Raw genomic sequence first — 134,156 nt, 5'->3', positions numbered from 1 at the left:
CTCATAAAAAATGCCAAATGTAACCGAAATACAGCAACCTAATATTAAAGCCATATATCACGAATATATGGCTACTATGGAAACTAATGATTAATACTATATAATACACTGCCCATAAAAACAATTATGGTAATGTCATCAAAGTATGGACAGCTTCACGATTTCTCCCAATATGCTTATCGTATTATTTTTAAGCATGCCAATTGTGTTAGAATTCACGACCTCCGGAGGTAAGCTATTTCATTTATCAACAACCCTATTAGAGAAACTCCCTGTGACACCACAATCTGGAATTGTCCTTTACCAATCGATACGGGCGTCCCCTTGTCAAAGCAGTTGATATAGACGGTGTATTAATGGTAACTAAAACGAATTGAACGGGATTCGAACCTCCGACCTTCGTCGTTAGAATCATGCACTGTACCTACCACATCGCAGCGAATAGTAGTAGTTTTCACAAGCGAAACGTTTAAAACTCAAAATTTGTACGTTCCGTGACTGAAATATAAAAGGGAAAAGAAAAATATTCTCTAAACTGCGCAAAGTATAAGTAGAGACCGCCCTAAAAGGTAGCTTCAATGAGTTTAAATGCTTGGAATCTTCAATACTGACTTTCTGGTGCATTATTGAAGTGCACAAAAATTTTCCAACATTAATTTGATTAAATTTAAATTGAGGGGACCTAGTTAATGATGTCATTTCAAAATCGTGCTGCAAATAGGAAATGGCTGATACAAACCGGACATTCCTTATTTCTCACACTAAATAAAATCAAAGAGAGCTGTTATTTGTGGTTTTCCTTTTCTCTCAATTTTTTCTTTTCACATATTAAAATTTACTAAAAAAATTATATTATTAATGATATTTTCAATTTAAATTAAAATAATAATAATAATAATTAGATTATAGTTCTCTAATTATTTTAAAACTCTTGTGGGGGAAGGTTTTCATGAAAAAGTCGAAAAATGAATTGTAAGCAATATGTTCTCTCCTATTATAATCCATTAAAATAGTAAATCTGATGATATACTTATTTTAAAAAATTATGGCTAAAGAAACAAATACGGATTACATTTAAAAAGTAATGCTTTATTCAGTGCAAATGTCTTTAATGATCCTTGCATTATTAAATAACAGCGTTTTTAATTACTTTCACAATAAGATTTGTATTAAAAAAATGAACAATTTTTAAATCATTTTTGTCTTTATACTATATATGCATGAACCCAATAAATACAAAAAAGTCACATGTATATAATAAAATTAATGTCAAATTTTTCTATACTGTACAAATATTTTGCCAAAAAAGCTGATATTGTGTTTTCAAAATTTATGATACGAGAAAAATCTATTGAATTTGTTCTCGGTATGATCCGGGAAATGCCAGTGTTTCATAGGATGTCAAATAATTACTGAAGACATTTCCGGGAAAACAAAAAAATACAGTGAAAAATAAAAAATTTCCGTGGCAAAAATATCGTCACAATAATATTCAAAATTACACTCCTCTGTAAAAAGTATTATATGTATTAATTACATACCTTTATGTGACGGAGAAATCTAAATGATCATCTTGAATCAGGAAAGCCGAAGGCAATAGCAAAAAATATCTATCCAAATGGCCTCTGTTTTGCCAAAACCGTCTAAGACTTTTGGACGTTTCCAGAATCACGGATATTATCATCTCGCGTAAAAATGAATATTATAATGAATTCAAGAGTCGTTTATCTCACAAAGTACACACACAAGAAAATTATCTCTATAAGAACATTTAAAATTATCATTTAAAAAAATGCTGATAATTTCTATCCACATAGATTTGCGGTATTAATTCATATAATGTTCACTGTTTTTCGATCATATATGTAAATCCTTCAGCAAGCTGAAAAACTTTGTGAGATACATATCACTGCCAATATGCAAATGAAGGCAAAACAAAAAACCCTTTCCAGAAGTAGCCAAAACTGAAAGAACCAAAATTACACAATGTACTAGGGATTATAAAAGTTTATTAAAGAATTAAAAAAAAACATACATTCATTGCATTTACACGGAAAATAAAGAAACCGAAATCAAACATACATGGTCCACAATTATGCAAACAAGAAGATTCGTTATTCCGTTTTGGTACAAAGAGCATCGAGACAAAAATATTTCACACCCTGTTTAATATTCATGTTGCAATTCGAAACACATTTTCCAGAATGAATACAAGAATTCAAAGTGTGATTAGTAATTGCATCGTTCGTTAGAAAGAGAAAAAAAAAACGGAATCAACTTCCGACAAGATTTATAATGGTTCGGAAGTGAGGCTAATTTTTTTTTCCTAAGTAACTAATTAGCATACATAACTTCGAAACAAAACTCAACACAGGTTAAGACAATGCAGATAATAAGAAATTTCGATCTTGTATAGGCAATACATTTTCTTTCTTGTTGTATGTGTGTGTAGAGGACGGACGTACTATGAAAGTGAAAGCAAGTTCGAAATTCGTCCATTGTACGAAAGACTATTCTTCTCCGAAACTTATTCTTAAGATCATCTTTGTTATTGGCGTTACAATTCCTAATTAGTGCCAAGGTCGGAAGAACAGTAAAGGATTCCCCCCAACAAAAACAAAACAATGCGAAGGATGAGCTGCCGCAAGAGAGGAGAGGAATCTCATTTCTCGTCTATGGAAAAATACAACATAAAACTATATAATGAAGTATTTGGCAGAGCGTGATAATTGATCACTGGTATGAACAGCCAGATTATAATTGCAATGTATTTGCTATTTGGGAGAATGAATAAAACAAAAATGTATACTACGTAAAAACAAATAATATTGTAAGTAGTGACCCACATATATTTAAAAAAAGATTTTTTTTTGTCTTTATAATACTTAATTTCCACTTTGTATTTAAGACGTTAATAAGTGTGTACAAGTAGTGTAAATGAAGAAAGGTGAAAGAAATTGAATCCACTATAAAAGTTATAGCGTATACTATCAAGATGGTCATAAAACGATGTACACACTATGTTGATGCACAGGATATCTTAAGCTGCTGATTAAGTGCTTAATTTTGTTTGGTAAGTATTGAGTTTACATAAAATCGTCCGCATTATTTTAAAACATTACACTCGGCTATTATTGCACTTTTTTAAAAATTTCATTTCAACAAGTTTTTTTTTAACATAAATTGCTGAACATGTCGGGTGTCATAACGACAGTAATAAAGTTTGAGAGAAAAAAATATTATAAATTTAATTTTTACATACTAAGTAAGCTAAAGAATTCTGTAGTTCTGCATGTAATGTTAAAAGATCAAACAAAAACTTCAAAAATATATAATGAAGTTATGAGGAAAATCGAGTACTTGGTAGATTTTTGTATCTCTTAGTACATTTTATTTTTTATACTTTGAACCTAAAAACCTTAACTGGTGCTTGTCGGGGGAAGGGGGTTCCATTGATTAGCAATAAAATGATGCAGTAATCTTCCTAAAAAAATTTCAATATGTATTCAAAAATAAAAAAAAATCATTGCTCGCATTTTTGTACCAAAAGCTTTTTTATTATTTTTCCGGAAAGTTTTGCAACTTTAATAGGCTGATATAATTAGTAGTAGATTGAAATATATTGTTAAAGTTATTTCTAACTTTTAATTTTTTGTATAATTAACAAAAAAAAGATGAAGTATAGACAAAAGAAAGGAAAATAAAATTCATTGAAATCATGCTTTTAGTAGCATTATTTGCATCTTTTCACGCGTAACTATTTTTATTTTATTTTCTATCAGAAATATTTAAATCTTTCAGATTAATTTTCACTAAGCTAATTTCTACATCAGATACTGTATATACAAATTTGACCGCATACTTTGCTCTTGATAAAACTGAATTAAGTTCCACATTAATTTCTCTAGGTCAGCTCATAGTAAGAAAAGAATTTACAAATACACAATAACTCAATTATATATCGTCGGCGTTCAAGCAAAATTCTATATGTCCGCTGGAAATTTTTGACAGACTACTACAGTTAATAAGAATTTACAATTAATTATTTCATGATATGAACAGTTATGAACTACGACCCAGCTATATAAACATCAGTAAGCCTACTGTGGGGGTTGGAAATTTTTAAAACAACTTTTACTATTTTTCATAACGACTTAAAAGTTTAAATTGACAAAATCTTAAAATTGGATATTCTTTTAGTTTATATAATTTTTTCATTTATCCCCATTCCTGAATTTATAAGAAGGAATATGACTGCTCCATCAACCAATGTAGTTTATTGTGGGAAATAAATGTGTAACTCCATAATTCTTGTTCATAATTTTTTTTCTTGGTATGCAAGTGTGCATGATATATTTTATAGTTTGACTATCAAATAAATAAATAAGTTAGGGTTTACATAATTATATTCGGTATCAGTATTTGAAAATAGCGATATTTTTTGAAGTTGAACTTAATTTCTGGATCTCATGATATTACTTCTGAAAAAATAAAGATAAATGTATTTAAATAATAAAAAACATCTCTTTTTATAAAAGATATAGTATTGATAATATTATAATTTTTTAGCAAGAAAAATTCCGAAGATCTTGAAAATGGTCTCTACGATGCCCGTTGTTTCATTTTGTCTCATAGGTATTGTATAATCTCATTTATCTCTAAAAAGTTATTAATTAATCTCGAAATATTGAGTAAAGGAATAATAACCTGTTTAATTCATTTACGTTAAAATTATCCCTGATCTAAAGACCACAGAAAGTTCACGAAAAAAACTAAAAATTTTATATTTTTGTTAGCGTGTAAATTATCCTTCACAGAAATATTTGTAAAAGAAGTTAATTAAATTTTTAAGCAATTTCTCTCATGAAAAACAATGTAAGGCAACATTACTTATTCTTTTTTTCTATTTTTTCTATTTTTCAGTTTATTATCTTGGAAAAGTGGAAGGAAATATGAAGGTAAAAGGGGAAAAATGTTATATATGTACCAACTCGTTTTTTTTTAAACTTTAGATGTATTAAAATTCTTGTATCCAATGATGAGATAGTCTTTTCCTTCAACATCTGAACGTTAAATTCGCAATATTCTCACCAATGTTCTTGCTACTGAACTATATTTAACAAATATATAGACCTATGTTACGGTCAAAGTGATAAATCCAATGATTTTATGCGTAATCACCGACCAATTTCGTAAGTTTGATAAATTTTGTTCATTCATTGCAAATTTATCACATCTAGTGGTGATTATGTATAATTTCTAGGTCGTATTGGAAAAAATGATTAATAGTCAACGAAATTACACTAAGATTGTGAAAAACGAAATTACTCAATTTTCTAAGATTGTGAAAAACTTCAGTCTACGACGTCAGTCATTATTCGATCGATGATGCTGGTATTGTTTGCACATGTTGATATATGTGAAAGAAGACAACATTACCAGTCTGATAATAACTTTTATGTTCTTATCTTTTTCACACCTATTTTAATTTATTAATTTAGTTTTTATGGCAAAATTTGAGTGGTGTATGTATCATGTACGCGAAAACTAATGGACATGTCATGAAAAGAGGAGAGGTGATAATCTTTTCTATATTTATCAAACTCAACACCTTCATCTGCGATTAATGCAGCATCTCGGGTAAAAGGGATAAATGTAGTAATACTTATCAAACTTAACCGCGACGAACTGTGACAGAATAACCAGCGGTTATTCACAATCACCGATGAATCACATTTACCGTAACTGATATTGATCGATCTTTTTATAAAGTGTCTGTTTAAATTTGATAAAAGCCTGATACTGTTGCTACGAATTTCATAACTCAATAATTTTATTATTTAAATTATAACTGTAATTTCGAACCCATAATCACAGACCGTAAGGGTTATTATTAAATTTCTTAATTTCTTATTACGACTAATTTACGCGTATTATCTTAGAAATTTTTAGAAAAATAAATATTTTCCAAAAGAATTCACACACACAAAAAAATAATTTTCAAAATGTATCTGATAGCGTATAAATGACCAAATTAGAAGGATCAACATGTTTTATTAAAATCGTGACTGGCAATCTTTTCCATTCCTTAAGGTTTTATCACATATCACATAGATGATATGAAATAATAAGATGCAGATAACTACTACCAGGAATTTGCATGTGTGGATTATAAGAAGGAAATTCCGATATTTATATAATATTAAATCATAAATGAGTTATTTCAATCTAGAAAAAAAATTGCAATGAGTACCTTCAAGTACATAAAAAAGGCTATTGTACTTTTACAAATCGCAACAATTTACATATCGTAGAATCAGTAATAATACGGATGATATAAGACATCTACTAATTTTTATATTATTGGTTTTTTGTAGGTTGTTCTCAGTGGTAAGATGATGAACTTGCAATTAAAAAAACAGTCAAATTTTTCCGTCATTAATTTTGAAATTAATTTTATCAAGTTTTTTTGAAAATATTTCAATATCAATGCATGATGAGAAAAATGTGTTTTTTAACTAACATGATTCAGGGCTGGAACGATGGTGATCGAGGACGTTGGAATCCAGATGGACAGGGAGGTGACGGTAGCCCACGAGGTTCTACTAAAGGTCCTCAAGGTCCTCTTGGAGGTTGGGATGATGATTCCGGGAGAGATTGGAATCAGGAACAGCCTAAAGATGACGGTAACAAATGGGGTATAGAAAACTCTATACCCGGAGTTCCGGGAAAAAGTTATCCCGATTATAGTAGTATTCCGAGGACGAGTTTTGACTGCAGGCAGCAGCCGAATCCTGGTTATTATGGTGATCCTGAAGCAAAATGTCAAGTTAGTTTATGATAACTTTTGTAAATTTACGTTATTTAAAAAGTTTATTTAATTTTTTATTGTCTTCTATAAGTTTTTAAAAAATTACTTACAACTGGAATTTATCGGCTTTTTGGTTATTTTGTTGAAGAAGATTTGGGAGATTTATACTTGAATAATCAACGCAATTTGACGTAATAAAATTTATGGAGTGTTGCATGTCTTTGTTCTTGTTAATGGGCAAAAATCAGAATAGTAGTTTAAATTAACTTTTTTTGGGGGTGGAAGGGGGAAAAACATCTTTTTTTGCCCTTAAGATATCCGACTACATTCGAAAGCCTTTTTGTATAAAATGGTACTGGAGTGAACTTTAATAACATTTTTTGATAAAAAGTCTCCCAAAATGATGAAAACAATAATCAATTTTGGTCTACCTATTTCATTTTTCATGAAAATGTCATTTTTATGTTAATACGCATGACATGAAAATGTCATTTTTATGTCAAATTTTAAGAGCAATGAATGAATTGCTTTGTTTTTTCCCAGTACATTCAACTAATAATGTTACAAGTTATGAAATAAAATTTAAAGGATTGTATGGTATACTCATAAGTTACAATCAAATCTGTTAATGTACCTGTGAATTTCTTGAAATTTCATTCTATATATCGTGTATAAAACACTATATAATTACACAAATATATACTATAGCCTCAGATTTTGGTTCATAACCTTAACAATATGTAGCAAAATATCATATTAAAATTTCGTTATGATACAATGAATAGATTTTTAGAAATCATGTTCCAAACTGAAGAAAAATGTTGAAAATAGCATTCTTCGTTAAACGATTTTAAAGTTTTTATTCACAATTTACTTGTATGTAAAAATGCAACTCCAACTTCTCTCGAGGCAGAAATAGGACCCTGAGAAAGCGTAGGGTTTAAGAAGTTAGTGTGCCACTCATGCAATTCTTCTTTTCCCGATTTCTGAAAAACTGGATTTTCGGACTTATTCCTTTCTTATACATAAACCTCTGACGCTTCAATTTTTTTTTTTCCGATCCAAGCTCGCAAATACCATCTGAAACTCTATCAGGACCTAAATAGGGTCAGTGGACCCCTGATTGAGAGCCACTGATGTAGAAGGAAAGTTGGTTCATCCCCCGTTGCATCTTTTTTTATTTCAGTTTATCCATCAAAAATAGGCTATACAGACATTTTTAAATTAAAATTCAATTTTTAAGCAATCAGTAAATCGCAAAAATTAATATTTCATTCTAAATACTTTATTGATTATTCACTATTTATTATGAACATTTTTGTTCTCAATTCATACACAGTTCTGTTTTCAACTCAGGTTTTCCACATTTGCCAAGCTGACGGTCGGCATAATTCATTCCTTTGCCCGATCGGGACAATCTTCAATCAGGAAACATTCGTATGCGATTGGTGGTTCAACGTAAATTGCGCCGAAACATCTTTCCATTACAACCGAAACGAAGACCTATACAAAGAACGTCCTGGAAATACGAAAGGTGATTCACCAACTCCTCCTCCTCCTTCTCGATCCTGGGGCCAGCAAAATCCTGGGCAAGGAAACACCAGAGTCGGGAGTCCATCATGGGATGGAGCAACTGGTCAGAAAGGAAGGCCCGAACAAGAAAATCTCGGTGGAAATATAGGCGTTAACCGTCCACCTTCTCTTCCTCCTCCAAGAAGACCACAAAACCAATGGGGTAACAATGACAAAGGTTCCAATGTTCCGGGAGAACCAGATCTACCTAACTGGGGTAGACACAACCCCAACGTACCATCAGCACGGCCACGTGCTGGTCCTGGTGACAAAGGCAATACCCGTAGAGGTATGGGAGGAATGACGCAGTGGGACAACAGGGCGAAGAAAAATCCACGAGGATTTCCTCCCCCAACCAGCCATTTACCTAGAAGAGGCGATGTCGGTGGCGGACGTCATCCAGGACCTAGACCTGGTACCAGGAGAAGGCAAGGTCAAGGAAAAGGTGGAAGACGAAGGGAATCGAAGGGGTTCGCAGCAAACATCGGATCGTTCGACGGCTCTACATACAAGATCACCAGGAGCTCTTGGAATCGCAATCTAGACAGTCAATCAGAATCGGGAAGGCAACACGGATACTTGAAGGGTTCCCCAGCTGTAGGAAACAATTGGAATCAACCAGGAAGCGGTAATAACTGGAGCGATCCAACTACGGGGAATGATTGGAGAAACCCCGCTTCAGATCCTCATAGCTATCCTAGAGTTCCGGAAAATGCACCAATGAAAGGTAGCGGTAGTAGCTGGTCGAATGATCAACAGAACGCTAATGTCGGAATCGGACACATAAATGTCAATCCTGATACAGTCACTAACTGGCCACCAGATATCGGTAATCAAGATTTTGGTGGATCTCAGAGTAATATTGTCTGGCCTGACTACCAACAAGACCATCCTTACGATGTCCAGGGATCAAATAATTTATATGATTATGAAAACACATTGACCGAGGATGACTACGATTACAGCAGCTAGTCTCTTGATTATGAATCATAAGTGGAGATTTTTTTTTTATGAAATTCATGGGGACTTCATCATATCATCATTTTTGGGGAATATTTTATTGATTATTTTGGGGGTGAATTTATTCTTCGGGTATCAGTTTTTTCCCCCTCATCCTTCACTAATCACACAGGAACGATTTTTCCTGCAATGCACTCGGAAATGGTATTTAATAGAATAGTCCAACGGCTCCCAATCGTGGGTGTCTGAACCCCCAGGGGCCACGACTTTTTCACTGGAGGTTCACGGCTCACTCTTGTAGAATTATAAAAAATATTAATACGTAGTCAAAAATATATAATAATAATATAAATAAATTACTTAAATAGAAAAGTTTCAATTAAATTACGCGAAAAAGCACCGCTTTAACGCTGGTTGACTGCAGTAGTAAAAAGTATAAAAAGTATCCTTTTTTTGGTCAAAAATCATAACAATATTACTACTGCAGTCAACACTGTTGATTTTTGACAAAAAAAAACTTTTTGGCGACATCTCTTGAAAAAAAGTATGAAACATTTTAGTTCTTTTGCAATCCAGTAGATGGCAATGGTATCGCATAACATTTGTTAGTACTAGATGGAATGCCCTATATTGTTCGAGAGCATTCTCTCTGTAGATGGCTGTAATTTCTGCTGTTATAGGTGGGGGATCCACGGCAGACACGAAGATTTCTGGGGGGATAAACGGCTTAAAGTATTGTGGGTACCGCTGAATTAGTCTACAGTTGATAAAGTTTTAGTTTGATTAGTGCATGGCACAAGTGTGTTACTGATAGTTATCTAATTTTTTTTCTTCTGTTGCACAGTATTCACATTTGATGCTTTTTAAATGTCTTTTTGTTCTGCTATACACTATTTTTCAATACAAAAGAACTACTATGTTGATTAATTATGCATGAAACTTTTTATGCAATTATATGAGTGCAGATTTGGAAAGTTCAGATAATTCAAGGAAATTTTGGCAACGTGATCTCTCGTGAATGATCTTATATACAGTCAAATCCCGTTTCAGCAAATACCGTTATAGCGAAAAATCTAGTTTTAACGAACACTTTTCTAATCCCCCCCCCCCAGATAAGTTTACATAAAAGCAATGCAAAAACCTGGAATTCCATTATAACGAAATTTCGTTATAACGAAGTGATTTCTTCGGTCTCTTGGAGTTCGTTATAACGGGATATTCGCCTGTATTTATATAATTCATTCTAACCATTTACATGATGATTACTAGTGAATAATGACACTGAATATCCTTAGAAGTAATAGAGCATTAAGCTTTGGCTTGTAGTAATATCAAATATGAGTCTCGAAGCTTCAATCTAGGGCTGAAGTTAATTATTTTTGAAGACTTTTTTTTTTTGGCACGAGTAGAATCATATCACTCGCCAAGCACGTGTTCTTGGTGAGAAAAATCAAGAACTCTTCATGTGATAATCTATAGATATTCCATTTGGTCTCATTATTAATAAAATCTCCCATTATTAACACAAAAATTAAAATTTCCATAATGATGAAACTCGTGGGTTAAGATACAGTCATCGATGATTTCATTAAAAACGATAACGTCATTGTGTCTTATTTTGAGATGGCCTTTCAACCGTTTAAAAACTGGAAAATTAATTATCAAGATAAAAAACGTGAAAAAGTAGCTAGACCGGTGATTCCCAACGTGGGGTCCACGCCCTACAAGGGGGCAATATGATTTTTAACGGGTACAATTTGAGTTTGCCAATGAAGGCTTTTGGAGCCTTCCGAATCCCTTCATTTTTTTTTTCATATCAGATCAAATTTTTAATTTTTAAACAATTTTTTGATTTCTTTCTATTATTTTTCTCTTTCAGTCGGCGGGGGGGGGGGGGGTTTGAGTAAGGGTTCTTAATGTTTTGTGTTTCATGGAAAATTTTCGCCAGTACGATAAAGTCCACGGACCCCCATGCCTATAAAATTAAGAAAAATGAAGGCCGCGAACTCGTTTAAAACATAATATTCTGTTTATAGCAAGGTAAAACAATGACTTAATTGTTTTCTCATCGAAGCTCATGGACTCCCCGAAGTCTTTCTGAGGACCTTTGGTTAAGGACCGCTGCTTTTGACTAGAGAAAAATAGACAAAAACGGGAAAGGGGTTGACATAGATCCCTGGTTTTAAAATTTATCAGAACTCATCAATCTAATTTTTTTCTTTGAATCGTGTCCATGAAGATTGAATAACAAAAAATATTAATTTCCGATCGATATATATTTAGTTATGTACGGTTACCGGAATATAGATAACAATAAGTAAAGAAGTAAAAAAAGCACAAACATGAATATGTCACAAACATTGCTGTTGCATGAGTGAAAAATTAGTTGATTGATATTTAACTCTCATCATCATTTTCATCTCATTTGTTTCTTGTGTGCGGAGTGGGAATCATTTTGTAGAATTGTTTGTGAATATAATAAAATATGTGTTTCTTCTTCAAATTACGGGTACGAGTGAGTGCGTGTTGGCGTTTTTTATTTTCTCTTTCATTACTAAGCTAAAGATCATAATTCTTTTTATCTACAGTATGCCATTCTGATCTCAAAGCAGGAAATGAACATGCATGTGCTACCTTTTTAAAAACATTGCGAACATTAATTCACTCATCGCTAAAAAAAAAATGTCAACACAAGATGAAAGCAATACATGAGATAAACACGAACACTCGTTTTCATCAATGTTTATGGATGTTCGGAAAATCTTTCTTCATTAGATCCATATTAAAAAATGAATCAAATATACGGAGTGTCTATATAAGACTACGTAACACGATTTTCGTCCTTGGTTAGCAGACCACATTTTCCCAATGGCTTACGATACATTTTTTAGTGTTTAGAAATTTTGTGCTTTGAACTTTGCTTTTGCTATCGGGAGAGCGAATTTTTTGTTATCGTGGGGTCAAATAACTGAAAAACTGGACTATGTGAGTGGTAAGGAAATATCTTGAAAATTTTGTGCGATAAATGGCCGTTTCTTCCTACAATTGTGAGTTATTGATCTCACGAGTCATTGATAACCAACCAAAGAAAAAATAATAATAAGTGACAATGAAACTATAGTGATTAATAAGGCTATGAATAATCAAAAGGTCAAATTTCCCCCCATCACCAAAACCAAAAATACGCAAAAGAAAAATATCTGATTTGAAACCAAAAAGTGCAGATATACAGGGTGGATACTATCGAACACTCATTAATTACACACGTGATTCCTTGTGAAAAACTAATGTAGAAAAGTGTTTTCCGTTTTAGGATCGTAGGAATATTAAGAGAGTTATAACCTTTTGAAATTTTGTGACGTGTCAGCTTTCTAACGCGCCAAACACCCCAACGAAAAAAATTCAGCGAGTTACAGCTAATTGAAAATGAACTCAAATGTTCAATCCCGTTAGAAGAAAAGTTCAGTTATTTTCTTTCGCGACTGGCGCTTTTTCCTCTTCGTATAGTGGGATGTTGACCTCGTTATTACGTGTTACCTCCACCCCCACTATATTGGCAAAATATCAGATATGTAAAGTGTTAGCCAAACGAAACCTATTAGAAAAATTGTTTTGCCAAAATCAATACTTTTTTGCCAAAATGCGGCAGTTTTTTTTTTGTTGTTTTTTTTTGCCCCTTCATTTGAATCAAATTTTTTTAGGGAAAGACGATGGAAAAAAACCGGTTCGCACGCATCTTTAGCTTTCTTGATTACTTTCAATGTTATGGCATTGCTATCAGCTTAAAAACACCAAGTTATACGTTTGGTGCACGTTCGGTGAATATGTCAGGATTCGAAAGTGACGTCAACACTTTAAATGCTATTAATATATAAATCAGGGGCATAGCCAGAAATTTCGTTCGGGGGGGGGGGGGGAACAAGGTGATATAACAGTAGATTTGGCCATCATTTTCCTTTTTTCGGCCATTTTCTCACATTTCGGGGGGGGGGCATACCCCTAATTCCCCCCTCCCGCTACGCCCTTCATATAAATTGTAACTCCACAATTATTGGTCAAGTCAAAACTGAAAACACTTTTCCATGTTAGTTTTCACAGGAAATCATGTGTGTAATTATTGAGTGGTCGATAGTATTCACGATGTGTACAGATTAGTAAGGGAAGTCTCGAGACCTCATCTAATTGGCGAACCGTTGATCCCAGAAACATACTTCTAATAAGAAAAGATATTCAAATAACTTGTAGACCTTATAGTTCATATTGCGAGGGATTGTATAGTTACTAAGATACAAAAACTAACTTTTTTATAAGAACACCCTGTCCTCAAAAACCAAATTTTATAGAAAGTTATTGTCCTGTCTCTCTTGCGACCAGCAAAACAAATCCATGTTTCTAAATGCAATACTCGCTGAGATATTTGAATTCAAAATTGGGAAAGAACAGCATATATATATAGGAGAACGAAGAGTTGTCCGTTAGTTTTAGGAATTTTTTTGTTGGCCTCAAGAGAGGCAGGACAAGAGCTTTCTGATTGGGTTTTGAAGGACAAAGTGTAAGTATAAAAAGTTATTTCTTTTTATTTCAATATTTATACAACCCCTTGCAATATGAATGACGTGTATATCAAAGGTCTACACGTTATTTGAATATTTTATCTACTGGAAGTATGTCTCCAGGATTAGCGGTTCTCCAGTGGAGTGTAATCTAGGGATTTTCCTTGTTACCCTGTATATCCAAGGCTATAATCGCATTCACAGTCTCTCTGTATTAGACATTGTGCCGCGCGATATTAAAAATTTTCACCAAATTTTTAATGACATTTTGGTCATTTCACATGATTTATTTCCAAAAAGTACTAGTGTCGTCATTATACGGACTGCATAAGTACGGACTCTGTATACATGATACTTTAAATACAAGAATACAATTATGACACTTTAGGAAGGTTTTAATGAAGAGAAAGAGTGAATTTTCGAAGCTTTTTTAAAACCTCTGCATGACGTTTGAAGCGGGTCTACTTTGATCGTAAAAGAGTTTCACCCTCAAAGCGAGTTCTTCTAAATGCAACGTCATACTCTCAGTGCCGTCTTAAGGCATGGTGCCCACCCGGGCACGGCCCGGGGGCCTCACAAAAATTAGATCTGGTTGAAATTTACGAGAATTTGTTTGATAGGGACTCAGAAAAATCAATTGGCCCGGGGGCCCATGATACTCTTAAGACGGCCCTGCATACTCTTTAATGTTTTAGTGAAGATGGAAATGGTTCTGCCGAAGATGTTTAGGTACCTTGACATTAAGCTTAAATTTTACCAACTACAGTAAAGCATCGATTATCAGAATACCGATCAACCGAAACATTGGTTAACCGAAAGCGTTCCAGTCGGCAAATTCAAATTTGCGTGAACAACCCCATTCCCCAATTGTTTCGGATAATCGATGCTCTACTTATTGTACATTGTTCATCAGAGAGACAACTAGAGACTTTAACGAAAGAACCAGAATTAAATTTTTGCCGTCATTAATCGTGAAAATATAAATTATGTAGATAATTAGGAAAAATTGGTTAAATCATATTGAAGGAAAATGTTTAGCAAGTTATTTTCAATATCCGATGACTTCAGCTGAAGTTAATAGAGCCGCTGTAATTCGGTGAATTGTTTGTGTTTTGCGTACCTCTCAGAGTTGTGTTCTAATCTTCTTTCCTTTTTTTCAGGATCGATGCAGAAAGCTCATAATTATGACAGCACTGATTTCTTCCGCATAGGTCAGCATGAATTTAAAAATAGCATTCACCATGTCTGAACTGATTGTTTTTCTAAATTCTGTGTTAGTAAAAAGTCGCTAGCTGAAAATTCAGTCGTTGACAAGAGTGGCACTGAATTAGAAAAGGCCTTGGTATTATAAACTGTACATTCAAAGAAACCTTGACATTCCCAACTCCCATTTTCATTAATAATTTGATGAAAATTCATGAGAGGGTTATTAAGGCTTCACATAGGTACAGTATTTGAAAAGGATTCATTTATTGGAAAAATTAAAATAAGACTACAAAACTACACAGAAAAATATGAAGAAAGACTAGATTTGGTTGTAATAAAACCAAGTTGGCAACACCGGTTTTATCTTTGCATTTTAACATAAGCACTCATGTAGTGTTTTACATATAGACGTCAGCTTCTAGTGGTGAATGCCATAACTGAGTTTTTTCTTGTTTTGAATTTCTTTTCCCCCACCTTTTCGTTGGAACACCCAAAGTTTCAGAGCCTTTGATCGGTTATTAAGGCTGTAGTGTAGACGGCTCAAAACGTGCCAACTTTAATTATAGACATTCTGTGTTTCGCGCGGTAAATATGATAAATCCAGTTATTATGCATAATTGCCGACCATTTTGGTGAGTTTGATAAATTTCAGTAAATTTAAGTAAATTTATCCTTGTACCAGCAGCTATGCATAATACCCAAGCGTCGTTGGTAAATTTGATAAATGCTAAAAAAATTATCACTTTTACTAGCGTCCATGCGTAATTGCTATTTCGTATTGGTAAGCATGATAAATTTATTCCATTTGCCGTAATAAAATTTATTATTTAGATAGCCGGTGAGTCATTTGTGAGCCAGAGTCTTGACCGGATGTAATAAACTCTGGTTTAATAAATTTTTCCAAACACCGCCGAAATAACTCTTATTTGACGGATTTTCAGATGGGTCCTCTATATAACGAACTCCAGTTAACGAACTATCCAATTTTGCCATCGTAACTAGATATAGCAAACAAATAGATATAGCATTCAACAAATTTTATGATTACACCCGATATAACTGTCTCCCATTTAACAAATTTTATTATAGTATTCCCGATATAATGAACTCTTATTGAAAAAATTTTAAAATTGGGCTCCGACATAACGAACCCTTATTTAACAAATTTCACGATTTGACTCTGATATAATGGTTTCTCATTTAACAAAATATTTTATTTAACGAATTTTTAAAAGTTTTTTTTTTTTTGCTTATACAATTGGACCCAATATAACAAACTCCTGGTTAACGAATTCTACAATCAGACACCAATATGGACTCCCATTTAACAAATTTTAAGATCATACCCAATACAACAAACACTCCCATTTAACAACCTTAACTATAACTCATCTATAACCAACAACATTTGGGTATTATGCATAATCGTCGGTAAAAGTAATAATTTTTTTTACGAGTTTTCAAATTTACCAACGATGCTTGGGTATTATGCATAATTACCGCTACGGCTCGAAAAGCTCCCACACTATTGAGAATGTGATCTCTAGACCAGTGGTTCTCAACCTTCTCAAGCCCACGGCCCGGTTTCATTCATTTTTGTGAGTCGAAGGTCCGGTCAAACACAGGATCAAAGAAAAATGAATGAGGAAAAATGAAACGGCTAATCACTCGCGGCCCGGTATGAATGATATCAGGGCCCGGCGGTTGAGAAACACTGCTCTAGACGCTCTGGAAGACTAACTACTTTTAGTGGTTTATAAGGCGATTTATGTGTATGAATACCTCTTCGGTTTTTACACCACAAATGTGATGGTGTGGTGATTTTTGGTGTATTCTAACATCCCTGGTACAGTGAAACCTGTGCGGAAACGGAACGTCAAGAGTCTGAACTGTATACTAATCGTTGACCAGTCTATATTTTGATTCCGTTTAAGACAGGTTTCCATCTCATACAGTGTCCGTCTTAGGCAGGTTTCACTGTACATGCATCCTACATTTTTGATACTTTAAATAATTATGTAAAGTTCTTTACTGTATGGATTATTTAATAATACGTTCTTTCATTATAATGCACTATATCGAAATCTAGCCTTTCTTCTAAACCGAACATGACCGATCTATAGATATTATTATTACTTCCGTTTCACCCCCCCCCCCTAAGATAAATGAGTTGTGCCGGAAGTTGTGTGTGCAATAGTCTGCGTGTGGTATTATATGTGAGGTTAGTACTGACATCTATAATTTAAAATTGTGATTAAAATGAAATGATTGAGGGTACAGTCTGCTGCCTGTTGTGGGGAGACTTCTCAACGGGAAGCTTGCATTTTCGTCTTGAAGCTGGAAACCACAGAAAACACAACTTCAGCTGACTGAGATTCTTTTCCATTTTGTCATATTCGTGATCAAAAATGTTTGCGATTAAGTGGTTCTCCAGACTTTCTTATCTTACGTATGATGAAGATGACGAAGGTAACTTCCCGTATACAACGAAACGAAGTAAATATTTTATTTATTTATTTATTTTTTTGCGGATTTTGACATGTACGTGACATGCACATGTTTGAATATTTGTCGCTATTCATGTGTAGTTTTCTCGTAATATGTGAAATGTATTTCGTCCTTGAATTTTGGACCCATGTGTAGTATACGACAGTGGTTCTCAACCTCAGACCATATGGCCCCTCTCGTGGTCGTGGGATATCCTAAAGAACCACAAATGAAAATCATCTGGAAGAAGAGCTATGACAGGTGGTTAAGGGGGAAGCCTCAGAGAGTTGTGAAAAAAAAAATTCGTATGTGAAGAAATAAAGCATTTAAGTGGAAAAAAGGGCAAGAAAAAGTGTGACAATTTTTATAATTCAGCAGAACTGTCTATAAAACCAGGGCTCTCTTAACGCATAGGCCCGTCCGGGCATAGAACAGGAGCCTGCATGATCAGATCAGGTACTATGATTAGTATATTTAAGTGTGTAAAAAAAGTTGTGTTACTTTGGGTAAGAACACATGGGCCGCCGAACTTGTCCCAGGTGCCCATGATGTGATGACGGCCTTGCATAAAACCAGCATAAAAGGTGAAATTCGATGAGTTCTTGTCCACGGTATGAACCAATCCAATAACAAGATAATGGGTCCTACTCTATAAGGGGTATAAAGGCCCCTGTATAGGACAGGAGAATGGGCACGGAAAGAAAATATGGTCTAAAGGGGCCCATAAGTTAAAAGGGAAAAGATTAAGAAACACTGATATATTTACTCAGAAGTCACCAACAGAAAAGGCAATGGAAAAATACAAAATTCTAATGCATTTCGGCACACTATGGGTGTCATCTTCAGATGAAAAAAAGAACTACTATCACACTGACGGGGAATCCAAATTAGGTCGGTTACTCTCGGTTGCACAGAGGAAAAAATATGTCTGTACAAGTTGTTAAACCATCGTGGTCAGAATTATTATTTATTATTAATTTAACTGAGTTAAAAAAAAGGACTATATTTGAGGCTAGAGAAAAAGCAATCCGCACATTTGTGCTTGCAGGATCTGAGAAGGTCCACTTCACCACACACCAACTCCGTTCATATTACAATTTATTTCCATTAACGAGTTGGAAATGAAGACGCCATCTATCGGTGGTCGCCTCAAGTTTGTTAAGGAAAATTTATTGTTATCTATATTCTGCTCTCGGTTTGAACCTTTGACCTGATAGCAACCTCCACGGTGGTAGACGAGCATCTATCTTACCACCACGCTACTCGGGCGCTGCAAAAGTTATACAGGTCACGAAGACGAATATACCCCACCCCCTTACAAGACCGTAAGTCCGTTGTGACAACCAGAGTGACCTCGTGGCCCTGAGTTTCAGGGTGCCCTTAGTCCTTAGTTAAGCTGATAATATCGAAGAAAAATTTATACGGGATAAAAACCCAGGACCCGGTTGTCAATTTTCCCCAACGTTGTGGCCCTGCCTCGTAAAGAGCCGTGCTGTTCCCCCCCCCCCCCCTTACTGTCTGAACAGTAGGGATCGCCAACAAACTGCCAGACGAATAGCACATGTCTGGCTGAAATCTCATTGTACGACAAATTCCACGATCACCAAGCAATCGTGGATCAATCAATCTCTTTCCTTTCGGAGGATTTGGTGCGAGACAAGAACCTTTGCACATCCTCTCTCAGAACTCAAAGATTAAAAATCTCAGAGAAAAGAAAATGAACAATCACAGAGAATCAATCTGATAGATTTACAGTCTGGGGAGAGAAAGACACACAAACACATAGGAAAAAAAACGGATGCATTTTCGTTCCGCATAGACGTTTTGCAACAAAAAAAACCGTCCGTAAGATCCTTCAGAAAATCGAACCGATAGACCGTGTATAACGCGTGACTCTCTTCCTGGTGTTCTTCTGTAAAAACATGATGGTCCCAATCATATAAGAAATTAAAAAAAAATCAATGTACCCAACGAAAGAGAAATCGATTTCAAGGTCTTTCAATAAAGAAAGTGAATGGAAGGATGTGTTATCGAGTTATCGATCGCATTCATTGGCTCTTTTGTTAATACTTATTTTCCACAATAACACTATCACAAAGATATTAAGAATTACACAACCGAAACTGTCCGAGCGTACCAACGACTGAGAAGATTATGGAGAAGACGGAGTTGAGGGTTCTTCTTCTTTTGTGGATTGCAATGCTACGCACTAGATACAACTTATACAACACCATATGAGCGATCCTGAATGAACGATGTTGTTTTTTTTTTTAACTTCGTTGTCTGAGACAAAAGTGATGAACCAGTCTTGCGGAAGTTGATCTTACCGAGATTTAATTGAAAGTATTTAAACAACAAAGTATACCCTCATTCGACACATGATCTCGGTCGGTTTTGCGGTGTGAGTTACAAAGTCAAGGAGACTCACTCAGTCCAATACGTTTGGTGTGTGTTTGTGTTCAGACACACCGCATAATACATACGACGTATATATACGAACTCCTACCGCGAGAAAGAGGACGGCAAGGTGTTTCGAAACCAGCTTTGCTGAATAAGAAGATTCGAGAACAACGGAGGGGATTAATTCCAGAACGGATGCATCCAAGTTGACTTTCTGGATTTCGGAATCTGGTGTAGAAATTCATCCTTGACCCCACTGGTATTTACTTTTCTTAATTTTGTCTTTTATTTGTTTTCTTTAATTAGTATACTTGTAACTTCTATTTTCAATACTTCAGTATCCGGAGTTAGTTTAGCAATGTCTATTTATGGTCGGTTTCAAAGGAAAACTATATTAAAAAAATTTCGTCATCTTTAGATGCGTTAAAGTGTGAAGCTCTTCAATCATATGGGAAAGGATAGTGTTATATACTTCATTCTCTCTCTAGCAATTGTTAAAATAAACTTCATCGGAATAACTTACAAATGAAGTATTTCCAGAGTGTTTCAAATCTATTTTTAAAAGTTTTAAATTATATTTTTTCTCGTTTTAAACCTATTTCCAGAGTTGCTCCTTATTTCTGATTGAAATGGAAATTTCTAAGAAAACAGAAAAAAAATTATTGAAGTTTATTTGAACTCATCGGTTACGATGATTTTTTGTAAAGCAATAATTAACGGATTTCTTTTTATTATACATGTCCAATAACAAGAGAATCTTTTAAAAGTACCGTATTTACTGATTTCGCTTAAACGAATCATTAACATCAGTTTTGATATGTTTGAAAATAATGGAATTTAATAAAAACAGTAGATTACTGTGTATAAATATTTGTTCGTCGAGAGATTTTCAACGAACGTTTTTCCCTGGTAACACTTTTTCCTAGTTTTCGGCTTCACCTCAATAATTTCCGGAAGGTGTGCCCCAGCAACTTAGGCAGCACAAACAATTCCAACAAAACACTATGTACGCAGTCAGACTGTGTTAGGTACATATATTTACACTTCCGACACAACTCAATCAGTAATAAATTGCGTATGGCGATAGACCGGAGTTGTGCTCAGTTCGAAATAAAGGAAGAAAAAAGAAAGCAGCTTAGGCTCTTCCGCCAGTGTAGTTCATGGACATATTTGAAACTCTTACCCTATTTTTAATAGTATGGTAAGAGTTGAAGGATGTTTTTTCATTGTGAAAATTGAATGCTTTCAAACAATGAATAAAAACTTATAAAAAACATCTTATAAAATATAGAGATAAGTAGAAAATAAAAGTGGAAAAAATATAGAAAATAAGTATAGAGATAAGTATAGTAGATAGTAAATAAGTAGTAGAACCCCCCTTAACGGACACTCTCGGTTAGCGGACACCTCCCGTTAACGGACACTTTTCGGATCCTCGGTCCCGTGTAATAGGGCTCTCTTTAATGTATTTCATTTCCCGTTAACGGATACTCTCGATAGCGGAAAGTAAAATCAGGCAAACTCTAATTTTTTTTTTCCAAATTAATTCGAGAATTTTTGTTCATAAATCAAGAATTTATCATACTCAACGGTGATTATGTACAATCCCAAGCTCTTATTGACAAATATGATAATCCGTCAATTAATTCTTGATTAAATTAACATAACTATGGTCCAGGATGCTGATTCCGAATGGTAAGGTTGGTTTTGTTCAGTGCTGCCTTAACGCATGGGCCCACCCGGTCACGGCCCCGGAGCCCTCAAGGGAGGAAGGGCCTCACAAAAATGAGATTCGGTTGAAATTTTCTAGAATTTACCACAGGTAGGGTTTCAGAAAAACCACTTGGCCCGGGGGCCCCTGAAGCTCTTAAGACGGCCCTGGTTTTGTTTGCACGGGTGAAAATAACTAATTGGTTTAATGGAGAGAAGAAATGTTATAATTTTTTCCATATTTTATCAATCATTATTCGGGAATTCTGAATAATCACCGGTAAAAGTGATAAATGTAGTGAAATTCTCTCCTAAAGCAGACATTCCTCTTTAGCGGACGAAAGTTTTGGTTTCATGGGTGTCTGTTATCGAGAGGTTCTACTATATATATTTATTTATTTATTTAATTTTTATTATTTTTTTAATACGTACCTTTTTTTCATGAGAAGTCATCCAAAACTTGTAACACATAGCTAATACTTGACATTCAAACTTTCACCACTAGATGACAGCAGCAAAATAGCTGTAATGATAGAATCTAGTTTCCCCAACCTTTTTTGTTCCATTGCCCCCTTCTCCAGAATTTTTTTTCTCTCAGCGCCCCCAACGCAATCTAACCCGTAGGATCCTATGTTATACCCGTAGCTTCTACCGCCCCCCTGGAACATTCCATCCTTCCCAGAGGGCGTTAACGCCCACGTTGGGAATCACTGTGCTAGATCAACACCCACTGAAAATTCTCTAGTAGGTGTTGAAGGCTAGAAGGCTAGTCGAACAGAACATACTTTTAGATAGACATAGAAGCCTAAAAATTTTCTCGAGATGTCAAGACCCAGTGTTCCGGGTCGTTAACAAGTACCTGTATTATTTGGCTAATTGTCTTCATTCTTGTACTGTCAGAACTGATACACTGCATATGTAAATACTTCATGACTTACAAATATTATATTCCCTATCTAACGTCAAGTTAAATATATTATTCCTCATCATTATTATTTTTATCTGTATCATCATATCGATACCTTAATCACATCCCTATTAACATGTTGCATCATCGACATCTACTCATCGTATGGTAACTTTACACATTACCACTTACTCATATTCCTCATATTATCACATATAATTAGTTAGCACCAATTACACTCAACATATGATATCCATTAGTTCCTGTAGAGCAGCGTTTCTCAACTGGTGCTCCGTGTGCACTTCCCAGGGGCTCCGCGGCGACTCAAGGAAAATAAAATAGATCAGTATATTTGATAGATAAATAAAAAAAAGAGGTCTGCCATAAAAATTATATACAAAAAAGGGCTCCTCGAGTCAAACAGGGCTCCGCCATAGAAATTATATACTGAAAAGGGCTCCGCGAGTCAAAAAAGGTTCAGAACCGCTGCTGTAGTTAATTTCCGGGGGTAAAGATATACTTCCACAGCCACATTCCCAAATTTTTCGTCATCTTGGAGATGGTGTGATATGACCCTTAAATCGTGATAAGATCATCTCTATTCTCTTATACCAACCGTAGTTTCAATGCACTACTGCATTTGTTTGGCAGAGCGTTGGTGGAGGGGGTATGAGCTGTTGAAGTCTCATCTACGGCACCGCGATGTACGAGTGAAAGTTCAAGGTTTTCCTACTAAAAGCTTCAGATTTTTTATGTTCGAACATACCAAGTTTAAGAAAGTGAATGTATATATCTGTAGCAATTAAACTTCAATGAGAGCAAATTTTAGAATACCGAAGCTTTCTGTGTGTGTGTTTCCGCAGCGGTCTGGTAATTAAGTCGAATCCCGTTTTAACGGATACCGTTATAGCGGAAATCTCGTTTTAACGAACACTTTTCTAATCCCCCAAGTAAGTTTACATAGGAACAATGTAGGTAACCTGGAATTCCTTTCAACGAAATTTCATTTTAACGAAGTGATTCCTCCGGTCTCTTGGCGTTCGTTATAACGGGATTCGACTGTAATTAACGACTTGGTTGACAGTTATAGCGAAACACTCGTAACTTTTATCACTTTTATTTTGTGTATCTGAATTCATTATAAAAGTTTTCATAAAATATTTTTCCCTCATGCTTTACATTATTACTGAATCTTTCAGCAGAAAGGTAGTTCAACGCAAGTGAAGTGCTATTGACAAATGATGAATTTCTTTGCTAAAGGTAATTAAAAGTATTTATCTCGCATCCTTTCGAATACTTGTGGCCACAAATATTCCAGATATAATTTCATGTTTGCATGTAAGGCTGTTATTGGCGATGTTAGAAATGTACATACTCTTGTATTTCAGGTTTGTTTTCTTTTAATTCATTGAAAGCAAACTTAAATTCGTGTTTCCAACAGGTTTTCCATTATTCATCATTGTACCGCTGATACTCATTTCCAAATGCAAGGTACGTTCTTCATTTCTTAAAACTGATGTGTACTTAATCAAAATGTCGTGAATTGTGTATCTGAATATACTGTATAATACCATAATTTCCCTTGCCGCATTTTACTGGGAAACTGTCGATCCTAGAGGCATACTTCCAATTAAGAAAAGTACTCAAATAACGAGTCGAATTCAAATACGCCATTGATGTTGCAAAGAGTTGCATATTTATGAAAGTATAAAAATTAACTTTTCATACAGATACCCTGTCCTCAAAAACATAATTAGAAAGTTATTGCACTGCCTCTCCTGAGGCTAAGAAAAAAAATGCTATGTCTCTAAATGCTTCACTGAGATATTTGAATTCAAAAATCGGCGAAAAGTTGAGGGGGGGGGGCTTAAACAAGGGGAAAAAACGTTGTCCGTTACTTGGTGCTGTTCTTTCCCAATTTTCTCTCCAACTTTTGAATTCAAATAACTCAGCAAATATTGCACTCGGAAACTTTCTAATTGGATTTTTGAGGAGAGGGTATCCGTATAAAAAGTAAATTTTTATATTTTGATAACAATACAACTCTTTGCAACATGAATGACGTATTTGAGTTCAACACGTTATTTGGATGCTTATTCTAGTTACAAGTATGCCTCTAGGATCGACGGTTCACCAGTAAAATCCTGCAAGGGGATATATATATATATAGTATATATTTCTCTCTTTTTCTCTTGTCAGGTTAGGGGTATCGGTCAACGTGGTGATGATGATTGGAACTGGGGAACTGGAAGCGGTAACATCCAACAGATAATCCAACACCCACAAAAAGGATCACCACAACAACCTCGGAAACCTCAAGCGAGTCCTGATCAAGGAAACAAAGGATGGACGGGACCTGTTGGTAAATTAAATGGGCAACAATTTATATATATATATTTCAATAATTTTCTAAAATTGTATTATGTGTAAATCATATTATCATATTCTGACTAAAGAGGCATCATAGAGATATCAGAATCATAATGAGGGGGGGGGGGGGACCTTTGTGAATATTTTCTTTTGAAAAAAAAGTGCGATGATATTCGGGAAGCGTAAAATTACCCTTCCGGGTCCTCGAAGTAAAATACTTCATGCAGTGGCGCTTTTCTGGAGTAATAGTATCCAGCAAAATATTCTAGCATAAGCTACCTTGTCGTTCACCTTAAGTGTACTCTATATGTATCTTTCACGTTGATATTTTTTTCAGGAGGTGTCTCGCCCCCACAGAAACAGCAGCAACAAACGTGGCCAACTCAGACCAAAGATGACGACGACGCTGGATCTTGGCAGGGCGGCTGGGAGAAAAAGCCTGCTCCTAGTCCACCACAGCAGAATATGAAAGGCAGCCAATATCCCGAGGGCCGCGGAGACGGCGCTGGACAAGGGGATCTACAATCCATTCTAAAAGGCGTTCCTGGACAAGATTTTCCGAATTTCTCGACTGTTCCCGAAACCGCCTTCAACTGCAAAGATCAACCTAGTATAGGTTATTACAGCGACGTGGAAGCCGGATGCCAGGTAAGATACAATAAATAGAAAATCCTTAATATGATTTTGAAATTTTTCATCTTGATTCGATTCATATTTGATTCGAATCGAAATAGAATTTTTTTTACTTTTTTTTCCGATTATTTTTGGGTGAAAATTATTTTCCATCTACACACACGGTGGTTGTAATTAAACTGGCATTATACTCAGACCTATGCAGCGGCGGTTCTGATAGAGATATTTTGTTGAAATTTGGGATATACGTTATGTGGACCATAGGAAACAGAAAATTGCAATTTAAAAAACTCAAATTTCTCACCTTGTGGTCGAAAATTGAACTATTTATTGTAGTCTTCTTTTTCCCATGGTCCAGGATCGGAACTTGGGGGGGGGGGGGGCGGGATCAACCACCCTGAGTGGCAAAATTAGGGGGGGGTCAGTTTTATGTGGGAACAAAGAACACGTTATAAAATTATCGAATTTTAAAGTTGTGGGGGTGGGGCAGCAAAAATCGTAGTTACGACCCTGCAATGGTCCATATAACCTATATGCCAATTTTCAACGAAATTCGCCAGAAATTCACCAGAATGGGTGCTACATAGGCCTGAGTAGTGTCAGTTTAATTATAACCACCCTGTACTATGATATGTGTAATATGGTTGATGAAATGTGAATGAGAATTATGAACAAATATGAATTATTATCTTGCAGGTCTTCCACATTTGCCAACAGGAGGGAAGGAAAGATTCGTTCCTCTGCCCAGTCGGTACGATTTTCAATCAGAAGTATTTTGTCTGTGACTGGTGGTTCAACGTGAATTGTAGCGACACTCCTTCGTATTACGAGCTTAACGCCGAAGTATACAAAGAAAGGGAAGAGAAAGTACCTGTAAAACCGCCAGTCACCACGACAGTGGCACCGAAATCTTGGCCATCTCCCATTCCTCCAACGTCAGCAGGTCCAAGGGTAGGCAAGAAGTCTCCCGGTCCGACTCAAGCAAAACCGCCGCCGTCTGGTTGGAGTTCCGTCAAAGGCGGATCATCCTCCACATGGAGCCAAAGTAGCCAACTGACAGCTTGGAACCAAGCAAACTCTTGGAGGCGATCCGAAATGAAGGGGGAGGCTGCGTCGACGTGGGTTGACTCCAATGTTGGACAAGGCAGTTATAAAAGTAATAAAGCAGCTGGTAAGTTACAGTCCACGGCAATCAAACAGATACCACCGCAAGGCCAAAAGTGGTCGGGTCCCACTAATACCGGAGCGAGACCCCAGATCAATCAAGAATCACCTCAAACAGTTCCTCCTAACGGGAATAGAAATCCGTACGGTGGCGTCAATCAACGGCCATCATTTGGAGCTAGAATGAAGCCGCTACAACCGGCTGGACCAACAACTGTATCGCCTGGTATGTGGACACCCTCCACCGCTGCGGGTTTAGAACCAACAACTTTGAGGAGAGGACTATCTAACAAAAATTACGGTGGAAATATGAACAAAGGTTGGTACGGCAGCGGTGGTGGCAGTCCAGACGGACAAAGAGGAATCAACACTCTCGCAACTTCCCTCAAACCGACGGGAGTAAGGGGAGTCTGGGAGCAAGAGACTGTAAATCGCGAAACCCCGTGGATCGCTGCCGATCAACGAGGCGACTACAATTACGAGTACTCGAACACACTCCCGTCGCGTTTGAACGACTACGGGAACGAGTGGCCTCTAGCCACTGACGCCAATGTAGATTACTACGACGGAAACCATGTATGGGAACCGTCCTACGAGAACGAAATAATCAAGCGGGAAACTCACGGCAATCATCAAAGAAAGACTCCAACGGACGAAAACGAGTCAAATTTCGAGATAGCCGAAAGGGGCATCGACAGCCATAATAATAACAACAACGAGGCAAACAATAACAAGGGATTCGGTCATTACGAGTCGGAGTTCCTCAGAAATGTCGCTGCATCGGAGAAAACGTCGTCATCATCATCCTCCGAGAGGTTGCCACTCCAAGCCGCCAGTGGTTCGATCCCCGTCTTAGCAAGTCCTCCTTCGTCGTGGAATCACAGGAAACTCCGAGAAAGAGTCGGGACTTCTACGAAGAACAGAGCCATCAAATCTTAGAACCAAATGGAAAAAACCCAAAACTTCAGGATAATGTTTCTCAGGAACGAATTTAAAGGCTTTCCGTGAAATTTTGGTCGTTCAGAAACCAAAAATCAATCCGAATTATATATTTAGTCACTTTAGAAGCAATTTCTTGTCAACTTGAATATAAAATTGTGGGTTTAGGGCTATCAACGGTAATTACGGGGGCAACAAAAGCACTGTAATTATACGCTTTATTGTACCAAAAGTTCTGAACATTTCTCTTCATTTCAGCGAAGAAAATTAATTTAAGACCTTTTTTTTTTTTAAAAAAAAAAACCTTCATAAAATATCTCAAATTGGTTTCATGGAATTCGTTTTGGGTGACCAAAGAAAAAAACGGGGTCTCTGATTGCCGTCATACACTTAATTTAGATCCAATCAATTTTTCTACAACTGGTGTTCCTAAATATTTGTCAAATATAAGCTTAGGAATATTTAGAACCGCTGCTAAAGGGTTCCATTTCGTGTTTTCTTCCCCCTTCTACACCAGGGGTTCTTTCGTGTTTCACGGAACTTTGTATCAATAAGACAAAGACCAGGGATCCTCTTTGCAAGGCCATGAACCCCTTTTCTGAATAATATTCAGCACATTATAAGAACAATAAATTAATAATTGTTTACTCATCCCACTTAACGGACTTCCTGAAACCTCTCAAAGGAATTCCCCCCCCCCCAAGAGGTCTCCGGCCTTGTTAAGAACCACTGTTCTCTAGACCAGCGCTGTTCAGTCTTTCTGAACTCAAGGACTAGTGAATATCTGAAACAATTTGACGGGCCACCCCGACTTACAGTATTGTGTGCTTTTATTCGAACGTATGTCACTATATTATCCAAAACATACAATAAAAAAAAATTATGAATTGGAATTCAATTTCAAGTCTGCCGATCCCTATTCCATTTTCACGGATTTCCTCTGGTCCGCGGACCACAAGTTGAGGAAACACTGTTCTAGACCAGTGGTGGTCAACCTCATTCTAGGCCGTATCACTATCAAGGTATCAAATCTTACGCTTACCACTGTTTTTTATACCATTGCTCGCATTTAGGTTAGCTAGACACCCCGTAATAAACGGTATTGCCCCGTATTTTTCCGGAATATAATACATCGTACTAAAAACCGAAGAAGGTCTTCAAAAATTTACAACCAAAACTATTTTCTCACAGGAGAGACAGCGAAGCAAAAATATTTCAATCTTCAGGTATTTTTGAAAAAAAATGGGAAAATCTTTGTGACAAACCTTTGCGTGACACACTTATTACCGGGACGTGCCACTGGTACCTCGCGAGTTGGTCATTCCAAACCCCCCCCCCCCCCACGGTTCTAGACTGAACCACGAATATTTATAGAAGTTTGAAGACATCACCTAGATTCAATCCTTTAAGCGGCATTGGCGAGATATTTCGCCCCCTTAAAATACACTATTTTAGTATTGACCCGCCCAGATATTATGTAAAATTGATTTCTCAATGGAACACTTTCCCTTTAGTTTGCACCAGCCAAAAATCGGAAGAAAGCCTACTTCATTAAAAAACATATGGCATATTGAAGGCGGCTTAGTGATTTTTGCTTCTTAAAGGGGTGAACAAAAGACCCAACGTGTCTGAAACTTCCAACTTTTCATCAGCCATATTAAACAGATATAGATATTAAAAACATACTGATTATGGTTAAAGTCAAACTAATCATCTCAGTAGACTTTCCTCTTCCCCCATGTTGATATAAAATATGAATTCATTTTAATGTGATAAAAAAGACACGGCAGAAGCTGAAACATGCACCAACGAATAAAGATCAGAACTTACGGTATAATTTGAAAAATTTTAGTGGGAATTTTGACTATCTTTCAGGAGGGCTTTAGAAAATCAGGCTTAATGGGGCATGGGGCAAATGATTAATGCAGGGTGATTCTAAATTCATGGGACAATCTTTATTAAAAGCTGATGTAAGACTCTTAAACAAGCATTTTTGGTCATAATGTGCGGCCGAATCGCAATAGAAAAAGCGGTAGAGGGTGTTTTTAGAGAATGCAGAACATCACATCAACAAAAGAAAAAAATATATTTTTCTAACGGATTTGCTGCAGTAAGTGCAATCAACCATTCGGGGGTGCATGGTATTCTAATGTTCTAGGCCTTCGCATGGTGCAACCTGGGTAACGCAAATTTTACCACAACTCATCATACCGCTTGACCATTGTTTGGCACAGGATAACCTTGATGGTCCTTGCACCAATAAAATACAAACTCCAATCGAATCCGAAGGTCCAAATGCACTTTCGAATGGTTGCTTGCACTTATTGCTGCAAATCCGTAAGAAAAATATATTTGCTTTTGGTGAAGTGCTGTTGTGCACTCTTTAAAAACATCCTCTACCGCTTTTGCTATCGTGATTCGACTACACATTCTATGTCCAAAAAATGCTTGTTTAGAAGTCTTATATAACTCTTAAAGTTTGTCCCATGAATTTATAATCACCCTATATAGACGCTACATTAGAATAATTTAGCTACACAAATTAGCATTATGTATATTTTCCTTTCGTTTCACATTAAACTCTAAGGTATGAATTAATAAAAAATATCTATATGTATCAGTATGCAACACAAAATGTATATTACTGTATACCTATTTACTTTATGGATATATTGCTTTTTTTCATCATTCGTATGTCATACGTTGAATGTAATGTACATACCCTCCCCCATTCATTTTTAAACATGATTTTGTTCTGACAACACTTTGCGCACACATGAATTGAGGAGGAAAATATGTTAGCTTTTCAATATGGTTTTCTACTATCTGCTTTTTATATTTTGGGTGTGGGAATTCTAGTGTCCATAATAGTAATGATAATTATTATTCATCTTATTTACGTATGTAACATATACCTCATTATACATATAGTATATTAGTCACTTCGCTAAAGAAATGTATACTTTTATTTTAAAAGCATTATGGTGATGTTATTAATTTCAGGGATGGTGGATTTTAATGCTCAGTTACTTTGGGAAAAATATGGGTGCCTGTGATGACCTTATCTTCATTTCGTATATATCCAATGTTTTATTACTTCATATGCATTTACACACTTACATGCCAATCAGTAACATCTTATCGTATATGCATTCGTTATGTTTAGATCGTGCTTATTTTATGTATTTATTTGCTCATGTATTCATATAACCTCATGTGTTTTGAAATAAAAAAGTACTTATACTCATTCGATGAGAAAAAATTATTTTTTGTATTCAGATATATTATTTCATTTCAATTGAAGATGCTACAAATTTTCTATTTCTCATTTTACTTTCTCAATTAAAGCTGAGAAAAAAAATTATATATATTTTTTTCATCTTCAAACAAAGATGAAAACGATTTTAAAATCCATGAAGATTAGTATAACTTTTTTCTACATTAAGTCGTATGGAGTGCGTTTGTAATTCATGCATCTTGTACTGATGAATGCATGAATAAAATTACAAAGTTATAGATAAGTTATTACGGAGTTCAAGTTTAAATTTAGCTGAATCACAATAAATATAAAATAATAAAAAAATTTTAGACAACTTATCATGGGAGAGATAAACTGCTTTTTTTTGTTCATAAATTTGAGTGAAAAAATTGTATTCTTTTTAAAATTATATCAGTTGTAATTAGAGAACTAAATTTTTATTGTAATTTAAAATAGCTGCGTCAAACTAATTGCATTATTTAAGTAATCTAAAACAGACATTAATATAAAATATTAATGAATTCACGAAAAAAGTTTAACTGGTTTTTTTTTCTTTGTTTCCCTTACCCAGATTTTTTTTTCTCGAAACTATAAAAAACAAAATTCAATAGACAACTTATTAAAGACATTTAACGCAAAAAAATCAAATAAATTTAATATCCAATGGAACAGAAGCTCATCAAACTCAAAAACCAATCTGATCCACAAAATTTCTTTAAGAGAATTTTTAAAAAAACTTTCTGAAAAAATTATATATCAAGTGGTGAAAATTTCATTAAATGTAGTTGTTCAAGACTATTCTATGATTTAAAATGAAGAGAGAGACGTTCAAATATGCATATTTTTTCTCGGTGTTGTATTTCTTCACAATCATAATTTAAAGATGTATGTGTTTGTCAACCATAGAAATAGATTTTATCAATAATAATCAGTAAACGCGATATTAATAAAAAAAAATTCACCGTGAGTGGATTCTTAAATTTTCTCGTAAAATCGACCCACACACAATTGCGAGAGCTAAATTGATAGTAAGACTGAAATTTAATAGCTCTTTAATTAACTAATTTATTTTAAAACTCTTGATTCAACGGAAAATCAAGTGGTCATATCCATTGTAAAAATAACCTGAAAAATCGGAATCTATGTATTTAATATCGTATACCATGTGAAATATAAATATTTGTTTAAAAAAACAAACTACAACATCCCACAGAAACTTTAAGAAGCTCTTTATGAAATGCTCAAAATGGAAAGCCCAATTTTACAGTATGGCTGTAAAAGGTTTTTTACGGTTGTGGGGTTTTTCCTTGAGCATCCATAATAAAAAATTTACATATGTTTGAATACTTTTACAGTTTTATGTAAAAAAATAAGACACCTTTATTAAAATGGATTATTACATGTATATTTTTTTAAATTGACATTAGCTCGTTCGAATAAATATTGTACATCTCTTTAATATGTATGTAAACGAGTTGTTCATACATATTGAAGAGACGTACAATATTGGTCAATCTTAAAATTACGAATACAAAAGATGACGTTTCTGCAAACGTAGTTACAGTGCGGGAAAACGTGCGCTGAAATCTTAAGAATATTAATAAAAAAACATTTTATTACGGATTTTTGCTACAGGCATTCAATTGGCAAATCTGACGTGTATTTGAATTGCATTTTCACTACGGCAATCGTAGTTGCCGTTCAATAGCCGTCAATAACTGGCTTGCATTTTGATAGCTTTTTTTCCGACGTGGCGACGGCTTGATTTTCATATGATGGTTGAGCAAGCAAACGATGGAATTAGAGTTGCTTTGTTCAAGTTGAATGTATCGGAAACTAAGGAAGATATGAATAAAGTATGTGATATCATTTGGAGGAACACGAATTTGGGTTTCCGCGGAAAAATAATTTAAAAAATTATCTATATGATTATGTACATGTCGTAGGAGAATTAAAAATCTGGCTTATTGTAGACAACCCTGTAATTTCAAAATTCATCAGGCAAACTGAAAAATTATCAACAGAATGTTCTAATCCACCTAGTACTTTTTATGCTTATTGTAATGAGCCTATACATCTTTAAACTAATTAGAAAATTTTGCAAATGTTTGCTCAAGCATCCTAGTTTCATTTAGGTTTATGGCAATAAGTCGGATTTTTTTAATTAGCCTACGATACAAATCTTGGGTTTAGAGTTTATAAGTTGGAATTATTTATTAAACAAAATTTGATGATCTCATTTGAGAAATATCCGAAGTAAATAAAAAAAGATAACTTGTTATTTGATAGCACAGATTTATAAGTAACAGGAAAAACACAATTTTTTATTATTAAACTTTTTCCTTTAAACTACTTTTTTTTTGCTATTTCAAAAGGACTTTTAACAAAATAAAAAAAGATAATTTACAAAAGAATTGTTATCGATAAAATTTTCAAGAGCAGTGATGTCAAGAGGAAACATTTGATAGCACTGTTTGCAAAAGTATTCGAGATCCTTATTTCAAAGGCCGTTTCTGAAAAGGAATCTTGAAATGTTTTCTCCAATAACTTTTCGTTTGCTAAACGTTTTATTTCTAAACGTTATTGAAATCATATTGAATTATCCTCTAATAAAAATAAAAATGTAGTTGTTCTTTAGCCCTTTCAGACCCAAGCATTCATTTTTTGGAATTTCAAAATGTTTTAGCATTTTTCATGGCCAAAAAATGCATAAAACATAAATGTCAGCAAATCTTTATTTTTTTAAATTTTCAACAAGAAGTAATTCACTTCTTTCAAGCTGTTTTTAATCAAGATGGTGTGAAATATATTCATCTTCACATGCAATTTTTTACAAAATTTTATTGCTAAATTTTATGCATTAAATCACACTTTCTCCTGGAATCCGTCTTAAAACCCCCTCTTATGAAAGCCCCTAAAGTTCATATTCCTTACATTTCTAACTCAAATCTTGCACAATTCTTAAAGTTGGGACCTAACTCCCTGAGGTAAAAAGAAAAAATTCTACAGTGAGAAAAAGCATTGCCCCCACATTTCTTGCGTCAGAGTCTGAAAGGATCACCATTGAAAATCGATTTTAAAATTATTTTCAACATTGATATTTCATTCATTTTGTTCAACATTATGTCACACGTTTTGGTACCGTACAACATGCTCTTTTAAAACTCTTTTGTACGAAGTCAGTGTAAATTCAGCGTTGTGGTTTTCACCTTGAATTCACTTTCTTTGAATCCTTTAGATGCAGGTCATTTTTTGAGGTGGTGGGATCAGAGAACTAGTTTTGGACTGTAATCGAAAAATTTTCATCGGAATTTCCGAATTGTCAGGAAAAATGATATATATATATATATATAAGAGCACTGATATTTTCTAACTTCATTGAATATATTTATACATACAATATATATACGAATCCTCCGTTATAACGAACTAATCAGTTCGTTATAATGAAATTTCGTTATAAGGGAATTCCGGAATTCCAGGTTTCTACGTTGTTCGTATGGAAACTTGTGGGGGTTTTCGTTAAAACGAGATTTTCGCTGTAACGGTATTCGTTAAAACGGGATTCGACTGTGTATATATAAGCAGAAAGCAGTGTATATAGGCTCTTGCTTCCGTACAGGAAAACAATTCCTCTGGGAAATCGATTTTCTGGGCATTATACTAAGGCAAACTTGGAAAGTAAAGTTATTCGAAGTACGAAAGCCTGGATAACCAAGTGGAGATGAAAATGAAGTTCGGAAAGAAAATTCACATTCCTCTGTGGGAAATCGAATCACAAACGTCGCAAGAGCTATTAGCTGAGCTAGGAGGCTTTCCATGCGCAGTCCCGTTCAGCGTTCATACCTATGCCCTAAAATAGCGTTTCTCTTTCTCAACCTTTCTGAATCCAAGGACCAGTAAAATATCTGAGATCAGTCGACAGACCTGGACCTCTAACTTACAGCAGGAGTAGCGTGACCTTGTGTCTCGTATTTTACGGGACATACCTGCATTTTTTTTGTCCACTCCGATTTTATATGCAATAGGTTACAATGGTTCCATTTTTTTCAACGAAGATTTCGAATTTCTAATGTTTACTTAAAACTGTGGATGAAGATAACTTTCATACCTTATAAATTATACTATGATAATTACGCTATATAGAATGATCAATGATGAGAGAGATATGGGAGATGAGTATGACAAACGTTTTTTCCGTGAACTACGTTTCAAGTTACTGAGTTCCGGTAGTCCTTCATATTCCACCCATTCATAATTTTCAGCCCTTTCAGCTACAATAGGTGATTTTGCAAACTTGGGGTAATGTTTAAGAAATAGTTGGCAATATCCCATATTTTGCCGTATTTCAGATCACAGTTTAGGTTCCAGTATTTTTCGGAAATGGTCTCAGTCACTCTGCATGCTTTATCATGAAATACATTTTAGTTAACTGCAATTTACTGCAGTCCTTTATTCTCCCCCACCCTTCAGCAATTTTATCAATAATAAGCGCAAATATGCCGTAAATTGGATTTTGTGGCTACTATACTCCACATTTAGTGTTGCGATAAGCAGTATTTTCCTCCAATTAGATATGATTACCTTAAGTGTGGAAGTCTAATTTCTATTTGAACCCATAAGAAATATTACTAAAATCAATAATATTAGAATATTACCAAAATCAATAATATTAGAATATTACCAAAATCAATAATATTAGAATGTTACAAAAATCAATAATATTAGAATATTACAAAAATCAATAATAATAGAATCTTACCAAAATCAATACGAACATTTTTCATTTAGTTATGATTAACGTTTGCCTGCTGACCACCTGTACCATCGTCGCGGACCATACATTGAGTAACGCTGCTCTAAGGAAAGAAAGCATCTGTCTTCTGTTGATCAATGGTAAAGCAGTCGCCGCATAGTGAGAGGTGTGATTCCTCCTCACGGGAATGCAAATTTTCTTTCCAAACTTCATCTTTACCTCCGCTTGGTTATCCAGGCTTCCGTACGTCATATAGACAGCGGAGAGTGACATCATTTCTCTCTAAAGAAAAGTTACTTGTCTCCTGGAATTAATCCCGTATCCTCTTGAAAACCCGGAAAGTGAGCTAACGAAACCGTGCCGCAGGCTTCCAAAGGTTGAGAACTACTGCTATAGAAGGTACGATTATAACATAGAATCATCCTATGGGTTCACTTGAATTGGGGGGCGATGAGAGAAAAAAATTTTGAAGAAGAGAGCGATGGAACAAGAAGTTTGGAAAACTATGGTCAGGCATTTCAGTACAAAATACGGCCATATGAGTTCAATAATTTTTTTATCTAGAAAGTGCTTCTTTTCCTTGTCGGTATCATTTTTTGAGAACTGCTGAAATTTTATGTGTTCAAGATTTAAAAAATTGCACTAAATTAAGGAGATTAGTATCAAAATTCAATGTAAATACTAATCAACTTTGCTAAGCAAGATTTTATCTATTTATAGGTAACATTAAAATACAAACGCAAATTGTATATTTTCCCCATACTTGTCCATTGTAACTAATCATAAAATCCACTCTTATTAATTAAATTGCTGTGTTGATTTATTTTTTTAACTAAAAATATGCTAGAAGCACCTGTTTACACCAACATTAGAAAAAATAATTCAATACGTTTTGAATATCAAGGAGAGTAAACCATAGAGGGTAAATATGATTACGTCATTTTCAAAAAACGATTATTGATCTGCGATCACCTTCTATCTTAAAAGTAAAAATTTCATCCTGAGTATTTAATCCAGTGATAAACATATTTTTAATTAACATGATTTTCGCCGAGTTTTTTTTTTCGGTATTTATTATTGTGTTTCTTAGAGAAGCCATTTTTAATATGTATATAACGAATTCCATCGCTTTATCATTAGTTGAACATCACCAACGAATCACTTCCGTCATGTATGCAGCAACATATTGTACACATAGTAAGAAATGTTTCGCAATTGTATAAAAATATATATTTTATTGTCTTTCCATACTCATTAATTGAGCCTAACAGCGCGTAGCTCTTTTATTATATGGATTTCTTAACATTCACATTAAAAAAAGTCTCCGTAAAAGAAAGACTTTTTTTTCTTCTCTCATTTGTATCAGAAATCCTAAATGTTAAGAATAGAGGAATTAGGATGTTTTTGAAAAGGGCCCACTAATAATAAAAATCAAAGAAAGAGGTCACGTGGTCTAATCCGAAACATCTTCCGCAAGAAACACATCATCCACTCAAGAAGAAAAACAAAACGAATGATCTTCTATCGAAACTCATCGAAGCTCATCGATTCCGAATCAAAAGATCACTTTCTGGTGAAAATACAACGAAAATAATTTTTTTTTTCCCCGCCGTGTCAGGCTCGAAAGAAAGGCAAAACAAACGACTATACACTTGTATCAATGGATTATCTATATATCTTATCCTATATCTTATTATTAGCGGCCATTCAAAAAAAATGATAATATTAATACTGATAACAAGGAAAGTTCAATTTGATAAGAGATAATTTTGAAAGTGATGAGTTATGATGATGATGAGTTCTATCAAATAAGATGGGTGGAACATCGGTGAAAATAATAAAGATACACGTGTCTTGGAGTTTTCGTTGTTCTTTACGATGATAATCTTGTTGGTATTAATCCAATTCTTGTGAATTCTTTCAATTCTTCGCATCAATCGATTAGCACCTTCGAAATCGACAATGGGAAATTTTCGGAGAGTAAAACATTGGCTACAGAATGGATACGTATGTAATTCCGATTCTCCCTCAAATGATTTCCTCGGTACAATCATTTGAATATCTTTTGACACTACTCGTGTTTGAAATTCTAGAACAGGGATCCTCAATCTTTCAGGCACTGCGGGCCAAACTGAAATTGCCCACGAATACCGAGGTATTTAAAATTGCAAGAAGAATCTAGATTTACAAGGGATTAATTTACATGACATCTTATAGAAAAGCTAGTCTGGCCCCAAGTAAAACAAGGGTAAAAATATTTTATAATTCATGTAAAATTATTTACATTAAATTCTGGAATTATTCTTTCATAAATTCTGGAATTATTCTTTCATAAATTCTGGAATTATTCTTTCATAAATTCTGGAATTATTCTTTCATAAATTCTGGAATTATTCTTTCATAAATTCTGGAATTATTCTTTCATAAATTCTGGAATTATTCTTTCATAAATTCTGGAATTATTCTTTCATAAATTCTGGAATTATTCTTTCATAAATTCTGGAATTATTTTTTCATAAATTCTGGAATTATTCTTTCATAAATTCTGGAGTTATTATTATTTTAGAATTATTTCTCTTTCATTAATTTTAGAATTATTTCTTTCATTAATTTTAGAATTATTTCTTTCATTAATTTTAGAATTATTTCTTTCATTAATTTTAGAATTATTTCTTTCATTAATTTTAGAATTATTTCTTTCATTAATTTTAGAATTATTTCTTTCATTAATTTTAGAATTATTTCTTTCGTTAATTCCGGAATTATTTCTTTCGTTAATTCCGGAATTATTTCTTTCGTTAATTCCGGAATTATTTCTTTGATTATTTCTATAATTCATTTTTTTAAATGTTTTCAAACATTTTTTGAAAATGATCGACAGGCCACAAGAAAAACCTCCGAGGATCAAATGTGGCCCATGTGTCATGCATTCAAGACCCCTGTCCTAGAAATTACTGTACTAAGTGACATGACATTTATCCTTTTTCTTTCCTCCCACCAACTGCCCACACCGAGGTATTTCCAAAAAACCTCACGTAATTGATAGATTGTAAATTTGTAACAAATCTTTTCCTTGATAATTTTCTTGAAACACGAAATTATAATTCCGGAAAGATAAGAATGCTAAGAGATGAAGAAATATTTGCATCCTAGCTGGCATATATAATACCTACACAATTACGTTTAATATGCACACGGTCTAGACTTTTCGCAATCGGTGACACGCATCAGAAACTAACATACGCTTCGATGATTGAAACTCTAAAGTAGTGGGACACTGATAAAACATATTTACCCGTAGTTCTGATTCAGACATTCACATTAGAAAAATGGTGTTTAAAGAGAAAGAGAAATGTATTATGTAAAATACCTTCATATTAATGAAAATTACACTGTGTAGGGTCACGAGCTAATAAGGACAAATCTCGGACAATATAGAGCTTATGGGATTTTCAAATTTGAATGAAAATACGCTTACAAAGCGATGAGATCAGAGTTCGCTAAAAAGCATTTAATATTAGGAGATAAATGTTTTATAGTGTCTTTACATATGAATTATAATCTGGAAAGATAAGGTTTTACCGTTCATTCCTCTAAAATTTAGTTCTTTTTTAGCGAACTCTAGTCTCATCATTTTATATGCGTTTGTGAGGGGTGGTCTGCGCATTTCATTTCGAACACGCTATATGCGGACTGTCTAATATTCAATTGTGGACTTTCGTACTGGTACTAAAAAGGTTAAATCATTCATAACTTTTTCTGGAAACATTTTTCCAGGAAATACTTTATTTTTTGGATATTATGCTGAAATGAACTCGGAAAGAAAAGTCATCTGTCTCCGCCGGGACTCGAACTCAGGCCCTCTTGCATACCGAGCAAGCATGCTACCATCTACACCACACTAGACACGACCATGCCTTCCTTATTTCACGCACTGTGGCGTGAGGCACTGAAGTAGAGACATTAGCCTCTACTTCAGGAATTGGCCCCTAGGTTTGACGGTTTTAGAGAGATGGTGGCTTTTTCTCAGCCCAAGATATTAAGGAAACATTTTATTTTCTGGATATTATGCTGAGGTGAACTCACAAAGAAAAGTCATCTCGTCTCCGCCGGGACTCGAACCCAAGCCCTCTTGCATATCGGGCAAACATTGCTACCCGGTATGCAACATTTTTTCTGTTTACAACTCGAATTATTGCAATTTTCCGCTGCTGATCCGTTAAAACGGGGACGGCTTAATCATACCTTTATTCTCAGAATAATATTCGCTATTCTTCAAGACATTTTTCACTAGTGCCTTAGACCGACAAAGGTTTTTAACAACTGGCTGTTGTGAAGATGAATCTCTGGAAAGAGAGAAAATTCAACTGCCTTTGCGGGGAATAGAACCCACGTCCTTTCACTTTCCGGGTGAACTCTTTCTTTCCAGAAATTCATCTTCGCAACAGCCAGTTGTTAAAAACCTTTGTATGGATAGTGGAGAGTGACGTCATCCTATCATAAGTCGCCATCTGGTGGCAGCATCAGCAGTTGTGAGCTTGGCCCGAGTCAGGTCAGGCCGTCCATGTACGGTCCCTTTCAGTACACACGAGCTCCAAGGATAGATTGAGAGATTCGTTGCTTTGCAGTCTAGTGCGTTCACCCAAAATGTGAAAGGACGTGGGTTTGATTCCCGCAAAGGCAGTGGAATTTTCCCTCTTTCCAGAAATTCATCTTCGCAACAGCCAATTGTTAAAAACCTTTGTATGAATAGCGAAGAGTGACGTCATCCTTTCATGTCTTAGACCTATCAATATTTTATGTTTCCTCGATAAATAAATCCGCACTTTTTTAACGCGAGGATCTTTCCTGGTTTTATATCACATATAGTCTTTTGTCTCGTCCCATTTCGATGAATCGAGCTTCCCGGAACCACGTCGAATTATTCGAGATTATCCTGGAAATGATGTCTAGTCATGGGGATATACAAGTAACGTAAATGACACGAGAAAAGTAGGTGGCCTTATATACAGTTTTCCCAACTATATTATAATGAATTACTACAGTGTAATGCAGAATGTAATTAACGCCGATCTCCCCGTTAAAAGTCTCGCCACAGAGAGCAACAGGCCCACAGAGATACAATTGTGATATCGTAATAATTGTATTACAATTGTACCACAATTATTCAATTATTGCACTTCACTCGTAGTTAGAAAAATTGATGGCAGACAGCAGCACTGCACATTACAAGCATTACACAGAAACAAACTTCACGTTAGGTTCACAACTCGTACCGATTCGTCAGAAGTTCCGCAGAGGAATATGGATGAGGTGCATGTGCGGTTTAGCAGTAGTAGTGGAATGTAATCATCAGTGTAATGTTTCTTGGATTATAATCGAAGAAAAAATTTTTTCTCTGGAAAAGTATTGTGAATTTTCAAATGAGTTTTCAAGACAATACTTCTCATCATATTCATCATTTCTGAGAAAAATTTTGAAAAATTCGGGCAGTTACTTTTTTTTAATCGTCCATTTTTCTCTTAGCCTTACAGTTTTTCCACCTCTGTACAAAAATTTAAGAAAAGGAAAAGAAATTCAGAATTTATTTCAATAATAAATAGATTTGACGATTCAGTTTATACGGCACGTATTTCAGTGAATATATTATATATGCTTTTATATAAAAGTTTAGATCAGTCATAATTAAAATGATTAGTTGAAACAGTTTTTATTGCACTAAATTAATAAATATTACACTACTAATAAATTAATTTGTGTAACACATTTTTTTCATTTTATTATAGCAAATCTTTCAATTTCATTAAAAACTGATTATGAATGTGCACTGAACTTATATCAAACGCTGCAAACGCTTTCAAAACATCGAAAATCATCAATAGAATCGAACTCTGAAACATCAATAGTGTCTTCTAATAGAATCATAATCTATATAATTCGTACACTCTTCATAGAAAATAATAGATTTTTTTCACCCGAAAAACAATCATTTAGAATAATAGAGAAAATTTAATGATGGTAAATAACAATGCATTGAAAATAAAGGATAATATTACTTCAGATATTTGTTATAAGAAATTTTTTACCGATTTGTGTACTTTAATCAGTTGATTTAAAAACCCTAATTCTGAAAAAGAAATATGTTCGGGAACATAGCCTTGAACTTTGAAAAAAATGGGCCATATATGAACCTGAACATTATTTGAGAACATAATTGTCTGGGTATCTCAACACTAAAGACATCAAAGTTGGACAAAAAAAAAGAAGCTAATGAAATAAGCTAAATGTGCGAATAAAAAAAATAAATTCACGAACGTGTCGATGAGAATGTGACCCTCACCGCAATAACAATTTAGGTTAACAAGTGGAAATCCTATTGTAAAAATCCTCATCAAGAAGACAACCAAACTGCAAAATGACAAAAAAAACACACCAGCGTTTTAGTTCAAGAGATTTGTTTGATACTTTGTGTTTCGCATCTGAAACTGGCAACATAACTAACCAACAAATGACCCAGATGCGCGAGAGTTTTGTGTTAGAAAAGAGAGAAGAATCTTATTCAAGACCAGATACATACATAGCCCGGAGAGGAAATTATATTAAACTGGGACCTCCTTTATTAATAAAAAGGGAAAGTAATCATCGAAAGTGATGGCAGTTGGTCAGTAGTTCGGGGTATCGACGGGAAGCAACCATCGGTGAGCTCTGACCAGTTTTGTTTTATTTCGCCCAGTGGTCAAGTGATGCGTGAGTGAATAAAGGAGAGAAAAAAATACACCTCGTGGATTAATCACGAATACAAGAAGAATAAGATCTAGAACTGTATTTTTAAGTGCTTCCAATGGTCTTTTTTTAACAGGTATGTTCGAATTTGTTAATTTTTTCAAGTTTATTTAAAGAATATCAAACGACTATATAAATAAATAAATTCACATCTATTTGATACAGTAAGGCCAAAGTCAGGTGCTAAATCTTTAAAAAAGAAAACTTCAGTACATTTTTATAGAAGAAGCTGACTTGTCAAAAAAAATTTTACAAAAAGCTCGACTTTGCTGTTTTTTTTTATCTACACTAATGTGATATAAGAACTAATTCAAAACTAATTAAAAAAAACAATTTGAAATCAGCTTTAATTTATTCTTATAATACATTTTGAAATCTATTGCTAAGGAACGTGGTTAAATTTACATTCAAAAAATTTTCAAATTATTGTACAAACTTAGTTGAATAATCAAGAACTAAAAACTCATGTTTCAATTTTTACAAGCTGGTATATACATTCTTTCCCCATTATCTTTCCTGCTATTCGATACTTTTAAGACATATTATTACCCCCGTGGGGTGGTATTTAATACCATGGGAGTATTCAAATTGTGAAGCGAGCCTTCCCGAGCCACTGAAATTTGTTGAGGGAGCTACGAAAACTTTTTTTTTCAAAATTTTTCCCTTTTTAAAATTAATTCACGATAAGTTTTTTTTAAACGCCATCTTGATAGAAATCGATTAGGAAAGGCAACCCTTATGTCATGTAAGCTCGGTGAGAGCCGCTAAAGAAAGAATTTTGAAAATCCTGCACTGTGTAGGTATTCCATATGGGTATAAGATATGACCGACATAAATGGGGGCAGCCGGCTAGGACTTTTAGTGGGCTCTTTACATCGATTTTTCTAATAAATTTATTCTTCGAAAAATATATGATTGAGTTGATAATATGTTATATACCCCAGGAGATTTAGCGTCTTGCCCCTTTTGTGGGTGGCAGGGGATGGGAGACTCGTGATTTAATCTCATAAGAGAATTGGATACACTAACCTGATACAAAAATTAATTAAATAAATTAGGTGAAATTAAATTCCACGTTCAAATTGTTGGAATATATTTTGGAATATACAAGAAACATTGTTAAAACTGATTTTTACGATCATTATTGGAAGACATTAATTGATGTTGACAACACTGACATTGTTTGATGATCATTGTTGAAAATCATTGTTTGATGATCATTGTTGAAAATCATTGTTTGATGATCATTGTTAAGCAAGCATTGTTTGATGATCGCCATTGTTAAGTAAGCATTGTTTGATGATTATCATTGTTAAGCAAGCATTGTTTGATTATCATCATTGTTAAACAAGCATTGTTCGATGATCATAATTGAAAAGCCCTTTTGGACCACCATAGTCTAGAGGTTTAGAAACATTGTTTGATCACCAGCATTGTTAAAAAGCGTTTGGATCACCATTGTTTAGGAAATTATTGTTTGATGGTCATTGTCTAGGAAAGTATTGTTTGATGGTCATTGTTTAGAAAGGTATTGTTTGTTCAACATTGTTAAAAAAAATATTTTTGACGACCACTATATATTTTCCAGATCTATTATCATTTGAAAATAGTATTTCAATAACCATTGTCAAGGAATGCATGTATGGAAAAATAATATAAAGCTCCAAAACATTAATTAATGGCATTTTGAACATTTTCTATGGTGTTGACAAGATATCAGTGCTGAATTGTTGAAGAATATTTATGATCATATAAGACAAAATACATATTAAATATGTACTTATGTATATTAATATTTAGGCTCATGTATTTTGTCACAGGCAAATGATTCAGTGAATTCAGTAAAAATAAATAAATTTCATAAACACATTATTTTGTAATGGGAATTTTCAGCAGCGTCTCACACTTATAATCAGGGTATTCAAAACAACGGCTATTCGTCTAAGCTTTTAGTGGCGTGCCTATAACCAGTGCCGTCTGTACGCATGGGCCCACCCGGGCTCGGTCCGGGGGCCTCAAGAGAAGAGAGGGTCCTCACAAAAATGAAAACTGATTGAAAAATTTTCAATAATTTTCCAGGTAGGGTCTCAGAAAAATCACTTGGCCGGGAGCCCATTATGCTCTTAAGACGGCCCTGCCTATAACACATTTACAATGCACTCATCCAAATCCAATATATCTATTTTAGATCGGAAAAAGTCCATTGTATTCTAATGTTGAAGTCAACAACGTGACCAAAACAACTATGACACCGAAAGATGTGATCTTGCAAATTCTCAATTTCTTCCTGTTGATGTGCTATTTAGTAAATGGATTCTGATAGAACATCTAATGGACATGAAGAGCTTTTTAGCTAAAAATTTCGGTGGCTTTTTTCCTTTTTTGATGTTTACAAAGAAACTTTCTAACAATAATTTGAAGCCATTGTAGTTGAATTTCTTTAAGATCGAGAACACTGTATCAGCCATCTTAACAGTTCTATGGGCGTCATCCAGTGTAACCGGATGTCCGGATCAAATTTGACTGTAAAATACAAGCTTGCTATACGGTTTCTCCGTTATCAGATTTGTAAGTTCTAAAACAATTCTAAAGAGTCTTCCGAATCTAGATTTTAATGCGGGTCGTAATATCGTCATTATCGATTGCAAGATGTCTAAATACGTTGCGTAAGTATTAGTATTAGTTTCTTGATACCAAGCTTGGATAGAGTAGGGCAAGGATCTTCAACCTTTCAGGCACGGCAGGCCAAATTGAAATTTTTTACGAATCCCGTGGGCCACCAACTCATGCAGTTTAGTGACATCTTAATAGAAGGGGACGAATGGGGGCCTCGAGTTATACAGAGACAAAAATAATTGAAGACTTTTATTTATTCTGAAATTTTTTTTATTAATTATCAATTTTGAATAGCTCTAAAATAATCTAATTTACTAATTCTGAAAAAAGTTTTTGATCAATTTTTGATTAAATTGATTAATTCTGAGATTTATTTTAATCTGAAATCCCTTTAAATAATTTTTTAATTATTTATTTCTGTTGCTCTAAAATTATTTTCCTTCTCAATATATCCTGAAATCATTTCTTACAACCATTTTGCAATTATTCTTTTATTGATTATGAAGTAATTTCTATTAGAAATTACGAAATTATTATCTTCGACGATTATTATTATCTTTCAGCAATTCTGAATTTTAATCAATTTGTTCCGTAACTATTTCTTTCATCAATTTGTTCCGTAATTATTTCTTTCATCAATCCCGAAATTAATCGTTTTTTAATGTTTTAAACCATTTTCTGAAAGTGATCGACGGGCCACGACAAAAAAGCTCCAAGGGCCAAATGTGGCCCGCGGGTTATGCGTTGAAGACTGCTGGAGTATGGGGATATTTCTTAAACTATATTTCTAGAACGAGGTGATAACATTGAATGGGTGAAATATTTTTCCACAACAAAAGATTTTGCCAGGCCAATCGATATAAAATCGTGTTTGAATACATATATATACATACACACATACTGTATATACATATATATTCTTCTTCATAAATGCTTCTATTCTATCATTATCACAATTCTTCATAATAATTAACTTTTTTGACAAATATAACTATTGTTTTCTGGCATAATAAAAACGTACAGCACTTACTCCGCCTGCGCTTATTTTGCACATTGCACCGGCGTATAATACTCTATTTCGCGATTTACTCTACCTTTTGCAACCAGGACGATTTATTTATTTATTCATTTGGGTCCTACAGAAACAGCATCTCGTGTTCCACAGAGTATGCCACAAGGCTTAGTAACAATTAACAAACATGTACGATTCAGAAAAACTTGAAATGGCAACACAACACATAATGTAAAAAAATCAATCAATCAAATCAGCATGTGCAATGACATACCGTACGATTCTAATTCAAAAGCGCATATACCACTAGTAGATACTATAAGATATCAATAACCAAGATGATTTACTCTATTATTCTTTATACAATTTACTCGTATATTTTTTTCGAAAATATTTTGGAAAAAAAAGAGTAAATCATCGGTTAGAGAAAAGTAGAGTAAACCAGGGCTAGAAATTTACTCTCTATGATGATTTACTCTTTCTTTTCAAAAAAGAAAGCCAACGTTTTTTAACTATTTCCGAAAAATATGTCCTATACGATGACATTTAAAGAATTCAATATTTTATTAGCAATAGAAGATTTTATGGTGTCATTATACGCTGTTTATTATTTTAATTTACTAATCATTTGTGTGTTTTAGGACGAAGAATGAGGAATTTTGCGACTGCTTTATTTTTCACAGCGATATTTCGAGGTATAGTATTTTTTTTTGTGTATTTTATATATGCTACTTAATTATATTGTAACTTATCATAACTGAGTCTATAAGATTTTCCGTTAATGAGAAACCCGCGTTTCGTGGAGATGCCCCCCCCCCTAATACGATTAACTGAAATTTGAGGGGGAGGGGCATTCCAGACAAAAAAAAAATTGGCTCTATATGTATGTAGAACCCATATGGGGTAGCCCTTCCAAAGAGGTTACGCTGTTTATAAACTTGTAATAAAACACGAAATGTCAGTCAGCATACGCAAAAATTCAACATTTTTCTTATTATATTTCCTGCTATATCCCGGAAGATTTACATTAGGAATATGCAAAGTCCATCTACCGATAAATTAAATTTTGAGGAATGAATAATATGTTGTTCAATAATACTTGGTGTGAAACGGTGGAAAATCCACTCTGAGAAATTCAGATGCCTTTTACCAAAAAACATGTGAATTACATCCAACGATAACAGTTTCATACTGACCAGCTAATAATTGTATACTACTACTAACTAACCGTACATCCATCTCGTACATATTCCTCTGCAGAATTTCCAAGGAATCGGTATATGCCAGGATGTGTGGCCACTAACGTATTCATTGATGTGAGACTTGCGCTTGTTCCGTGCTCATGCTGGTGTTTCCGTCTACTTTCCATATTTTGAAGTGAAGATTTTAAACGCTTGAATTTTCATGTTATGTAAGCATCGTGTTGTGTTGGTAGGTTATGTAAGCATCGTGAAGAAATTGAATACTGGTTATAGAAATACGAGTCATTCAAAAAAAATCTAAATTTTGAATATAACATTTACTGACGTAAGTGCAAAGCTGACTAATTGCTTGACTCGCTGAACAATGCATGGCTGCTCGTGTCTTGGAAACGGAAAACGATTGGAGCCAAGGGTTGAGAAATTATCATAAATCTAAAATGATGCACAAGTTCATCAAATTTAAGAATTGTCTAAAGCTGATTAATTGTTAATGATTGAAACCGATTGATACTAGTTTCATTTAGCATTAAGAGATGTCCTACCTTTTAAACATGGTAAAAAACTTTCTTATGTAGAAATATTAAAATTTCCATTGATTTATTTCATATTTGTACCACATATATATGATTGTAATGTATATTCTATCTTATGCTGGTACAAAATTTGGATATCTCTAATACCTAGTTCTTTACAAACTTTTCTAAAAAATTGCATTGAAAACAGCTTACGCACATAATAAAACTACATGAAATAAATGTAATTGCATAAAAAATTATTCAAAATAAAGGAAACAGTTCAGTTCATAAAATGATGAAAAAAGTTTAGATTTTATGGACTCAATCTTGTTCGAAATTATATTTTCAGTTTTAAAAATTTGTAAAAAAAAATATGTTACCCAATTTTATTACCATTTTATGAATGAGTGTCAAATCGTGTTTCGTAATTTTATGAAAAGCAGTTTTCTTTATTTTGAATCAATTTTTATTCAATTTTATTGATATTATGTTATTTTATAATGCAAGTCATGTCATGATGTCATGTTATTTTATCATGGAAGCTAGAGATATATAGTATTAGAGTAGGAAGTATTTAGGAAGTATTAGAGATATGTGTGTGTGTGAAATTTTATACTTGCATATATATAAGATAGCGTACGCAATCAATTATATGTGGTAAAAATTTGAATTAAATCAATGGATAAATAATATTTTTAATAATATTGCTACATAAGGAAGTTTTTGTACCATGTTAAAAGGTAGGAGACTCTTTAAACAATGAATTAAAAATTGATAGTTTTAAATGGCACTGTATCTGTTATAAACTTATTTTGTTTGAACTATTATACTTTTATTCAATCATTTACAATCTTTTTTATAATTTGCATTTTGATTTTTACTTTTCAGAGGTTCTCGCAAGAGGAACACCGTCAAACGAGGTGAGATTCGTTCTCATGTCCTTTTATTAGATGTTTTCCACTAATGAAAAAAAATTTACAAGACCGTCATTTTGAATTATGCCGGTTTTTTCTCCTCCCGTAACCGATTTTTTTATTTTCCCAGCGAATGCATATACAACTTATACTTTTTGAAATATTTGAGATGATTATATATATATTTCATGCTTCACTCGCAGGACTATAATTACCATGAAGACTGGGGAAACGATAATCAAACGTGGGAAGATAGTCTCGATCCTAGTTTCGAATCGATGAAGTTAAGCTCACTGGATAAACAAACAAATCAGGACCAGGGTGACCGGTTACAACAGAATTACGACTACTATGGAGACTACGTCAACACCGATTACGCTGACTATGACATAAGCACAAACAACATGAAATCCGACGACTATGAGGCGGACGACAATTTTCCTGGTGACGATGATAATGAGAATGATTATCCGAGACAGCTCAGCGGTGATGAATTCGATTCGAAAAGGCTGAACAACGGTGTCCATCAATATGGCTTGGAAAATTCGATTCCCGGATCTGCTGGAGTTGATTATCCGAATTTCGTATCAAAACCGAAGACGATGTTCAGGTGTGAAGACCAGCTGTATCCCGGGCTTTATGGGGACGTTCAAGCTGATTGCCAAGTGAGTTTCGATTGATTATACTGTAGCATGAGCGTAAAAAAATCGTGAAACCGATATTTTCTGAGTAAAGCCAAATTCAGGAGTAGTTAGTTGTTTGTACATTTTTATCGGAGGCCAACTCGGTCATTTAGAGGCACGGTGCGACAACAGGTTTTGCGACCGTCTTTAATATTTATATGCATGCCGCTTACCCCGCCTCCGAAAGATATGATAGGGATTATGCCCACAGATTAAATAATTTTTGCTTTATATATATTACACAACGAAAATAAATTTATGGGGTCCTCTAAAAGATTCGAAATTCGGGCCCGTCAAAGAACCTTTCCGAGGAAGTTCCAGAATGCAGGGAATGTGGCTAAACTTTCGGGGTCATATGCTTATATCCCCCACGGAACAGAGCCTGGGCCATGTCTTGTCTTATAGAGTGCAGGGCTGTCTTAATGCATTGGCATAGGGCCACTGGGTAGTTCAGGTTTATAGAAAGCCTCGTGTTAATGAAACATAATATGCAAAACAAAATAATGTCTGGTACATGGAAAAATATTTTGAATCGGGTGACTGGCTCTTCACGTTTGACAGGGAAACATCCCGAGAGAATCTCTTTTTCCGAGGGTTCGTGGTGCTCTAAGACCCATGCCCCCTCCCATGGAAAGGCTGACAGGGCTCTTGGAGCCTAAGGTACATTGACCTTGCATTTTTCCACCATTTAAAACTATAAATCTTCTTGAAAATCAATATAAAACGAGACAGATAAAAATCTTCTTATTGTAGAGTCCTGTCAAAAATGTTCTTATTGTAAAGTCCTGTCCCCATTCAATGATGATGGGGGGTAGGCGCGGATTCGCTATCATATGCACGCGCGCGCGTGCTTGTGTGTGTGTCATTGAATCGATGTATTTTTCATCAATAGATCATCGCTCATAAAAAGACATAACTTCAAGTTCTGTCTATTTAAAGCAGTTGTAGTAGTTAAATTTAATACATAATTTATGTTATAAAATTCAGTTTTACGGTCATTAGCATTTTAACATTTTGCGGCCCGGTGTAATCACACCCTTTGCATCTGCCTATGCGCAACCCTAATTTTTATTTTACGCCATAGGTGTTCCACATCTGTCAAGCAGACGGGAGACACGACTCTTTCCTGTGTCCAGTCGGAACAATCTTCAATCAGGAGCATTTTGTTTGTGATTGGTGGTACAATTACAACTGCAGCGATACACCTAAATATTACGGGATGAATACTATGATGTTCGATCGATCATATCAAGACGAGCAGACCGAAGATAGAACGAGCAGGACCAACGACCGTTCCGACAGAAGCGAAATCAATCGTAAAATCAAGACAATGATGATGAAAGGTATGGATGTGGACAAACTTAATTTATTTGCTGGTTTGAAAAATCGGAAGCATTCGGAAGAAACCGGGAAAGAGATACCTGTTAACGTAAACACTGATGAGACCGTTCCAGATGAAGAAAACGGTACGGAAGAGCCAATAATCACAACTCACGTTGTGTGGGAACCAAAGCGCAGGTTCCGAAGAGTAAAAGTAAGAAAAATCAAGTTGAGTTGGGATGACATTGATCATTACTTCCCCATTCAAAAAGACCGAAATGAGATACCAAATACTAGGAGGTCATCGTTAGACGACAGTTTAACTTCCGGCGGGAAACGGCCGTTCAATCAGCCGTCAACTTCCTCTCATCCTACTGAAGTTAGTTCGGTGACGTCAGAAGCCTACCTCGATACGTTATCCACGAAGTCTAACATGGAATACGTGACTGCAAGGGATTTCGAATTGAGATCAATCGCTCGGAATGAACCTCGCAACAGATTCGTGGGTAGTAGAGCCGAGATTCCTGTGACGACATCATCTTATTTACCTACTACCACCACCACAACGACGACAGAGATACCACTGCATAGGAGAATCGTGTTTGAGGACATCGATGGAATATTCCTGGCGGGTACCTTCTCTCCAGAAACAGAGAGATCGGTGCTCCCTCGGGAAGAGACAGCTACTTCATCTCCACCAGCCAGGACAGACGTCTACGAAAAGGCAAAGCTCCCACAGGACGATAATGACCAGCATTTCAACAAAATAGGTGGCGTTAGACAAAATGCGCATCCAAGACCTGCAAGTAACGAACGAGGCTTTGGTAACAATGGCGGCAGCAATAGTGTCAGGGGTGGATTCGGCAGGCGGAAGAGACTTCGCCCGAGACGAAAGAAAGTTGTTGGCTTCAAGCGAGTGTCTATCGGTGAGAATAGAGTCAGGAGTCCTTTCAAGTGGAGGAGGTTAAGGATGAAATCGTCTACGAATGCGACTGAGGACCCATTTGTACGCATGGTAGACATGGGAATGACCATCGGCAACATGTCCGGTGTTTACAAAGTGAAGAGACTACGCAAGAAGAAACAGCCAAACGAAAGGAATGAAGTCAAGTGGATGTTTCAGCCGAGGAACGAAACGTCAAAGAAAATACCTTGGGCAGATTTCATAAAGATGAGGAGACAGATGGCCAATGCAGTGTTTCTTCGCAAACATTCTCCTGAAAACAATCGTACCGTGTCCTACATCGTGATTCCGGTAGATGGTGATGCCAACTCACGTAACGACTCCAGTAAACCACGCGACAAACCAGAAGTGGGTGTCATAGCTCTGGCAATGAGATCAGAAAACCTGTTGGATGACAACGAAGGGCCGGTTGTGAAGAACGTCTCAGCAACCGAAGGAGCCGATCGAAACGATAACGGAACTAAAAATGAAGCGAACCCTGAATCCACTCCCGAACAGACACCTGAAAATCTATACACTACTACTACTACAACGATGACGACAGAATTAACTAGTACCACGGAACTGAAATGTGACTCCGAATGCCTGAATAAAACCGATAATATTTCGAGGACCGACAATCTGCCAACAAATGACAATGATGATAACACACATGGAAAATCTATAGTTTTAGCTTTGAAAAAAGGTTCAGAAATTTCAGATGCCGAAAGAATTTTCGGTTTGCGCTTGCTACAAGATCAAGGCACCGCCACAGACTGGAACGATACCTCTTGTGATTCTAGGAGTGACGATGGGACCGACAACGCCAATTTGCCTAGAGGGTGGAGTATCATAATTGACAGGGGAGCCACAACGAATGAAAAGACTATCAAAAGAATCTGTAAAAAAAAGAAGAAAATAGATGCAGGGTCGGTTAGGAGGAGTGACGTCTCCTTCGAACCGGAACTGAGCAGGCAACGAAACAACAACATTGATTTCAGTTCAAATGATAAGGAATGGACTGGACGAAGACTCTCAAGAAACGAGGTGTTTTCTTCTGTACAACCAGTCACCGGTAGAGTCTTGACATCAGGGAGGGCCCAGAGATTTAGTAGCAGCACTCAACTTACCGACAAGAACTTGATGCTTAACCCACCGATGTACAGGGTGCAAAGAATCATGATGTCACTAAGGGCGAAACCAGTTATTGATAGAGACGTAATGAGCGCTCCTTACCGTTCGAGTCACGAAGACGACGACGACGACGATCTAAATCCAGTATCGGTACATGACAGAAGATTCATAGATGGATTTTGGGACCACCAACCACGGACAGGTGATCTTGTTTGGGCAAGTACAGCTAGGAAAGTTTTCTTGTCACCAAAAGACAAAAGTGGCATCGTCGTTGGCCTCACTTATTCAAACGGCACGGCATATTCCCGTCGTCCTCTACACATGGGTGGTGAGCGAGACATTCATGGAGTTGAAACTACGGAATCGAATTCTCCTAAGGAAAACAAAGGTCTAGAAGACATGAACGTCGAACCCATGGTATCAGATGGTGAAAAGGTGTACGTCTCGGCAATGCGTTTAGTTGACAAACAGGAAAAAAACGTTGACACAATCGAAGGGAATATCGACGAAGCCAAGGGAAATCCAAATGCTATGACAGAATCAGACATGCATCGAGTTATGGCGTACGACATGATGATCGATAAATCTGGCCATGAAATTTTGCTGATGCATCCAGGTCGTATGAAAATGGAGCATGAAGTATTTTCGTCCGTTGCATATAGTGATAGTGAAAGTGAGACAACTGTCAATACAAATTATGATAATAATTCTTCACCAGCTCAGGCAAAGGTACTTATTTCCTCAAAAATGTTAGAAAAGCCTTCAAAGACCATTAATGTCGATATGACACCAATTAATAATTCACAAGAAACAGTAAACAATTCGTCAAACTCAGCCCCAGACTATGCTCGAGCCAATGATGTCGATACGTCAGATGTTAACGCTAAACAAGAGATTTCTTTTGTCTCCAGTCATGAAATAAACACAACTGAAGCCGTGATTGGCATTTCTGAAAATCCGGTTTCCCCACAAACTCGTCCATCTCTTTCAACTCACAATACAGACGAATCCCAACGGAATAAAAATCACGAAAGTATCCACACGAGTTCGAATATGATGTCTCTAGAAAAATCTGACGCTTCAAAGTTCCACAAGATCATGAAATCGCAACAAAATCCTAATGAAATCATGTCCGAAGAACTATTCAACGATATGAAGCTCTCTATTCCCAACTCGAAGAAATTAACTGCTGAAGAACCAGTGAATGTCGGTGCTGGTTTGCAAGTGAACTTCGATAGTAAACGACAGGTTGATGTCCAAGATGAATACGATGAAGAACCTCCTTCATTAGAGATGATCAGATGGGATGATTACGACTCGAGGATGAAGTGGGAGCCTTACACGGAAGCCTCCGCTTGGCCCTCTGAAATCAGAGTCTCCGATGGAGGGTGGCAACCAACGACACCTTCATCATGGCCTGCTTCTGACGATGGCAATCCCCCCATTCGAACCAAAGGATCTAAAGGGAAATCGACTTCACAGAAAGGAACTAGAAATCCAAAGCCTTCATTTAGAAATAATAAAGGAGAAACATATTCGACTACCCCTAAAAGTAACGTGCAAAATGGCAATGCAAAAGGTTCAAAAGGAACCAGACGTTTTCCTGGTTCTTCCGACTCCAGCGGCACAAGACCGCCTGCGAGTTCTTCCAGCAACGGCTGGAAACCATCGTTCCCGCCGAATGAACAAAGAGATCAAAGAACATCAAAGGGATCAAGAGCAACAAAGGGATCAAGTAGAACACCTGAAGCTCGTGGTACTGAAAAAGGGCCAGTAGAAATCACCAATGGAGATGGATCTGGATGGCCGTCTGGTGACCGAAGTTTCAAAGGATCGTCGTCATCGGTATCATCATCACCGGTCTTCAGGGAATTTTGGCCACCGGAAACTTCATCCAACATAGGTTCTGCACCTTCCAGAAATCGGAAAGGAAGTTCGAACAAGGGTAATGGTGGCTTTGATCGAGTTCCAACATCTTCTGGCTCGATGAAAGGGGACCCCTGGATGTCTAGTACACAAAAACCTCTTTCAGATGCCGGTCCCAAAGGATACGGCAAGTTCGAAGACGATTGGGTGAAATCAAGGGGTAGCAATACTCCAAGACCCGATTCGAAAGGCAATGGGGCTTCACGTGGTTCTGTTTGGCCAAACGAAAACTTTCCTGGTGCTACCGCCAAGGGTGTTGACGGGTCTTTAAGTAGAAATCAGAAAGGAAATGCCAATCGGAGTCCTGGATCCAAAAAGGATGGGGCGACTTCTAATGGGTCTCAAAAAACGTGGTCTTGGAAGGATTCTCCTGATGACACGAGTGATGTTATGCAAGAGAAATTCAACTTTGACTCTTGGTCTAGCGATAAAGGATCCTCTGGAGTAAATGATCAGCAAAATAAGCTGAGAGGAGGTTCAGCATCTGAATGGATGAGTGATTCTGGAAATCCACAGAAAGGGTGGCCAGATACCAGTGATAGTTCACGGACTAAAGGAAGGATGATTGATTCTGATGACTCTGACGGCAGATGGCCGAACTTTAAAGGTAATTCCAACGGAGGTTCGAAAAACTCCGGGGTATCTAACTCAGATAGGCCGAATTATAAAGGTAGTTCCAATGTAAACTTGAAAGGTTTTAGAGATTCCAACCAAAATGGGCCAAATTCTAAAGGTAGTTTCAAAGGAAACGCTAAAGGTTCTAGTAGTGACTCTAACCAAGGTTGGTCGAATTCTAAAAGTGACTCCAAAGGAAGATCAAAGAATTCTAAAAGCCGTAACCAAGGGCGGTCGAATACTAAAGGCAGTGGTGTTTGGGGCCACAGTGATACTGTTTCCCGATCGCAAGATCAGCAATTCGCAATAGATGGTAGGCAAAACGTATGGCCCGACACTCGGAGATCAATGGTTTGGTCTGAAAGCTCGGGTGCTAATTGGCCTCAATCAAACGATAAGGGAAGTCAAATTTCCACCAAAGGTGACCAAATGCCTGATCAAATAACTCAGATGCGAGATGTACCATCGTCAACTCAAAATTCAAAGGGAAATCGAGATCGATCACAAACATCTTCCAAAGGATCTCGTCGAGCTGATCCGAATAACCAAATTTCACCGATGAAGGGCCAATCACTATGGCCAACCAAAAGTTGGGGCGACACACCGCAAACCAAGACTTCTTGGGACGACAGTGATGAAGAATTGAATTCAAAAAGTGAAGACGGTGATGATGATGATGAGGAAGAGGAGGAGGAGGAAGAAGAAGAAGAGATACAATGGAGTGTTCAGGTAGACGAAAATGGGAAAACTGAAGGTGGGTGGATGCCAATCACTCCACATCCACGTCTCCAAAGGAATCTATCTTCTTCGACGGAGAACCCTGAATCAAAATCTAATTCTAAAGGTTCGGCGGCTCTTACAGATTTAGATAGTAATTATTGGCGTTCATATCGTTTAAACAATAGGCGGCAGGCATCATTCGTTGGAATTTCACATCCAGCTTTCCTAGCGGAACCTAGTGAGCCTAAAGCATCCGTCTCATTCAGCAATTCTAGAAATACCCAACCTTCTGCTACACCAAAAACAAACATCTACGATATTCTACTAGACTACCACCAGAAACCAAACAAGCAGTGGAGTGAACCCTTCGACGGAACGGGAATTCCGTCGTCCGGTTGGATACCTATGGCACCCGAAAACATTGTAAAACTCAAAATGATCAATCCTAATAGAAATGGCAGTAAAAAAATTGACGAAAATGATATACAGGTCTACAACGTCCACGACAAAGATTCGGTTGCGTTGTCGACGTCTTTCCAAGTAGGAAAATCAGAAAAAGACAATCCACAAATCACACTTCCCGAAAGAAATGAAAGTACGAAAACAGAAAGCCAAAACGTTGAGCAAAATAGAAATTCAAGTCGTTTACCTGAACAACGCATTCCACCGACACCAACGGAAAACATGAGACATAAAAGTGAAAAGAAAGCTGACTTGAGAGGTTTTGATTTGCCAGATGGAGCCAAATTCAAGGCTGGGGACAACGCTACGCTGAGAATCCTCCCGTTCTCTGTGATCCAGAAACAGTTGGAAAAGAAACCTGAAGTAGAAATCGATTCTCTCGAAGAGGAAGAATCTGTTCAAGCAAATGACAACGCTCAAGAAGCATTCGGTAATATTTTCAAACCCCCTGAACCTGAGGACAGAACTTTAGACAATTTCAGAGACACTCCCGAAACTAAGAACTATCAGACATCAGAAACGCTGCACAAACTCGTGCGAGCGATCAGAAACGAATCAGGAAGCGTATTGCGCATATACAGCCCGCCAAAAGCAGTCAACAGAACGACCTCTAATCCACTGAGTCATTCCGCACCGTTTTCTAATGCCAGAGGTGTAAGACCGCCCAGCGAGTCTTCAAAGAAGTCCGATGTATTCTCGAGTCTTGATGGCAAAGTTATGCTGTCTACCTTGAATAATGTCAGGAACAGGTACCAGCAGAACTCCCGGTGGGTTCCTTTAGCCAGCGTTTTCAATCGGAGGCAAAGTTTGTCGAGGGAGAATTCAAATGTTTTCAACACAGGTGTCACCATGTATTTGAACTAGAGACAATTCAGCGTGAAGTTTTTAATTTTTACGTTGATTTTTCGGGAATTTCGGTCTTGCTATCTTAGTTTTTCCCCCCTCTAATTATAAGAAAACTCTTATGTAGAAATGACAAGGCCTGTACTGTGAATTTTCCATCGTCCAAGTCACTCAAACTCATTACGGTAACGGTTCTTGTCGAGAAGAGAAATATTCAATTATCAAACTATTTATAAAAACCGACTGTATAACGTCGATAGACTTCACTAATAACTGTTTAATCCGCCCCCCCCCCCATTTCATCATTTGTAAGGAATAAAAGAGAAGGTAAAACTCATTAATTACAATCTCGTGAAAATTAGATGGACAATATAATTCATTCTCACGTGTAGTAGGCCTATTCCTCTGCATTACGCATACACCTTACTCAAAGCAAACACTAGTCATAGCCGTTTTTCATAATCATAAAAACATCAAACCCTAACATTTAAGAAAAGACTCCTTAGGAACAAAGTCACAGAAAAAAATTTTTTTTTCCTCTTCCCTTCCACCATAAAACAAACCTCTTATTTCTCATACGTAAAATCCTTCGGCAAAAATATATATCTAAAACATATACGCTACAAGGGCCGAACAAACCAGGCCTAGACAAATCGCAAAAAAAATCTAGGCACCAGAAAAAAAAATTTTACCCGAAGAAAAAGGTCCAAAACAAATGCTTCTTTCGAGTTTTTCAGGGCATAGCGACCCTCTTTCATGTTGACAGATATGCTGCTATAAATTCCAAACACTTTGTGCTGCTTTCAGCCTGCACCTCAGTAATTACAAAAGGAAAATTTTAGGCGCACATACCAATTTGTTAGTCACCATGGTGACCTGGCGCTTGGGATTTGTTCAGCTCTACTATAAAAGTTTGAGGAATTTCCGATCAATGCCATTCAGAATTTATTATGAGCTGAATTTATAGAATAATAATAATAATAGGAAAAACCCTGAGAATAGATCGCTATGCTGAAATAGAAGAAAATAATAATTTATTCACGCTTTCAGCTGGAATTTCAGTAAAATGTGTCATGCGAAGTGAATTTTCTGATTTTATCGGCTTTATATTTTTTAAATTTAAGTGATATTTGAATGGTAATATACGCTGTGCATACAGATAGATGTCCCATAAATTTGTGAATAGTTTAAATACTCATAAAAATTGAAGGTGTTGGTGGTATATTTGAATCCGGTTTACGGAAAAAGTTATTGTCACGAAGGGGGATTTTTTTCCGTACAGAGAAAAACAATTAGTTCAAACTTTTGTCGACGGGGTGCACTGCACGAAAACTAATCACAGAATTTCCCTCACAGAATCTTTCTTCAATCTCTTCTGTGTCCACAAAGTTCGTAACACTTCGGCCGGCAATTTGTGGTTGACGTTTAAACTTCAGTAATAGTTCTTTGTAATACACCAGCAATACACCAATTTCAACATCACGATGAAAACCTTTCTGTAAGAGCCAGCAACAGGAAAATTCTGAAAAAGGGTGTTAATCATACACCCTGCATTTTATAAGACTCTGGTTTGTATATTTCCAGTGATTTGCTTTCGTGCAGCGCTCTCTATCGACAAAAATTTGAACTTAATTTTCTAGAATCCTCCTCCCCCCCCCCCCCCCCCATGAGAATACCTTTTTCGCAAACCACATTGAAATATACAACTTCCTTAAATTTTTATGAATTTATAAGACACCCGTTTTCAATATAAAATGATCTGCACAGTACTTAAAAGAAATTAAATCAATTACTGAATGAAAAAGAAACGAAATTTTAATGTTCACCAACTAATTAGAAATAGCTCTACGGAATTCAGAAGTTCAACTGTGACCACTGACTAAAGTAAACAGTGGGCGCACCAGCGCAGAAAGTTTGAAAATGTCCGAAATCTGAAGGAACCGGATTTTTGAATGCCAACTATATTTATAATGGAACTGAATCAATTACCCACCCCATATGCCAAAGTCTGATGTGATCCATAAATAAGTTTAATTATTAACAAACAAGTAAGTTATTAATGGGCTCTAATGATAAGTCATTCGAAAAGGGCGAGCCTCGTGAAAAATCCAGGAATGGCGTACCGTTACAGAATTTCGGGGAGTATCAGTATACACAACGTCAATTTATTCAATCATTACACTTCACTTATAGTAAGAAATATTGATGGCAGACACTACACATAACAAGCATTAATCAGAAACAAACTTCACGTTAGGTTCACAATACGTACACGAGCATTCCGGCATGTACCAATTCGTTGGAAATTCCGTAGTGGAATGTGTACGAGGTACGTGTACGTGTACATCGGACCATTTGAAAAAATTTCCTCAGAGAACAGGCAAACTTTCAACACATACTACAATACTTTCAATATTTACATCACACGAAAATTCTAGCATTTGCCATCTTCACTTTTAAATATGGAACACAGGTCGCAGCACTAGCATAACACGAAACAAGCACAGATATGTTCATCACACACACATTCAGGAATTTTGATTGGAAATTTGCAGAGGAATGTGTACGACGGGCATGTACGGTTATGCAGTATTATTAGTTGTCATATCGGAAGAAATTGAGTCAATAATATCACAAAAGACTGGATTCTCTTTCGTCAAAAGTATGTGGCTTCCAATAAAATTTATGTTATTTACGAAAGAAATTTACAGGGTGAATACTATCAACCGCCCAATAATTATACTCGTGATTGCTTGTGAAGAACTAAAATGGAAAAGTGTTTTCCGTTTTTTGATTATAACGCATTAAAAATCGCTGCCATCACTTTCGAATCTTAGCATATTCACCGAACGTGCACCAAACGTATAATTTGGCGTTTTTAAGCTGATTTGATAACAATGCTACAACCCTGAGCTTGATCAAGAAAGCTAAAGCTGTGCAAACCCTTTTCTTTTTTGCTTGTCCTTTCGCTCGAAAAATTCCATTTAACAGTGAAGGAAGAAAAATTACCACATTTTGGCAAAAAAGTGTCGATTACGGGAAAATATAATTTTCCTAATAGATCTCGTTTGGCTAACGTTTTACAATGGTGATGAATTTGCCAAAATAGTTTGACGAAGGTAATACTTAATAACAAATTTAACATAACTCGACACTAGTGATTCCCAACGTGGGCGATGGAATGTTCCAGAGGGACGGTAGAAGTCACGGGTATAACATAGGATCCTATGGGTTAGATTGCATTGGGGGGAAAATATTTCTGAAGAAGGTGGCCATGGGACAAAAAAGGTTGGGAAACTATGCTCTACACGAACAGGAAAAAGCGCCAATTGTGAAAGAAAATAACTGATCGTGGCATCTAATGAGGTTGAATTGATCTAACGCAGTGTTTCCCAAAGTGGGCAATATCGCCCCCTAGTGGGCGATGGAATAGTCCAAGGGGGGCGATAGAACCTACTGATTTAACATAGGATCCTATGGGGTTCGCTTGAGTTAAGGGGGGGGCGATGAGAGGAAAAAATTTCTGATGAAGGGGCGATGGAACAAAAGGTTTGGGAGACTATGATCTAACGGGTTGGTTAATTTTCAAAACTAGCGGAAACCCACTGCATGGGGAATTTTTTTTTTCCGATGGGTGTTTGGCGCGTAATTGACCGTTAGAAAGCTGATACAATTCCCTTTATATTCGTCCGATCCTAAAATGGAAAACACTTTCCGGTGTTAGTTTTTTCACGAGGAATAGTAACGTGTGAGATTTTTGGACTGTCGATAGTATCCACCCTATATAAATCGTCTTAATGGGGTTTCATGAAGAGGAATGCTTTTTGCGGGAGGGAATTTATAAGAACAATCTTTTTCTAATTGTAAAAAATGAGAACAAAAACTCATTAAAATCTCAGGAAAGCTGTTTGTAAGAAAATTTCCAAAAGACATGCTATACTTAAAAGCTATGCGTCAATCAAATTCGGTGGGAAAATGTTTTTAAATGCTTTTATATTGCAATGATGTTTTTTTGATTGGTTGTTAGGATTTTATTGAATTTTCAAAATTTCTTATGTGCTAATATTCTCGTAAAATTTAATGTTTACTTGGAAATTTTCAATCGACAATACAGTGTATATGTTTCTTTAAGTGTGTATTTAAAACTGGGGAGATTGTAAGATAATTTATTCTAGATTTATTGATGTTTACTAGTAAATTATTGTATTTAGTAAATTATTTATATATAAATTACTAATTTTTTATCGAGATTTATTTGAAATTTTTGTGAAAATATATATTTTGTGTTGAAAAAAAAATCCTGTCACTATCGTCTTAGTAAATTGTGTCGTATAAAATGAATCCGCAAAAATGTAAATATATTTATGTTATTTAATAAACGTTTTGTTATTTAATAATAATGAGTGTGGATTTCTTTCAATGGATCATACATTTGTTAAGGTGGGTCAATATGCATTATTGTGTGCAAATAGAATGATTGCAAAGTTATAAAAAAATATTAATGAAAGAGACATGTCTAACGTTATCTACCTCAGGAGTTTTCAAGGCATAGTCCACACGGGCCACCTATAAGCCATTTTTGAAAAAATAGTTAAAAACGCTAAAATACAATTAAAATTAATTCTATAAAACCCGCAGACCGCTGAGAGTTCCATTGCGGAATTCAATTCAGAATTGTGAGATGCTTTTCAGGAACACTATGCCTTAAGATACTGTACATTTACAGAACCGTCTTTACAAATCGGGCTCCTCGGGGGCCTAAACACTTTTTAGGGATAGTTTCAAACTTTTCAAGAGAGAAAAGTCGACGTCCAAAAATACAGAATACATAATCATAGAATTAACTGACGTTCTGAAAAACACATTCATGAAAGTGATATTTTCAGAATTTTAGAAAGAAATGATTTACGAATTATAAAAAGAAATAATTTCAGAATTTTAAAAAGAGGTAATTTCATAATCGATGAAAGAAGAATTTCAGATTCTTCAATTAATTTGATGAAAATTCAATTGTTCAGAATTAAATTTTTGATGAAAATTTATGACTAATCAAAGAGTAATTCCAGAATTTCCGAATGATAATTTCAGAATTATTGAAAGAAATTATTCCATAATAGATGTAAATTTATGATTTCGGAAAGAAATTATTCCATCATTGATGTAAATTTATAATTGCTGAGTAATTTTCGAATTGATAAAACTAATAATTATTTAATGAAAAACCTTTTTCAGAATTAGTTAAATAAATTATTTAAAAATTTAGAAAATTGATAATTAATGAAAAAAAAAAAGATTTCAGAGTAAATAAAATCCTTTCCAATAATACACGGCTCTTGCTTAACTCGGGATACTGTTGGTTGATTCCTTACATAAGATGCCGTTGCACATCACATAAACATTCCTTATGAGTCTGGACACAATCTTGAATACCGTAGAAGGAATTGGTGGCCCGCAGGCTCCATGAAAAATTTTACTTTAGCCCGCAGTATCCAAAAGATTGAAATGATCTGTCTCATAGTTTCCCAACATTTTTTGTGTCCCAACGCCCCCTTCTTCAGAAATTTTTTTCTCCCATCGCCCCCCCCCCAACGCAAACTAACCCATAGGATCCTATGTTATATCCGTAGCTTCTACCGCCCCCCTGGAACATTCCATCGCCCCCCCCCCCCCAGGGGGCATTAACGTCCACGTCCACGTTGCGAATCACTGATCTATCTCATCAGTGAATTTCATATTGCAACGCGAAACAACGTCAATTCACCGTAATTCTACTTCCAATCAACATTAGTTGTCCATAAAATAAAAACTATAAAATATAGAAATTTACATCATTAATTGCATGTATAATCAAAGTAATGAGTCATCAAAAATTAAAGTAACATTCTTTATCAATTATATTTTATAATTACTGAGTATTAAGTTTTTTCGTTATTAGTGAAAATAGACCCAAAAAACAGTCGAAGGAATGTATTGCTGCCATCTTACGACGAGATTAAAAAGTTTTTAATTTAAAAGTACGAACATTTAAATCCCATGAGATAGATTTAATTAAGAAATAACTATTTCTAAACCTAATTTTTATTCAAAATTTATTGCTTTTATAATGATGCTATATAAATATCTTTGCATCACTCGCTTTTTTTTTTCAACATTCAATAAAATTTAAAAGCAAAGTATTATATGATAATTTTTTCAAATTAGTGGTTTTTTTCACGTTAGAAATGTTAATATCAGACGTGATTCCGGAGTGGCTGATGTTACGTCATTTGCAAAGAAACTGGCAAAGAACTTATTTGATAAATTGAACGATTCTGAATTTCCACACCTTGCGGAGATTTCATCATACGACAGTAGACACAAAGCACGATTAAAAAGACCAAAAAATTTTCTACACATGCCTCGACCTGTGTTGCCAGGTCTATGAAGATTTGAAAACTTTTGAAAGAAAAAAAAAAAAAACCCTTGGGTCTCAGGTGAACCTACGTCTTCACCCACCTTATTAGAATCTAACTATCATTGCAAAGCGCACTACTGCACAGGAATTGGCAGAGTCATGATGAAGGGGGTTTGATGGATTATAACTATCCATTGGAACCCCGTTTCACCAATTACGGTTTTCGGTTTTCGGTGGTTTTTTTCATTATCTAACAAAAAGTGTTGGCGACTAAAATGCTTGGATCATTGGTTGTTAAATGATCAGTGTCGTGCAGAAATGAAATAACGGTTCATAATTATGAGTTTTTTGTCTTTCGAATAGCATAATTAAAATATGGAACATCATTCAAACCTTGATGTAGATTTTAAGCTCATTGAAATTCACAATAGAAACTATAGAATGATGGAAGAGAGACCCGCTCTCACATATATATTTTATGTTCAATAAAAACCATGAAGAAAAAAATTTCAACAATGATTTCATAACTCGCAGCTAAATATGTGTTTAAAACACTGTCCCTTCTCGGTTCATATTTCTAATTATTCGGTTCGAGGTCACGGGCCATATTAATGTGATCTAATTTAATGATTCTGTACGCCACCTATTTGCCGTTCTTTTTGCTGCTTCATTGTAATATAAATTCTCTGGCCTATAATGATAACAAACTCATTCAGTGACCCACTGTTGAGCATGCATGTATGCTTCAGAAAGGTTTTTGAAAAAAGAAACAAAAAACGTGTCTTTTCTCTCGATGTGTACACACACACAGAATTGGTTTTGATCGTATTTAGTAGATGGCAGCACCAAAATTATTGCACAGCGAAATTCCACGCCAAATTAGTGTGATCAGACGTCCTTATTTGTGATGTCATTTCAATTTCAAACGTCCTCACACGTTTTTTTTTAATTTTTCCTGTTTTTCTCCCCAGAAAAAAAAAATTGCACCGTGTAACAAAAATCTTTTCATTAAAGAGTGTTTATTTGTTTTTTCCCTCGTACATATTTACGCTCTTTGGCTGTATTTTTACCCTCCATAAAAAAAAATACCCCCTCCCTTTCTGTGAAAGAAAAAAATTCAGTTTTCACACATATTGAATGCGTCTCTGATTTGGTTCGGAATCTAGCTAACCTAGCCCCAATGACCAAAAAAATAATAATACAGCGAACTCGCCTCAATTTAATCGCAACGGGACTCGGGGTTTCTGATAGCAATAGCCGATCAATAGCTATATCCGAAAAAATCCCGGTTGTAAGTACGACGGTCATATGTACCGTTTGCTCGAGCGGTACGTATAGAAACAAAACAGTCCCGTTTTTCTTTACCATACAACAAGTTTCACAATGTTGGATTGTGCTATTTTTCCATATTGTTCTAAAACAGTATCCCCCCCCCCCTTCCCTTTTAAGGCAAAATCTTTATTTTTGTTCATGAATTGTGAGGAGTTGGAATGAAACTCCTTAATGTGTATTACGAATTCCGATAATGTTTATAATGTAGACTACGATACATTCCATAGATTTCCTTGTCAAAATCAATTCATAATTAGATTTTTTTTTTTTTTTTTGTGTAATACATTGCAGATTTGCCATGGCACTTTCTCTGCTGCGAAGGATTGATTTTAAGCGCAGGTTGTCTATTTCACCGATGAACGGCAATATTTTTGGCAACAAATTTCCGATGTTCCAATATATACTGGTGTAAGAATTATATTCGCCACATATGGCGATGTGGCCTGGGTATCTTTCGGTGTAAGAAATTAAGAGAATTTGCAGACTTGGTCGATTATCTCTAGAACTACTATACCAATTTTAATGAAATTTGATATGTACATACATTGAACATTGATACAATACAAAACAAATAACCATTCATTAAGTGTAATACACACGCATGATCGTGCGTAACACTCGTTGGAGTCGGAAGGTATGAAACAGCGGTTGCAGAATAAACAAAAAAATGGGTTAATAGATGGGTTAATAGGTGGTATGGTCCCCTCTTACAGATATACAGGTCTCGCAGCGTGATTTCATACTTGAAATAAGGCAGTTTATCATTTCCTGTGGCAATTGGTCCCACTCGTTCAGCAACGCTGTTTTCATTCCCTGGATGGTTCCCGGAGGGGGGTTGCGAGTTGCAATTGCCCTCCCCAGAGCGTCCCAGACATGCTCTATAGGATTAAGGTCTGGAGATCTGGCTGGCCAATCCATCCGGCGAATATCCTCACTCTCTAGAAAATCGTCGATCATGTGGCCTCGCGTTATCGTCCATTAAAATGAACTCAGGGCCAACTGCACCCTGAAAAGGCGAACATAGGGCTCCAAGACCTCATTCCTATACCTCACACCAGTCACAGTGCCTCTTTCAAAGACATGGAGAGGTGTGCGGCCATCCAACATGATGCCTGCCCAGACAATTAAACCTCCTCCGCCATAATGGTCGATTTCGCGGACATTGGAGGGTAGGTAGCGGGTCCCTGGTTCTCTCCATATGAACGTACGGCGAGAATCGGTGCTTAGGCTGAACCGGGACTCACCAGTGGAGAGAACGGTCGCCCATTAATCCATACTCCAATCTCTATGCTCTTTGCACCATAACAAACGGATTCTCCTGCCTGTAGAAGTGAGCGGGACGCAAACAGCAAACAGCAGGTCTTCTTGCAAACAACCCTCTCTCATGAAGTCTTTTGGAAACAGTCACCCTTGATACACGGGTTCCTGTGGCTGCATACAAGTCACGAGAGAGCTGAGAAGCTATAGCACTCCTGTTATGCCTCGCTATAATCGACAAATGGCGATCTTCTCTGGCTGCCGGGCTCTTGGACGACCTTGCCCAGGCTTTCTCTCGATGGATTCGGTATCCTGGAACTGTTTCCATAAGTTACACTCGACGCTGGGCGTTAAATTGAACTCTCTACAAATCTGGACTTGAGATTGGCCTGCTTCTAGCCTCCCCACAATTTGCCACCTCATTCCATCATCTAAACGTTGGTGGTTACTCATTTTTACTGTTACAATTTGAAATTAACCGATTGCTGCAAAATAACACCTAGAAATTCGCCGAGGTGTGCTAGCGAACGAAATGCGTCTTAACTTACGCGCGCTTATAAAGCCTGTTTCTCTACCGGCTGCGCCTACACACACGTGTACGCTTACGTATTTGACGTACAAGATTTGCATTTTTGTCTAGAAGCAGTGGTTTTACATTCAGTTCAGTTCTTTTCATGAAATTCGATAATGCAAATATGCAAATGTGCAAATTCTCTTAATTTATTTCACCAGTGTATTTGTTCTTGATTTACCATTTTCTTCTCACAGCGTAATCATAGTGAAATGCCAACTTCATGTATGGTATTTTATTGTATTTTTCATACTTAAAAACTCTTGAAAACTTTAACCTTGGTTGTAACGACAGAATGCCGCCGAATAAGCAAGTCTAAGAATAAGCAATCTCGCCGAATAAGCAATGTCGTTATAGGCAAGTTTGACTGCATTAAATAGTACGAAGAAGACTGTCTGAAAGCAGCTCTGAAAGAAGAAGAAAGACGCAAATGGGGCAAATTTTATGTAGGAACAAAAGCACCGTTATAAAATCATCGAATTTTACAGTGATATGTGTGGCAAAATCATGTTGCGCTTTCCCTCACAAAATTTCTAGTTACGGAACTGAGCCTGAGGATTACATAAACATAGGCGATAATGTACAAACTGAACCTGACACGACAAATATTGACGCCCTAATTGAACATTTTTGAGGAAGTTAATAAGAACGTAAATTTCGTTATTTTAGAAGAAAAACAGTGTAGGTTGGAATTTTACACAGATTCTGTCGAACTTAAATACAGTATTTAGCAACTATAGACTAATTAATAATTAATTACTAATTAATAATTAATTACTAATTAATAATTAATTACTAATTAATAATTAATTACTAATTAATAATTAATTACTGATTAATTATTTCACCTATTTTTAAATTAATTATATTTATTTTATTTCAATCACACACGAGATCGTTACACATTATATCAATTGAATTAAGCGCAAACCTGTGTTCAACGGAAAAAAATCTCGGTCCCTTACGATTCCGTTAAAGACAGGTTTTACTGTAATAGTATAAATATTTTATTAGTTAGAACTCCAAAGCTTCCCCCCTCCCTTGCGTATGCCAATGACTACTACTACTATTGCTTAACCGTACATGCAACTCGTTCACAATCCTCTGCGGAATTTCTAATGAATCGGTACGTATCGGAACGAGTCGCGTGAGTCTGTGTCGTCCTAACGTATTTGTATTGTCCGAGTTGGGATTGTTTCATGTTCTTGCTGGTGCTACCACCTGAATTTCATATTTTGAAGAGAGAAAAAAAAGAGATGTGCTTTATTTTTTATTTATAACGTTATGTATTATGTTAAAGGTTTTAACCTGCTTTATTTGCCTGCTCTCTGCGGAGAGACTTTTTTCAAATGTGGGAGCACACAGTCGCATTCTCGCCTCGAAGTTGGAAAATCGCAGAAAATTCGACTTTAACCGGCATGCTGCTAGCTGGGTTCGCACCTGATCACCACGATGGGAGTCCAGCATGAACGACAGACTGTTTTGATATGTTTTTCAGGACTAGGTAAATGTCCGAAATGGACAAAAAAAAAACTGTCGTAAGCTTTAGCGAGCACCCTAGTGCTCACGAGTAACCGGTTGAAAATGGGTGCCTGGTCTGATTCATATTCTTGAGGATGTATGTACGTGCAACGCTATTCAAATACAAGAGACCGACCCAAATGATTCAAAAACTGAATAAAAATATGAATATTAAACTTCTGATATTTTAATCACTTCATACTCTATAATTATTTCTAAAACAATCACAATGAACATAATATGCATCAAATATGTGTATATAAACAAATAAACATAAAATAAACATTTTTATTTCATAATAACATTCATAAAAAAATCAATTACCATCTTCCTTAATTCACAAATGTCACGAATAAAAATTAATGCAGAAACCACCAAAATCAGTTCAAGGGTCTTTTACCTCAATTATTTCATAACTATTAACAATAAAAAATTTTGCAACGTTTCCCAACGAGATCATTTCTGAATTATATGTGAAATTTTATTGAATCTCGAATCCAATTCAATTCGATTCAAAACCACATTTGTCGAAAAAAAAGTTCGGAAGCTTAATTATCTTGCATAATCAGCTGGAATGGATCTTTTTGCTAGGGTAACTATATGACCCGTATTTCGTGAGACATTGCCGTATTTTACCGTAGTTTTTGGTCATCCCGACTTTTTTTAAAAATAAAAATTCCCCTGTTTTCCCCTTATTCCTAAGAAAACTTAATTGAATTCGTATTCTTAACTGAAATTGTAGATTAGATAATTTTCATAACTTATTAAATTATATTCTGATCATTATGACTGCAAATTTAAGTATTCCCCCACATGTTTAATAGTGTTCAACGTTTATTGTTATTTAAAAAAAAAAAAACTAATGCCCTATAATACAAATACACGATATCTCTGCATTTCCCGCCCATTGGCAACTTTCTGGTCAATTTTCTCACATTCGGTGACTTTTGACGAGAACTGTCGATGTATCTTATTTTGCCTTTTATTTAGGATCCCTTTTACTGTATTTTTCTGGATGAAATGTGGTCAGCCTAATTTTTCAGTATCCTGTGAATCCTAGTAAGATTTTTATCTATCATAAAAACAAAAAAGTGTTTAATACCGGATCCAAATACCGATTCGAGATGCTGAAAATATTCTCTTCCCCGTATTTCCACTCCACCAGCATGTTTAAACATACCGATAAGAATATGGGTCAAACATATGTGCTAAAATGGTGCGACATTAGTCAATATTTGGTCAGTTCAAACCTTCTATTCAACTCGACCCGATCCAATTTGGGAGACACTAACCAACGCGTTATAATGGAAAAATAATATGCCTGCCTTTAATATGAAAACATAATATTTATAATAAGAAACTAAAAAAACCGATCGCACACCGACCTGGTGTCCTACTTTCAATTGAAAACCAGCCAGCAATAAAAATATGCAGGTTCCATAAACTGTACATAAACCGCTGAAACTCGATCAATATCAGATTGATGGATGCTTGAAACTTATAAATGGGATGTGAGAAGAGAATATCATTCATCTTTTATGCACTATTTCGAATGAGCTTATGAAAAAATGGTAAATAAAAATACTGCAAGATGATATATTTTAAAACATTTGTACGGATCTTTAATTAGTATTTAAATTGTTCTATGTCTTTTCGCTCTACATATAAAGTATATTATTTGTATTGATAATAAATCAATATCGATAAGCACATATATCATATATATTAATAAATTGATTTTTTTTTTATTTTACTAACCCGAATTTCATTGGTTTACTACTCATATCAAGAAAGCATTCCCATGAAATGCTTCAATTATGTCTCGTAAGTTACCAGATTTTCAGCTGACACAATACGCATACCCGTACTGCTGCTAGCCATATTTCATTTACCCTTTCAGCGGCACTGACGAGATATCCCGCCTCCTTAGAAGCCTCTTATTTTAGTATTGGCGAGCCCAGATACTTTGTAGAATTTATTTCTCAATGTAACACTTTTCTCTATACCCCCACCTGCTAAAAATCGGAATAAAACCTCCTTCAAATGCATGTCAATCAAAAATATATGGCATTATGAAGGTTTAGTGATTTCTGCTGCGCCACTTAAAGGGTTAAGGCTGAAACTGGATAACCAGCAAATTATTTGTACCTAGAAACTGCTCAAATCCCAAGTCATTACCACCCACCCGTCACTAGTTTAAATTCGGATTTCATTACCGCGACTAAATCAAAATCGCTCCGAGCACAAGTTGCCAATTTCGAATTAAAAATGGGATGTATGGCCCAGTTCTATTAATAGATATTAGATTTCTTAGCATACATACATTGACCTGGAAAAGGGCACTCGAAACCACTTAACATTTGGATAGAAATGGGTATGATGTTATATTAATTCTAGTTTTATTTGTCATGAAATATTTTTCTCTCATTTAAAGTTAATTGACATACAGGGTGTCCGGGAAATGGCTATACAGCTTAGAAAGTGAACAACTAAGAAGTTGCTGAGCGATAAAAATGCACTGTCTGCTGCTTTGTTATTAGAGAGAGAGAAGCCAGTAAATATATTTTCACCTAAATCGAATTTCCAGATAAGTTATAATTTTGTCAATAGATGACACTGAATTCAAAAAAAATTTAAATCTATTTTAAATGCAGCGTACAGGGTGTCTCACATCAGGTTTACAAACTTCTAGGAGAGGTAGGGTACACCTAGACGACTCGGAATCACTTAACATTTTAATCCTTTCTTGACGCGTCAGATCATAGTTCCCAATAGTCACACGTTTATTACAGACGCGATGATGTACTTCGCGATAGTTTGAGAATTTTGGTGATGGACTTGATCTTTGAAAGAATAGAGAGTGCACATGAATTCAAATCTTGTGAATCTCTATTTCTAAATCACATATGTACTTCATGAACGTGTCTCTGAAAAATTTCTCATGAATTGATGCATGCTGGAACGTCATATTTACGCTGTATACCTAAAGTGAACATTGATTGTTGAGGATGCGTTTTGTGTACCTCGAGGTGTGCTGCTATCTGTCTGTTGAATTTGCGTAAGCAACAATTCAGCAGGTTGTTTGTTAAAATCAAGAGTAAATTTCGAATGTTTTTGGTCTGATTGCTCTTTGTGAAGAAATTATTTGGAGAAAATTCTTTTACAGATAAGGAAAATTATCTATCGAAAATATTTTAACTAATTAAAATATTTTCAATAAGGTTCAGATTTTTTAATGAATCTTTCCCTTATTATATGTATCCGGTGATGGGTGTCTAAAACAGTCCATCTTGTCTTTGATTGACGTAATTCTTTTTCAATTGAAAAAATCAGGTGAAGACGAGAGCTCTTAAAGATCGAGAACATCTAATCAGTAGTACTAGGATTTCTATGACAATTTTTTTACGGATTTTGCGTAATCCGCTATTTATAGAACATGATAGAACATATTTTCATGACACTCATTTTTAAGCATATTTTCATGATTTTTAGTCATTTTGTGGAATATTTTCATTTTTTCCCCAGCATGGTTTTTGCATTATTTAAGCATTTACAATGAAAGCGGTTTTTTCCCCCAGCTATCTTAACTTCGTACTGAAAGGCTTATATAAGGATGAGATAAAAGGGGTGGGAGACTTGGTTTCAGGACAATTTTTTTTAAAGTATTAGACTTTTGTTTAAGGTAGTATTTATTGCGTTAACATTCCTCAATCTCACATTATTTTGCTGAAATTTATATTACTGGAAATAGAAAATTTTTGGGCAACTTTTTAGTTTATGGGACAAGTTTTTAGTTTTTTTAGAGTATAAATCTAATTTTTATAAAAAAATTTTTTACAGTTTTCAGTTCATAAAAATCCTAGCCCTACTAATTAGCAACGGCAAAAAATACTCAGCTTAATAATTTTATGTTTATTTTCTAGACCCTTTAAATGCAGTTATTTTCCGTCATGGTCCCCATGTGTAAGAGGCATCAGGCTGTAAATCATTGCAAGATGATCCGCCTTGGCTCTGATCGATCACTGGCTGATTGGACACCCTGTGTACGTGATGTCTTTAAAAGATCTGGACATTTTGCATATTTTATAATGCACAATACGGACAAGACATTTAAAATTACAGATGTTTAGTAACTCTAATCAGAAAAAAATATCTTATTCTTCATTCAAATTTGTAAATAAACATGACGATAAGGGGAAAAAAACATGAATCGCGAGACACATTACATTTATGCTGAATTAAATTCGATTACAAATGTGACCATTGATAAAAACAATCCTTCTACGTCAGAGAAATGTAATAGCCAGTTCGGGTTTTGCTCAGTTTAGATGCCGCTTGATTAAAGGTAGGATCATAATAGACGGTATGTCCGACATTTGCGGAAGAAACGGAGATAATGTCACTGGAATTTTCAATCAGGTCATCGTTAGCGTTAATTTTCGGAATCGGAGGTGATTGATTGGTACCGGTTAGTACGTTACCCGATACGTTGAAAACTTCGGGGAATACGAAACTTGTTGTGGCCGAAGGTAAATAATCTGATGGATGAGAATTATTTCCAGGCATTGATTGTGAATTTGTATGCAGCGGAAACGAATTTGACCGATTAGTTTTTTCAGATCCCGAAGGAACGATCACATCTGAATGTATCAAATCCATCAGGTCCTTCAGTGTCCTCGTTGGTGCGACAGTGACTTCTGTGACAACGGGTGGAAGGACCCTGCTCTCGACACGCACGCTGACACTAAAGGATTTTTTCAAGGGCTCGATGTTCCGTGACCGGTTCACTGATTCAGGTTCCAATTTTATTTTTTGTATCGGTTTTAATTCGGTAGCGTCTAGTTTCGAATTCGTGTTCACCATTTCTTCTATTTTTGAATTTTTGGGTTCAACTGTCGTTGGTGAAGATTCCGTTGATTTATGTCCAGCATCTTTTGATTCAGTTGACTTGAATTTCGATTCGCTCGGTTGGAACGACAACTGTGGTCGCTCAACTTTGTTCGGTTTGGTTGATTTAGTCAATTTTGCGTTATTCAAAGCAGTTGAGTTGTGTGACATTTGACTGACATCATTTTTTAGGATTATCGATTCGCCTCCAAATCCATGTATCTTCCCATACACAGCTTCAATGTTCTTGACAGAAACTTTTCCATTAGGAGAAGATATTGTCACCTTATCACCCAACCGCACTTCAACGTCACTGGTTTTGTTCTTTAATGGTTTTTCTTTCGGTGGCGTATTGCTTTTTCTTGGATTAATTTTTGGACTAACTTCTACAGATTTGACAGATTCAGTTACGGCTCGATTCGTGGATATCCTTCTTTGTTTCACTATTCCCTTAATATTCCTATTGGAGCTTCTAAATTTTGACTTGATTTTTGTAGAAGTCTCAGTCATCGGTGTTGTCGTTTCCGATCTCGGATTGACCCGCGAAGATGTAGTTGTTGATACCCGCGTGGATAAGGTTGTGGGGTAGGAGGTTGGTCTCGATTTTCTTGAACCAGTGGATTTCAAGCGATGACTGTTCCTGAAATTTTCAATATTTCTGGAGACTTGGGATTCGCTGCTTCTCGGTGAATTATTTTTTTCCGTGTGCTTAGAAGACTTCAGTCTCTCACCATATTTAATTTTCTTTTTCATCTTAAACGTCGAGGGCGCAGTCGTGGAGACGTCTTGAAAACTCATTACTGGCGAGACACTTTCTCTATCCGCGTTCATGTCACCTTCGATAGAGATAACGAATGATTCTGGAACTTTTCTATTTTCTTGGACGTCAATATTCGAGCTCTTTCTTTCGTTTGGTCTTTCTTTCGATTGTGGAGGTTTCGAGTTTGATTTAGGAATCGGATCGAAAATATCACTAAGTTCACCCTGTTCCTTTGCAAAATTCAGTGTGATGGCAGACCTATTTTCCGTAAGCTTGACTCTGTCGTCGTATTTTTTAGTTACACTATAAGGATCGATTGGCGTTCGATATTCCTCAAGGTTCCTTTTCGGAACCTGAGATGTCTTTGGCGTTATATCTGACCGAATTGATGCATGGATTTGGTCTTCGTACCTCGGTGTAAAAGTTTCGAAATTGAGATGACGGTTATTCGTCACTGCCATCTTGTGAAATGGATTACTCGTTCTGTGATTCTCAGAACCGAAATAATTCGTTAATTGCGGTTTGATATTAAGAGGATGCCAATTGTTTGAAATAATATGTGGTGAAGGATTCGTTATGATTTCGCTTGTTGTGGGGACCTTTTGCCCATTTACGTGAATTCTTGGCTGCTGATTTCTGATCAGTTTTCCTTCGAGAGTCTTTTGTATTTTCATGGGAGAATTCGTTTTTGGATTAATAGAAGTTGCGCGAGAAACACTTTTCTTGGATTCCCCTCTCGTTTTATTTACGGTATTGATTTCTTTTCCGTGTTGCCTCATCACACTTTCCTGTACGAGGAAAGTGTTATTCAGGTACGTATATCCCTTTCGTTTTTCTGAAGTCTTTGGCTCTGTAATTACTTTTCGACGGCCAAACACTGGTGCTAAGTCTCTGGGAGGGTTCAAATTGCTTGCAACTGTGACACTAGGGTGGTCAGGAGGATTTCTGTAAGATACCTGACGGGTGTCATCACTGACATCTCTACCTGACTCGCTCCACCATTCGTTGAGGATGTGATCTTTGGGAACGGCGGAATAGCCTTGGTTTCCACCATTTCGTTCATATACTTTGCTTTGCAATGCGGCAACTGGAACACGAGCTGGTAACGGTGAAATTGGTAACGCTACATTCTTATGAGTGGTTCTGATAGCAGAAGACGTCCGTGATGGTTGAGGTGATTTTTTTATCAACAGCACACGAGTAGATTTTAATGGGGGTCCGCCTCGGATGGAACTGATTTCCCATATGGTAGGTGTTTTTTCTGCAATTTTGTCTTCTTCTCCTTCGGGTATTTCAGAAGAGATGTAAGGCTTGGAACCACCGAAGTACTTTACAGTTTCGTCAATGATTCTTTTATTTGTTTCTGGTAAAACTATTTTACGACCACTCTGTGTAGGATGACTTGAAAACGAAGGGTTTCTGGTCACAGGTGAGTGAGCAGAAGCGTAATGCGACTTTTGCTCAACTGGCGGTACAGCAGGTTTGGTAACCGGTTTCGTTGGAGTATAATAGGTTTCATTAGATTCCTCCAAAGAAGCACTATTTGCCTCTTCTGGACTGACTTCAATGGAAGAGATCCCGTTGCTGTTCCGCACGACAGAGAGTGTTCCCACGGGCTTCCCGCCGTTCAACCGGCTTTTCAGCAACGAGACATCCTGTGCGAAATAATATTTTGCGGAATCTTGGCAGAATACGTTGTACCACCAGTCACAAACGAGGAATTGTTGGTTAAACATCGTTCCGATCGGGCAGAGGAAAGAATCTTGGTATTTCCCATGGCACATATGAAATACCTTCAAAAACGAAAGTTACATAAAATATTTTTAAAATATAAAACGCTCGATACAAGAATGAAAGTTTAAAAAAATTTAAACACATTATTATATATAAAAATAGCACAGTGGTGTAATCCTGAAGGTAAAATAGCGACATTGACCTTACACCTTCAGCATGGGCGTCGGAAGTGTTCCATACAAGTGGGTGCTCAGGTTGGTCTTTATGCAGGAACTTGTCATTTGTCATTTATTTCTGGGGGTGCTCAAACCTATTCTACAAAATTCTGTGGGTGCTCGAACACCCACAGCTTCCCCCTGTGCGACCTACTGACCGTCCGATAACTATCGAATTTTTAAGAATTTAAAGCAGTTGAACCCAGTTGCCCTAAGGGATGTGCAGAAGATTAGCCATCGGCGGGTCCGATGCCGACTTAGTAAAGACCCCAGACTTGTGCAACTTGAAAATATATCCACCCCACTACTAAACCAGACATACACCTCGTCCACATTCCTCTGCGTAGCTATTTCCATCCTGTCGGTTTGAGCGGAAGAGCTTTTTAGCGCCCCCACACTTCGCTCCCTCGTGAAATGTTAAAGTGATGACCAATAATGACCATCCACTCGTGGTAATAGAGAAAAAGTTTGAAAAAATACTAATTTTAAGAAATGGTAATAATATAAAAAAAAATGGTCGCAATTAATTTGCGATAATATTTCCACGACTCATCCACTATTTTTGAGCGAATGTGTGACGTCAATATTATCGCTGTAGCTAAAGCTCCTAGAGTGGCGGGCGACTCATCGTTCTCCATCGTAGAACAGTAAAACCATTTTTTTGCTCAAAGTAACATCTAATCGTTAAAAAAGGAGTGTAGGGAACATGAATGAATGAACGCCAGCGTCTCTGCCACCGGACTTATCCCGTTGCCGAGATCTCTTCCAGCCCAGCTTCGTGGCAGAGTCTGGAACAAAGTAAGTGCACCTAACAGTCTGAGTGTGTGTCTAGGAAAGCGCCTCAATCCTTGTCCGACTCTGTTCTAGTGTCGAATTTGATTGGACGTGCGTGATCATAGACGTAAAATCAGGATTTTCCTCCTTGTAACCTTTTGCATGTGGCTTTGGCGCTATTTTTTTTTTTTTTTTCAAGCAACTGTGACGTCATAGAAACGTCACAGTAGACCGCGAGGCTACCGTAACTTTTGATCCATTTGGCGCCACCATATTTCCTAGCGACATTTAATAATGGATATTCTAAATTTAACTTTAGTTCGGCAACCAGGATTGATGCAGTGGGAAGTTCACGGGTTGCTTAAAACGAAGGTTATGAGTTCGAGTCCCTTCGTAACCATCAAATTTTTTTTTTCTAGCATCTTCGTTTGAAAAGTTTAATTTCTTATCACATTTAATTTTTTTCTTTTAACCAATGCACGGGATAAATATGATTTATTATATTATAATTCACCACAAATTGTCAGATGCACGGGAATGGGGGGCCACCCCCGTATAATAAGTTATCGTTTATTGAATCACTAAAAAATGTTTTCTTTTTTTTTTCTGATTTAATCAAAATGTGGTTCAGTTGCATCAAGTTGACAATAGTAACGGCTCGCGCAGCGAGCGCCCAGCGAAGCTGGGCCCTGCTATCATTTATTGATTCATAATGCTGATAGATTCATTAGAAAACCAAACATAGAAATTGTGTTTCGGCAAGCCACTGTATTAATTGCATGTCAATATAATTATTATTATATAATATATATCATTATTATTATGATCGTTATAGTATTATAGTTAAATTATATCATTGTAATTTATTATCGTGTGAGCAAACGAGACGTAATGACAAAATAATAGCGAAATCGTTAATAGACGCTGGTGTTTGGCGATAAGTTGCCAAACGTAACAGCAGGAGGTACACTTTACACATACGGTGATGTTTCTATAACGTCACAGTAGCCTGATTCTGATTGGTTGATAATGTCAAAAATATAAATAAAATCGTCATAACTACGAAGAACAGCCAAAACTAGAGAGGAAATCCTTAATCAGACGTCATTGATCACGTGATACTAACTATCCAATCAAATCCGACACTAGAAAAGAGTCGGACAAGTGTGGAGGTGCTTGTGTAACTAGTGTTGTGTATGATATTTCAGTGCTGCCATCTATACTTCAAATTGTGAGTGAAGTGTAATGATTGAATATTTGTAACACTGTAGGCCTGTTGCTCTCTGTGGCGAGACTTTTTAACGGAGAGATCGGCTCGCATTCGCGCCTTGAAGTTGGGAACCACAGAAAACCAACTTCAGCCGACCACCACTGTGGGGTTCGAACCCGGATCCTGAGTGTAGGGAACAGCGATTGGCTATACTACTACTACTAAAACACACATGCACCTCGTCCACATTCTTCTGCGGAACTTCTAGTGAATTGGTACATATTGGAATGTGCGTGTACGTGTTGTGAACCGGACGTGAAGTTTGTTTCTGTCTAATGCTTGTTATGTGTACTGCCACCATTTAATATCTGTTTTTTCCTAACCGTGAGTGAAGTATAGTAGTTGAGTAATTGAATCGCTGTGTGGGCCCGTTGTTCTCTGTGGCGGGTCTTTGTGGAAGAGACGTTATATGGCGAAATAGGAACGCATTTGCCCCTCGAAGTTGGAAATCACAGGAAACCAACTTCAGCCGATGGTGGGGTTCGAATCCGGGTCTTCACAATGATCCCCTGGGTGATCAGCTTATATCCCCTATGGGGACAGAGCGGGGCCATAGTCGGTTTCGGGTCCTCTCGATGCGAGTCCGTCACTCTGATCACTCGACCACCACAGCGGCTATAGAGCAAATACTGACATAAAACTTCGCACATAGATAGCGGATAAGTCAACCTGGGGTTCCAACCTATAGGTAGTCTTTGTTTCCTTTATCTTGCTTTTTTTTCAACTATTTCCTAGATATCACTTAGAGAAAAAAAAAACCTGTTAAAGATGGATGACTGAGTCCGCTCTCCTTTATAGGGGATCCTTGCCAGGCTGTAATGTTAGGGATTTAACGTTAACGGCTATAATGTTAATGATTTCGTTGTTGAATCCTATTTTGCTTTACTATTTTAAAATAATCGATGCAGGACTATCTGCTTACCTGGCAATTAGTATCAATATCAGCATAGTATCCAAACTGGTGATCACCACCGCATCGGAAACTGGTGTCAGGTATGTATTTGTAAGTTGGATAATCCCGATCTGGTCTACCCGGTATAGATTCACCTTCCTCCAGTCTGTTGAAATGGTCGCCAACTCTCTTGATGTGTTTCTGGACATTCAACGTACTGGAATTAGTTCTCGGTGGATGTCCAATCACTGATGTGCTGCGAATACCACCAAGTGTTGCATCATTTTTTAAGTCTTCTCGTTCCGTTTTTTGTTGTCCTTGTTTTTGCTTTTTTCCTGCAATGTCTCTGTCCTTTTTTCCAATATTTCGTTCCACATGTGGTTCCCCCGATGCAGTTTTTATGTTACGTTCTGTGCTCACTTGATCCACACCGGGCCCATCTCCGACTACAGATGACATAGTCGAGTCCGATGATGATTCCGAAACAGCCATCTTCTTACCCGTGGGAGAGTGCAAATTTCTGTAGCGGTCATCAAAATCATCCTGGTAGAAGAAATCATCGTCGTACGAGTCGAAATCATCGATAGTTGGAGTGCCGGAGCTTTCTTTGTCCTTTTGTATAAAATCTGGACTTTCATACGGCACGTTGCCTCTATTTCCTTCGTTCATGTAAACGACACGCGGTTCGACGTAACGCACGTGAGACGAGGTGTATTTATTGACTGGTGGCTCAGGGGGAATATCAACATACTCGACTGTAGGTTCCACGTACTGCACATTGGGCACAACATAATCCACAATCGGTGAAACGTAATTCACGCTCGGAACCAGGCCTTCGTTCTGTGTTCCGGCGGAATTGACGTTCACGTCTTGCTTGTTATTTGATTCCGGATCATCGGTTGTATGACTGAAATTCTCTTCGAATTCGGACAGAGATGAATCGGTCATCTTTATCCTGCCATCTGTTTTCGTATTCTTCTCTCTGAGCTGAGGAGAGCGAAATTTATGACTAGACGTTAAATGCCCGTCGTCTATTATAGAATCCCTGAGGATAAATCTCCCTAGATCTGGTAGAAAATAAGGCTTTAAAGTTTTGTTCCTCAAGTCTATGCTCGCTATGGCTATTTTGTAGACCCTCGTCGCATTCGACGATGGAGTCTTCGGATTGTTATTATGGTTTGAATTAAAACTTGTGATGTTTGGCAACAGAAGACTAGATCTCCTGTTGAATGCTTTCCATTGATCCCACCACAGGGATCTACTTTCTGGCGTTGAATTCTCGGTATTCGTGAAATCGGTTTGACTCGGCACGATATTACTCGCTTGAGGACTCAGAAACCAGCTCTTCGTCCTTCTTAATGACTCGGGATACGGAAAATCCTGTAACAGAAATCAAAACAAGAGTTTAATAGCGGAAGTGGAACATGCTCAGATTAGACTGGCTCTCATCTTATTATTTATTAGCAGTGATATCAGCGGCTGTCAGGTTCCCTCTGTAATTAGAATACTTTAAAAAAAATAAACACATAAAAAACCATAATGAAAGTGTAAACCTGTCTTTATATCGGTGAAAAATAATTATCCTGTGCCGTTTGTAAGTACAATTTTATTCGAATATTAAATTTCGTTGAATATTTTCGAATTTATTCCACACACAGGTCCGAATGAATCTAATATTTTTTCACTGCAGTAAACAAAACTTCACAACTGGGTGCCGCAATTTTGACCAAAATTTGTTTGGTTCTGAAAATGACGAAAAAAAAATTAATTAATTTTCCACCGGAGTGGACTTTACTGCTCTGATTCTGTAGTGCAAGAAGCTTAATTCAATCTAGAGAGATAGACGACTATTTTCTGAGCCCAAGATATCAAGGAAGCAGATGTTTTCTGTATATTGTGCCGAGGTGAATTCGGAAAGAAAAAGGTCTCGGCCGGGACTCGAACTTAGGCCCTCTTGCAAACCGGGGAAGCATGCTACCATCTACGCCACTAGAGACACGACCCTGTCTTCCTTATTCCACACACTATGACGTGAATATATGTTTCCCTCATAACCGGGGATGAAAGGAAAACCGTCTATCTCTCTCTCTCTCTCTACCGTCCCACCTGTTAGCCATTTGCTGATGTTAAGAGTACGAATATTAAGACTACTAATGCATGTATTTAAGTGCCTCACGCCACAGTGCTGGAAATAAGAAAGGAAGGGTCGTGTCTCCAGTCGGGTAGATGGTAGCATGTTTGCCAGGTTGCAAGAGGGCGTGGCTTCGACTCCCGGCGGAAACCAGATGACTTTTCGAGTTCACCTTAGTGTAATATTCAGGATATGTCTTCCTAATTCAGTATTTTAAGGCATTTTCCTTGTCACTCTATCTTCTTCATCCATTCACGAGTTATGAACATTTTAGCAGTTTGCGTATGTATGCGCAGCAGCTTACGATCGAATTTCTGCTCCAATCGTTTTGAGATACCCGGGAGCAAAAAGATGAATATTTCAGAGAAACATATAACGTGGGAAATTTCCCGGGAACTTGAACAACTCATGAAACATCTCAGACTTGGGACTAATATAGTGATTATAGGAAAAATGTGTTTGGGTTCGCTTTCCGGTGGAAATAATTACAGCATCATCTAGTGATGAACTCCGGAACTTTTCTACGTCATCAAAATCTAAGCAAGATTGAAAGCAATAATTACTACTACCTTTATTATAGCGAGCGATACGTTTTCGTTTATAAAACATACACAGTTTCGGAATAACGTGTGTATTCATATGCCTGCTTCCGAATTCGGAAATCCGGTGGCAGCATTTCTTCAATACATGTGACAGACATTCCTCAGAAACAAACTTCCCGTTGGGTACAGAGCACACACACGACACATTCCGACATGCACCAATTCGTTAGAAGTACCTCAGAGTAATATTTACGGATATGCATCACGTGCATTTCAGTAGCAGTGCATATACATAGGTGCCGTATGTGTATGTTCACGTGGTGCCATCTATCTTCCAACTGTGAAATTGGGATTCAACAATGAATGATTACTTGAATTAATGTAATTTAGATGCTGTAGAACATAGCTTCCCAAACTTTTTGTTCCATCGCCCCCTTCTTCACAAAATGTTTTTCTCTCATCGCCCCCCAACTCAAGAGAACCCATAGGATCCTATGTTATACCCGTAGCTTGTATCGCCCCTCTGGACCTTTCCATCGCCCACCAGAGGCGATATTGCCCACTTTGGGAAACACTGCTGTAGAACTTTCGCTCTTCTCTTTGGATCTCTAATTCTTTTATATTTTTTCATTTTAAATTAGTTGTCATCACCTTAATAAAAAAAAAAAGAAGAGGAAAAGTCTTGCTTCAGAATAAATTTATTGAAATTAATTGAAGTGAATAAGATTTTTTTTCCTGATGAAAAAATAAAATCCTTAGACTTTCAGGCAAAAGTATTTTGTTCCTAGTTCAATTTCATAGTGTATGTTTTCCATAATCATATCTTCCAAAATGAAGATGGCTATCATACAAATGTACGTCTAATTAAAGAGACAAAATTTCTTACCCTTTTCTTTGGATGGCCTTGAGAAGAATTTAAAGTAACTGGAAGTAAAAAAAAATAGTGAATATTTAAAATTTTACCAATGCAATATTTTTCCAGTTTATTAACGTAATTCTGTTATTTTTTTAGAAGAAATACTTTTATTAAACTGATTAAAAGGTTTGGTTTGAAAAGCGCACAAAAACCCCGTGACCAAAAGTTGTGACTTGGTGTACATCATAAGATTATACTCAAAAAAATTACCACAGAAAGTATTTCTTTGTTTGTCAGAGAGTATTAACCTTACAGATTAATATAACACAATTCCAATTTTGCATGAATATGACCGTGGCATGGCTTGGTGGGTGTATATGCAGCCACGCATGTATTCCTCGAACAAAAATATACAAAGCTCGTGGTCACTAACGAAATACCACTGATTAACTATTCGGAAGAGGTCATCTAAATTCGTTTCACATCCGATTGCTAAACTCTCCCATTGTTTTCAAGACGACGTGTTGCGGCAACCTCGGGGACAGACACCCACGCTGACAGGACATCGTAAATATATTAAATCCAAAGTTAATCCGCATTAGATTTAATTGAATGTAAATTTATAATACGATGATGAAGGATGAACAATTTTCAAATATCCATTTATGAATGGATTTTCGAAGATGTCCATGAATCTTCGAGTTTGTAATAATGTTAAGTACACAAACAGCTCTTCCCTTTATAAGATTTGCATTTCTTTCGTAACGTCTTTCTCTCTTCCAAAACCATTTTTTTTTCTCTCATTCTGTCATTGTGTTTTGTAATGATTTTCAATGTCCTAAATCACTCACCCTTGTTCATAATTTCTTTTTCGGCATCAGATATGCAGAAAAAAAAAGTCTGCGCATAACGTTGTTAAATTATCAGGTTCTCATCAGCGTGGTGCATGCTAAAAACGCAAAACTGTTTCCTTCCCGTCGAAGGGCATGATTCGGTAAACAAAAGATTTATTTGAGAAATATTCCGTGAGATGAATATTGTTTCCTTTGGGTACTTTTGCGTCCCAAAATTCGAGTTCTCAAACGTTTTTCTTCTTTCTAACATACGGTATTTGGAGATTTTTTTTCTTTTAGAAATATTTATGTTCCGAAAATACATTATTAAATTGGGCAACCGAATTTTATGAAAATTTTCTTTGCCCAATCTCTACTGTATATCAGACGTATTCACATAAAAAGGAATTCACTTCGATAAGTTCAAAATCGCAAGGCAAAAGAATCGTAATTTCGGTTATGTTCACCTGAAGAATACTTATTGAAATGAATGAATTAAAAATTTGTTGCTCTGACTTTCTTAAGGCTAACAAGAAAACTTAAACGTTCCTAAGTGCAATATTCACTGAGATATTTGCTTTCAAACAGAGGATAAAAGTTAGGCAAGAATAGCAAAAACTAACGGACAACGCTTCTTTCCCTTTGTTTACACTGTTCTTTACTCTCTTGCAACTTCTTCGAAACATCTCTCTCGCTCTTAGAAACGTGGAATTTTCTTTGTTAGCCTCAAGAAAGACAGGGTAGCAACTTTCTAATTTGGTTTTGAGGGCAGGATGTCCATATAAAAAGTTATTTTTTGATTTTAATAACTATACAACCCCTTGCAACATGAATGACGTATCTGAGTTTCACACGTTATTTGAATGATTTTTATACTTGGAAATATGGACTAACGGTTCGCCAGTAAAATGAGGTCAAGGAACTTTTCTTTCTATCCTGTGTACTATATTATCAAAACTTTTTTTGGAAAAATTGCTGTGACTCGTTGGATAAATCATTTAATTGGAATAATATTTCTAAGTCACGGTAAGTCACAATATAACAAGAGTTTTCAAAGCATGGCTCGCAGACCACGTGTGGCCCTTGAAGCTTTTTTCAGTAATCCGTAGATGAAAAAGCTTACATACATAGGGGTACGCAGAATTTTCTCAAGGGGGGAAGGTTTCAATGTTTTTTCCTTCTCGGGGAGGGGGAGGTTTACGTTTTTTCCTGCAAAATAACACCATAATCTCGGCTTGAGGGTCCCCCCCCCCCGCCTGCGTACGCCAATGCTTAGGCCTACATAGTTACAGAATTTATAGAGATGCTGGAAAAAAAAACTCAATGAAGAGAATGTATTCCGAAATAGGGGGGGGGGGGGGAAGTAATTTCAAAATTACTTTTAGAAAATATTTCAGAACTAAATTTCAATTTATTCAGAAATATTTCAAAAAGTTATTTCGCAATTAATGAAAATTCACAATTAATGAAAAATACTTACAGAATTATTGAAAAAAATAATTTCAGAATTAATGAAAATTCATATTCGATTTCGGGATAAATAATTCCTTCAGTAATACAGGGACTCCGTGTTTAACTTGGAGTCCCGGGCCCATTAAGACAAAACTGTATGAATCTAGATATCGCAGAACATTGGCCCTCTGGCTTCAAGGAATTTTTTTTTGGCCCACAATGTCTAGAAGGTTGATGATCCCTGCCGTGTATTAAGTATATTAGGTTAAATTTATATTAAATTCACAAAAAAAAATAGCACATCAACTCATTACATTGGTTCACACGTACCAAAAAATGAATTTAATTATAAAATCTTTTTGATATTGTCTGACACTTTTATTGGTGGAGTTGCACTCTTGAGACTTGCTTCCGTCTTGTCTGGCCATCCCTGAAGTTTTATGAAAAATCCCTATAACTTAATTTTAATGATTCATTTTTTGTTTTTTTCAATTCTAATAGATTTTCATTTTCCATAGTTTTAATGAGTTTTTCCAATCTTAATTATTTTTTAGTTTTCCGATTACCTTAATGCGTTTTTAATGAGAATATCTATTTATAACACGATAAAATAATATCGGGGAAAAACATTTTTTAAATGATTGGTAGCGAAAAAAATATTCTCTACAATTATTTAGAAATGAATTATATCTGTCATTATAATAATATCACATTTCTATGGCTTAAAATTTAAAATTGAGTTTTCCATAATTTTTTCGTAGCTTTGACTGCAAAATTTGCAATGTATTTTCATTAAATATGAAAAAATGTCTACTTTTATAATAATATTTACATGTTTTAAAAATACTCTCCTCCCCCCTAAGCGTTTTATTAGTAAATACTGATCAAAAAACCTTATAATGAGCAATTGTTATTCTTTTCAGTACTGTTCTTTTTCAGTTTTCGGTAATTTTAATGTTATTATTCAACATCCTTTCAACACAAAACTTCGAGTCCGATAAATCTTTCAAACCCGAGTTTTCGTTTTTTAGAATTTTCAAAATGATTTTGCATTTTTGATATTCCAAAAAATGCATTAAAACATAAATCTCAGCAAATCTTTATTTTTTTTCAATCATTTATTTTATTTTATTGTTTGTGAAGAAATAATTCACTTCGTTCAAATTTTTTTAGCCAAGATGATGCAAGGTATATTCATCTTTAAATAAAATTTTTTTTCAAAATTTTATTGTTAAATTTCATGCAATAAATCAGACGTTTCCCGTCTTTCTCCTGGAAGTCATCATATAACCCCCCCCCCCCCGAAAGTTATCTTATAAATGTCCCTAAAAGTTTAACTTGAACTGCCCTCTAATGAAAGCCCCGAAGTTCATATTCACAGTATATCTAACTCAAAACTCGCACATTCCTTTAAGTCAGAGCTTAACACCCTGAGGTCAAAAAAAAAAAATTTATAGTGAGGAAAAAACAACACATACATTTGTGGCACCAGGGTCTGAAAGGGATGTGTGTATATATAGGCTACTAGAGGTAAAACTGCAAATGTGTGCGGTTTTCCTTAAATTCCAAAACTTAGTCTATATACAATTTAAGTTATACATAAAGAAATCTCACCAGCAACGACAACTAATATCCATAATCTTCTATTTCTATCCATTGCTATAGATGGATCTCGGATCCTAAGAACCTTAAAAAATAGAATATGAAAACAAAGAGATTTAAAAATAAATTTAGAGCAGTATATTGCCTTTAGATACATAATGACCCATGTAACGCTACAATAGTAATGCCTCTACTTGTTCTTTTTCTCTTTAGCGTTATTTTGAGGAAGAACGCCAACTATCGGAAATTTAAGTGTTTGGCTTTTGATTTCTGCCTTGTGGGTGAAATCGGGAGGAACAAAATAAAAAGAAAATAGTATCACAGTGTCACGCAAAAGATTATTCTTTTTCCCCATAATCTGATGATCTGAACCCTTTATGGAGAGGTATATCGTAAGAAAATATGGATTATTCAGAATTACGTAGGTGTAACATCTTATAACCTTCAGCTATCAAAGGTTTTTCATTTCTTACTTATGCTTTGAAGAATCCTAAAAAAAAAGGCTTTTGTTTTCTATTTTTTCCGTATATTATAGATTTTCGTTTCCACTGTTTTCTTCCCCCCCCCCCCTCTTTATTTTGTAATCTAATTTTCTTTAAGGAAATGAATTCAAGATATATTACGAGTACATCGTTTCGAATACATAATACAATACCTACTATCAAAGAAGCTTAACTTTTTTCTGAGATATTCTTATTTTTATTCTTGATTTCACTCTTGAATATAAATATGTCTACTTTCATTTTCATAGTTTTTTATGACGTTAGTTTATGTAAGTTATATCTTTTTACTATGTTATACGCATCTTCATGGATTTCATCAAATTATTTCTACTATATACTCTTACTCAAGAATAATATGAAAAACATATCTGTATGCAGGAGGTGAAAGGCACTGTGTCTATTATTGTCAATATTAATTAACACTATTAATTTGCTGTTCTTTCATTACACTACAGCTGTATAGAAAGATACACAAAAACCCTTCAAACTGCTCTCCTGTAAAATTTCTCTTTTGTGATATGGTGCCCTTTACCTCCAGCATACAGATATTGCAATTAAGTATCTTTGAATTCAGTTTCGTACGGATATGATTTTCTTGAGATTCCATTTAATGACATGACAATAGGAGTTGTTAGTGTGGTCCTGATGAATAGATATACAGGGAGATTCTAAATTCAAGGGACAAACTTTAAGAGGCGATAAAAGACACCTAAACAAGCATTTTTGGTCATAGAATGTATGGTCGAATCGCAAATAGCAAAAGCGGTAGAGAGTTTTTTTAGCCAGTGCACAACAGCCCTTCATCAAAAGTAAATGTATTTTTCTGACGTATTTGCAGCAATAAGTGCAATCAACCATTCGAGGGTGCAGGGTATTGTGATATGGTAGGCCTTTTCATGGTGCAACATGGGAAACTCAAATTCTATCACAAGTCATTATACCAGTTGATCATTGTTTGGTGCAGCATAACATTGATGGTCCTTGCACCAATAAAAAAAAATCCAATCCAATCCGAAGGTGCGTATGACGACTACCCTCGAACACAATAACTCCCTGATAACTACCCTCGAATGGTTGATAGCACATATCGCAGCAAATCCGTCGAAAAAATTTATTTGCTTTTGGTCAAATGCTGTTGTGCACTCGCTGAAAACACTCTCAACCGCCTTTGCTATTACGATTCGACAACACATTCTATGACCAAAAATGCTTGTTTAGGTGTCTTTTTTTCCCCCTCTTAAAATTTGTCGCTGAATTCAGAATCGCCTGTTTACATCATTATGTTGAATGCTATACATCATTTGTTTCTGAAATAATTTACACGTACATCTCTTCCCTTTTTTTTTCCATAGAAGTAAGTGCTTCAACTTTAATTAGGTATAACTCAGTCATTTATGAATAAAAAATGAAATTTCGTAACTTTTTTCATTTAAACGACTTTTTAAATAATGCGTAAATAATATTTGAAACATTTTTTGTAATTTTAATTTACCTGTAATACTAATTATTTCGAAATTAGCTATTGGAAAACTGTAAGAGCGGACACTCTGCATATACAGAATACATATATATACTGAATAAACAAGAAATACATTGAAAAAAAAAATCAAATAATTAGTATTACATGTCGACTTCATTATTCTGACCTCAGAAATTTGTTGTCGAAATTGTGAATTTGAAAAAATTCCCGAAACTTAATCAGTATTGAGTCTACAGATATGATTAAATAATAAATTAAGAAATATGCAATAATATATTTTTTGAATTTTTCCCCCACTGCTTAACATTTAAAGACTCAAATTGAGATAGCCACTCCCTTTATAGAACATTTTTTTAATATTTATATTCATACAAGTGTTGTAAAGGGAGTATTTTTAATTAAATTGAAAAAGGAAATGTATGTGTGAGTCTATTTTTACTCAGAATGATACGGATAGAAAAACCAAGGAGCATAATTTTAGAAAAGTTTGTCATATAATTTATTTTCGTTTTTTTTAATCAATTATCAGTTTTGATGATTTTTCTCATTTTAGAAGCAAAAAACGTCCTTTTCTCAGCAGGAAAAAGCTTTAAGGGGGGTGTCCTACCTTTTAACATGGTGAAATACTTTCTTATGTATAAATAGTATTAAAAATAGTATTTATCGATTGATTTATTTCAACATTTTACCACGTATATTTGATTGTATATTCTATCCAATGCTAGTACGAAATTTTATATATCTTCAATACTCAATTTTTTTTAAATTTTCAAAAGAAACAAATGCATTAAAAATAGCTTATATGCATAATAAAATTGCATGAAATCAATCTAATTGAATAAAAAATTATTAAAAATAAAGAAACTGTTCAGTGCATAAAAGGATTCAATCAATCTTATTCAAAATTAAATTTTACATTAAAAAAAAAAATTTTACATTAAAAAATATTATAACTCAAGTGGATCTCAAATCTTTTTCATTTTGTGAACTGAACAGTTTTCTTTTTTTTAATCAATTTTTATTCAAGTTCATTGATGTTATTTTATCATGAACGCAAGCCCTTTTTAAAATTTGTAAAAATTAAATATTACAGATATGTGAAATTTTGTACCAGCATAGAATAGCATATACAATCAAATATATGTGGTAAAAATTTGAAATAAAGCAATGGCTAAATAATATTTTTAATAGTATTGCTACACAAGAAAGTTTTTTTTTACCATGTTAAAAAGTAGACTCCTTATAAGTTTACACTTTTTTCTAATTGACAATTTGTATCAACTGTTATTCGAAACTGATAGAAATACATTGGCAGATCAACCAGTATAATTCCATCACAATATCTCCCCAGAAATCTTATGTATTCAAGTTACTTAAAATTTGACTAAGATAGTTTTCAAGAAAAAATTGACTTTTTTTTTTTCTCCGATAAAAATGTATGGTAAAAGCTCACCTGTTATGAGTGTCAACAAACACAGCATGGCCACTCTACGTGTGTGTGTCTTTCGAGGAAATCGAGCGCAACGATGTTAGCAATCCACGAGTTTGTTGAATAATAAACAAGCGAAGGAACTCTGTTAACAGGGCACTTCTACTCCCTCTTCCTCCGTAATTTAAAAATGCACATGTAAGTGAGAGAGAGAAAAAAGTGCCGCGCACTGACCACCGACCACTCCACCTGTCTTGTCTTTTCCAAGAACAATAAGTTCTTCTCACATCACCCGTAAATAGCAACAGGTTGATGTGCTTTTGATAAGAAAAGTGAAGGATGCAGAGAAGAAAAAAAAAAAGAAACCAGCTCATCTCACGGGGTTGCAAATCACTACATTGGCGCCACAATGTATCGATGTTTGGCGCAATAAATAAATATTGAGGGGGAAAAACTTTTTTTTCTCTCTCTCTCTCTCTCTCTCTCTTATTTGGAAGTCAATCTTGATGCATTCCAATTAAATTGTCATTTCTTGGATTTTCTTGACAAATTGGATAAGTGAATGGAACCATGTCACAAAATTTTCCATCTTTGATGCTATTCTTTAGGGGGAAAAAATGAAGTTTTTTTTTCACTTGTAAGATGAAAAAAAAACGGTTACTAACCCTTTAATTGGCAAGCATTGAATTACCCAGAGGAAATTTTTTTTGAGGCGTTATATTGAGCAAAACAGTACCCTGAATGTTATTTCATGGCAAAATAAAAGTTCTCGTCAATATTTAAAAAAAAAACATGAGATGTTGCACTTCAGGTGAACACACTGTATTTATATGATTTACGTAGATTAGAATAGTGTAAAAATGTCATTTATTGTTTGCCAACTTACTTTTCTATCGTAGAAGACTGCAGAGCGCGAAATATCTCTTCTCCCACACATCATATTTCACCCCAATATGGAAAGGTTGCAAGGGCGTCGGACGTGTTTCGAAACTGTGGGTGCTCGTCTTTAGTTTTATATCGGAAATTTTAATTTCTGGAGCAATTCTGGGGGTGCTCGGATCCATGTCACAAATTACCGTGGGGGCTTGAGCACCCACAGCACCCCCGGCTCCGACGCCACTGAAAGGTTGAGAGGGCACATGACTGCTGAAGGGCCAAAATGCGCTATCACAAGGATAATGTCACTCTTCGCTATCCATACGGAGGCTTTCAACAGCTGGCTGATTCGAAGAAGAATTTAGTAAAGAGAAGAAAATTTAACTGCACTACCTTTGCGGAGAATCGGACCCACATCCTCTCATTTGCCGGGTGAGTGCCCTAGACCACTACACTACAAAGGCAACGATTCTCAGTCTTTCCTTAGAACTCGTGTGGCTGCACGGAATCATTCATGGACGGTCGGCCAAACTCAGGCCAAAGCTCATAATTGCTCACACTGCCAAAATTCACTTTCCTAAATTCCTCTTCGCATCAACCATCTGTTGAAAACCTTCGTTTCGATAGCAAAGAGTGGCATCCATCATCTTTGCAATAAGTCGCCATCTGGTGGCACTGTCAGCAATTATGAGCATTTTCCTGAGTTTGGGCGATCGTCCATGAACAATCCCCTTCAGCGCACACGAGCTCTAAGGAAAGATTGAGAATCTTTGCCTCTGTAGTCTAGCGCGCTCACCCGGCAAGTTAGAGGACGTGGGTTCGATTCCCCACAAGGGCAGTTGAATTTTCTCTCTTTCATAAATTCATCTTCGCATCAGTCAGCTATTGAAAACCTTCGGAAAATACACAATACAAAAATACACAATCCTCACTCCTTGGCTTGTTAACGAATGGAATACGTGTACTTTTGAGGCATTTTGCTGGTGATTGTAGAAACTTCATAAACAACTCACAGGCAAAAATTGAATGTTTATGAGTTGTTTAGAAGCATAAATGCCAAAATAAGCTCAAGATATACGACTTTACTTGGAAAAGTAAAGCCATTGTATTTGTCAAAAGCAACACGGTCGAATAAAGGGTTAAACACTAGTATTAGACATTGTTTTCATAAAATTGCTAAAACCACGAAAAAAAATAATGCTCCAGCTATTCGTTTTTTAGAGAATCTTTCTAAGAATTTGGTTGCGTGTAAGTTGACGTATAAAAAATAAAATACTACTGATGTAGACAGATACAATAAAACAATAATATTTTTGAGAAAAGTAGAGAAAATATATTTTTTTTCTCGATTAAATGGGGGGAAAATATAAATTTGCCATGACATGATTGTATTCGACATCAAAGCGGAATAAAGAAACTGACAATTTAATGTTTTTATCTTTTCTGATACGTCATAAGGTGTCTGATGGTAATGTAGCCATACATGGCCAATATATATATTTTCTGGGGGGTTTTTTTTTCATTTCGAACGGAATTCGAAATTTGATGTGCTTCAGCTATGTTTGGACTCATGACCTGAAGTATTTTTGCTTGCATGATGCATATTTTCACGCGAATTCGCCATTGTACCGGAGATATCATTCGGAAAATCACGCTATTTCCTTACGGTACATTAGTATTTCTCCTCAGGTTCCATTATTTTACAACTTCAGTTCGCAAATCATGACATGTGCAGTTTTTAATGCATTTTCAACTGTATTCCACTACGCATATGCGATTATCAAGTTTTTTGTCCGAAATTTCTTGTAACCGGGTCTCTAGGCCTCCCTTGATTTCCTTTCACTAAGAAAGAAGAAAAATGTATCTGTCTCTAACAAAAGTAGGCCTATATCTTAAATTCCTCTAAAAATTTTCAATTTTCGATTCATTAATTTGTTAAAAGCTTGCGAAATTTATTTTTTAGTCGAAGTGTGTTTCTATTGTATTTGATTTTAAATTTAAAGTTTGCTTGATTAAATACTTTTTTCATATTAATAAGTTCTCTTAAAAAAAAAAAATCTGACGTTCGGAATCGGCAATAAATTGTAGGTCTTATTTTATTTTTTCAGTGTTATGTTATTCGTCAGTATTATTTTCGTTAGGCTGAAATTGGTTTTCTGTGGTTCCCAACTTCAAGGCACTAATGCGAGCCGATCTCCCCGTTAGAAAGTGTCGCCAGAGAGAGCAACAGGCCTACAACGAGAAAATCTTCAAGCATTACGCTTCACTCGTGGTTAGAAAAGTTGATGATAGATGGAAGCACTACACATAATAAGCATTACACAGAGACGAACTTTACGTTAGGCCCACAACACGGACACGCACATTCCAACACGTACCAATTCGTTAGAAGTTCCATAGAGGAATATGGACGAGGTGCATGTCTGGTTTAGTAGTAATAGTATTATTAGTTTCGTGCCTACCTGAAAGCAACAAAAATTCTTAATAATCTTCTACCAGAAAAATTTGAAAAAATACCTTTTCACTGTTTTTAATGTTGAACAATTCTTTTGAAATATTCAGTTATCACCCCCTTATCTAAATTATGTTTCTTTCTATTTTCCTCAAGTTATTTCTTCTTAATTGATTAAGATTACCTTCATATTGAAACATTTTCAATTTCTTTCAAGTTTTTAATTTCATTCAATCGAAAAAAGTTTGAAAAGAATTAACAATATTTCAGTCAAATGCTGTTTTTTCTACACTGCAACTGCAACCATTAAAAAAATTCTCATTATGAGCCTTTTCTATTCTTTTATTTCTCTTTTTATTTTTTCTTTCTTTTTTTCACTTATTATTTTTTCATTTCTTCCTAATTTGCTAATCTGTACATCGCATATTAAAAATTTGTGATTGCTGGTAAGAGCCAGACGTCGGCTTCTTAGCAATTTTTATTTTTCTTCTTGTACTACACTGTAATTTCTCTCTTTGTGAATAAAATATATGTTAATTTTAAAAAAGAAAAAAAATTAATTTACAGTCTTTTAAAAAAAATCCCACAATACGGGACCTTGACTTTAAGCTATAGTTAAAAAACGGTAAATAAAATAATATCATAGATGAAATAAAAAAACAGCAATAAACAGAATTCATATATACAGTGATTGAAAACGAGAAAATATAATTTCATCAGAGAATTATTGGATGTTGACAAGATTTTTATCATTTCTTTTCTACTTATTGATGGTATTCCAACTAACCTTCAATAGTTTCCAGACCGATCACTCAAACTGAGATTGTTTCGTTTTCTTTTTTAATACAATTTAAAGAAAAATAATTGCGATCTTTGATGTTATTAAGATATATGTAAAAACACATGCACCGATTTATACCACATCCTTTAGAAATTCAATGTGAAACTCTTCACATATACTGTATGTATGTCTATTTTTCTATGCCTTGGATGACATTATATTCATGCAACATTGAAGTATTTCTGTGATCCATCTTAGATTTATCGTTTTATAATTCTTCATTGACCGTGATTGGAGACTTTTGTGCACATCAATCATGAACGGATAAACCTAGATAAGATCAGCATGTTTTTAATTGAAATAAAATCGCATTGTACAAGATTCCAGCAGGAATTGCTAGATCTTTTCCCTGACGTTCTGTCAGGGCCGTAACTAGAATTTTTGCCGCCCGGAGCAAACATTATTTTGCCGCTACTGCAACTTTAAAATTCGATAATTCTATAACGGTGTTTGTTCCCCCAAAACTGCCACCCGGGGCAGTTGCTCCCTCTGCCCTCCCTCTAGTTGCGGCCCTGCGTTCCGTGACCGAAACACCTAAGGAAAGATGTATAATTTGAAATCTTAACCTTTTCCAAATGTTTCTTGAGTATCAGTTTCTATTTCCTTCACTGAAAAAAAATTTCTCCTTTTACTTTTATCAAGTAAGTATTTGCATATTTCCCTGACTTTTGCCAAATATTTTAAATTTTTCCTGATTTTCTCTTACCATTTTTTCATTTTCCAGCCTTTCCAGGCCACTGGGAACCCTGAACGTGTTAACAATCAACTACAGAAAAATCTATAAAGATTTAAAATTTGAGAATAAGCTCAAATTTTATAATGCATTGAATTTGACAACCTATTTTGCACAATTTTCTTCTACAGCTACCGTATATACTCGTATATAATCCGATCAATTACCCACCCCCCACTCTTGAGGACCACCAAAACTACAACGCGGGTTATTTTCTCAGCAGAAAGTGACCCACATATAAACTGATCCCCCCCCCAAAAGTTTGGAACAAAATTTCGAACAAAATAAAATTCGGCTAATACACAAGCATACATGGTATTTTAAAAATAAGTGTACTAAAATAACAGTAATCCCAAACAAAATAATGATATATATCCAGGATTAACTGCTCCAAAAAAAAAAATCTTATTCTGAAGGTTCGGTAACAAATGAGCCAGAAAAAAAAAGACAACGAAACCGAAACTGGCGATGAAGAGCCAAACAGAGAATCGTTTCAATTTAATCACGAAGCCACAAATAACATTAAAGGGTCACTAGATCGGGGCTCAACCTTCACAGCCTCTAACTGTATCAAACCACCCCCGCGTAGTCAGTCAGTCAGGATTTGCAACACGTCACTAGCTTAAATATAACATCAAAATTATGGCAAATCTTCCATCTATAAACCATTAAGTTAGAACCGAAGGGTTGGAAAACTCAACCGTGACTTAGAAAGAAATATAATAGTTCTTCAATGGATTAGACCGCAATAAAGGAAAAGAAAAATGAAGACTGGCGCGGGAAGAAAAAAAAAGTAATAGTAAAGATATTGTGTGTTTAGACCCGTGAATATCGACAAGTGATTGCCTTAACCTAGTGTCTTTTTTTTTCTTGCTTCATGTTCTTCGCCAAGAAATATAAGCTTCTCTCCGGATTTCCACATTTGTTACGACACGAAACGAAAGTTTTTCAAACTCCCACGGGGCCTATCTATCGGCAGGAAAAATCTTTTTTTAAAAGCACTTTCCCCTTAGGTACATGCTTTCACTATAAGGATTGATAAGATGCACACCTTTTTCTTACCATTTACATATTTTCGCAATTATGCACACAACAACAGAATTTCAATAATAAAGCAAAGACGAGGAATATAAGAATACATGGAAGTTTTCTTCTACTATTTGGTATTGATTTGCATATCAGGGGTTCTTAACCTTTTTCAGCCACGACCCAAAACCAACAACTCAAGATCAGCTTTGCGACCCATGGGATTGCTTGTTTTCCGTGATTAATGAAACCAATAACGCAATAAGTGCATCTATAACAGGACTGTGAGTGTATTTGTACGACTCATCTAGGAAGCCTCTGCAAATCAAGTTTGGGTCATGACCCATAGCTCAAGAATCCCTGGCTGTGAGTGGATTTAAACGACCCATCTCGGAAGCCCTTCAGACCCAAGTTTGGGTGGGTCACGACCCATAGGTTAAGAACCCCTGGCGTATACAGTAAGTTATAAGTTTAAGTCCGTTATAAGTCCGACTCGTTATAAGTCCGTTATAACGAGTGTAACATGTGACGAGAATCTCGTTATTATCAGTGATTTGCAAATGATTGTCAAAGAGCTGTTAAAGATACTAAAAATATTTTTTACGTGTGAAAACTAGGAAGCTCCCGTTCTTACAATAACAAAATTCTCAAAAATGCCAATTTTTCCTTTCTATCTCTATAAATTTAACTGTAAGTTTGGATTACTACACTGCTTCGCATATATTGTACATCCCACTATATCGTACATAGGATATAGGAGGTGGTGATTACTATCACTCTCTTATCATTGCGTATGCCAGGTTATCTTCAACCTGGTGCCCCCCTGAAGCACCCAGAGTGCTCTATGCCCATGTCTCCGATTTTGTGCTCACGAGCACTTAATCAACGTAACGATTATATATATATGTATATATTCTTCCGAAGGTGATTAGAAGATATGTATATATATATACACATCCGCATGTCAAACTTTCCGTAAGGGTACTCTTCTTTTGATGATGGGTACAGGCAGTGATCGCGAATGAAAAAACTTGAAGACTTCTGGAATATGCTCTTTGCAAACATTATTCTGAGATAATTCTAACAAAGGACTGACCGAAAAAAAGTCAAATTTTTTTATCTTTTTTACCATTCTTAGTCTTTACTAATACACGCACATGGGACATATGACTTTTGTTACTCCTATTTACTCACAGACCACTGTAAACTTTTACACAAAGTTTATTTGACAAGAACTTCGTCGTTTCCAAACGGCTGGTCGAATCGTGTTATACAATAAAATAAAAATAACCCTTCTGATCAGTAGGAAGATGTTAACGAATCCATAAAGTCATGGAATTGAGCAATGAGATTATTATTGAGAATTTTAATTGTTCGGTCGTCGGCCAAGTCCTCCTGAGAATACGAAATTGTATGCAAAAACATTTTAGAGAACCAATTGCTGTGAGCCAAAAATAAATTTCACAATTTGAATCCAGTCCGTTTGTCTATATCAGAACTAAATGCGGATAAATAGTTACAAAATTTCACCTGACAAAAAAAAAATTGAAATTCAATTTTTCGAGAAGTCCGTTATAACGACAATTTTTCCCATTGTTGTAAGCTGCCGTTAAAAGAAATCTTACTGTGTCATGATGAAAATTTCTAAATTTCTTATGCCATTACAGATTCTTAAAATAATTGCAGGAATAATTAAGATGAAGCGATCAAAAAGTGTTTCTTAAAACTCGATATATATATATATATATATATCTCACTTATGAAATATCTACTTTCAGTATCATCAACAAGCACAAGTGCTTTAACCTTCAAAAGTCTGCCAATGATTTTGGCCATTAGCCATTAAAAAAACTCTTAGACTAACATAATCTACCAAAATAATAGTGAAGCATGGATGACAGTTTTAATTGTATGCAACGATAATTTGTATTCAGAATATAATAAGTTATTAGTGTAAAAAAAGATGTGTTTTATAAGTTCGTTCACAAGCTATTCGTTATTTCCTGCTCGTCCTACAAAAGGCTCTGTCTACATGTATATGACCAAGTTAAAAAAATTACAGCTTAAAAAGATTTGACACATAAGAAAAAGTTCTAGTTTCTTGAAGAAAAATTTCCACACCATCAACAAAAATTCACAAACTAGTTTCCAAAGCGTTGAATAAAAGCCCGAAGGTGATTAGAAGATTCTTGCGAGAGTAAAATAAGAAGAAAAAAATGCCCACACAAATCAACTAAAAGTCAGTGTACGAGTCAATAAAGATGAGTCCCGTTTAAACTTGAGATAATTTGAAGCGTTCCGCTGGAATGGTTTTAACTTTCGAGAATTCGTGCAAATTAGATTACAACAATCATAAAAAAAACTAAGTAAGTAAATAGTTTCAAGTTCAATAACCACTCTTCTCGAGTTTATAACCTAACTCCTTTTTTTTTACTGAGACGTCACGACGTTTTTTATGAAATGAACGGTGAGACATTACGATATGTATTTTCCATTCACTAGATGAGTTGGTTACTCTTCTCTCTCTTCTTCTTTTTTTCATATCTAACCTATTTAAAAACTCTACTACTCTAGCTTCGTTCGATAGCTTTTGAAAAGAATGAACTCACAAATAAAGTAAAATCTGATCAAATAATATATACAGTACATATATCTATCGTTGTAGCATACTGGTATATGGGCATTGGTCAGGTCACTGTGCGACATACGATATCGAAATGGTAGAAAAAAAAACTGGCGAACGGTTTCAAATTCAATAGGATAAAAATGTATTTTACAACAAAAAAGGCCAAAAGTTCATTTATCGATGTTCCCTTTTGCTGAAATGGCGAAAACCATTAGATGTAAAGATGTCAAAATTGAAAGATTTAGATATTTTGTAAAATAAATTTGTCTCTACAAAGGTTTTTAACAACTGGATGATGCGAAGATATATTTTTTTTGGAAAGAGGGAAAATTCAACTGCCCTGTGGGGAATCGAACCCACGTCCTTTCACTTTCCGGGTGAACGCCCTAAACCAGTGGTTCTCAACCGGGAGCCATATGGCCCCCTAGTGATACTGGAATACTTCAAGGGGTTCCACGGAAGAAAATGGAGAAAGGGGCCATGACAGGTCAGGTGGTTTGAAGGACTGTAGAGAGCTGAGAAGAAAAATTGAGGTGTGAAGAAATAAAGCTTTAATATTAGTGACTATACACTTACAGAATCCAATAAAACCACCCATAAAACAAGGACCGTCTTAGGGCATAGACCCACCCGGGCCTCACCGCGTACATTTTGCAACAACTAACATTTTGCCAGGATGGGTTTTTTGCAGGCCCCCCGGCTAGATATTTCAGACCCCCATCCCCTATATTAAATTTATAGTGTGAAAACAAAAAATTATGAAAACCATATCAGGCCCTGGGCTGCAGCTTTGTCAGTCCCACTCTTGTGAGGAGTCATACCCGCGGGGGCCTCTTGTCCATAAGTGACCCCACCTTATGATATTTTGTATTGCACAATTAATTTTTTAAATAAGTAGGAAATATGTAGGCTGTTTATTTCCAGCTAAGTATAGGACTACTATAGCATCACTTTGCCTGAGGCGGAGGGGGGCATGATGTTGAGACGGTCCTTAATAGAACTCAAACTAGAGGGGAGATCAATAAATTCTAGGCTAGTGGTCTAGAGGACAATTTTCTTTGCAAAATTTTCGTTCCGTATAAATTCACTGAACAAATATGTATAAAAGACCTTGCTTCTAGATGAGAGTTGAAGACTCTGGGGGTAAGACTGTGGAACCACGAGGAAAAAAATATGGTTCAAAGGGGGCTGCGTACAAAAAAACGTTAAGAAATACTGCCCTAGACCACTATACTACAGAGGCAACGAATATCGCAAGCTGTTAAAAACCTTTGTATGTATGGCGGAGTGACGTCATCTTCGGATAAGTCACCATCTGGTGGCTTCATCAGCAATTGTGAGCTTTGGCCTAAGTTGTGTCCGACCGTCCATGTACGATCCCGTTCAGTGCACACGAGCTCCAAGGAAAGATTGAGATATTAGTTGCCTCTGTAGTCTAGTGCGTTCACACGGAAAGTGAAAGGACGCGGGTTCGATTCCCCGCAGGGGCAGTTGAATTTTTCCTCTCTTTCCAAAAATATATCTTCGCATCAGCCAGCTGTTAAAAACCTTATGGATAGTAGAGAGTGACGTCATCCTCGGATAAATTTCTCTCGCATGCAGCATCCTCTGGAAGAACTCTTTCAAATAAATACGTAATTCGGTAACAAACAACCGCGTGCTGATTTCGCAGTGAGTGATTGCCATATATACGAGTACCAAACTTATATGGTAATATAAGTTTGTATTAGACACATCTCAGAGGAAAAACGCATAATTTCGAAGATATAAAAGTTACGATGAAAAATATTCAAAATCGTTTCCTCCTAAAATTTATTCGGCCGACACTTTACGAGATGACAATGAAATGTTTTTTCTATCATACCAATGGCGACAGCGTGAGAGAAAAATCGTGGGTATACAATGCATATTTCAGTCTGCTGGACGGATATGCGAGATGGCAGAAGTGCATGAATTGTAAATTGGTGTACTTGTGTGTGTGTGGATTGATTCTTTCTTTGGAAACGCCTTCCACTTCACACTGAACCATCTTAACGAACAAACTCACCTGGGCAGGCTGTCAAGAGTATCATGGACCCTGAGCCAAATGATTTTTCAGAGGCCCTACTTGGCAAATTTACATACTCTTTCTCGAAAATTTCAACACGATCTCATTGTGAGGCCCCTACTTTTATTGAGGCCCACGGGCAGTGCTCGGACGGGGGCCCATGCGTTAAAACGACACTGCACCTTTGCACGGCCCGGGAACGCCTCATGGTGAAAAGGGGGCGGGGTGAGCTTTTATGACCTTGCGTAGTAACTATAATTTATTGTGCGTGGGCAGCAAGGAAATTTTAAGATATTACAAAAACACTGTCATAAAATGCTCGAATTTCACAGAGGTGGGGGCGGCAAAATCCCTCTTGCCCCCTCCCCCCCCCCCCCAAATCTTAATTATGGTCCTAGTTGCGCTCGAAAATTCAAACTTCAGCTCTAATCGGAAATGTTAGGATCCATCTCACGATCTCCATTTTTGAAACTGCACTAAAAGTCACTCAAAACAGTCATTTCCTACTTCCACTGTGGAGACTGTTCTACGGGCTTCCGAAGGTATCATCACTTCATGTGAACAGCAGCGGATGTAACCAGGCATGCATAGATGATGATGGAAAAATCAGTACAACAAAATGTGTATTTAAGAAACTTCATTATATACTTTTTGATTTATTTATTTATTTGTCACAAAAAAAGAAGTCTATAAATTAAACAAATTTTACACAAAAATATACACTTATCAGTAGTTGAAATAGACCACCAAAGTATCAAGACTAGAGAATAATAAATGGCAATAAATAATACTGGAGGAAAATCAATAAAGAAATTGTTATACATCAACAAAATACATCATACATTTCCAGTACACTACTTCATATTTATTACATCCCTCTTTATTTTATACAAGCCTTGTGAAAAAATAATAATTTCCTTTCATACAAAAATCAAATCTACTCTATATTCACTGGAATAGGCTGGCACAATAAGCTCTGTAAATTTTCATGGATTCATGGGATGGTTTCACTGGACCAGTTATACCACTCTGAACATATGCCTCATAAATGTTGAGATCTTGCTTGCTCACAACAGGAGGAGTCACTGAATAAGCAGAATCTTTAGGAATGTAATTTTTCTGGAATCTGAAAGAACAAGCTCAAGGTCATGACTATCAAAATAAGATATGAAAAGGTAAAAAAACAGTGCTCACATCACCTTGTTCTCAGCATCAGAAATAATACAAATATAGTCATCAACCATTATAAGCAGGAAAAAATTGGTTACCAGTAACTTCAACAAGTGTGAAAATCAATCACAATAAGAGTAAAATACAAATAAATTGTTTTCATGTTTCATCTACTATAAAATTTGATTTTTTAAATCCCCATGTTTCTTCATTTAATTGTAATTATTAGGGCTCGGACTTTTATGCCCCTGAAGATGAAACGTTGTTGCTGATCGGTAAATTTATGTTTTTTTAACCTATCAGCAATGACATTTCATCTTTAGGGCATAAAAATCCGAGCCCTAGTAATTATCAATAAAATATCCTGTATATAAAAGAAAATTCAGATACACTGCAACTATTTTAGATGAGCAGTTATCTCACAATATAGGAAAAATTATAATTGCAAAAAAATACATCTTCATATAAAAAACTTTTTTTTTTCCTCATATATATAAATTTCATTTCCATATTTTTTTCGTTATCTTCACGATGTTTTTGATTGAAATGTTGCAATCCAGAACAAATGGAACAAATTTCCTATTTGTCCATATTAATATTCAGTTAGGTAAATTTTTTTATGCAGTCAGAAATATTTCTTAAAAAACTTTCATGAGTATTAACTGCTAACATTAGTTTTGATAAGTGAATTTCTGTGTTTAATCGAAAAATGTAAAATAATTTTAACAAGTCACCTGGCTATGACAAAATAGGGAATTATGCTGATTTACAGGCTAATTATTTCAATTTTGGAAAACTAATTAGTAATTATTTCAATTTTTTTTTATGGGTTAAGAACATGATGTGTGTGTGTGAAAAAAATCTGTTTCAATGTATTCATAAAAAATTTTAACCCTAGATAACTAAATATTCATCTAATAGACTACCTAATTTGTTACTGAGTAGCACTGACTTAAGTTTAGTTATCTAGGATTAATCAGGGAAAATATATTTTATTAGCTTCAAACATAAAAAATAGAAAAAGGAGAAAATAATTGGCCAGATGACTGGTTGAAAGGAAACAGTATACTCAAACTGAAAAAAAGGTTAATAAAACTCCAAAGTTACAAAAAGAGACACTAAAAACAAAACAAGCCTTACACATCATGGCTGCTAGGAACACTATTTCTTGATGAAACTTCAGACATACCGGAAAATTTCCTGATCTCTACAAATCTGAAAATCAATTATGGAATGACAGATTATCATTTGCATGCATAAAAAACACCATATGAATATAATGTGTAATGCACAAATTTAAATCTTTAATACAGCAATACCCTGACTTACATCATCTTACATTTATGTCGTTTCTGAAAGAAAAAAAATTCCAATTTTGAGCATTTCGAACAGTTTGAAGGCTCTTGACCAGTGTTTCCCAAAGTGGGCAATAACGATCCTTTGGGGGCGATGAAATTGTACAGGGGTGCCGATAAAAGCTACAGGTATAACATGGGACCCTATGGGTTCTCTCGAGATGGGGGGGGGGGAGATGAGAGGAAAAAGATTTCTGAAGAAGGAGGCAATAGAATAAAAAGTTTGGGAAACATGTTGTGTTGTTAAAGACAAATTTTTTCCCAAAAGAGTGGCATCAGAAAATATGAATGGATAAGAAAAAATAAAGAAAATTTGTAAATTTCTCCCCCTCTTCCCGAGGAGAGATGGGCATTAACATCTGAAAACTTTACCTCAACTTACGTCGGAAGTCTTGGAGAGAATTACTGGCACAAGTTGGGTATCACTGTAACCTTAAAATATATTATACTTAAAAAGAGAAACTACACCCCCCCCCCCCAATGCAGATAATTAAGACCGGTTAGAAAAACTATATAGACTACTTGCTTCATATTGATGATGAATGATTTTATAATAAAAGCTCATTAACAAATAATTTATTAATCATGTTTATGGTCAATAATTATTATTGATAGGAATTGAAAGACCATTGTTATTACTACATTGAAAACACAAAAAATAACTTCAAATTAGAAAAAAACTAAGTTAATGACTAATATACATGTATTAAACAGAAATCAAGGCCATCAAATTTTCTATCTTGACATGTATGTATGACCGCATGGGAATTCACTGGGACTAAAATGATGAAAACTTACATAAAAAATTATTTTTTCTCCTGAGACTTCAAGAGATATAGTTTTATTAGTAAGTAAAAGATAAAAAAATACGGTAAATGTATAATGATATAGCATATCATGATAAAATATTGGTTATGGCATTTATGTATTACATATTAAGATATTCAATATGTAAATTTGAAGTTACCTTTCATAAGTCTTCATATCTTTCTTAGAAGGATCTTTTGGTTCCATCCCATATACTTGTTCCATTGTTGAGAACCATCCCTTTTAATAAAATTTTGATTAATTAGCTACTAGAAGTGTAACACTTGTTATTTCAACTACCCTGATTTATGGTATTTATTTATGGTATTATTTGTATTGGTTTTAGTGATTGGTTTGATATAGTTGATCAATAAAATGTTCACAACTAAAAGGTGACAAATTCTGTTTTTTTTTTTTTATGTATTATTAAATTAGTTTTTGATTATGTGCCTTAAAGTAGAATTTTAGAAATGTAAATTTGCGAAACTTTAGATTACAAGTAACTTGGTTTACAAGTATTCACAAGAGGAACAAAAATTGTAAACAAATTTTAACTTGATAAACGAGCAAAAATTTTAAAAATTTCAAAAGATTTCAACTTTGTTTTTGAGATATTTCTTGTAATACAAATAGTACATACAATGTATACCAAAGCTTCCTAGATGAGAACTAGCCTATTAAGAGGGTTAGTGCATTTGTGTTGTCTCTGTCGAACATCAAGTGTATCACAACTAAGTCGGCAGTTTTCCCTCACTGCGAGTAAAGCTGTCTCAAGGAATTCAAGAGCCGGGTCCCAGTGTTTTTCAAGTCATCTTTTATTTTATCAGTGTAAGACCAAATTTAAAAAAAATACTCTATGCATATGTGTATTCATAAAAACCCCTTCAATAGTTTAGGGACCCCTCATTTGACTCGGATCTATTGGTTAAGACACCACTGACTACAGGATTGCCATTCATAATACAAGCCATGAAACACCATCTCATGTATTGATGCAAATGGGAATTTCCAAGTGAAACCATCACTCTTGTAGCCTACCAGTCTGAAAAATCCACAATCCTTTGATTTAAATTAGAATACAATTAAAAAAACAATTTTTGCTCAATACAATTGAATAAAACAAATTAACCTGCACTTTATATTTGAAAAGAATCATGGTTAGAATGAGGAAGATGGTTGTGGAATGATTCATTTGAATTCCCATTATTTCTTATGGTGAAATTCACCTCGATATACAAGTGTTTCAAATTACGAGTACATTCATGGAACGAATTATGCTTGCAATCCGTAGATTTGATAAAAGCCTATGATTCAAAATATAATGCATATGGGAAACACAGATACAAAAAAAAAATTAACCTTAACAAAAATTGACTCACAGAGAAACTGAATGATTGGTGGATTGAAGTAGCAGAACTTGTTTCTTCACTATTAAGGAACACAAAATCTTCATCACTGCTCGATTCACCACTTTCTGTTTCACTATTACCACTGGAAGCAGATGCTGTAGAAGAAATACCTGTAACAGATGGATTTGGTGGCTTTTCCCCAACACTTTCTCTTTTCTTACCAGGTCTGACGCGAACAGAAAATGGACTGTAGTCTGTTGAGAAATTTGGCATGACATCCCTGTAAAATATGAGTAAGTAATGAAATGTGTTATTACAACATACAATACAAGGTCAACAACTACAACAAGTAACATCGTTTAAATACTGGAGGGGAGGGTTGATCACGGACGATGGATACTGCAGCAATGACAAGATCTAGAATCGCCCATTCTAAACACAAATTTTACGGTAAACAAGGATGGTTAATGAACAAAAACTTACCTATTAAACTACAAAAATGCCTGATTAAGGTATATGTGTGGTCCAGCGCACTATACGCATCAGAGACATGGACCAGAAATGCAAAACGATTGGAAGCGCTGGAGATGTGGCGCTGGAAGCGCATAAGCTGGACACTGAAAAGGTCAAATTCACAAGTAATTTTCACCAAATCCTGAAAAGGATTAAATACAGAGGCCTACACTGGTTGGGACATGTTCTCTGTCGCAGCAGATTGCTACGAGATGCGTTGGAAGGCAGGATAATAGGGAAAAGGCTCAGGATTACCTGGATGTCAACGCTACTACATGGCACATAATGTACCAGCTATAACCAACTAAAGAACAAAGCTCAAGACAGAGATGAGTGGGGGCTGCTCACACAACATGGGGGCGAACCAGTCTTGGAAATAATGTATGATTGATGATAACGATACAATTTTTTTTCACTGCAATTTTATTTCATCATGTAAAAGCCAATGGTAATGTTTTATACAATGTTTAATATGAAAAAGCAAGTGCTGAAGAAACTCTGTAAACTATGTGCATTTTTGGTTAGGACATACCAAACTTCCTCACAGAGTAACCATTTTCTAAATACATACTGATAAATTTTACCTCACAGAATGATTCAATGAAAATGGCAAAAGATCAGTTAGGGTAGTCATTTCAAAAGGACGATAATGATCGAAAAATCCATCGACTCTTGGATCCAAAGGATGAGACTTTACGATTTCCAACACAGCTCCATCAATTTCTTTCTTGACTGAAAATATAGAATTTTTAAAACATCTTATAATTTATCCAAAATTGACATTGGTTTATTTCCAATGCTCTAATCTTAATAATTATAACAAAAAAAGTTTCACAAATATATTTTCTCATTCAGATTATATCAATGGATGTGTAAAGCAGTAAAAAAAGTGAGTATATAGAACAATTTTATTTCTCATATTATACGTTGATCTTTTAACTTAATTTTTTCCTTTACTTTCAGGGATTTTTTTCTCAAATATTTCAAAAAATTATTAAAGATATGGGATAAATCAAAATGCATGATGTAAAAATATCAGTGCTTATTCACTAAGATAAAGCAAAATGAACCAAAATAAAATCATCATGTAATCCAGAAAAGATTTTTGATGATCTCAAGATGTCAAACAGTTGTCATATAGTTTACACTTGTTATAACCACCCCACCTCACTATTCCATTAGAACGACCGGTAGGATAAGTCCCAAATGTTTTCATAGAATGACTATTATATATGTTTTACTTTCTATATAGTAACCCTCCTAATATAACGTTCATTTTCGACAGGACAAAGAGGAGTTGTTATATTGATCATCGACTGTTATTAGAGTATCATTTGTAGTAATTCAAAATTCCAATCAATTTCAGAATTGTTTACAAATATATAAACCTTACCTTCCATAGATGAGAGAGGCAAAGACATTCTAACTTCTTTATCCCACCAACAAGTATACCTGCAAATATATATGAAATGCTTATGATATACACATTTAGTTGACTTTATGACTTTTTTGGTAAATAATACAAATTTTCTGCTTCATAAATATCCATCTGAATATGGAGGTATGATAGGCATCACAATATAAACATATTTCAGTCTCATATGAAATGACAAATTGGTTTAGAGATAAAAATTCAGTAAAAAAAAAAAATTGTCCTAGAGTCAAGTAAATATGGTGCATCACTTACACCTATGAACTATGTCAAGGGAATAAAGGTTATAATTGACTTCATCCCTTCCCCCTATTTTTTCTACAAGGATGGAAAGGGGAGCATTTGTCCTAGTGATTTTGATTATCTGCTGCTTACTTAAGTACGTAAGTCCATGTTCTCTTGAGATATATATTTGATGTATCCTGACTCTTCCGTATTTGAAGAATTTGGACAGCAAAAATGCTACAATATATTTAATTGTTTCTAGGCAGGATTTGGCTTGGACATTTTTCAACCCAATGCGAAAAGCAATTTTTGGCTCTCTACAATATCTGTAAGCATGTCTCTTCTTCCCAATGGGAGAGGCTGACAAGATTCTAGCACAGAGGGCCAAGGATTGACTATATTTATCTAATTTTTTGCACTAAAAATTCAGCAGAAAATCAATGTAAAACTGTTGAATGTGCTGACAGTCGATGGGGGCATGTGTGTGCTTGTAAATGAAGAGTGAGAAGAGCTTATATTTTCAAAATTCATGTATAAATGTGTAAATAGAATCTCAAGCTAGTTTAAAAGGCATGTCAGTAGGATGTCTAAAATAATAGAATCTATATTTTTTGTTAATATTCCATAATTTTTTGTTAATCCATAATCAATTAATCAAAGACATTTCAAACTTACAGATTTCTATGACAGATGAGTTTTCCAGCTGCAACAGTATTGTGCAAGTAATAATCGGTTATGAGCTCCCACAATGCAACTTTTATTTGAGTAGGTTCATACACTCCCAGAAATAGATTTATTGCATTTTGTTTATCTGCATCTGCAGAAACAAAAGTGTTTTATCACACAGTGTGACTAATACATTCTTATTTTAAAAAACCTTTACTATATTGGATAAGTAACACTTTGAAACTTTAACTGTAAGTTAGAAATATTGATTAATCACACATGCTTTCATGCCAGTGCTAAGCAAGCAAGCTTTTAATAAAAAGAAAGGTACAATTTGACTTTAGATACAAATTTTACAAAATATAAATAAATTTACAAATCAAAGTCTAATCTAATAAAACAAATAAGAATATAAATTTAGTTGAAAAAAATCAACATCTGTTTACCTGAGAATGTGTTACTGTAATACCTGGATAATGTTTGCATAATATCTCTGGAATGAGAAGATAATGGAGCAATTTTACGATATGTTTTCACTCTGTGCACCAACTGAGATCCACCATACTGCAATGCAAGTGTATCACCATGATCTTCGTATAATTCTTCCAACATTCTGAAATTTTAGAGAAAAAATTTTTTGTTTTTAAAAAATACATTATACCCTTTTCACTCCACACAGAGTTAAGACCTGAGATACACATCACTATTTTAAATGGTTTTTAATGGTTCTTTTTAAAAGTTACAACCTGAAGTACACAGATGTGTAAATAACTCAAATGGTACTAGTAAAGATATTGATCCAATTTAATTAATTAAAAAAAAATTCTTTCTAAAGGGCATTTTGACATATAATAAACATAAATCAAAAAAATTTTAACAGTCAGTTTGGGCTAAAGTGTGAAGAGGATATTAAAAATTATCAATATTCCCTATGAAAATTTCAGTTAAAAATTATTTTGATACATAAAAAATAGCAAAAACTATATACCTAACACAGTCTGTATCAAATTCTAGTTCAGGGCTTTCCAACACACCAAGAGTGTAGAGCTAATGAAAAATATAAAATTATACATTAATTTAACACACATAAAGATCTAATTAATGTTGCAGGTAGAAACACAATCCTACATTACAAGTATTATTAAATTACTATGATATACTGAATTATAAAAATTGAGCTCATCATTACAAAAAATAACAATTTATAAAGTTACAAACAGGGGAGTTAAGTTGCTTGAATGTCTGATTTGAATTCAAAAAACAAATTTCGAAAAATTATGATAGGATTAAAAAATAAATGGCTAGAAAACAAAGAGTATCAAGTTCAAAAAAAAAGATTAGCAACAAGGGATGAAATTAAGTGAAACAATATTGTCACCTGAAAAGCCAAGGCTGCTTTTCCCAGTGCGAATTGAGCTGTGTTGGTTCGATCCAAGCAATCAACACAATTGACTCTTACCACACCAGTTTGCAATCTAGCACAGTTCTCAACTATGGAACCACCAATGAATTTCTTTGAACTATGTAATTTTTGACTAAAATAATCTGGCTGATTATGAAAAAAACCTGTTCTGCTTATCACAAAGTGTGCAACATTGGCCAGTCTGTTCATCACACTTGCTTCTTTCCTACATTTGGGAGGGAAATTAGAAAAAAAATTTAAAAAATAAAAAGTTGATACTTAAATGAAATAGTTTTTGAGATTAGAAAACAGCTTGAAGAAAATATCCAAAAAACTTCCATGTCAAAAAAAAATGTTTTATATAAATGACCAGTGACATATGATGGATTGTTGAGAAACACTCATTGTCAGATCAGAATAAAAATAATAAGTCATTTTTATTCTAATCTGACAATTGGTATTTCTGTCAATATTTTTTCCTACCCACTAAACAGTCAATCCTAACTCACAGTAGTTCTTTCATCTTCAAATTAATTTTTTGGTAAATCTTTATATAAACATTTTTAAGGGAGATAATTTTTTTTGTTTTTCACAATTTTTTTTAATAATCACCAGAACAAAAGAAATCATTTTGAAAAGTCAGATGCAGTAATAAAAAAAAAGCAAATATCTCTACATACACCTAATATATAATATACATAATCTTTACTGAAACCAAAAATAATTAATAGAGTAACATGCATATTTAAATAGAAATGCAATGCTAAATCGTTAAAAAACAATGGTGATTATATTGTAAAAACAAGAAAATTGGTAAATCTTAGTATTCAACAATGCAAGATGGTTATAGTAAAAAAGTTACTGAAACACCAGATAAAATAAAATGGAATTTACAAGAGAAGGCCTAAAATTGTGAGTATAGTTTCAACTTTAACAAACTTGCCATGTCAAACACTAGGATTTACCGCCATCTGTCTTTTACTTTACCATGTACATGCAACATGTATTTGAATAAAATTAAAGAATTTTTTCCGCAAACTTACAATTTATTTATATGAGCCATATCAAGACCAATATGTATGATGTGTTGATTTGGTGGAAGAAATTGGTTCAAGTATTCAATAGCTTCATAAAACTGCTCACTCAGTATACTCTCGTGCCTCTTTTGCTCTTTTTTCTTAACCAGATTCAGAACCACAATAGGGCTACCATATCGAAAGAGTAGCTCATTAAAATGTTGTCCAGCACAGAAGCAGAACGGATCTGCATTGTCCACTGTGATATAAATAAATATTTCAAACTCAATCCAAGAAACAAAACTGACAAAAAAAAATGGATGCATAAATCACACAAATTCTCTTTAGAAATAAATTTCTTAAAAAAGTTGATTATTTTTGCAAATATCCCATGCTTTTACTTCAAGGGCATAGAATTATCTTCCTAAGTATATAACTAAAATTAATTTTCTATCTCTCCATGGTATATGTTTGTTCCCAATACAATTCTATAATGTTTGGCCAATACCTTAAAACTTTGTCTGGGCTTTGAAATGGTTAAAATTGTCCAATAACAATGATTCTTTAGCTTCAATTTACTTTTGAAACATTTGTTTTGATTTTAAACAATAGAATTTTCAACATGTTTATCTCTTTACAATGGTTTGTCACTTCTTTAATGCTCCACATTAAAAGATGAAACATAAGGTAGCACTAGATATTTCTGCTCTCTGTGCTAGTAATATATATATACACACATATACACACACAAGAAAAAAAAATAGAATTAAAAAGGAGTAAAAAAAGCATTTTTCATTCCACTTTTTTCTTGTCCAACATGTTTTTGAGACAGCAGGTGTTGGAGAACAAGGGTTGGCATTTTTAGTGCAATCAGGAATAGGCACCCTTCAGAAATGCCAACTTTTTCTTGAAGAATGCATGGGGTCTTCCCTGATGACAACCCACTGCATATAGGTTTTATTTCACTCTTGCATAAATTCCATCTTATATTTTTTTTTCTTCAAATAATTACTTTTCATCTATATATAATTTTTGACTTAAGATTTTATGATTCTTCTCACTTGGTGATTCCATTGATTTTGTGATAAAAGCAAATAGTGTAGATACCATTTGATATTGTAGTACTCACGAGTAATAGGTGGTTTTGGCACCATTTTAGAGATGTCCTGAGACCAATGAGAAGGAATGGATCCCCTCAGCTGAACAAAAGAAGTGAAGTGGCCCAATGTCAATGAAGACAAAGATGAGTCATATACTATCTGTTCTGTCTCGACTTCGTTTGCAACATCACCCTAATTTAATGGTGAAAAAAAAAAGCTTTGCTGTCAATCATACTTGAGGAAGATGTATTTCACAACTGTACATAAAATTTCATGAATATTCATATGAAAATTTCTGTAATTTAGCAAAAAATTGAAATTTGTACATGTTTGGAAATTTTTCAGCTTAACTTTATAAAGTAAACTTTAACTCAGTCAGCATAGTTTTCCTCCCTCCCTTACTTCGTTAAACAAGCTAGGAAGAATCTCCCTTACAATTAAATGAAATGTACAATTTCTCTATCAGTAATGATGATACATAGCTCTATTGAAACACTTGTCCCATAAAATAAAAACCAATAATCAAAAAAAAGCAACAAATGCAATGTATTTTCCTTCAAATAGTATTGTCAACATTTTTTAACAAAAAACAATCTTGATTTTGCAATGATTGAATGCTGAATAGTTGCATTCCTTGCTAAAACATGTAAAATATTGCTCAATTATGCATCAAGCAAAAAAGGTATAATGATTTATAAATATCTAAAAAAAATAAATAAATAAATAAGCGCTGTAGGTGTTAATGAATACATATTAGATCTCACCTTGTCGTTGCAGCCTCGTTTTAAAAATCGAGTTCCTGCAAATTTCCGTGACCGCCTTGCAATTAGAGTAAGATAAATTGGGCGACCATAAACATTTATGTCTTAATAATGTCAAAGATGAATTTTTGGAGCAAAAATATCAAACTGATTTCAATATTTTAAAAGGTAATTTCACAAAAATGCACATGAGGATTTGGAGAAATAACTTCTGAGAAAAAAAAGGATACTCGACTGCCCAACAAAACCATGAGTAATGTGCAATAGCCAGTCTGAGTGGAGGTCAACAAATTCTAGAAGATAGGAATTCCAGACAAACTTTGAGTTCGGCTTTGTCTTTATACCATAGTGGACACCTGAAGAAAAGAAAAAAATTTCAATATGGATTGATTAAAAAATACACACACATAGTCTTAAATATGACATGAAATGGCATAGTATTCATGTAATATAAGTTGCGAATTCAAATTTTAACTTCAGATGAATGAATTCATATCAGTAAATTTAACTTGAATTAATAGATTGCAGGAATCATGAACAAAATAACAAACCATCAAAATGTTAATACAGTATAGTACTTAAATCATTACAACACAATATTTCTTTTCAGCCTATAAAATTTCAGCCTTTTTCAATATAAAATTTCAGAGTTGAAATTTTCCAGTGCACACAAAAGAATTATATACACTATTTTACACACTGTCATGCCATGTATAGAAAAAGCAGATACACACAGGTAAAAAAATTACAGGGTACTGGAAACACAAAATTTGTAAACACAATTTTTTCTGCTTAGCTAATGTATCTACATCATTGTCATGATGAGTCATGACAAAAATCAGATGTCAGATACAAATTCAATAAGTTCTTGAGCAAACTGAGAGCTTTTATTTACTGAACACCCAAATATTCACCAATTCTTGATATTTCACCAGTCTTGTGATAGAAAGAATTAAAGTTACAAGATAATTGAAACCCCATGAGGTAATCGTATGATAAGATTTTTAATTCCGAAAAGGAATTTAAAAAATAATAATAAAATCAGTTGAAGTTAACAAACTTGATTCTCTGGTTGTTGATGTGAAATCTTCGTTACATCTAAGCTCTGACCAAATACCACTCTCGCTAGATGCTGATACATTCAAATTTGATTTCGATCCACCTTTTGCACCAGTGGGTGTGTCAACCTATAAGGCAAATTACAAATTACATTGAACAAAAATCATCAAAAACTTCTGAAAATAACTATTCCAAATGAGATGGAAAAATTTACTTTCTGTCTTCATGTAAGTTATCCATTGCTCTATTAGACATAACCTTTTTTTTACTCGTGTGCAAAATTAAGAGAATTAGCACATTATGCCAAATTTCTGAAAAACGAATGAATAGATTTGAATTAAATTTTGTACGAATGCACCGTTAAAACAGAGAAAGAGATGTACTGTACAAAAGTCCTAGTACGCACGCATGATTGCCAGTACAGCTCATCATTTCAGGAATGTCCAAAATCCACATTGCGAGATAAAAGCGAAAGAGTCTAATAAGGGGTATGGTCCCCTCTCACAGTCAGGCAAGTCGCACAGTGCGATGGCATACTGGACACAAGGCAGTTGAGGAGTCTGAGACAATCTGTCCCACTCCTGCAGCAACACATTTTTCAGTTCTGGAATTGTTCTCGGAGGGGGATGGCCAGATGCTATTGCCCTCCCAATAGCATCCCAGACATGTTCTATATGGTTTAGGTAAGGAGATCTGGCTAGCCAATGAATACGCTGAATATTATCACTTTCCAAATAATCGTTGACTAGATGAGCCAGATATGGATGAGCATTGTCGTCTGTGAACAGGAACCGAGGGCCCACAACGCCTCTCAAAAATCAAACATAGGGCTTTATAGATATAGAAAGATCTCCTTTCTACATCTCCTAGCAGTCAGGGACCCTCTATCAAACACAATGGAGGGGGTGAGTGGCCGTCCAAAATGATGCCTCAAATAGACACAATGTGCACATTCTCTTAATTTTGCACACGCGAGTGCATTTATTCAATTGGTTGAGAGAGACCCTTGTATTCAAACCAAACAGAAAATAATAAATGAAAATTTTTATTCATATCCCTCCTCTGAATCCCTTAAGTTTTTCAAATTTCGAAATCCATGAATAAAAAATAAAATATACTTGATGACTACAAAAAACTTTCATTTCCTAACCTTAAATGAATATTTTATTGTTATTTTGATACAAATAAAAGAACATGAAAAAAAAAAATTTATGCTGGTAAATACTAATAAAATTAGTGTGGGTGAAAAATACTGTCAATACTCATTATAACGAATCCACATTTTTAATAACCATTCCATTACAACGATCAGTAGGACGAGTCCCAAAAATTCTTGTATAATGACTGTCTTCTATGTTGTTCTTTTCATATAATGACCACTCGATACTATGTCAGTTTTTGATGGAAAGATTGGGGCTGCTATAACAAGTATCTACTGTACAATGACCGGATAACATTATAAATACATAATACTAAACAATAATATACAGTGAAACCTGTCAAAGACAGCAGTGTATGAGAAGGAAACTTGTCTTAAATGGAATAGAAAAATAATCTAGTGGATAATTAATGCTTTTTCAATCATAGGGAAACCTCTTTAAGATGGAAACTTCTTAACAAGGAAACATAAGGCATATTTAGTCAAATTTTAGCTAAAAACCTGCTGAAATAGAAAGAATTTTTGGCCAAGTGGAAATTTTTCCTTTTGGATGGGAGGAAGTCGTAATGAGCCCTATTTTGTTAGGAAACTCTTTTACTTCTTCGAAAAACTTATTATCTATCTGAACTGGTTCTGGAAGTAAAGGTGTAGGATTTAAGTGGAAATGGGTTTACTATTCAAAATTTAATAAAAGCCTGTTTAACATTTCATCTATGATGGAAATGGTAGCTTTTGTTAGAAAGTACTCCTGCATGTCATGGGAAAATGTGGATAATTTTCATTTAAACTAGTTCGGAAGAGAAATGTTCGCAAGGAAGACTGAATTATTGTTCACAATTTAGCGATACCGTGTTTTAGCATTTTATTCTGTGTAGAGCTGACAACCAGCCACAAGAAGCACACATTTAAACACAGAAATGAAGGTCATAGAGACAAGAGAAAAGCAAAATTTAAGTGAAACAGAGATGCAGAATCTTTCTTTGGCAAACGTTATTAGTTGTTAATCTCATTGAAACTATTTTTAAGTAGGTACACAATTCCTCAAAAAAAAATTTTTTTTCTTTTCAAATATTAAAAATTTTTCACTTTTGACAAAAATAAGTGTTCATTCTATTGCTATTTAGGAGAAATTTTTATATGGAAGTTTAACTATTAGCACATTAAATATGAAATTTCAAATGTATAGAAATTCGAAACAGCCAGAGCCATAACTAGGATTTTTGGCACCCAAGAGACGAACTTGATTTTTACCCCCCCCCCCCCAATTTAAAATTTGGTAATTTTATAATAGTTTTCTTTGTTTCCACCTGAAATATGCCACCCCCCTAAATTTTTCTGCCCGGGGCAGTTGCCCTCCCCCCCTCAGTTCTGACCCTTGAAACAGCAAAGATGAACAAATTCAAAATAATAACATGCATGTCTCTGTTTCATACTCGCCAATTTATAGTAGTTATGGTGATATTCTCAAAATTTAAGTTTCGCAAAATGAAAGAAATAAAGCATTGCATAAATTTTTGAGTGCACCTTTATAAACAGAAACCTATCTGGAATGGAAAATAATTTCAGTCTCTTGATGATCAGTTTTACACTGATGTACATACAAATTTATGACAACAAAAGAGTGAAATTTATTTTAAAAATTTGCATATTGCATCATAGATAATTTTAAAAATTTAATATGCTAGAAAAAAAAATTAGCATGATACAACATCAACACATAAATTCAACTATTAAGTTACTTAAGAATTACATTAGCAACCGAGAAAAGAATGATAAATTAGTATTGTTAGTGATTTCTGGTGGTAATGTATTATAGAATTTTGGAATAAGATAAGTAAAATATTTCTTCAAAGTGAACTAATAGTAGTGAAACATATTATTCAGTTCATTCGAAGTTAGAGATGTGTGTGTGTGTGTGTCCCACCCAAAAACTATGCTCTTAATCCATAATTGAAACCAGAGTAAATATATACTAAAATCTGTTTATTATCCTACAGCAAAAATTTATCATTCTAAAACAATTTGCATCATTTTTAAAATTAAACTAAACCAGCAAAGATGAGTTAACTGCTGAAATTAGGCTAGGATGGAAAAATTTAATATGTTTGTATGTTACATTTTATCATTTAAATATATATATATGTATTATGGTTTAAAACTAGCTTCATTAATTTATGTTATTTCTTGATCTAATATTTGGTCATAAAGTTTATAGTTTTAATACTTGACACCACCTGCAAGCTTTCTAAAAAGTTGTCAGCAACCTCTTCAGAGTTTGCTTCAATTGTGTTCAGCTGAGGATTCCAGAATGGCACACTTTTTACTTGCTCAGCATCTTGAGAGACATTTAGGGAGGAGAGTTCATTCATTGGAGCCATGTTGTACTGAAGTGTATGAGATATATCATAGCTATAACTGCAACCAAAAAAAGTGGAATAAAAGTATCAGTCAATGGGGCAGAACTAGAAAGATTAGTGCAGTTGTCAAAATGATTTACTGGTAGGTAGGAAATATTAATTTCCAAAATACCATAACTCACATTTTTTGAAAAGGAATTTATGAGTTTTTATGGACATTTTACAAATTTTACTACTGTCATTATGAAATCTGCAATTTGCAAATGGTACTTTTTTTGCATCAACTTAACCCTTAAGCTGCCCAAATAATCAGAAATATACTTTTCTGTACATGAAAGAAAAATATTTTGATGTCAGATATATATACATTAAACTTACAGAAACGAAAAAACATACCTGAAGTAAAAATTACTAGAAAGGTCCATACTTTGAAATAATTTCACATACCTTGAAAAGAAAATAAGACAGTGATTTTTTTCCCTACTATAGTGCGTCAAATATTCAATGAATGCTATCATCTACTGAATTTAGTTCTAGAATAGGAAAAATTAATAAATAACAATGATTTTCTCTTGCTAAAACAGGTGGAAATAGATTTTTCTTTTACAAAAACATTGAAATTATCTTTTTTCACATAGTAACATAGTACTGAATATTTTTGAAAAAAAAATTATTTGAAAACAATTGAACCTTCATAACATATTCCTGACTATCAATTTTTTTGAAGATTAAGAATGCAACTTGAAATGAAGAAAAAAAAAGCTCAAAGATTATGATTTTCTAAAAATATCTATCAAAAGTATACTTTTTAACTCATTTTTAGGAAATCAAACAAACTAAATTTTACAAATTGTATCTTAGAATGAGGCAAAAAAAAAGTGAGATAGATGATAAATATTATTTTAAAAATATCAAAATATTTTTTCTTTTAATTCTAAATGATCATAAGTTTAAAATCACATAAATATTGATATCAAATTTTTATTGTACTTTTTCCAAGCCTTATTACGCATAGATATTTTCATTATTAGACAGGCTAAAATTTCACTTACAATAATGACTTTATTGTGTTAACAATAAACTTACTTAGCTTCTTGTGGATGCAAAGACTTTTCACCTTCATTAGGAATATAAACCATACAAGTGTCTTGGATTTTAAAAATTGTATGATGTCCAATGATAGCAACTCTTTTTCGCTTGGTGATCATTATGATATAATATCCTTCCAAGAACCGAACAAAACCTGAATAAAAATATCAAAAGTTCTGTCTAAATTCACATATTGTTATTCTCTCGCATGCAAACACATGATATTATGAACACATGCATGTTGTAAGGCAAAGAAAAAGTACAGTGAAAGTGTAATATAACCAATCACTTTATCTAATGTTAGTCAAATTTATAACATTTGTTCCAATGAAAAGCATGAAATATCCGGATGTGTGTGAAGCATAGTATAACAAGAGGTCACTGTACAATAATGATGAAAATAACAAACCTCAAGAATTATGTTTATAAATTTGACAAAAAAAATTTTTTATTCTTAGAAATAGAACTTATAAATTCTTTAAATAACATCCATATTACCTATAATAGATACATAGAAAATAGGTAAAAAAACATCACTTAACTTTGGGAGCATCAGTATATTAGCTTCCGATGCAAAAGTTATACATAAAAAAATTTGAGGAATATATATCTGAAAATCAACATTCAAAAAGAAAAGACTAAGATAAGAAAACTGTAAATCAGAAAATATTTACCAATAAGTCCAAAAGATGAGATTGCCCGATTTGAATCACTAGTAAATTTCTGGCCTTGCTTGGAAGTATTTTCATGATCAATTCTATTCAATAAAGCCTTTATTTCTTTCTTGTTGTACTCAACCTGAAAGAAAAACTTTTTCATTCAATACAGGGAAAAAACACACTCTTATACAAACATTCATGAAAACTGTTTTTGTACTTGTAGGGTTTTAAATATTCAAGTCTTTGGATGCAACTAGGTCATTGAAATTAAAATACTGTATTTCTTGGCACAAGCACCACAGGGCCAATAAACATAGAAATATATTTTTGAGCTTAATGTTAGCAGTACATTACTATACCTGCCATACTTCTCTGGGATAAAATTTAACCACCAAATAATTCAAAGCTTTTTGACAAATCCCAGGTGTACATGGCAACTAAAGAATTTGAATTGGCCCCTTAATTTTTTTTTTTTACATGTAATTGCTAAGTCTGAGGACAAATCAAAATTTTTGAAATTCGCATGAAAACTTCCAATAACATAATCAAATATCACCAGGTCCTCAACCTTAAAAAAATTATTTTCACAATTTTTCTTCAAGAAAAAAATATTCTTGGCTCCTGAAAATATGACTGGAGCCTAATTTTCTTCTTCAATTTATTAAGCCCTGATTTGGTTACTGTTACTGAGAAAATGGTTGTTAAATAGTAATTCTTAACACAGTCAATGCTCATTATAGTGACCCCATGTCATAGCAACCCTTCCATGATGAATCCCAAATGTTTTTATAATTACAACAAGTATCCTATGCATTTTCTTTCCTTTCAATATAATGGCCAGCTGATATAATGTGGGTTTTCAACAGAATGATGGGGGGGGGGGGGGTGTCATTATAACAAGCATTGAATGTAGTTGAAATGCAATTTATTTGGAAATACAGTAAAATCTTGATAATTCAGCACAATGAAAAAAATGCTGAAATCACCAGATTACTGGAAATCAATTGAAAAAGCACATTAAATAGTAGCAACTTCTGTGTAGTGACATGTTTTCCTTTTCTTCGCTCAAAGAAAACCTGCCTAAAAAATGCTTACTGGATGGGACGGATTAGCATATGTTCGTATTATTGAGTCTACTGTATATAATAATAATTATAAAATAATATTTTATTTTAATTTACTGTATATCATACAATAGTCATACAAATACAACAATGCCATACAACAATCATGGCCATTTTTCTAAGGAATTTTTCTTTTTGAGAAATGAAAATTAACTTAGGCACCACATCAGCATAAGCATTGCAAGCCTCAAAAATTATGTTTTTAAACATTCAAGCACTGCACAAACATATTAATGTTGTTACATATAAATACATATATGTATATTAGATCACTCCCACACTTTGATGATTGTGATTATCACCCTTCTTCCATACGTCCACCCCCCAAAGCAGAATGAGCCAAAATCTATGAAGTACGTCGCAGAACAATTAGTGCTGCTGGAGAACAATTTGGAAGAATTTTAAGAAAAAGTGCAAAAAAACATTATTACATGTATAGGGATTTTTACCACAGAACAATTCCAGTCAGCTAAGGGCTTATCGCAGAACAGTGCTAAACATTCTGCTTTGGGGCGTCCACCTATGTGCACGAAATGTATTATATCATAAAAAACAATGCATTTGAAAAGCTCACCTTGTCATCAATGACATGAAGCTCTTTCCGTGTGGTGCGATCGATCTTCAGGACCCTAAATTTACTTTGAGTGTTGTTGGATCCAACAAGATGGAAATGCTGAAAATATAATTTAAAAAGTTAAATTATTGACATGAAATTTTATCTTGTGTGTGCTATGTGCAGTGTCATAACTGGGATTTTTTTCAGGGGACGCAACTAATATATTTTGCCACCACATTCAGTGTAAAATTTCATAACAATGTTTTAATTAACAAAATTTTCCACCCACTCAAGATTGCCCCATTTCTGGCTCTGGCCATGTGTATGATACATGGCCATGTTTATTATGATATAAATACAGTGAAACTCCAACAACAAGATAATGATACAATATATGATAACAATATAATGAAATAAAATATAATGACACTTGAGGGACCGGAGGAAACATCATTATAGGAGAAATACAAGGAAATTTCAGTTTACGTGTGATTTGAAAGAAGAGCGAAAGTTTTGAATAAATTTTGACTTGATATAAGTAGCAGTGCCTTGAAAGACAAGCAAAAATTTTACAATTTCTTTAACAGATTTTGACTTGATAAACTACATATTTCTCTCAATATGGATAACACTTATGCCAAAGATAAGTACAACTCTGGTCTATCGCCATGGGCAATTCACAACCAAATCAGTTGTGTCAGAAGTGTGTTTACACCTAACAATCTTAAGGCGTATTTAGTGTTAAGCTTGAGTTTTATTGCTGCCGTCTGTTTTTAAAACTGAGTGAAGTGTAATGATTGAGTATTTTGTAGCATTATAGGCCTGTTGCTCTATTTGCATGACTTTTTAACGGGTATATCAACTTACATTCATGACTCAAAGTTGAGGACTACCGCAAACCAACCACCACAGGTTGGACCCTGAGGCCTCATCTGAGTCTATCACTATGACCATATGACTGCACAGCAGCTATATGATGACAACTAAAATGCCAACAGTCCCTTCCATTGTGAGCAAGGTCATCCTAACATGTTAAGGGGAACAGGCTCAAACATTTCTCCAAGCTTTTTTATTATTTTAATAGAAAATCGAAATAGAATATATATATATATATATATATTGTATGCACATGTGTATTAACAAAAACATACAATAGTTTAAGAACCTTTGTTTGATTTGGACATAAATAACATATCATTAAGAAAAAAGTAACATAGACATCATTGTATAGAACAGGGGTTCTCAAACTGTGCGCCGCCAACAGAGTGAAGGTTTTTGCACTGCGATTCTTTGTTAAACTGCTCTGGAGAGCTTTGATTGACGTAAGAGGTGCCACAGGTGGAAAAAATTTAAAAACACCTGATACAGACAATTTATCATTACAGAGGGTATTGTTATCAGGGCCACAGCTAGATGATTTGTCAGCTGGAGTAAGCATTTATTTTGGCACCCCCCCCCCCATGTAATGTAGAAGTAGTTAAAGGGTGAATTCGGCACCCCTTCTCTAGTCCAGCACCTGAAGCACCAGACTCGCCTGCTCTTCCCCTAGTCGCAGCAACCCTTATTATATAGGATTTTTCCAATTAGGCAATTTCCAATTCACTGCAGCATGTTTTCTTTGAGCTTGATTTTTGCATGGTCAAGTGGGGGGATTTGCTTATGGCACCTAAATTTAAAAACAAACTATCTTCACTGACCAGCAAAACATTTTTTATTTTGGAGGAAGTGAGAGGAGGGATTGGGCATCCTGATGCTGGGTTTGCTCAGGGTCTCGAGTCAAAATCAGGCCCTGTGTATATCTGCACAAACTAATAACATCGAAAACTTTCTTGGTTATAGTCATTGTTCATTCGGTTTTTAAAATACATAGAAAGAAAAAGGTCATTGTATATAACTCAAAAACAAAGTTCGCGTGTTTAAGTTGGCAATAAAAGACTTTATTTTTATTTCTTTTCGACTTAATCTTCATCTTTTCAATACTTTATTAATGTCAAAAAATAATAATATATAAATAATAATAAAAAACTGCTTACGGATTTCGTTTTGTAGAGAACGATTTTCTGTACACAACTAATTATAGGATGTACAAAAAAATTTTTGTTATTAGTCATTTTCTCTGACAACGGAATCTTCACAGTTTCCCGTTATGAAATCGAATCAATCAACATCTAAACTAAACTCACAAAAAAATCAAATCAAATCAAAAATCAATCTAAATCAAATACAACGAAAAATTTATGCATAAATAATTTTCAATCGAAAATACCTATTTCATGTCACGCACTGTTTGTTTACATTTTTTGGGATATTGTCGCGGTTACAGTCACAGAAAGAAACCGAAACTGCTTACATCATTAACTTAAAAACGATGTTTAATTATAATTATTTCTATGTTATTATCGGGGAGAATATAATGAAATAATCTCTAAAAAATAACGCATAAAAATATAAAACTTTGTCTTGAAAATAAAATTCCAACTTTAATGTGTTGGAATTTCTTTTCAATAGCACTGAGGACATTCAAAAGATATAAAATAAGATTTTAAAAAATAAAAATTTTCAATCTAGGTAAGTTTTAAGATCGGAAAATCGGATTGATTAAAATTAGTGATAAAAATGAGTCAAAATACATTTTCCAAGGTTAAACTAAAATAGCGAATCAAATCGTAGGTTTTATTTTAAGAGAAGAGTTAGTAAACAAGTCATACTACGTGATTGATCAGATTTTTCCCTGCCGCTGATGTGCGTCATGAAGTAGGCTCTTGATATGAAAATGCAGCCAAAAACCTGCCAACGGCAAAAGCATGAAGTGCTTCCCTTTTTTTTTTCTTTCTTTCTTTCTCTGACCGTCTTTCTCTCCAACTTTCGAAGCTAATTTGGCTAATCCTTCCGTGATTTGTTGATGTTTGTGGATTCGTAAAGGAAAGGTAAAAGGTTTAGATTTTTTGTGCGGATAAATGGCTGTAAGAGCTCCATAACTCTGCCTATGAGAAAATATGTGTGTGTTGCGACTTATCTGTGGAAAATTGTGCATGAATGTCTCGAAATTGATGTTTCTCGAATAACAAGTGTTGTTAAAATAATATATTATGTTTCGATGTTTGTTGTTTCCCCCCCCCCCCCGTCCAATCAGGACGATGATGATGATCTCGCCACTCTGCTTTTTCCTCTTTTTTTTGCTAATATGATTCATCCAACCAGGATCGAGAAGGTAGTTGTGTGCACCTTTTCCAATTTTTTAAATGTCACTGTCTATGCAGTTGTGTTCAGGAGTTATCATGCTTCAAGAGGATAGCTTGAAAGGTTGCCTATCAAAGAAAATTTTACAAAATATGTAATGTTAAATTTCCATTTTCATTCTTTGCGGAGATTGCCCCTTATCAAATATTAATCAAATATATTAACAACTGATTCATTAATTGATGTGTTATCAAATTTGCTATGTTATACATGTTGTGCTCCAAAGCAGAATATTTTGTGTTGTTCTGCAACGAGCCCTCAGCTGACTTAAAATATTATGCGGTAAAAATTCGCATATACATAATAGCGTTTTTCTACACTTTTCTTAAAATTCTTCCAGATTGTTCTGCGACGTACGTCGCACATTCTGCTTTGGGGGTGTTGTGGAATCAAAATTTTAGTTGAAAATTTAATACTGTAAACCAGGGTAACTTTGGGACGCTGGATTATTTTCAGCTTCTGAATTTCCAACTTATGTCTTGGGTTTTATTGTTTCGCTGCTGCCGATAAAACATATGGCATTGGCTGGAAATTCTAAACCTGAAAACAATGGCTGTCTCAAAGTTACCCCGGTTTACGGTACAGGGTATGTGTGCTAGGGGTATTTAAAGGTAACAGACTATATACAACGAGAGGATTACACATTGAATAGCTGGTTTAAGATGGTAACAACTCAAAATTCTTTGTTTTGAGATACCAACGTTTTAAAGATTCACTTTTTACGGAACTCTGTGGGAGTTAAGGGCTCATTGCAGTGGGGAACATATAAGCAGAATTTGGAGTTGGGAGAGATATTTAGAGATGTTTTTTGACTGTTCTCATAGTGTGCATAACTCAAAGTATTTTTTTGTTATGTAATTGCAATGATATATATTGTTGCCATCCATGATTACTCATAAATTAAAAGTTATTCAAGAGGGCGACTCTTCAAATTTATTTGCAGGTTAGTAAAGTTCAATGTGAGTACCTTTAGTGACTCCGAAGATATCTATTATAGACATGCTTTATCATTATAGATTGAATATAAACAAATAATGACGCTATGAAATTTAGAGAGGTTCCATTGTATGCCTATGTGTAATTGTGTACGTGATTATTATTTAGACTTGTGTAGAAATTTCACAGAATTTCAAAAGCTATTAATAATAGTTTTGAAATAGTCTATTACAAATATAAAAATAAACAATACCTCAAATGGAATGGAAAATTTGATGCAATATGAGAAATGGGAAATCGTAAGATGAAGAGACCTAGGGACCACCTACAAAGAGGCAAGCTAGCCTATCATATACCACGTCACCAATCCAGCTTCATGGGATTTCCTCATTGAAGTAATCACAAACTTCGCTGTTTCAGTAAGATGAAGCCTGCATGTGGTTAAATTGTGTTGGTCGATAGTAAAACAGAAATGAGCATACGTTCCCAGAATCAGTTCAAAAATCAAAATTTCCTTCATTATTATCTCAAGCTGGGGATCCGCAGATCTTAAAAATGCTTTTTATGCCCACTTGAGGTGGTTGCCAAACCTCATCGTCTCCTGGTTGCTTGGTGGCAATAAGTGTCTCACCTTCCACTAAAGCAGAATATTTTGCAGCATTCTGCAACAAGCCCTTCAGCTGACTGAAAATGCTTTGCTGTAAAAATTTGCATGGTAATGCTTTCTACACTTTTCTGTAAGATCTTGCAGATTGTTCTGTGACATACATGAATGTTCCACATTCTACTTTGGGGGGAGTATGTCTCTACAATAATTTGAAATTAATGAGTCATAAATTAGTTTCCAGGCAGATGCTGTAGTTATGAAATAGGCTCGTACAGATATTATGTACGGAAAATTGGCCATTTGTGAAGAGATATCAATGTTTAGGAAAGGAAAATACATCTCTGCCTCACAGGGATCTTGATCTCTTTCTCGTCCTTGGTCTCAAACCACGGATTCCCATGAGGACAAAGATGAACTTTCCTTTCCTAAAGGAAACATCTTTCTCTACATTGTACAGAAGTAATTTTCTTTCTTTCTAAGTGCCAAGGGTTAAGATTTGGTAACCAATTCATGTGGATCAAGGATCTCCTTGTCAGTCGTATTGGTTATATTTTCCCACTGAATAATGTATTCATAGTGTGCCTGAAACACATGTTAGGATTTTGTTTTTGTATCTGCCTTCATTGTTGGTTATATTTATCGTGTTATTATCAGGCAAAAGAGTTCTATGTCAACGTAGTTCAATTTCGTTTCTTTGTGTGTCTACTAATGGAGATGCATTACTTTTTAACTTATCCTCACATATTCATTAGAATGTTAAGTTACGCTTGTGTTATTTTGTATGTTCACAGGTTGAGAGCATCTTATTTTCACTTTATCCTTATGTAATGGAGAAAAATTCTAAAAATTTCATTAGTCTTTTTTTCTTCATAATTATAGATACATTCTGATGTCTGGAAAATAATGCAAAGGTGTTTCAAACCGGATAAAGCTGAATATATGCTTCCCAGATATGATATACGTTCATAAAGAGTTTTGGTTGATGCAGTTTTTAGATACCGTCTCAAACCAGTTGACATGTGAAACATCTGCTTGCAGTAGCATGATGACGATCAGATAAATATCTTCACCTTTCGAAAAACTTCAGTGCTGAGCATTGGAGAATAAGGAAGCCGACGAGAGCTGCTGTACCCCAAGACTTTTACGTAGGATGGGGTCTGCCATCAGCAGCTTTTTTCAGACAGGAGGTCATCTTCTTTCATCTGGCACCTCAGAAACCACCAGGAGCGCTGTCTTGGCTCTTCTGCAAGATATGCGTGAAAAAGAAATGACACACATTGAGTGGTGCTCGATTGAGAGTCATATATCAAATATACCAAAAGTATGTTCATGCAACTAACTAATGTTCTCACTTTCTTTGTCTTGTCTTTTTTATCTTGTATCATGACACATTCTTTTACAACCATGATGACTTTTAAATCAGTTTCCCAAAGTAGGCATTATCGTCCCTTAGTAATCAATGGAATGGTCCGGGGGGGGGGGGGGCAATTGAAGCTGCTGGTATGACATAGGATTCTATGGGTATGGGGTTTGCTTGAGTCAGAGCGTGATGAGAGAAAAAATTCTGAAGAAGGGGAGGGGTGATGGAACAAAAAGTTTGGGAAACTATGATGTAAAGGAAGAGACTCGAATGAGGTCATTTGAATGAAACACAAGTTATAGCCTTCCAGCAAACTTACGTCACTTCACTTGAAACCAGGCAATTCTGTTTGTTTTTATGGATTAAGTGGAAAAAAAAATCACTAACCCTTCCCCCTCAAGATACAATGTCTTTCTTATTGAAGTAGATTTTCATCCGATTTCCAGTAGGTGCTAACTAAGGGGTAAAAAGAATAGTTTTTCATTGAGAAATCAACTGCGCAAAATATCTGGGCTTAGCAGTGCTAGAAGAAGAAGCTTTCATGAAGATGATATATCTCATCAGTGCCACTTAAAAGGTTAAACAGTTTTGATAATAATAAATGGGGGTAAATTGCATATTGTACAGTAGATGTCGCTTATTGGAATCATGTATGAAGTTACCAATCTGATATTGTTATCACTTTTGCAAAGTAGGGAACAATATTGTGATATCTTTCCTTGGTGACAGTCATTTCTGTACTCTGTCCATAATGGTCTATGTGGGCTGTAGTTGCCCCTGTGATTTATGTAGGTGGGAATAGTGATTTGGCTGAATACTGAATATTCTGTTAATTTTTTATAAAATTCATTAGAATTATAAATAAAATTGCCATTTTTAATTGAAAATAAAATTACTGGTAATTTCAAATGATTGATTATTCAGCGGAACCGAATATTCGGCAGAGAAGGGCAGAATAGTAGTCGAATATTCGTCCCATTCCGAGGTGGGAAGTTGCTTTTACAGTAGTCTTCCTGTAATGAAGGCGAATGTAAGGTTAAAAGAAACTCTATTCTTTCAGTTCATGGTCGGTTTCTTTCATTTGACAAGATTCGCAGTTTTTGGCCGTAAGACTTTTTCAAAGATCTGTGGAACATTCTGTAGGGGACAATTTCAACTACATTATAAAAGTATCGTAATGGATTTTTATCATATGAAAAACAAGTTCATAGGCAGCAGATCATAACTGCAGCACTATTGAAATGATGGGCCTGCTTTCAGGTAAAGTTATTGAACAAAGTTATTGTACCTGGTATGAATAATATGAATACTGCGTGGGGAACTATGGATGCCATTACTTTTTGTTAAACGTTGAAAATTCATTTTTTGATGCTTTTAATTGCCACTTAATTAATGAGAGAAACCTGTATGAAACAGAACGTCAGTAGACTGAAATAATATTCCGTTTTAGATGGATTTCCATTTCATAAAGAAGCAAATAAAAGCACTAATCATATTGAATAGACCACATTTTGATTCTGTTTAAGACAGGTTTCCATCTCATACAGCATCCGTCTTAAACAGGTTTCACTGTATTTTAAAAAACTGTGGATAATTTTTTTCCAATAGTTATTACAAATTTTATTCTTTATTTATTGATGTAGGGAGAAAATATATTATCAGTGACCAGCCCTGATGGATATAACCTTCTGCAGAGAGCCATTGGCTTCAACTGTGTGGAACTGGTCCGGTGGATCTTGAATCGAGGCTGCGATGTTAACAGAGGCGTTTGTAGTTTGCCTCTACACATTGCTGCTTATCATGGTACCGAAGAAATAGTAGAACTCCTCCTAAAGCATGGAGCAAGGGTGGATCTAGAAGCAAGAATGTGTTTTCCAGGTCCTCATAACCAGAGCTGTGAGCTTCGGTTCTACGTGGTGCCTGGGATGGGTATGAATGATCGCACTCCCGATCGTTTACAGTCTGCCGAATATTATGCAATCGATGGCGACCAGGCAGAAATTCTTGAGTTACTGTTGGCTCAAGGAGAAGACAACTGGTTACCATGGCAGCAAAAGCGTCCTTTGCTTCATCTGGCATGTCAGCGGGGAGCTTGGAATTGCGCCAGATTTCTTGTATCTGAGCGATCTGAAGAAGTGAACCAGTGTTATGATGAATATTTTCCTATTCATCAAGCTGTTATACAAGACATTAAATTTCTAGAGTTATTGTTACAATGTGGGGCGGACATAATGGTTAGAACTGCCACTCAACAAATGACAGTTTTACATTTTCTCTTGTTATCTGGACGGAAATCTGCCGATGATACAATGGCTACTCTGAAGATGCTTATGGAACATGGTTGTAGAGAACTTATTAATGAACCAGACACTCTAGGTAATACTCCATTACATGCTTTAATAGTCAGATATGCTCTTGAAGAGTCTCGTTATGGATATGATCAAGATCCAAGACCCTGGAACAAGTGGGACATGCTTCACATGGTGAGATATCTACTGCAGAATGGTGCAAGTCGAAGCATAAACCACCCTGGAAATAGCGCTTTGGCTTGTGTACTGCGACATATTAGGGACTGGGAATTCCGTTATGAGCTCTTGGATATGCTTCTACAAAATGGTGGTGACCCAAACTGTGTTGGCCGTGATGGATCTGTGCCACTCATGGTTTGCCTTGTTCCCCTAATCAATAAAGATCCTCTACATTACCTCACCCATACCAAGAAAGTCTTCTATTTGAATTCCGTAAGACTGCTGTGTAAACACGGAGCCAATCCAAATTGTTCGTCCCGGAGTAACCTCACCCCTCTACATGTTCTGGTTTTCACAGCAAGTGAATACATCAGTATGAACAGAGAAGAGGAAAAAAACAATGCTTTGGCATTTATTCGACAGTTGCTAGTCATCCTTCTGCAGCATGGTCTTGATCCTAATGTTCAATTTTCGCAGAGAACTCAACATATACTGCTAGCCCTCATGGATATGGTTCAGAATGCTAGAGTGCCAAGTGATTTGAAGTTTGTCTATGACTTTTCACTTGCCTTGTTGCAATATGGAGCCAATCCTAATATCAGCATCAGCTCGAATGAACCTATGATATGCCATTCGCAGAGCTCCGTTTATATTAAGAAAACTTCAAACTGGGTAAACACTAATTCATTAACGTTTTTAAATTGTTTTAGCTTTGATAATGAAAAAATATACATATTTGTAAGTGCCTATGATTTACCATTTTAATTACCCGTTTGTGTGGTGTAGATATTACAATTACAGTTGAATCCCATTTTAACAAATACCGTTATAGCGAAAATCTCATTTTAACTAACACTTTCTAATCCCCCAGATAAGTTTACATAGGAACAATGCAAATACCTGGAATTCCTTTATAATGAAATTTTTTATTATAACGAATCAATTTCTCTAGTTTCCTGGAGTTCGTTATAACGAGGTTCGACTGTATCTAGAAACTAACCTACCCAGATTACTATGAATATAGAAGGACCATAGAAAACCCAAAGCAGAATATGCTGAAAATTGTGACAGATGTTGCAGAACACTCAACAATCAGTGCTGCTATAGAACAATCTCGATAAGAATTTTAAGGAAAGGGGAACCAGGGCAGAGCCGTCTTAAGAGTATCGTAGACCCTCTGGCCTAGTGGTTTTTTTGGAGGCCCTACCTGGTAAATCCTAGAAAATTTCAACCGAATCTCAATTTTGTGAGGCCCCCGGGTGGGCGCATTAAGACGGCACTGAACCAAGGCTGGTCTTAGAAATTCTGCTGCCTGAGGCAAATAATGTTTTGCTGCCCTTAAGAAACAACTATCTGAAAAGTATTGTATTTACCTGCTCTTATTTATCCACTTGCGCTTTCCCTTCAAAATCATTTCGATGCATGTCTAAATTTGCTATGTTAGAATAAGACAACCATAAGTATTCTTTATGGGCATTGTATAATTTTTATCTCGTGTATATATTGTTTATAATTTTATTAATTGCATTTTTAATTGGGTTGCTGTATTTTTTAAATATATGACATCCATATTTTTATGGGCATTTTTTTCTCAGCCACCTTGTTGGGCATTTTGACTGTTGTGGCGTTGTATTTGTATAAATTCTTTCCGATAGATTGTGTTTTATTCATCTGTGCTTCAGCACCCCACCTTTCCATCTTTCATAGTCACACTATCTCATGACCTTGAAGAAGCAGCTAGCAGGAGTTATGCCCATTAAATTGAAAAAAAAAAAATTTCATATTCATCCAACATTAGGTCTCACTTCCGATTCGGAACATAGGTGGTAGCACCTCCTGAGCACATAACACTGTCAAGTAAGAGATCTCTGTTGGAAAATAGACTACTGTGCAAAGTATGGTACTGTATTGGAGAAAAAAACTTGAGGACGAATCTTGCGTATTTTTCATGCTCTTTTCACACTACAAAGATATATTTTTTCCATTCTTTCTCTCTCACTAAACAAAATTTTTCAATCCAGAAATATTCTATTTTTATTTATCTTTTGTAACTTTACCCCTAAACAATGGTTTTATTTTTTATGTGCCACAAACATGTTGAACTGATGATAAAGTTGCCAGAAGTCCAGAAAAATTAACAAAATTAAAAGGTTTAATTCGTAAAAAAAAAAAATTTTTTTTTGAATAGAAATTTCAGTTTTTCCTAGCAAGATCCCACACTCAACTTTGTTTCCCGAAAATCATATTAAAATAGCCATAGCCCCTTATCAGGCTTTCCATCATGAAACCAATTAACTTGTTCATTGAAACCAATGTCATCAAATAACGAGTGTTAAATTGTGACTGTTACCAAATGACAAAGGCTCAATCGGCAAAAATTGTCTTTCTTTCTTCCAAAATTTTCTCCCATTTTGCAACAGCTTCTTTCTGAGTATAACAAGAAGCTAGCAGGAATCATGCCCATAAAATTGAAAAAAAAACCTTTTATATTCATCCAACATCAGGTTCTCACTTCCGATTCGGAACATAAGTTGTAGCACCTCCTGAGCACATAACACTAATTTACCGAAGAACATTTAAGGTTTGTGGTTTCAAAACCATACTCGTCCACTCCTTGTCAGCAGGGGTGGCTCAAGGACCATCCTCTGCACGGGGCAGGCACTACTCTATGAGTGGCATGGAATATATATCTAGGGTGAATAAAGGAAATTATTGTCAAAAAGTGTGAAAAAAAATTGTCTTTAAAGTTCTATTTACAATTTAATGATTCTGTAATGTAATTCTAACAGAATAAAATGTAGGATATATCAATATATTGAGAGTGGGTGAGAATCTGCAGCATTTCCAGGACTTTTTAAAGGTGCAGCTTGACACCTAGGCACTTCCCAGTGGTTGGCTAAATACGACTTTCTGTGGTTTTTAAATTTCATGTGTGCTATTCCTTTGTGGAATAGAAAAAATATGTTGCCATGGTCATCAGTATATAACACAAGCATATACCCAGTTACATTTCCACACATCATGGTTTAGAAGATAGGTGGCACCAACTACTACTATACACAAAAGTATAAAAATATAAAAAATTGTGATTCTTCTATTGAATAAATTACTAATTTAAGGAAGAAAAAAATTGAAAACTTATTTTAGAAAATTTTCAGCCTATTTAAACTGCTGCTGTTTTAGACAGCAAATAATACCCTCAGAAAGCAAAAAGTGTGAGTCATCTTAGACTATTGTGAAAAGTTTGTAAAACTTAATTTTTGCTGCTCTGAAAACTGCACCAAATTTTACATTTTGCTGCTCCAAAATGAACATCCCTTTCTACCCCTGCAACGGGCAAACTACCCAAGGAGTTAGGCTGAAAAAAAGATGCGCGTAACAAATATGGATGTCAAATATAACTAAACTACAGCAACCCAAAATAAGAGCATATATCACGAGAGAATCACAGGCTCAGCTCTGATTCTCTATTGATCTTCATCACATGAAATAAGAAAAGACAAATGCAGCAAAACTTGACACTGAATAAATTCTTAAATTAATTCTCATTAAACAATGAGCCTTAGACCCAATAATACAATACAAAGAAATAAACACTTACATTTACATAAAAAACATTACATTTACATCATATTAACACCTTGTTATCTCGGTGATCAGAAAGTAGCTTCCAGATGGTAGCTTTATTAGATGTTCTAGGTAATGCTATGCCACCTATCAGAACTTTTGTCGATACAATCACAATTTCATGCTTCTTCAGTAACTTATAATGAAGTAACTTTCCGGCCGACCACACACATCTCCAGTTGATAGTGCAAGAGAGGCACACATCTTCACTATTTCAGTAAAGATTATAAATTCAATTATGCATATTTACAAAATAACAACAAAGGGAATATCCCATGAAATAAGGGTCTTATTACCCTAGCTTTAAATTTCAGTTAAACCAAGAGATAAAAAAATCATAACAGATAAAGACAGTTCAGTCGGGGTCAACGAATATGTTTACTAATCCTTGAGAGAGGGTTTGAAAGAAAATCTATCAATTACAAGAATATCAAAATGTAAAGATCAATATCACAAAAAAACATTTTTTTTTTCTGTACCTTAGAAGCTCACTTGTTTCATATTTTAAGATTTCTAATGTGTTTTTGAGGAGAAACTTAGTCATTTTTATAATATCAAGTGACAATATAATTTTTTTGTCTCTTTATTTCCTAGGTATTATGTTATTACATTCACCTGATAATTCGGAAAGAAGAACTGTCAGTTGACGAAGAAGGAACATTCTCGAAATTAATATGGTTGTATTATTATTCAATGAACCACTATGAGCTCTTCAAGTGCTTCAAAGCTTTGAGCACTCAGACTGCTCTGATATCTTCTGGCAGTCGCGTGGCCAGTCTGTTGAGACAAATGCGATCTCACCCGAGATCATTAAAACAAATCACAAGAGTTGCCATCTACAATGCTATGAACAATAAGGTGGCTTTAAATGTTAACAGACTTCCTTTACCTGGTCCTTTGAAGGAATACGTACTGGATTTTTTGCCGTGAAACTAAGTGAGATGGGAAGAAAAAAAAACATGGAGCTTAATCTAGTTGAAATTTTGAGTGTAGTTTTTCCCCCTCTTCTATGTATGTTTTCTTTTATTGCTTGTTAATCATTTTGCTTCCTTTATGGCTGTTATTGTTGTTGTTTATAAATGTGATAAAGAACGCCCACACATATGCAGGGTTTCTTTCTGAATTCCCAATATTCCCTCAAAGCAGCTAAGTTTAAATACATATTGTCATATCTTTCTCCAACACACATATTTATATGAGTATATCTTTCTAATACAGTGACAGTAGCATTTTTTATTTATTTTTTTATAGTTGTTATATGTACGTTTTTCATTCCTTTCTATGATGTTTCCCCTCCTTCTTTCTCTTTACATATCTAATCCTATTTGATCTGAAAATAATCTCTGAAAACAAAGTTTAAAAAGTGATCTATTGTTTTGTTAATTATAGAGAGATTTCATTAATGCAAAAATGAAGAGAAGTCCTCACATTAAGAGGATTTATATTTTCTGGATATGAAAAAAAAAAATATATATATATGTATGTATAATATATAATTTTTTTTTTTTTTTTTTTTTTGCTGATGTTTTTTATACAAGTTGTTTAGACTGACTGTAGCCAAAAATAATGGCTTACAGTGAGATAACCACACATGCTTAGTTATGAAAGTATTACACTGTCGATAGAAATGTTAGTCCAAGTTTTCTACTAAAGTTGTGCATGTTTTGA

The 134,156-nt window shown here is 35.0% G+C and overlaps 4 protein-coding genes across 4 annotated transcripts; 2 read left to right on the top strand and 2 right to left on the bottom strand.

Annotated features, from left to right (window-relative positions):
- The first annotated feature begins 23,805 nt into the window (after positions 1-23,805).
- Positions 23,806-28,571, top strand: LOC149076402 (uncharacterized). The gene is made up of 5 exons (XM_089245540.1): positions 23,806-23,866; positions 24,048-24,097; positions 24,806-24,968; positions 25,314-25,624; positions 26,306-28,571. The coding sequence occupies exons 1-5, from the start codon at positions 23,845-23,847 to the stop codon at positions 27,710-27,712; spliced, it is 1,953 nt and encodes a 650-aa protein (XP_089101666.1). The 5' UTR covers positions 23,806-23,844; the 3' UTR covers positions 27,713-28,571.
- Positions 28,572-69,339: 40,768 nt separating this feature from the next.
- On the bottom strand, positions 69,340-90,164 carry LOC149076401 (uncharacterized). The gene is made up of 5 exons (XM_089243945.1): positions 89,875-90,164; positions 86,451-86,523; positions 82,582-82,619; positions 79,053-80,402; positions 69,340-75,930 (listed from the first exon to the last, which is right to left on the bottom strand). Exons 2-5 carry the CDS (start codon positions 86,491-86,493, stop codon positions 72,772-72,774), a joined length of 4,590 nt encoding a protein of 1,529 aa, XP_089100071.1. The 5' UTR covers positions 86,494-86,523; positions 89,875-90,164; the 3' UTR covers positions 69,340-72,771.
- Positions 90,165-101,080: 10,916 nt separating this feature from the next.
- FIG4 (polyphosphoinositide phosphatase FIG4) lies at positions 101,081-122,562 on the bottom strand. The gene is made up of 21 exons (XM_089243944.1): positions 122,284-122,562; positions 120,269-120,367; positions 118,586-118,709; positions 117,909-118,065; positions 117,219-117,269; positions 116,700-116,880; positions 113,308-113,434; positions 112,478-112,603; positions 112,251-112,351; positions 111,516-111,678; positions 110,414-110,645; positions 109,347-109,596; positions 108,957-109,015; positions 108,415-108,581; positions 107,978-108,119; positions 107,039-107,097; positions 106,230-106,377; positions 105,163-105,412; positions 103,944-104,023; positions 102,762-102,836; positions 101,081-101,577 (listed from the first exon to the last, which is right to left on the bottom strand). Exons 1-21 carry the CDS (start codon positions 122,359-122,361, stop codon positions 101,400-101,402), a joined length of 2,847 nt encoding a protein of 948 aa, XP_089100070.1. The 5' UTR covers positions 122,362-122,562; the 3' UTR covers positions 101,081-101,399.
- A 484-nt stretch (positions 122,563-123,046) lies between these two features.
- On the top strand, positions 123,047-133,880 carry LOC149076399 (uncharacterized). The gene is made up of 4 exons (XM_089243943.1): positions 123,047-123,177; positions 125,913-126,354; positions 128,037-129,533; positions 133,083-133,880. The coding sequence occupies exons 2-4, from the start codon at positions 126,184-126,186 to the stop codon at positions 133,416-133,418; spliced, it is 2,004 nt and encodes a 667-aa protein (XP_089100069.1). The 5' UTR covers positions 123,047-123,177; positions 125,913-126,183; the 3' UTR covers positions 133,419-133,880.
- The last annotated feature ends 276 nt before the right edge of the window (positions 133,881-134,156 follow it).

The sequence above is a fragment of the Pholcus phalangioides genome, unplaced genomic scaffold, assembly GCF_987345545.1.
Source record: "Pholcus phalangioides strain wild (caught in Gottingen) unplaced genomic scaffold, Ppha-v1.0 ptg000015l_1, whole genome shotgun sequence".
In the NCBI taxonomy this organism is placed as follows: domain Eukaryota; kingdom Metazoa; phylum Arthropoda; class Arachnida; order Araneae; family Pholcidae; genus Pholcus; species Pholcus phalangioides.
The sequence above is the reverse complement of the archived record's forward strand: the minus strand, read 5'-3'. Positions and strand labels throughout refer to the sequence as shown.

What these genes read in the sequence shown, in the direction of transcription:
- LOC149076401 (XM_089243945.1), bottom strand. Translation starts at nt 86,493, where the DNA reads ATGGATAGAAATAGAAGATTATGGATATTAGTTGTCGTTGCTG. An exon ending in AAGGCCATCCAAAGAAAAGG is followed by an intron (nt 80,403 to 82,581) that starts GTAAGAAATTTT and finishes TTTCTGTTACAG; the next exon opens with GATTTTCCGTATCCCGAGTC. An exon ending in ATATTGATACTAATTGCCAG is followed by an intron (nt 75,931 to 79,052) that starts GTAAGCAGATAG and finishes TCGTTTTTGAAG; the next exon opens with GTATTTCATATGTGCCATGG.
- LOC149076399 (XM_089243943.1), top strand. Translation starts at nt 126,184, where the DNA reads ATGGGGTCTGCCATCAGCAGCTTTTTTCAGACAGGAGGTCATCTTCTT. An exon ending in ATATATCAAATATACCAAAA is followed by an intron (nt 126,355 to 128,036) that starts GTATGTTCATGC and finishes TTATTGATGTAG; the next exon opens with GGAGAAAATATATTATCAGT. An exon ending in TTAAGAAAACTTCAAACTGG is followed by an intron (nt 129,534 to 133,082) that starts GTAAACACTAAT and finishes TTTATTTCCTAG; the next exon opens with GTATTATGTTATTACATTCA.
- FIG4 (XM_089243944.1), bottom strand. Translation starts at nt 122,361, where the DNA reads ATGACTAATAACAAAAATTTTTTTGTACATCCTATAATTAGTTGTGTA. An exon ending in TTCTCTACAAAACGAAATCC is followed by an intron (nt 120,368 to 122,283) that starts GTAAGCAGTTTT and finishes TTATATTTTCAG; the next exon opens with CATTTCCATCTTGTTGGATC. An exon ending in ATCAACAACCAGAGAATCAA is followed by an intron (nt 112,604 to 113,307) that starts GTTTGTTAACTT and finishes TCTTTTCTTCAG; the next exon opens with GTGTCCACTATGGTATAAAG.
- LOC149076402 (XM_089245540.1), top strand. Translation starts at nt 23,845, where the DNA reads ATGATGAATTTCTTTGCTAAAG. An exon ending in GATGAATTTCTTTGCTAAAG is followed by an intron (nt 23,867 to 24,047) that starts GTAATTAAAAGT and finishes TGTTTCCAACAG; the next exon opens with GTTTTCCATTATTCATCATT. An exon ending in TACTCATTTCCAAATGCAAG is followed by an intron (nt 24,098 to 24,805) that starts GTACGTTCTTCA and finishes TTCTCTTGTCAG; the next exon opens with GTTAGGGGTATCGGTCAACG.